The sequence below is a fragment of the Lytechinus variegatus genome, chromosome 10 (genome assembly GCF_018143015.1).
Source record: "Lytechinus variegatus isolate NC3 chromosome 10, Lvar_3.0, whole genome shotgun sequence".
NCBI classification, from domain to species: Eukaryota; Metazoa; Echinodermata; class Echinoidea; order Temnopleuroida; family Toxopneustidae; genus Lytechinus; species Lytechinus variegatus.
In genome coordinates, this window is record NC_054749.1 from 27,916,155 (window position 1) to 28,060,333 (window position 144,179).

The 144,179-nt window shown below is 36.4% G+C and overlaps 8 protein-coding genes across 12 annotated transcripts in view; 3 read left to right on the top strand and 5 right to left on the bottom strand.

Moving 5' to 3' along the window:
* Positions 1-5,014: 5,014 nt before the first annotated feature.
* On the bottom strand, positions 5,015-16,949 carry LOC121423059 (ribosomal L1 domain-containing protein 1-like). The gene is made up of 7 exons (XM_041618335.1): positions 16,780-16,949; positions 8,475-8,617; positions 7,749-7,887; positions 6,946-7,094; positions 6,556-6,657; positions 5,773-6,005; positions 5,015-5,287 (listed from the first exon to the last, which is right to left on the bottom strand). Exons 1-7 carry the CDS (start codon positions 16,816-16,818, stop codon positions 5,073-5,075), a joined length of 1,020 nt encoding a protein of 339 aa, XP_041474269.1. The 5' UTR covers positions 16,819-16,949; the 3' UTR covers positions 5,015-5,072.
* A 4,372-nt stretch (positions 16,950-21,321) lies between these two features.
* On the top strand, positions 21,322-33,584 carry LOC121422766 (N-sulphoglucosamine sulphohydrolase-like). The gene is made up of 5 exons (XM_041617947.1): positions 21,322-21,456; positions 24,280-24,546; positions 28,875-29,028; positions 30,357-30,595; positions 31,260-33,584. Exons 1-5 carry the CDS (start codon positions 21,369-21,371, stop codon positions 32,033-32,035), a joined length of 1,524 nt encoding a protein of 507 aa, XP_041473881.1. The 5' UTR covers positions 21,322-21,368; the 3' UTR covers positions 32,036-33,584.
* Positions 33,585-38,601: 5,017 nt separating this feature from the next.
* LOC121422542 (pentatricopeptide repeat-containing protein 1, mitochondrial-like) lies at positions 38,602-51,246 on the bottom strand. Of its 4 annotated transcripts, none has more exons than XM_041617682.1 (10): positions 51,075-51,246; positions 48,969-49,258; positions 48,201-48,338; positions 47,335-47,475; positions 45,594-45,734; positions 44,907-45,089; positions 43,066-43,935; positions 41,886-42,002; positions 40,730-40,906; positions 38,602-39,534 (listed from the first exon to the last, which is right to left on the bottom strand). In XM_041617682.1, the coding sequence occupies exons 2-10, from the start codon at positions 49,209-49,211 to the stop codon at positions 39,367-39,369; spliced, it is 2,178 nt and encodes a 725-aa protein (XP_041473616.1). In that variant the 5' UTR covers positions 49,212-49,258; positions 51,075-51,246; the 3' UTR covers positions 38,602-39,366. The 4 variants fall into 4 exon arrangements, with proteins under 4 accessions (XP_041473616.1, XP_041473617.1, XP_041473619.1 ...); XM_041617683.1 differs by lacking the exon at positions 51,075-51,246 and adding an exon at positions 50,777-50,849; XM_041617685.1 differs by lacking the exon at positions 51,075-51,246 and adding an exon at positions 50,777-50,796 and having other exon boundaries at positions 48,969-49,244.
* LOC121422544 (GATOR complex protein NPRL3-like) lies at positions 50,944-68,990 on the top strand. The gene is made up of 14 exons (XM_041617686.1): positions 50,944-51,132; positions 52,735-52,834; positions 53,854-53,989; positions 54,372-54,437; positions 55,088-55,241; positions 56,059-56,134; positions 57,411-57,516; positions 57,954-58,145; positions 59,179-59,285; positions 60,196-60,316; positions 61,260-61,322; positions 62,336-62,513; positions 63,158-63,347; positions 63,697-68,990. Exons 1-14 carry the CDS (start codon positions 51,015-51,017, stop codon positions 63,857-63,859), a joined length of 1,770 nt encoding a protein of 589 aa, XP_041473620.1. The 5' UTR covers positions 50,944-51,014; the 3' UTR covers positions 63,860-68,990.
* Positions 65,441-67,403, bottom strand: LOC121422697. Its single transcript, XM_041617864.1, has 2 exons — positions 67,293-67,403; positions 65,441-66,556 (listed from the first exon to the last, which is right to left on the bottom strand). Exons 1-2 carry the CDS (start codon positions 67,401-67,403, stop codon positions 65,441-65,443), a joined length of 1,227 nt encoding a protein of 408 aa, XP_041473798.1.
* Positions 68,991-77,401: 8,411 nt separating the features above from the next.
* On the bottom strand, positions 77,402-81,839 carry LOC121422545 (DNA-3-methyladenine glycosylase-like). Of its 2 annotated transcripts, none has more exons than XM_041617689.1 (4): positions 81,453-81,472; positions 80,600-80,703; positions 79,248-79,678; positions 77,402-78,316 (listed from the first exon to the last, which is right to left on the bottom strand). In XM_041617689.1, exons 2-4 carry the CDS (start codon positions 80,632-80,634, stop codon positions 77,934-77,936), a joined length of 849 nt encoding a protein of 282 aa, XP_041473623.1. In that variant the 5' UTR covers positions 80,635-80,703; positions 81,453-81,472; the 3' UTR covers positions 77,402-77,933. The 2 variants fall into 2 exon arrangements, with proteins under 2 accessions (XP_041473623.1, XP_041473622.1); XM_041617688.1 differs by lacking the exon at positions 81,453-81,472 and adding an exon at positions 81,752-81,839 and having other exon boundaries at positions 77,403-78,316.
* A 7,050-nt stretch (positions 81,840-88,889) lies between these two features.
* On the bottom strand, positions 88,890-124,721 carry LOC121422673 (sorting nexin-29-like). The gene is made up of 18 exons (XM_041617835.1): positions 124,603-124,721; positions 119,458-119,664; positions 117,845-117,903; positions 114,695-114,869; positions 113,181-113,313; positions 108,981-109,095; positions 106,743-107,747; positions 106,237-106,336; positions 105,691-105,752; positions 104,239-104,302; positions 99,847-99,975; positions 98,019-98,107; positions 96,352-96,424; positions 94,208-94,411; positions 93,305-93,401; positions 92,051-92,191; positions 90,648-90,787; positions 88,890-90,168 (listed from the first exon to the last, which is right to left on the bottom strand). Exons 2-18 carry the CDS (start codon positions 119,658-119,660, stop codon positions 90,066-90,068), a joined length of 2,892 nt encoding a protein of 963 aa, XP_041473769.1. The 5' UTR covers positions 119,661-119,664; positions 124,603-124,721; the 3' UTR covers positions 88,890-90,065.
* Positions 124,722-135,234: 10,513 nt separating this feature from the next.
* The window catches only part of LOC121422203 (coagulation factor VIII-like), a 22,861-nt gene continuing 13,916 nt past the window's right edge, over positions 135,235-144,179 (top strand). The window contains exons 1-2 of the mRNA XM_041617106.1: positions 135,235-135,474; positions 138,211-138,312. Coding sequence (XP_041473040.1) covers positions 135,243-135,474; positions 138,211-138,312 — 334 coding nt within the window. The 5' untranslated portion in view covers positions 135,235-135,242. The remainder of the gene's footprint in view (positions 135,475-138,210; positions 138,313-144,179) is intronic.

The following is a 144,179-nucleotide window of genomic DNA, read 5'->3' on the forward strand; positions in this document are numbered from 1 at the left end:
TGGAAAAATATCTAACGGTCTCTATGCTTCAGTAAGACTCATATTAGATGATATTCGATTATCAATCACATTATTGACCCTTTACCAAAGCTATACACAGGCTTTAAACACTGAAGTTTAACATCTTTGAGGGAGACCCTGAAAGAACAGCATATACCATACCTAATCATTTGTCCATTACCAGTGACCCTGATTGAAGCTTTAATCAACAGATGGGTCTTCACACAAGACTAGCACAAATTCAACCTGCTGTGAGAGACTAGTCTACAAATGTAGACCCACATCTGCAGTGTGTGTACCTCAGCTGATTCAACGAGTCTGCATAGCAGACTAGGTCTACTGAGGCTGCAGAATCGCTTCGCTCGCCCTTTCAGGCTGGTTTGCTTCGCAAACCAGTAGCAGATCCCACCTCACGAGCCATTCAGAGTCTGCATAGCAGACTAGTGAGAGACCTTCTGTATGAAGGTCATTGTCAGGAACTTTAGGCTGTATATTCAGACAACATTCATCGAGTAGAGTTTGCACAGCAAACTAGGAAAATCACTCACAACTTTAAATTAGGTAATAATTGTTTTTATCTTAGGACAGAACGAAACCAATCCAAAGTGCAAGTCAAAATTTAGAGATTTTTACCAAATTTATTTAAAATATCTTGTCACCCCAACAAGTTTATTATCTGACAGTTGACATTGGATTAATTAACATAGTTTGAAGTGTAGAGCATGTTTTTTTAGTTTCGTTAGTCATATTTTCTGTACATGGATTGAACCTCCCTTTTGATAAGAAATATTTGTAGATTGATCAAGTGTTTATGAATTGTGTGAATGCATTGTTTGCTATGCCTTTTTTATGATTATGGTGCCATAAAATGTGTAAATATATTGCATTTGATCTTTGTATGAAATATAGCATAGTATACACATTTGTTGTGTGTTATTTCTTTTGAGTTTTATAATCATAGTAATTGGACATTATATATATTTTGCTGTATCATTGCTTCTTCCCATCAACAATTTTTTTACTTGGTGTTATTCATTGATTTCAGAATAAAATTCTGAAATTGTGTTTGACATTTATATATATCGTATTTTATATTTTCATACAGGTACATTCTGTCCCTTTGTATCTCCTGCGGTTCTACTTGCTTTAAGCTCTATGAACATTGTTTATTATTATCCTTGTTATCACTTTCATTATCATCACTGTTATTGTAGTTATTTTTTTCATTAGTATTATAAATATATTCACATCAGCGTCGCCATCATCAAAACTTACTGTATATTGAGTTTCGCAACTGCGATGGGGATGGATTTTACAACATAGAAAATCTATTGCAACTGTCAGTCCAATCACAATTGACAGCTGAGGTCTTTGTCGCAAATTAGTGAAGCAGGATAGCTGACCATCGTAAGATTCTGAGCTGACGCAGGACATAACTGCCGTTTTGAATCACGGATATTTGACAGACTTTGTCGTGAAGGGCTTTTGACAATACATTTTCTATGTTGTAAAATCTATCCTTGTCGCAATTGTGAAAATTCACTTTTATCACCACAACCACCATGATTAGCACATAATCATCATTTCATCACCAAGACCACTCTGCATTATCATTAGAATTACCATTAAAAATTGTCATCTTCATCACTATCACACCATGACCCTAATGTCTCCACCATTATCTTTATAGTCAACTTCACCATCTTCATCCCCACCATCGCTATCATCATCACCATTATCATCACCACCATCAACAACATTATCATTACCATCTTCATCACTATCATCATCACTCAAAAATTCATAAAAATTATACCTGAATGAAATGGACCCTTGAAACACAAGTGGCATTGAAAAACATTTAATGAAGTGGATTATAATCTTCATAATAAAATAAATACTAGTAGACCAGCCATTGTGTGTCGTGTTTGATTTTTTGTATTTAGTTATTGTACTTATTGTATTTGGAAAAGTACCGTGGCTCAGTGGATAGGTCACTGGACTTCGAACCACAAGGTCTGGGGTTCGAATCCAATCACAGCACTCGCATTCTTTGGCAAGGCATTGATCTAAATTTGCCACTCTCCACCCAGGTGTAGTAAATGGGTACCTGGAAGGAAGGAATTCCTTGAATGCTTGATGTGCCCGATCAGGGTAGCAGTGCTAAAGCCGGGGTAGTAGTATGCAGAACTTCGAAACATTTTTGCTTTAGTTTAGGGTGTACATAAACTAATGTGGAGATTTTCAAGAGGGTAAATTTTCATTGAATTATAAAAACACTAATACAAATGTGGAATGTAAACCACAAGTAACTTTACCAAAGTCAAATCTTCGGGATCACAGAAATCTTTTTGCCTTGGAACATGTTTTTCATGATCTGATCTAAAAAGTTATTCTTCTTGGGTGATAAATTTGATCTGTGGAACGTCGACATAGGAAATGGAATTTAGCTCTTAAATACTTGCTTTTATATCAATTTCAATTCACTTTTCAATTGCTTTTCTTCAAAGTTTTATCAACAATTACTTGCGAACTAAAAGTGACTCCAAGCGAATCCACAAAGCTTCAAAACATTCAGTTTTTTTTTTGCCACATAAAATTCAACTGTTGGAATTTGCCACTGCTAAATCAAATTTAAAGAGTTTCACAGGATCAAGGTCAAATGTCATCAAGTGTCAATGAACTTTGATCATGTTTTGGGTATGAAGTTTGAAATCTTTTTTAAATTGGGGAATATAACAATTTGTTTCCAATTTCATTAACACTCAGACCTAAAATGACCTTTCACCTTGATTTTGAGATTTTTGATTTGTGAAATTTTAAAGTATTATTTAGAACCAGGCCAAAATATATTTATTTCAGTGGGGCTAATTATGTATACATGAGGTCATCTACAGCCCCGTGGACCAATTCCCACCGAATTTAGGTAGTGGCGGTTTTTCAACATGCTTTACCAAAATATGGTATCAAAAATGCTGAAATGAAAAAAAAAATTACGAAACCGGAGACTGTAGACCTACTCCATTACTGACTCAACTATCAAGCATTACTCTGCCTGTTGTGAAGAATGATACACTTACATCAAAACTATGATTAAGTCATCCACATTAATGAATTATCTCCCATTACACAAAGTTCAACATTTGATCATAGGATTGATTCTAATGATTAATTGCATTGATCATTAAAGGTCAAGTCCACCTCAGAAAAATGATGATCTATATCAATAGAGAAAAATCAGACAAGCACAATGCTGAAAATGTCATCAAAATCGAATGTAAAATGAGAAAGTTATGACATTTCAAATTTTTCGTTATTTTCAACAAAATTGTTATATGAACGAGCCAGTTACATCCAAATGAGTCGATAATGTCACTCACTCACTATTTCTTTTGTTTTGCATTGTTTGAATTATACAATGCTTCAATTTTTACGACTTTGACGATTAGGACCTCCTTGCCTGAAGCACAAAATGTTAAAATAATGGAATTCCACGTGTTCAGGGAGGAATGAAACTTCATTTCACATGACAATGACAAGAAAATAAAAATATTTCGTATTTTATATAATAAAATACAAAAGAAATAGTGAGTGAGTGATGTCATCAACTCTCTCATTTGGATGTAACTGGCTCGTTCATATAACTATTTTGTTGAAAATAAGCGAAACTTTAAAATGCCATAACTTTCTTATTTTACATCCGATTTTGATGAAATTTTCAGTGTTATGCTTGTTGAATTTTTCTTTTTTTATTCAAATCAAGTTTTTGTTGGGGTGGACTTGTCCTTTAACCCTATCTAGGCCGGGGTATTTTGGGAGTTCCTATGGCCGGGGGGGGGCCTCCCAGGCCCCCCCCTAAGATCTCGGCCGTCGACCGCGCGATCGCGCCGAAAATTGGCACGCGGGTTGTCTGGGATATAATCTACAAGATTGTATAGTAATTTATTTCATGCGAATCACTATTAAGTGATTATGCTAATTTATGCGTAATTAGTATGCGAAATCATACTTTTTCCTCTAACTCCCTAAATAAAGCTCCAAATGTACTAATTTTTGGTATAGAAACTCTTTGTGGTGTCCTTAGCAAGAATACATGAAAAAAATTGTGATATCAAATCATTTTCTTATGTATTATATTGTTTTTTGCAATTTCTTATGTATTTCTTTGTTTTTTTGACCTTTTGTTTTTCATTGTTTTTTCATTGAAATTTGTTGGGGACTCTTCTGTGATCATAAAAATAATAACATGAATAAATTTAGACTAGCAAAACTAAAAATAATCATACATTTATGAAGTTTGGTTGAAAACACAATTTGCATTGACTTTGTACACGAAATCACATTTTTGAGCAATTTTCGGTCTGACATGCACTTACATAATGATGCGTAATTCCGGAACCACGTACCCGGGTGACGCGAAATTGGTCTCAAAAGTTGCGCAAGACTTGAAAGTAAAAACTCAGCGAGCGGCGCGGTCAAAAAATTTCGCACGGCGAAAATATCGCGCAATTCGTTGAGGGGGGGGCCTCCGAGGCCCCCCCCGGCCTAGATAGGGTTAAGTGCAATTAATCATAGAATTCAACTTCACGATCAATCACTCAGCTATGTGCCAATGCCTCCATATGAGCGCTAAATAGTCTATTATACAAATAATGAACGTTTATGTGGGGACGTTGTGGTCTAGACCCTCTTCTTTCAATATGAGGGACATGGGTTTTGAATCCAAGCTATGACGTGTTTTCCTTAAAGAAATTTTAATACCCACACTGTGCTGCACTCAACACAGGTGAGGTAAATGGGTACTGGCAGGAGGCAATTCCTCAAAACGTTGTGAGCACTGGAATCGGTAGACTAGCTTAGCCGGGGTGATATAGGATTGCATTGAGCACCTTACAAGGGTGGATACGTGCGCTATACAAATCCTGAATTATTATAATCATTTCTAAGCGCAATGGACAGAATATTTCATAAGGTGAAAGATGAAATGATCCATTCAACGGGGCTATATATACCGTAGTCAACAACTGTTCATCTTTAGTTGGGATTATATTATATGCTGTCCTAAGTAGAGTTCATTTCTTTTTCTTTCCCCCAATCTTTGGTGTTGGTTTCCTAGTACTAGCTTGACCACTGCTTCCTTGCTTTGCTTTCTTGGCTAGCTTTCCTGGAGTGACTGAATCTTCTTTCCTTCTTTTTACCGTCTTCTTTTGCACCTCACCTTCCTCATCCTCATCTGATCCACCCTTCTTTGCTGCTTCCTCTGCTTCAAATCTCAGCTGTGTTTGCACTTTAAAAGAAGAAATGAATTATGTAAGGTTAATTTCTTGATTTCAACACTTAAGATTTATGAGAATCTGAACATGATTGATCTGTTCATGGGACCTGAACCACAGAGATCCTCAAGACAACAGTCCATTTGTAGTAAAAGTAAAGTAGAGTACTTTTAGTGCATATTGCATCAAGTCAAATCACTTTAACTTAGTGATTATATTCATGTTACCTTATGGGACCGTTTGTGAAAGTTGTCTAAACTTACAAGTAATCATTAATTGCCAGTTACCATAGTAACAGTTCAACACCAATGCTTCTCGTCCAAACAAAACCAAGGATCCGACAAATGTTCAACAATATCAATGAAACGCCTCCCTGAATAGTATGCCATACTGGACTTCAGAATAATTCAAAATACAATATTGTATTCTTTTGTTTTATTGAAGCAATAAAGATTTTTAAAAAAGAAAAAAAAAACCTTAAAAATGTTTCAAAACTTACTTTGCGTAATGTCTGAATTATCAAGCACATTTTCTTCCACCTCATTCTGTTCCCATTCTTCATGGACTAAGGATGTGTAGATAGGGAGTGAGACAGACTTCTCGGTCCTTACAAAGATAGATTTGACATTAGACCAGCCTCCAGGTACAATCTTCTTCAGTGATGTGATAGCAGACATGATATTATCTGTGATCTCTTTGGCGCTCATACCAATATTAGCCACAGTGACAGTGCTGAAAAAAAAAAATCAAATCATCTCACCACTTGTTCTGTATTTACTCCCATGGACAGGGTATGGAGACAAATCCTTTGGTAAGATCATAAAACTGTCAATATTAAAGGGAAAGTTCATTGGGGGTATTATATGTTTTATGATTGAGATGTTGATCTTTATTTGGTAATAAATCATCCTCTTTCCAAAACCATGACTGGTCAATTGAACTAGTTATTAGTACCAGTCAGTAGCAAGTTAGCCTGTTCGCTAATCTAAATGACTGGTCATGTGATCGATTTCAGCCAATCATTTGATAGGATCTATATCACCATTTTATACTATCTAAAAAAAGCCAATGTTGTCAACTGTTACCGAGTTACTGCTGTTGCTATCGTTTCCAGCAAACTTGCAATTTTTTTTTTACTCTTATTACCAATAAAAAAAGATAATTGTTTTTGCATTTTATTGATATAGATCCATTCACTCTCCACTCACAAACAAATAATCATGTGTTTCAATTATATTTTTGTAGTTTCCCAGACTCTAATATGGCACTATAAAGGACATACCTGCAGCTCCCTCTGTGGGTGAGAATTAGATAGGCAGCATCGATTGTCTCAGTAATCTCTTTCTTCAAATCTGTTTTTCCAAGATTTACTGTGACTGGATACCTAGAATATAATAATATATCCGACTACTAGTATTTGAATTTCATGAACACTACTGAATAAGGGACAACAATAATAATAATAATGCATATTTCAAGATAGTGTTGTAAGACACAAATATGTCAACATAAGGTTGGTAGATTCCTTCTCACATTAATAATTATCCACTGAATATACACATTTAATAACTTACAATAATAACTTACATTCCCATTTTTCATCTAGTAATATTTTTAAAAACACCAACACTGACCCCTGACACCAGATTAGAAAGCCCCCGTATACACTTACTTATTGCGTTTGTAGAATTCTTTACCAAGATTTGAATGCATCAATCGGATGATCCTATCGTCTGCCAAGAAGAGATCATACGACCTTGCCATCTTCCTACGAGCCTCAAACGGAATATACTCTTTCTTGAACGTCTTCAAAGGAATAACCTTCACAGATAAGTAAAATAACATGTAGAAAAAAACTCAATTCATTGGTCAACACTAATCCCTATCATATACACAGACCTTTCAATAGTTTGGGTGATTTCAAGTTCAGTGATGACTTGAGAGCTAGTGTTGGGATAAAACAGCTGCAGCATCAAACTTGAGATAAAATAAATATGGTGGAGTGATTGGTGTTAAGCCATCAACAAGACCTTATATTTGAAAACCTTAACACTGGATTAAGGAGTGTAGGACATTAACAGGGTGTTTTGGCATGCTATTGTTGCTGATTATTTTCCAAGTTATAAAGGGAAGTGATGAATCAATGAAGAGTTTCAAGCACTGGGATACAACTTGGGAATGGTAATTCGATCCCAGGTATGAATAATCATATCATATATATCAACATCTGTCAAATTCATTAACCCTTATGTGTTAACAATTGTTTGACCTTCAGTTAAATGTTCTGACCCAGGCCTAATGAATCTCAAATATTTTTGCCATTTCATATAATAAATGCCTTTTCTGATTGTCTTAACTTTCAGATATTTTTCGTTATACCTTAGTAATAGATAAAGTTTACATGTACCTCCCAATTTTCAAAGCAAAATGTTCTACTTTTCACAAATTTAAATCAATTAAATCATCTCAACTAACCTCACTGACATTGTTTACACCCTTACTCTGGAGTTTGTCTTTATAAAGGGCTTGGCATCTCTCTGAGTCAATATTTGGTTCATCCTTGACAAACAGACAAACATTAAGGCTTCCAGCATGTGGTCTGTGAGGTAGCTTTCTGTAGAAAGTACAAATTGAAAAATAGATATTTGACATATTTGTCATTCTAATGGCAATCTCATATACATACCATAGCGAGAATTCCATGGATGATACCACTTCACTGAAAAGTTACCATGTAGTAATTTTTTTTTTATCTGCCCCAGTATGAAAGACCTATTATCTAATTTCAACACATTTGCATCATATCCAAGCCATACTTCCAAGTCAAAGTTAGGTGTCTGTTTTACTATGTATTACATTTCATGCAACTGCATTCTGGAGTGTATGAAACTACATTTTCTAAAAATTTCATACAAGATTTGAGTGTGAAATTAAAATGCTTAGTGTCATTATTGAATCATATAAGGAGGAAATTGTTTTAAGATTTTTTTTCTTTCATTCATGACCTAGAATCTGCTGAAAAAAGTAGGAAATTGCATTCTGATAGACACATGATGGCATTAGATGTTTTGACAACCAATGATAAAGTAAAACAAACAAAAAGGGCACTGCCTGGTACATACTTTCCAGAATCAAACTCTTGATCTTTTAAATTTAATGACTCAAAGGAGAACTTAAACTGCCAGCAGGATTTATACTTACATCTTATGAGTGGAACTCTTCTTGGTTGTTATCTTCCAGACAGACATCTGTAGCTGGACTTTGAATGATTCTCCAAACAGCATTTCATTTCCATCTTTTTGTGTCTTGTGATAGGCAATCAGAGCAGTTGCCGCTTCTTTCACCTACAAAACAAAAATCAAAACACTTCAAACATTGAAGAATTATTATCAGGTCTAATTTAAATGGAATCAAATCAATATATATTTGAGAATTCTTAATTTTTGGGTGCTAATTTTGAATTAGGATCTTATGCCATTCTGACTGTTGTCATTGATATAGCGGTACCCAATCAATTGCAATATTTTACTTGGAAAAGTGTTCATGCCGGTGTTGGGCATTTTGACCTTGCAATGAGATTGAGAGAAGTACTTGTGGACTGTCAAATGAGTCGGCCACGCTGGCCAGTGCGATACTAACTAAGCATTGCCATGGCACTAGCACTCTTTAGTCTGCAGGCACAGACCCTGCCCCTGGCCTGATTGAAACTTTGATCAGCAAGTGCAAGTGTGTCTCCACACAAAGTCTAGCACATACAGCGAGAGAGCATTCAGTACACAAGGCATTATGAGTAGGCTGCACATTAAGACCCTTAACTCGAAAGAAGGGTTTGCACAGCAGACTAATCGCGCTTTGCCGCGTGGTGGCCCATACAGAATCACTCATTCTATCATGTCTATCAACTTACGATATAACCTTGTTCTCTGTTAGTTACTACTCCCTGTGTGGTGAAATAAGGTTGGCTTATTTACTCTTTTTCTTTGGGACAAATGCTTGATTTTTTGACACTATCAGTTTCCACAGCTATTCATCATATTACTTGGCTAGTCAATTTGATTCTTTAAAATATTCTTCCTTCAATAAAAATAGAGATTGGGAAAAGGAGGGTCCTCGGAAAGGGCTTTGGAACTACAAATGTTTGTGAAAACACGGGGGTCCTTGAAAGTTGGAACGGATCGCCAGCGTGTGATTACGTGCGTATGCATCCCTATGGAACAGGCATGCGTGCATGATGCAGCCAGGTGCCGGTGCGCTCGCGCAGAGGCGATGGTTGGACAGCGCTCTGCCGCTGCTTTTCACCAAAATTGCAGCTCATTGTAGCAGATCAATGCGACCTGAATGGCGTAACAAAAAATATGCGAAGCTTTGGAGCAGATTTCTTTCTTCTTTTTTCTCATTAAGAAGAAAATACTATGCCTTGGAGCGGCTTTGTTTGTTCTTTTTCTCAATAAAACAAATATGCTATGCCTTGGAACGGAAATTTGAGTGTCAAAATGGGGGTCCCCTCCGCGGCACATACCCACAATGCATTATATACTGAGTGCCCCCCCCCCCCGGAGCGGAATTCTTTCTTCTTTTTTCTCGTTAAGAAGAAAATACTATGCCTTGGAGCGGCTTTCTTTGTTCTTTTTCTCAATAAGACAATAATGCTATGCCTTGGAACAGAAATTTGAGTGTAAAAATGGGGGTCCCCTCCGCAGCACATACCCACAATGCATTTATATACTGAGTGCCCCCTCCCCCTTCCCCGGGAAAATTACTCCCAAGTACATGTAATACTAATCAAAATGAAAAATAAATTGTGCACAACTGTCAACTCAAGTTAACTGTATGGAAATTAGTATTTTTGGTCACAAAAGTGATACTGATATTTAAATGATTTTCTAAATTGTGTGCAGTGTACAGCATTGCATTGACATACCATACTCCTGTAGATTCCCCACGCTACAGGCAGGATGGTAATGAACCCACTCATTCAATGAACAAGGTTATGATATAACCTTGTTCTCACTTATATCTCCATGTGTGGCAAAATAAGGGTGGCAATGTTTGGCTTATTTTCTCTTTTTCTTTGGGGCAAATGCTTGATTTTTTTTACACTGACAGTTTCCATTAGTACACCTATTATTCAGTAGAGGCGCTGGTCAGAAAATTGGGATCGTCCCAGTTTACAGGGACTGTCTCAGTTTATAAGGATTTCTTCACACAAGAAATCTAGGAAAGTTCATTCACCTGTCAAGTGCCGACACCAATCAAGTGTGCTAGTCAATGTAAACATATTAGGTTTCATAACAAGATTATTGGAAGACGGTAAGTCATGAAAAATAGACAGTGAACTGGGGGGAATTGAGGTCACTGAATCTATTTTTAGCACTCTCAATTTCCGTAATTGCTGTCTTTGTCCCGTAGGGGGAAGTGAAAAAAAAACGTCCCCATAAACAAGGACAGTCTTAATTTATCAAGACATGATTTGTCTTGGTTTATGAGGATATCCTTGTTTTCTGGGACAATCCCAATTTTTGGACCAGCGCCTCTACTGTTATTCATATAACTTGACTCTTATTTAAATTTGATTCTTTAAATTATTTTTTTCTTAATTAAAAATAGAGATCAAAAAATGAAAATTTTCTTGCCATATTACTTTCCACCACTAGAGCCAGAGGGCGTACAAAAAAATATGCCCAAAATTCAAGTTTTTGAGCGCTCTGGTGAATACAAAAATTATTCCCGACCCAAGACAAGTTGAAAAATAAATTGCAACTGTATGAAAATTAGTAATTTTGGTCACAAAAGTGATATTTTAATGATTTTTTTAAAGTGTGTGCTCTGTACAACATTGGCATACCATAGTCCTACCTGTAGATTCCCCACAGGCAGGGTGGTAGCAGTGAACAAGTGATGAACCCTTGATTGTATCATACAGCATGTACAGCACTCCTAGTACCAATGAGGTCCAAACATTACATGTATGGACCTCATAGGCGACATCAGTGCTAAAATTGGGTTAGAGATTTATGTGGATCTAAATTTATTGTAATTTCAACAAAAGTACTAGCTAAATTTGAGGCTTTTGTTGAAATTTTGCTTTAATGAGACATTTATGCTTGAATAAGTAACAAAAAATTGAAAGAAATGAAGGGGAACTTACATTTTGACGACTTTTTCCTGATTTTCTTGGCAGTTGTCCTTCACTTCTGACTCGCGATCGGGCCTGATATGCAGATCACGTATACGCGTTCTCGTCAGGTGATCGGTCGGTTATTCTTTTCGCCAGATGTTGATAATTATATATTTCATAACGCAGCGTTCATCGCAAATTTAGCTGAAAGAGATTGAAGTTGAACAGCGCAAGCTTTAATTTATTCAGAAATAACGTTTGATTGCACAAGTTTCGCCTCGGACATTTAGGATCATTTGGTCCCATATTGGCGTAACTACGGGGGGGGGGGGTGTCCCTACCACCGTCCACACCGGGCGTCCACAAGCCAGCAATTATCTTTTTTCTCTCTTTTTTTAACCAAAATGCTTCCCCCCAGAAAAAAAAGAACCAGGGTTAAAGAGAAAGACAATTATGATAGAGGAACACAAAATACTTTATTTTTTCAGCTTTTAATGCATCGACTTATAATCAAATATTAACTGGGGCTTAGAACATTTTTTTAAAAAGTCAATTAATAAAAATATTCCGCTCTTCGGGATTTGAGCTTTCATGAAATATCAATCTTTTTCATGATTACCGAAAATACTTCAAATGTCCAAAAAAAAATTATCGGTGTATTAGCTGATACCTTGCGCCCGCCTTAATTATTTTAATGTTGAGATACTTTGCTTTAATTTAATGAATTCCTAAAAGCATTAATTCTCAGATCATTTGTCGTAATCGAATGATCCGATTGGTAAGCTAGTTGTATAATTATTATGATTCATGAATTGTTTAAAATGTGTCTCTCTATCAGTTTTGAATATTTAAAAAAATGTCAGCTCGTGCTTTTTGCTCGCAATATTTTGATTAGTAAGAAATTCTTGTGTATGCGAGTTTGATACATAAATAACTAGAGAGAGGGGGGTGGGTGTCCCTCAGCTACTTGTCCTTGCTTATTCCATATTTTTTTATTATGCTCGTGTTGTGAGTATTTCAAAGTCTTTTCTTTTTCTCACCCTTTTTATTGTCTCGGAGCTTCCCTCTATTTCTTTGCTACGATGTATAGCCCATCTTACTTGTTTCATTTTTTTATGTTCTCATTTCATTGAAAACATAATTATTAAACTGACGTAGAAGACTTTACAACAAAATTTTGATATTGTTTTTTCTTGTTTGTTTGGCTTTCTTTTTTCTTCTCCTCAGTCCTTTTTCTAATTAGTTTCCCTTTCCTTATTTTATATTATTTCATTTCATGAGGCATCCGCCAACTTATATACAACAACAAACGTTAGAGGCGGATATCCAGTAAGGGGGCGTGGTGGTGTGCCCTCTAAAAAGAGGAAAATAGGAAGGAAAAAAAGCAGGAAGGAGAAAAAATAAGAAAAAAAGACGATGATGGCAATGATGATAATGATGATGAAAATTATCTTGGTGAAGATGATAGTGGTGGTGATGGTGGCGGTGATGATGATGATGATGATGGTGGTAGTGGTGATAAAGATGAGAATGAAGTTGGTGACGATGATATGATGATGATGTAATTTTGTCTTTAAAAAAATAATAGTGCAAAGGCGAAATCATTTAAAGTTTATTATGAAAATAGCAGAAAAAAATAATTTGAAAAATTGTACGTATGCGTATGGAAAATCCATCCCCCACCAAAAAAGAAAAAAAGTGAGATTTTGTTTTGTTATTTGTGACGGCGTAGGCCTATGCGAGCAGCTGTGTGATATAATTATGGTAAAAAAAGTAAATGAAATGCCAAGAAATACATGATGACTTTTATTGTACATTCAGTATATCAGTAGATAAATTCATACTCGTTCCAAAAAAGAAAAAAGTGGGTATATTATGGACCATTAAAAATGGGCAGTTGCTCTATATATTATATTACATAGAATATATAGAGCAACTGCTCGTGTGTAGCGGTAAGTTATTCACCTGATCTACATAATTCATGCGGCGCACGGCGCGTGCGCAATGTTTAATAATTATTGCTGTGAATACAATGAATGTCATCAAAAACATAATCTCACAGATCAAATAGTGCCAGCTCGACACGCAAAATGAGAAAAAAATATATATTTTCTGCCCTGATAATTTGATAACCCTAACCTAACCCAATTTCTAAGTATTTTTATCATAAACAGGATAACTATATACAATGATTGAAATTAACTTTATATTCTTTTGCGAACAAAATGAATATGAAAGACAGCTTTTTGATAAAGAACGCAGTTTTAGAGCGTTAGAGCGCGATTTATACCTACAACCGCTAACATAGGCAGATCCAGGGGGGCCGAGGGGCCCGGGCCCCCCTATTGGCGGAGCAAAAAAAGAAAAAAAAAGAAAGGAAAAAAGAAAAGGAAGGGAAAAGAGAGGAAAAAAGAAGAAAGGCAAACATAAGAGGAGGAACATGATTAAATGAAATAACATTAGGGGAAGACTCTGAAAATAATTTTTTAAAAAAATCTATTTGTTAGGATAAAAAATTTTCGCTCGCGCTTGGCGCCTTATTGTCTTTTAGGGTATTTGCATATCTTGCTCAATATGGAGCTTGAAAAATCAAACTTTGAAGTCATTATACAAAACATATTTCAGCTGGGAAATTGAACTTTCATTATTTTGTTTCATTTACAAATTGATTTTTAAAAAGTGCTCTGTAAAAATGTCTGTGTTATCGTCTGAACATTATCATTTTCTGCTTGCGCTGCGCGCTCGCAATATTTGAATTTTCAGGTACGTATTATTTTCCTGTATTCCATAAAGTTCTCAAAAAGTTCTCTATTCAGGTCAGATTGTTAAAACGTATCAGCTAGCGCCGCACGCTATAGCATTTGGATTAGTCGGTTATGTATATCCCAATATTAATTCTAAATCAAACTAATTTGATGACAGTTTATCAAAAAATTCGACTCGCGATTTCTGCTCGCATTGATAGATATATAATGCCTCTTATGCATAATTACAAAGTGCTTTAAATGTCCAGTTTTCAGGCCATAATATTAACACATTTCGCGCTCCCATGCGAGAGAAATAGGAAGATGGTCATCATTTTCATATGATGACATAATGCCCTCATAGCATGTTCCGGTCCTATGTAAAAACTCAAAGTAATAAAAATAAAATACATCAGCTCTTTTTTAACTGTGATCCATCACAATTCACAATTTTCCCACAAAGTGTTTGCATTACAGAGCTTAAATTCACCCTTTGTTATATCATATATTTTTAGCTCGCGCTTTGCGCTCTCTTTATTGATTTTCATGATAAGAAAGTTACTTAGAATACCCAAATTCTAGGTCGAAATCTAAAACACACGTTAATTCAGATACGCAGATTGTTCTCTATTTAAATCATTATCCAGTTTCAGATCACAATATCAAAAAGTGTCTGCTCGCGGATAAATAACTTATCCTTTTCATGATAAAACATGAATAGTGCGTCCAGAATTTTTCCCCATAATTTTGTTTACCCATCACATTTCTCCCTATTTTCTCCTCCCTTTTATTTTCCATTAATTTTTCTTTCGTTCACTTTTTTTCTGTCCTCTTTTCCCATAATTTATTTTACCCATCACATTTCTCCCTATTTTCTCTTCCCTTTTATTTTCCATTAATTTTTCTTTCGTTCACTTTTTTTCTGTCGCCTTTTCCCTTCTAAGTTCTATTTTTTTTCTCGTCTCACCGCTTTTCCTCATCCCCAGCCCTCGATCGACGCCCGTGCAGATTCGCAAACAATATCAAGAGTATGTCTACTTGCAAGGGCGGAAATCTCTCCCCAAAGGTAGGGGGACCAGGGGCTGGAAAATTTGACAAGCAAAAAACAAACAAAAAAAGGTTTATCACCCTCTAAAGAAGGTCATCTTGACCAAAAGAAATTTGACAAGCAAACAAGCAAAAAAAAGGGGGCATGCCAAAAGTAAGATCGTCTCTTCCAAAATACATTTCGATTTTGAACGAAATGACCAAAAATAGTAGGGGGACATTTCATAATGTGCCCCCTACTATTTTGGGTGAGGGGACATGTCCCCCGGCCCTGGGGTTTGCGCCCATGTGGGTGGGGGCACAACGAACAATTGTCCATAGACTGTGTACAACGGATAGATCGTCTCCGCACAGCGATTCGAAGACCGCTGATTGGTCAATCGCGCAGATCACGTCATGACCACGTGGTCCCAAAAATAATTCCTTCGGACTGCGTGCGGAAGTATCGATAGCGATAACGATATCCGGTCGCGTTATGTACGCAGTAAATAGTTTTGGTTCGTGATCGGATCGCTCCGGTATCGATCGAAAATTATTGAAACTCTGCAATTTCATGCATATTCACGCGACGCTCCGAAACCCGGAAGCCAATTGACTTTGTGCACGTTGCGATAGACTCTACAAATTCCAACGAACACGATGGCATATAGACGCTAATTCGTAAGATTTTGACGGAAAAGCAAGAAGTAATCGAAATTTGCTTACCTGTGCAGTATCGGTGAGAAAATAGATCCTCCGAGAATACCTTTCATAATTCATATAAAATACGGGAAACTGAAATTCTAGGTCGATTTTGGTACGAGGTGATAGAGAATTGCACACTTGTTTTGGTGGAATTCTGTGTGGGGAAATAAAAGGCTTGCACTGCGCATGCTTACTATATTTTCATTCATAAATTGGTTCTCGGCAGGGGCTGGATGACGTCATGTAATAAGCAAAAATGTACACGACCGCTACGTTCACGCTCCGCTATCCGTTGTACACAATTGTTCGTTGTGGGGGGTGTTGCGCCTCCCTATCGGGATCATATCACAGCGAGTATACACTCTTCCATATGGAAGAGTGTTTACTCGCTGAGATTTCGATCTCACACATAATTTTATAAAAAAATAGAACAGCTACGCCTTGAACACAGGCCAAAATGCCTAACGATTTCTCCGCGGCATTAACAACTCTCGTAAAGGGCGCTCCATTTATAAATAAAGTTGCATGAACAGCTCTCTATGGCGACAAAATTTAACGCGGAATTGTAGCCAGCAGCGTGGGAAATTGGCAGAAAATTCAAGAAGAGAACCGGTGAGTACCGATTTAACAGTATTCATGTATTAATTAATATTTATTTAATCATAAGAATATTTTTTTTTTACGGAAAGAAAGCTTAGTTCTAAGCTAGGGCGGCCCAAATGCGCGTGAGTGGAGTCCCAGTTTCTTAACACGGGTAAGTATTGCGGTGTCGCCTAGACTAGAGTGCATGTACAGAATAACTGTCACAGATGCAACAAACATGAAAACCTATGTCTGGGACTATACTGACTACTGTATACAGACAGTCTGTACGTTACGAATTTATCAGAAAAGCTACTACTACCAAGCTCACCTTTTCCCTTTTTACGCTGCCACCAAGAGATGAATCCATGCTTTAAGATGTCAGTAGTCTAAATAAAGAAAAATCGACTTTTTGCATTAAAACAATGATGAAAACTGTTCCGCATTGGAAGACAACCTCAGCCACGTGCAATGGATTCTATGGCACACCAATCGGGGGACGATGGAGGGCCATGGATCGAGGGTACGGTCTAATGCTAATGTAAATGTGTCTGAAGGCTTCCCAGATAGGCATATACCGTGGATCCACCTTTATGGTCGAATGTTATTTATTTATTTATTTGTTTATTTTTATTTATTTATTTATTTATTTATCTATCTATCTATTGTTTATTTGTTTTTTATTTGTTCATTTTTTAATTTATTCATTTACTTATTTGTTTATTCGTATTTATTTATCTAATTGTATATTTATCTATTCATTGATTAAACTGTTTGTCTATTCATCTATTTTGATTCATTTAAAATTAATTCATTCATTCAATTACTTACTAATTTTCATAGAGTTCGATCAAATTGATCCTATAGGGTCGTAGAAGGGGGGGCACCTAGCCCTAAGCCGCCCATCACGCCATTTGTAGGAGGTACGATTTGCTATGGAAATATGATTAATTTGTATCAAAAGTAAGGTATGACCATGATGACCGAAATTAATTAATCAACTGTCTTTAAAACCAAGAGTTGCAAATTGAATGCAAATCATTTTTTCAATTAAATGAACATGCGATCTGATACAAAAATCTAATTCATTAAAGGATAATTAATATATTGATTTCATTGGGATGTTCGGGCGGGGGTCAGTCAAATGTAAAATGTATTGCTGTACACACGCATGACCACCAAAAAAAAAAAAAAAAAAACGCGTTTAAAGGGGTGTTTTCAGTTTTGGACTCGGGCCGCGCGTGCACTCGTTAAGGATATAAAAAAAAATACCGATTTTCAAACATAGGGGTAGTTTTGAAAGAGGCTGGTCAAGTCAATCCGGTCAATTGTATGGTATGTCATTTCCCAAAGTTTTTAAGACTAGCCAAACATGTTTAGGGTATGTTTTTTCCGCCAAGCTTTTTTCCCGGGGTCATACATTCTGGCGACAAATTGTTTAGGGGCCAAAATGTGTAATAAAGCCCGCAAAAAACTTGTATAGGGGGTTATTTTGCACACAGAGAAAACCTTGTTTAGGGGGTGTTTGACTTGACCACGCGTGTGTACAGCAATACATTTGACTGCCCCCCCCCCCCCCCCCCGGTCGGAAAATGTTTAACTGCAAATCTCAGGGCTTAAAATCACCTCATTTCATTTTCATACCTGGATTTTTGTACCTTTTAATTTTACTGTAAGATGAAAAATTGTGCCATATAGAAATTTGTCTTACAAAAAATGGATTTATTCACTTAAAGGGGTATACCAGGCTTACGATATATGATTTGAACAGAGAAACCAGACAAACAAAACACTAACAATCAGTGATTAAAATCGGACGAGGAATGACAAATTTGGCAAATTAACTTTTTGCATAAACAGTTCTAGGCTTGTCTTTATGAATATCCAATGAGGAAATTGATGATGTGATCATTGTTCTTTTGCAGTGCATTTCAGACTTTCAGTTATTATATGAAATTAGGTTTATTTATTTTTTCCCCTCCAAGAAGACAGTGATGTGCATTGGATATTGTAATATAATAGAATAGAATAGAAATGGTTTATTTGAACAAAAGAAATTATTCGCGGCCCAAAGGCCGAATTACAGATTTTCAGACAAATACAAAAATATACATGAAAATTACAACATAATGAGAAACGGGAATTAGAAACACAATTTGGGGGAAAAAATCACATGCCTGGGGTAAATACATACATACGTTATTGCCAAATCAGTCATCATTGTAATACAATCATTTTGTAACCATTTACTATTTGATTCATTATCATAATTAATCTAAGATTTTATTATTATTATTTTTATCATTATTATTAATATCATATTTAACTATCCTTTTATTATTCACATTATCATCATAAAAAATTGAGTATTGCACATAGAGAAACATTGACACTTTGTATTACACTCATAAAAAATAAATGAAAGATGTTCGTTCATAGTTTACCACTGGTTTATATTGTTACGATGTGAGTAGTTATATGTCATAGTAACTTGAAAAGTAAGGCTATAATTGTGTAGGACGGCTAACAGATGTATTTGAATTCCGGAAGACTTGGCAATTAAAAAAAAAAACTCTGTGAGAACTCAGTAGAGCGATTAGCAAACGTGCTATAATGCAGTTGATGAAAAAGATTTAAACGACAGAGAGAGAAAAAAAATCTAAGCTCAGTTTGGTGTTGGAAAAGTAATTATCTAAAAGCAAAGTAAACAAAATCTTCACAAAAATTATGAGAATATTCAGTTACATAGAATTCAATAAGTCAATAAGGTAAGGGATGGCACTTTGATTAGGGAGATTAACTAGGGAGATAATCAATTCACACATGTATAATGAAATAAGAAACAATTATGATTTCATGTTATAACATGGCTAGTGAAAAAGGAAAGTGGGGATGTGACATCATGCATCAGTCCACCTAATGAATAGGCCCTATTAGGTGGGCTGTAATAACAATAACACATTTACCTAATACATAATTTACATAATACATTTACCGTTTTACACAATATTGCGAAACTAAAAATTCAATTTGTTATAAGATTTTTATGAAATTTCAGCATTTGTGAATTCCACTCTATATAATGTATATAGCCCGACTAGTACCCCTCGATCTAAACTAGTCCAATCGCATTTTAGATGTCGCAGCAAATGATCGAGGCCTATCCCGGGGCCTATCGCAATCAAAAAGTATCCAAAAGTAAAGATACAAAACTTTATTGTTGAATTATTTGGGACCGATAAGATCATTATAGGCCTATACGCCCCTGCCGTTTGCATGAAATATCGATGTATATTAAAAAGCTTTGTGACCACAATCAATATTTTCATTAAATCTAAAATGTCTGAGGTGTATTATTTTTTTTACATAGGCCCGATGACGTCATGTTCGGCCTCGCCATTTCCCAATGTTTTTCTCTTATTTACACTCCATCGACAAAGCCAGTCATTTTTATCATCTATTTCACTTCAATTTAGTTTTCAACAGAGCTAAATATGCGCACTGTACGTCAGTGCGACTGAAAATGGCTTCATTTTTGTTTCATATTAAAAAAATTGTATTATACGAATGAGGATGTTGGAGGCTGACAGTGGCCCCGCCCCTCCCTCCTAAAAATAAAAAAAGATGGATAGTGGTATTCACGTTTTTTTTGTACAAAAGGGAAGGGCTGAATCGGTCTCCGGCCCCCAATGCAGCTAGATCGAGTGCATTGCCCTGGTGAAGCAGGGTGCTAAGGGTTGCTGCACTCCATTCTAAAATATAGTGAAACCCTTTTTTTTCTTTTCAAATTTCTGGGGATCGACCAATTTGACTTCCATGTTGTAGTGAAAATTTGGATGGGCTTCAATGGCTTCAACCCCCACTTTTTCCCAAAACTGTACAAAAAGATAAAAATTACTATCTGATTTTGATTTTTTGCATTAGTGGTCATGCAGCCCCCCCCCCCCCTCATATTAGAAACCGCGAGAACGCGGTTTGCTGTCTTTCTTTTTTTTCATGGGGGGGGGGGGCTCAGTTCATTTTGTTCTTGTTGTTGATGCTGAGTACCATGCTGGGGCTGAGCATAGTCTACAACTGTAGACCCACCATCTGCAGTGTGTGTATCACAGCTGATTCAAGGAGTCTGCATTATATAGCAGACTAGGTCTACTGAGGCGGCTCGATCGCTTCGCTCGCCCTTTCAGGCTGGTTCGCAAACCAGCTGGATATCCCACTTCACGAGCCATTCAGAGTCTGCATAGCAGACTAGGCTGAGCACTGAACATTGGGCGTTGCATGAGCACTGAATATCTAGGCTGAGCACCGAACATTGGGCGCTGAGCACTGTAATCCAAGCTGTGGGGAATAAGTTACAAATTGATGCAGAGGTTCGAGGTTCGAGCCCTGGTCACGTCTTTCGGATGGTGACGTTAAGTCGGTCCCAGACGTAAATAATCATATCTGATTGATACTTTTTTTCATACTGTTTTATTCTGATTCCATGAACAAAAATATAACATTTCAATTTAACATTTCGAAACACATAAAATAATATTTTACATTTCATAAATTTATTTTGACTTTTTTCACTAAATTAATACAAGCATAAATCATATATAACTTAAAGGAGAAACAATGAAATCAGTTATAAAAATGGTTAAAACACCACTCCCCCCCCCGCCCCACGTCTGACAAAACTAAAATACACACACACACACACACACACATTGTTTTTGTTGGAGACCTCACAAACAATAAGATCGCTTTAACCTTTGAGCCCCCGCCCCCCCCCCATGTCACACACTAGCGCTAGCCTGGGTGTTGGAGCCATATATAGCGCTACACAGTGCAGCTTCGGCTGATCGACCATACACAGCCTGACCGACGTCGATCAGATTAATTATTGGACTGAATGATCAAGTGAATTCTCTGGGAGTCATCATGTATTCTTTGGTGGCACAGATGTTCTTACTATTACTATTGCTACAAAATGACGTAACATTTGGAAGAAATGTCATGGTCCTTGTTGGTAAGCATGTTTTACGATAAGAAATGGAGAAAAGTTGATTGATCTTAATCATGGTGGGAGTCGTGCTGAGCAGGTGCAGGGAATTCCCCTTTTTTTTAGCCCGGCACCTCGGCACGCATGCACACCACAAAACCACATACGGACTACGGTGAGTGACGGGTGTACAGCCAAGCCAAATTTCATGAGCTCAGCTCAAACTGTATGCGACAGTTAAATAGCGTTTTTGATGTGATTTTAATTGATTTTAATGATTCTTATTATCGAAAATATTCATTTATCATCTCTAGGAAACACTCTAAATAAAAGTGGCTGAGTGGTTTCGAAGAGGAGGGAAATGAGGGGTAGATGAACATCAACGGGTTAATTGCCGTTTTGTATTTTTAGGAGAGGGGACTTGGATCACGAGTATAGTACTCCTACTAGTGATCCAAGTCCCTCATGAGAAATTGGACAGTCTTCACACGGGAAGGGGACTCGGATCACTAGGAGTAATTAGACAGTTAAATAGTGTTTTTAATGTGATTTTTCATAAATTTTAATGATTGTTATTATTGAAAATATTCATTTATCATCTCTAGGAAACTGTCTTAAAGTGGCAGAGTGGTTTTGAAGAGACGGGAAATGAGGGGTAGATGAATATCAACGGGTTAATTGCTGACATTTTATTTTAGAGGGGGGACTTGGATCTCGCGAAGTATATACAGACATTCTTTATACCTGACGAAATAAAGCAATGAAGACTGTCAAGAGGGAGATGCAATTTGATTTATTTTAATAAAAACGTGATAGACGAAATAAAGCATAATCATAGAAAACATTTATATGAAAAGAGATTTATTTAGCATAAAAAAGTGCTCTGGCCACCATTCTTGTAATCCTCTAGGATCTTGTATAAATAGATGGCCTCAACATTGTACCAACTTGGGTACCCAGGCACTTGGCTGATCACATTGCCGTGGTATTTGGTTTCGTTGTTGGCAAATCTTTGTCAGATTTAGAATAATAAAGGATATTAAAAGAGTGTTATGATACTGCTTTCAGCTGTGGCAAAAGAAACAAAACATGCCAGTTAAAACCAAGCTGGCCTTGGCCTCGACAGTGATCAATATCATGACAAATACTGTAAATTTATTTTACAAATGCTCATTATAGGCCTAGACTGTGCTAGGTATTCTACTGATTTATTGTTTTGATCTCTCCTGATAATATTTTTCTCATAAAACAGGATGGTTCACAAACTATGAGTCTTGCCCAATTTTGCAATCAATAAAATATGCAAAATAATATTTTGCACCCTAGATGACCTTTGACCTTATCATTCTCAAGAAAATATGTGGTAATATCCACATATCGTTTGTACCAAGTGTTAACATAATTGATGAAGAAATAAAGAAATGGGAGCAAGTTGACCTTTTGACCCCTACATGACCTCTGACCCATCGTCCTTATGGACATACATGTGGTATTACCCAAGGATCATTTATACCAAGTGTGAACGTAATTGATGTAGAAATAATGAAATTATGAGAGCAAGTTGACCTTTTGACCCCAGATGACCTCTGACCCATCGTCCTCGATGACATACATGAGGTATTGATTGCCGAAGGGTCATACATGTATGTACAAAGCGTGAATGTAATTGATGCAAAACTAAAGAAATGAGAGCAAGAGCAGTCTGATGAAAACAAATCTTCATGCCTCAGAACGAGTTTTATTTGGCACCAAGGGGAAAACAGTGGGCCCTGGAATGGAAAATCAAGTGTAAAAAGGGGGACCGTCCCCTCCGCGGTACATACACACTGTCCACAATATACAGAGTACCCCCCCCCCCCCCCGGCCTTATGTAGGTGTAGGTATAATCATGGACCTAGAGTAGTAGGTCCATGGTATAATGCATTGGAGTAGGAGAGGGTATACTATAGATGAGGTTTATAGTTGAAATGTACATGTATGGCTCTCTATGACCTTTGCTTTAAGCTAATGTATTTTGAATTTAGATGGTTTGCATTTAATCTCATGTGCAATATCAACATAGTGCTTGGACTTCTTCCAGGAGTCTATGTCCTCAGCTCTACTGTTCCCTTTTTTTGTGCTCGATTCGATTCAATTACTACTTTATTTACATGTTAGTGATCATTGTTAAATGTCTTGTATTGTATAATGATTTTTTTTTATTCTTAAGGTTGCCTCTTATTCTCTTTCCAATTTCCACCTCTTGCTTTCCCTTCTCTTTTGTCTTATCCCTATTTCTTTCATATCTTTCCTCTTCTCTCTCCTCTTTCTTCCTAATCTTTCATTCCCCCTTTTTCTTCTTTGTAGTAATTATGTTATGGCCTTTGGTATTTACCTATGAGACATTTCTTTTTCATCTGTATGAATTTGTATTGTATTTAATTTATTATGTTTACTTTATATTTTGTTGTTTCTATTTGTAAATGTAAACTTTCACTTATTTCAGTGTTTGACTGCTTGTGATTATATTTTGATAGTTTTTATTGCAATAAATCCAATATATATTTAGTTTAAGCACCTCTAGTGATGTACTACTGACAACTTAATTTGGGGTAGATTCTAGGCTAATGTCCTATTGAGAAAAAATGGGTTTATTGCTGTGTTACAGTGCCTTATTGAAATGAACAAAGTTGTTTGTTTGTCTTTCAAAAACGTTTTTAGAATCAAAGTTTAGAAAGATCTTACTTTGCTTTGGTAACTAACTCTCTTTTAGTTGTAATGTAATTTTTGCAAATGATTTGCCATCACTAAATGGCGTAGAATTTATCATTACATATTGTGAATCTCCATCATTTGTGCTTTTACTTTCAGCGGATGATGGTGGATTTGAGATGGGAGTTTACAACAATACTGTCATCAATACACCTCACCTGGATGCCCTAGGAAAAAGAAGTCTTGTGTTTAACCATGCCTATACCTCTGTCAGCAGCTGTTCACCTAGTCGGTCTGTCATCATGACAGGACTACCACAGCATCAGAATGGAATGTACGGGCTACTCAATGGCTATCATCATTTTCAGTCCTTTGACGAAGTGAGAAGCTTGCCTCTGCTTCTCGGCAAAGCAGGAGTGCGTACAGGTAATGATTTGGCAGCCAATGTTCTCTTAGTTAATAATTATCAGTAATTCTTCCAGTGGTTCTTACATGACATATTTTGTCATAATTACCCTTCTAATAAACCAATCACCTGACTGTAGAAGGCAGAGGATGCCAGTTTTGATTTTCAGGGAATCTGCCACTCAAATTTGGTTGCCATAGGACAAGCAGTTGCCAAGTTTTGTGTTGTAAGAGTCTTGCATGTCAACTTTCGTATGTAAAAAAAGTAAAGGTATTCTATAACAATTTGACCTCAAATGACCTCTGAGAGGTCACAGGGTTTGGTTTTCAAATCGTAGTTGTTACCCACCTGGATAGAATAAATGTAGATTATCTTTTGCTCAAGGATGCTCTTGCTGTTGTAGGATTCAAACTCAAGACCTTAGGTTAAAATAATAATATAGGTATATTTACCCAGGGAAGCCACTTCAGTTATGAAAACTGTTCTACCAGCGGGCACTGCTATTATTACCCTGGCTTTAGCTGAGTTGCCTAGGCGCTCAAGCATTCAAGGAATTTCTTCCTACCGGGTACCCATTCACCTCACCTGGGTTGAGTGCAGCACAATGTGGATGAGTTTCTTGCTGAAGGAAATTACGCCATGGCTGGGATTCAAACCCACGACCCTCTGTGTCAAAGTCAGAAGACTAATCCACTGGGCCACAATGCTCCACAAATCAAGACTATCATCGACCGCTCAAGTTTGATTATTTCAATGCTTCTTCCCCCTATAGTATTGCCAATCCCATGAATGAACTTGAAGCACACATTAGTGATCAATAATTTGCATCCAACCATCTCCACTTGTGACCTTTGACCTTTAACACCTCTTGCAGTGTTTTCCATTTCGCCTTTCTGAGACCTGTACCCGACTGGCGCTTGTGGTCTACTTTTGGCCCGAGTCATTTTCACTCATCAAATTTTGTAGACTTTATATAGGGCCATGGTTGATGCCTTTTGTAATTTCTTGAAAGGGTTATTACATGATATTGATTTTTTGGACCTGTCTCAGACAAAATTGATAATTTCAGACCCCATTGCATGTTTTTTGATAGTACAAATGGTTTTGTTACAATACAAAACCAGCATTGAACATTGTTTATTTGCTGTTAATTATGTTTACCATGAGTTTCCATTGATGCCATATATATATTGAACATATTATGTGTTGGGGTCCATTTTTCTTTCTTTTTTATTGTCTCGCCCACCAGAGGTGAAGGCGAGACTTAGGGATCCAAATGTCGTCCGTCCGTCACAAATCTAATGACACATAACTCCTCAACCGTAAGTCGCTTTTCAACCAAACTTGGATGGTAGATGGACTTGGGGGACCTGCATGTTATGCTGCAGTTGGAGGTCACATGGTAAGGTCAAAGGTCATTTTCAGGTCAACGTTAAAGTTTACATGCAAGACTCTTCAGGTCAACGTTAATACATGCAAGACTCTCTTATGACACCTAACTCCGCAACCGTAGGTCGCTTTTCAACCAAACTTGGATGGTAGGTGGACTTGGGGGACCTGCATGTTATGCTGCAGTTGGAGGTCACATCATAAGGTCAAAGGTCATTTTCAGGTCAACGTTAAAGTTTACATGCAAGACTCTCTTATGACACCTAACTCTGCAACCGTAAGTCACTTTTCAACCAAACTTGGATGGTGGATGGACTTGGGGGACCTGCATGTTATGCTGCAGTCGGAGGTCACACAATAAGGTCAAAGGTCATTTTCAGGTCAACCTTACCTAACTCTGCAACCGTAAGGTGCTTTTCAACCAAACTTGGATGGTAGATGGACTTGGGGAACCTGCAGGTTATGCTGCAGTCGGAGGTCACACGATAAGGTCAAAGGTCATTTTCAGGTCAACCTTACCTAACTCCGCAACCGTAAGGTGCTTTTCAACGAAACTTGGATGGTAGATGGACTTGGGGGACCTGCATGTTATGCTGCAGTCGGAGGTCACACGATAAGGTCAAAGGTCATTTTCAGGTCAACCTTACCTAACTCCGCAACCGTAAGGTGCTTTTCAACGAAACTTGGATGGTAGATGGACTTGGGGGACCTGCATGTTATGCTGCAGTCGGAGGTCACACGATAAGGTCAAAGGTCATTTTCAGGTCAACCTTACCTAACTCCGCAACCGTGAGGTGCTTTTCAACCAAACTTGGATGGTAGATGGACTTGGGGGACCTACAGGTTATGCTGCAGTCGGAGGTCACATGATAAGGTCAAAGGTCATTTTCAGGTCAACATTAAAATTACGTGCAAGGCTCTTAAGGCAGGTGTTATTCCATCCCAGTCATATTACAATGAAGTTTCGATACAATTCTGTTGCATGCCCTCGCAAATCACGATATTTCTGGTTATTTTCATACGTGGGCGAGACACAAAATCGCTTTTGCCTTGTATACAGTGGTGGCAAAAAATTATTAGGACAACAAGCATATTTGAAGTTTTTTAGTTGTTTTCATTTTATAGTTGGCCATTGAGATACCTATGATATTGTCGTTGGAATGTCAAAAGTCATCATTATGCTTTGAAAACAATAGAATATATTCTGTATAAGGCCACTAAATGAAAAATATTAAAATATTGCACCTATCAGTATCAGGAAAAAAGTGTCTACATGTAAAAAATATTTAAAATCCCCATATAAAAGTAAGCATGTTCTGAAGGTCTTTCTGCTGAATAATAGAGAAAAATTGCATGAAATAGAGTAGGAATAACTAGTAACATTTTATGTGAGGATTTAAGAAAACAAAATTTTGGAGTTAGGAGCTCCTACATGTACTGAAGTCACCTTCCTGCTGGCCCTAAATTTCTCACCATATTTAAATTGCTCATGAAAATTCCTAAATCAAAGGGATTGATTCATGTTATAAAAAATCTCTATTTTTAATAAATTAATGATCATGGTTATTTAGGTCATATCTCGACCAGGGGAGGGGGCCAATTCCAGTGCTCCCTGTCGCCGAGAGACCAAATTTTATAAAAAAAAACATTGTAGGTATTTGGGATATCATAGAATGAACAAGTCTGCGAAAGTTAACATATTTCAAATACTTACATACCTTGAAATTGTCAATTCATATATCTGCATTTGGTACTTAATGTTGAATACATTATGGGGAAACTGAGCGCCCATAGCGCAACAATTTTGTAGCTATGCATTACCTGATGGTTGAAATTAAATTTTGTATTATAAGATGCCTACACCAGAAAGTCATGAAAGCTTTTGATGTATAAATGTTATCCTCGAAACTAACTTCAGCAACTGCATACAGTGGTTATCAAAAGTGAGTGAACCCCACCAGAAAATGAACATATTTAAAGTGTTCCAAGTTCTGCCATCTTCTAGATATTTAATTGGGCAGTGGGGTGATAAAATATCACATTCAATACTTCCATAAACATTGTGTGTCTACAGACAACACTGGGCTTGATGCTTGAAGGACCACATTTTGTGGTGGGGTTCCCTAACTTTTGAGCACAACTGTATGGTTCAGAATCCCAGAGACTTTTACGTGGATTTGGCCATAAGATAACTGTTGGTTTATTCCATTGTAATTTGCCATTGAGAAAGGGATTTGAAGTCATGAAGATGTGCATTGATGAGCAGAGGTTTTTCAGAGATTCAAACAATAGTTGATTGTTCGAGAGTTAAGAGGATAATGTAGTGATGAATCTTGCTTGGTTGGACACATCACCAGTTCAGGGTTCATTTTCTTTCTTTTTGAAAAGCAGTCAGTCCTTTATCACTACTGTGTCTAATCCTGCTGATCTGCCCATGTAAAATGGATTATCAGAGACTCGGTAGGAGAATTGACCAAGTTTTCTCAGGACCAGATTGAAATCTGAATAAATATCACACTTTTTTATGTATATAAATGTAAGTTCAGTTTAAGAGAACCTTCATGTATGTAAAGTATTTAATCATGGATAAAAGTCTGGCACATTAAAAGGCACTTACTAATCCCAGAATTCAAAATCACAATTCCTGCTTCTGATGTAATCACATTTGCAAACTTTTAGGTCAAACATGAAATTGCCTATTACTTTCACTTGAGAAATTCAAGCAGTATCACCAAACAATCAATACTTCATGAATAATTTTGGTAGGCCTAATTTCTTTGTGCCATTCACAGAGTGCACCAATCAGGCACCTGTTGTGTCCAGTGGGTGCAAGCGCCATTGTACAGCAAACTTATTTTTTCTTGCTTCTTACAGTTAATTAATTATATTTCTTTAAAACTTTAAACAGTTTTAAAGAAATATCTCCGTATATAGATATTTTTTTAATATGAATTGACAGGAATCATTGGAAAGAAGCATGTTGGTCCAGAATCTGTGTACCCATTTGATTATTCTAAGACTCCAGAGGATGGTTACCCCATCATGCAGGTCGGTAGGAACATCACGCTCATCAAACAATATGCAAGGGAATTTCTCCAGGACAAGGATGAGAGGTGAGCCTTTAAAGTGCTTGAAATAAAGCAGATATGATAGCGCCATCTTGAGTCCTCAACTACTCATACCTGACCAGTTTTCTGACCCATAATGCTAGTGTAGTCTAGTAATATACTATAGACCCACTTGAATGATACAATGCTAATTTACTACTCAATATGTTTATACCACAATAATTATGTTCCCAAGTAGCAAAGCAACTACTTTTCCTGTATAAGCATTGTAGTTTCTCTATACAAATACAATTATAGGTCAATTTATTCTCTGTAGTATCAATAGTTATCTGAAAATGTATATTTTAAGACTACATGTATGTATTCATTACACACAGTCAATGAGAGACCACACACAGTTCACTCCCCCTTTAAGGTTCAAGTTGAAATTACATTTTAGATGTGATGTAATTCACCACCCCCACCACACCAACACATGATCTTCCACCTTGTGCATGTACTCAAGATGATGATGCTGACTCCATCTCTGGTTAATTTTAGAGATGTGTGAAATTATTTGAGTTTGATTGGAAAACCTACAATTTCACTTAATTCATGTTTCACCAGTCAGACAACAACATTAAAGTATATGGAACACAATGGTACTTATAGAAATATTTTTCAATGTTATAATGCTATATTGACACCAACAAAGTCGACCCCAAACCGACTGATAGTATTTCAGTGGGAAAAAAAGAATTACCATCGGTCTGTCTGGGCCCCATCTTACAAAGAGATACGATTGATCCAATCAATCACAAATTCTCAATTGTATGGAAATCCATCCATACCATAATTTTTTCTACAGGAAATTTGCAAAATCTCCTTAGTAAACAAAGAGAATCAAACTGAATCTTTGAGAGAATGATGAATGTATGAATATACATCATACATGTACATGTATCTAGAAAATATTTTGAAGAAGTTTGCATTTTAGTTGTTGGCTGTCCATAGTTGCAATTGAATGGATCAATCGTAACTTTGGAAATCCATCAGTGTCATCATTTTTTCTAAAGGAAATTTGCGAAATGTCCTTTGTAAACAAAGGAGAACACACCAAATTGTCAAGAATGCAATGAATTTATGGATATACATTCACATCTTGAAAATTTTTGAAGAAACATGCATTTTGTTTACTTTGCTGGCTTTCCATAGTTGCGATTGATGGGATCAATTGCAACTCTTTGTAAGACGGGCCCCTAGTGTCAGTTTTGCTGGTGTGTCATTGCCATTAGTGGTGTGTAAGTTCTTGTCCAGTCGGGTTTATTGTTCAACTGCCTGTAAAGTTTCCTAAGTCTTCATATTTTCATCTCATCTCCAATCTTATATTCCAGACCATTCTTTCTGTACATTGGTTTCCATGATGCCCATCGCTGTGGTCATACGCATCCTGAATTTGGTCAGTTCTGTGAGAAGTTTGGCAATGGTGACCCTGACATGGGTACCATAGCTGACTGGAAACCGGCCATATATGACCCTCAAGATGTGCTGGTGCCGTACCATGTTCAGGACACGCCCGTAGCCAGGGATGATATTGCTGCGCAGTACACAACAGTTAGCAGACTTGATCAAGGTTTGTTACAGCTCTTTTTTTGCCTCTGTCTCTTCACAATTTGTTGTAATGGTTTCTTATTGCGATTGTCTATAGAAATGTATATTTGTTATTAATGATTCTCATTAAACATAGTGAATGGGTCAAAATTTCAAGGGTGTAAATTGTCCAACAAAAACCAGCAAAATGTGGCACCAGGTTTTTTAAAATGGCAGACTTGATTTCAATTGAGTTATGAACTTGTAGGAGGTTGGAAGTGGAATATATGGCAATGAAATGTTTACCAGTCTAGATGTTCAGAAAATAATGATCTTGCTGGTATAAATAGCAATCATTTCCTAGAAAAAACAACAGAGTGGCATTTGCAAGGCCATAATGGCAAGAATTCATTCAGAAACTGGTCCTCAAGTCCCTGTTACATACACCATAAGGGATTGCTATCAGTCAAATTTGAAGACAATTCTGATTTGTCACTGATAATTTTTTGAAGAAAATGTACATGTAAAAGTGATCGTCTTGATTAGCCATTCTCTATTTCCAATCGATTACAAACCTTTCTATTACTTACAGGAGCCTGATGTCTTCCCCAAACCTATTGGGGTCATTTCTAGCTGCCCCTCAATTTGAGATCATCATACTTAGCGAATGCTAATCTCTTTTTGGGGTCATTTTATTTGGTTAACAGGTGTTGGTCTGATGATGGCTGAACTAGAAGCGGCAGGGTACCTGAACGATACCCTCGTTATCTACACGTCGGACAATGGCATACCATTTACCAGTGGACGTACCAACCTATATGAGAGTGGGTCTAGAGAACCCTTTATGGTCTCTTCCCCTTATCATCAAGATCGATGGGGCCAGACTAGTGATGCTTTTATCAGTCTCATGGATATTACACCAACAGTCCTGGATTTCTTTGGTATCAAGTACCCCAAGTATAAGATCTTCAAGGGATCAGTTGAACTGACAGGGAAGTCCCTTCTGCCGGCGTTGACATCGGAACCTACGGGATGGAACGTGAGTCTGTCCAGTCACGACCTGCACGAGATCACCATGTTTTACCCTCAGCGTGTCATCAGGACTCCGCAGTATAGGCTTATTCACAATATGAACTTTGCCATGCCGTTTCCCATCGACCAGGATTTCTTCATCTCGCACACATTCCAGGACATCTTAAACAGGACTAGGGATCACAAACCCTTGAACTGGTACAAGACGCTCAAGGAATACTACTACCGACCCGAGTGGGAGCTCTTTGACCTTTTGGCTGACCCCACAGAGGTCAATAACCTTGCTCATGTGGGCAAGTTTCAAAAACTCATTGTGAATCTTAAAAAGCAGTTGTTGGATTGGCAGACAGTCACGAATGATCCCTTCAGATGTCATCCATGGGGTGTATTAGAAGATGCAGGGGATTATAAGTACAACCCAACATGTCTTCCTCTAGATAATGGATTATAAGTCATTCAGTTCTGGGCCCCGTTGCATTAAAAGTTACTACATTATGGTAACGTTGCCATCCAATGGTAGCTACCATGGTAACAATGCTCATCAGCCAATCAAAATTAAGGATTCCATAAAAGATACCACTGGATGGCAAAGTAACCATAATGGTAACTTTAATGCAACAGGACCCAGGAAGGGAATGTCCCCAGAACAAAGGATCAAGATATATTTGTGTGCTTTTTAGGACATCAGTCATCGAGTGTGTATGCACATAAAATACACACTGCCATGTGAACTTAAAGGGGGTTACAAAGTGTTGATTATGACTTTCAAAGAACTGCAATCAATTCCCAGTTTGATGCATCATGCAGTACAGTAACACAGCACTCTGAAGGTAACATTATGTAGTACAAACCCCATGTGCAATTTCAAAGTGTGTTTTTTTAGGTTGAAGGAGATTGAAACTCTTGAAACCAGTTGAATTCATGTATAAGAGAAATATCAGCGAAACAGATCAATGAAAGTTTGAGGAAGATTGAATAAATACTAAGAAAATCATGAGCATTTGAATATTGAGGTCACTATGCTATATACATGTAGATCCTCCCATTGGCAATGCGAACAAGATCTGTAATGCTGTACTGTACATACAACTTTCTCATGTAATTCCACTTGAATTTTCTCTTTCAGATGTTTTTTTTCAGAGAGAACATGTAATAGAGCTTTCACAATGCATTATGGATGACTGGTTTGTTATGTTAATCATTGGAATGAGTATGACCTTTTATTTTTCTGCTTTCTCATTTATAGTAACCAGGGTGTCATTCTCTTTTGAGCATGACAATGTTTATAACTTTGTGAAACATCCCTTGCAATCAGCTACAAATACAATAGATTGCAAACTTTCTTTTCTTTTTGACTAGCGATGTGCTTTTGAACTGCAATGGATAGCTAAACTTTTTTTAAATCTTTGGACTGACAATGTGTAATTGTGTTATTGAACTGCAATTGAATTCGTAATACTAGGTTGGATTGCAAATTTTCTTGCAATGCCCGATTAATTTGGTTATAAGAATATATCCTTTAAAACTAAATTAACTTAAAGCCAAACTCACGAGGTCAAAGTGAGCAAAAATATTAACTTTGTAAGTCTTTTAAACTTTATATCATCATAAGCCATGAGTTTTTAAATTCTGGGGGATGATAATGACAATTATTGTTTAAATATTCTCTTTGAATCTAGATTTTATTTTGCAACATTGTACTGAAAACTATTCTCTAGATATTACCCAAGAATAATAGCCATTTGTTAAATTCTCTGTACTAACGTTAGGGGGTAGAAGTAGAAAACTAATTATTACAATTGTTGAATTGTACAGATATGCAGAAAGTATTGTTTGCAACGGGGGAAGCAGTCCGGACATCATAAAGTAAAATCCAAGTCGGCAACACAAATATTTAGCGCATGTTGGCACTTGCATAAATGTAGCACAGAAGGCCATCAATCAAGAGAATGTCATGCATATTTGGGATTTTGTTTTGAAATAAAACTTTACTTATTTTTCTACCAGTCATTTTGCACATATTAATATGTATCTGATTTATATTTATCTTCATATACATGTATGTCCAAGTTTCTTGCTTCATTCACACACTGGCAGGGGAATTCATTCTCTTTTTCATAGAACTCATCAATGGTGCTACATGTACATAACATTTTTTTTCTGTCCGCAGCCTAAAACTCATAATATATAATTTTTTTTGGGGGGGGGCATAACATGTAGCTCGAATGGATCTGTACTTGATACACTCCCGATACTATCTCTTAAAATGTACATAATCATGAACAGTATACAAATTTAATATATTTTACTGATATATTTTATTGTCCAACATTCTACAAATTTAAACAATGTTGTAGTGTTTGAATTCATGATGCATAACCAGGAGGCTATTAAGGTCTGGTCACACCGCCCGAGCGTTGTTGGAGCGGTCGTGGAGCGGAGAGAAAAAATCATCACCGTTCGCTACTGTTCACCATTTTCGATTTTGATTGTTTTTTTTGTTGTTGTTGATTTTTTACCCCAATTTTGTGAGCGAAATTCGACTCTCTTTCCCTTCAGCTCCATGACCACTCCAACAATGCTTGGGCGGTGTGACCAGGCCTTTATATAAAGTTGTTCCTAAAGTAAGGCATGACCTGATGAATGTTTGTAGTATGGCAAGCCAAATGCGTTTCTCAAACCAAGTCAATTGCAATAGCTTAAATAACAAGTGTGCAGTGAATACTGTATACATTTTCCTGAAATATTTGTTCCTAGATTAATATCTCATAACAGAGCTGCCAACCTGAAAAAGAAAATGTCAGTATTTTTAAAGCTGAAAATCAATATTTTGATGATGACATCAGTATTTTCAATGAAATAACATAAGACAACACATAAAACGGAAACTTTAGAAATCAGTATTTTGCATGAAACCATCAGTAGTATTCTTATTTTTCAGTACTAAATACTGAAAATCCTTACTACCCCGGTACTTGGCAGCTCTGTATAATGATCTGTGGCTCCCATGTTGCACATCATACCGCGTTTTCCCCATTGTTTTGCCTAACTTGAAAAACGAATCACTTTCCACTCGTCATATTCATAAAACCTTGATAAAGCCAGTTTGTTCAATGTCTTAACCCTAAAAAGACTGGGCTATTTTGGAGGCTAGAAAAACTGGGGGGGGGGGGCCTTTTGGGCCCCCCCCTAAGATCTCGGCCGTTGGTCGTCCGATCGCAACCAAATTTGGCACACACATCCTTTGTCATGTCCTCTAAAAGAAAACAGTCAAAATACTGATATTCATTGTATTTTTTAATATATGCATAATTAATTATGCGAATATGCAAATTTTTATCAAAAAATTGAATTTTTCATACTTTGGTACCTATTGCGGTCCATAAATTCCTGTTTCAAGGTTTTCAGCTGTAAGAAGAGGTTGTTTATCATGGAATTGTGTTGTTTCATGCTTGAATTATTAGATATGCTTATGCAAATTAGTAATTACTAAATATGCAAATAAGTACTCCGCATGCGTTATGTAGAGAAATACAATAATTGGCATGTTTTATTGCATTACACTCTCTTGCAATGAGACAAAGCAATCTTGGAAGATACACAAGTGATGTGTTACATGTACACTAGCTGGTGAAAACAAAGCATAGGAGATATCACATAATTTATGCAAATTATATTCATAATTATGCGAATATGCAAATTTTTATCAAAAAATTGAATTTTTCATATTTTGGTACCTATTGCGGTCCATAAATTCCTGTTTGCAAATTCTTGAGTATTCTAGATATATTTTGGGTTTGTGTAATATATAACTTATTCAATATCAATTATAGCATAATCAACTAAAGTGTGACATTACTTGTCTATTCAGTGTTTCCTGCACCCAAGAATATAGTTGTGCAAGCGATTCTGGTATTTTGCACTACTTTTCTTATGTTTTTCTTTGATTTTAATTTCTTATGTATTTCTTTATTTTGCATTTCTTATGTATTTCTTTATTTTTTTATGCAATGTTTTTCATTATTTTCATATCCTAGAACTGCTACTTGAATTCACAAGTGACATAATATAGAAAGAAACAAATAACAAGTGGAATGCCTCTGGCCGTCTCACCTGCATCACGCGGTTCAATATAGCAGCAGTGCTGACTTTGAATACTACTCTAACTCGCACAAGATGTTCAGTGATACATGGTTACTCTTATGTCCACTTTTTATGAACTAGACCAATAAACTTACAGAGATATGATGGTTATTCAACAAAAAACCCCAACATGGCCAAAGTTCATTGACCTTACATGACCTTTGACCTTGATCATGTGACCTGAAACTCGAACAGGATGTTCAGTGATACTTGATTACTCTTATGTACAAGTTTCATGAATCAGATCCATAAACTTTCAAAGTTATGATGGTAATTCAACAGATACACCCAATTCGGCCAAAGTTCATTGACCTTTGACCTTGGTCATGTGACCTGAAACGTGCACAGGATGTTCAGTGATACTTGATTACTCTAATGTCCAAGTTTAATGAACTAGACCAATAAACTTTCAAAGTTATGATGGTAATTCAACAGATACCCCCGATTCGGCCAAAGTTCATTGACCCAAAATGACCTTTGACCTTAATCATGAGACCTGAAACTTGCACAAAATTTTCAGTGATGCTTGATTACTATCATGTCCAAGTTTCATGAATCAGATCCATAAACTTTCAAAGTTATGATGGGAATTCAACAGATATCCCCAATTCGGCCAAAGTTCATTGACCCTAAATGACCTTTGACCTTGGTCATGTGACGTGAAACTCATGCAGGATGTTCAGTGATACTTGATTAACCTTATGTCCAAGTTTCATGAACTAGGTCCATATATTTTCTAAGTTATGATGACATTTCAAAAACTTAACCTCAGGTTAAGATTTCGATGTTGATTCCTCCAACATGGTCTAAGTTCATTGACCCTAAATGACCTTTGACCTTGGTCATGTGACATGAAACTCTAATAGGATGTTCAGTAATACTTGATTAACCTTATGGCCAAGTTTTATTAACTAGGTCCATATACTTTCTAAGTTATGACATCATTTCAAAAACTTAACCTCAGGTTAAGATTTGATGTTGACGCCGCCGCCGCCGCCGTCGCCGCCGCCGTCGCCGTCGGAAAAGCGGCGCCTATAGTCTCACTTTGCTTCGCAGGTGAGACAAAAATGTAGTTAGAAAACAATGTGTATAACATTCATTCAAATACCATACACTTTACACACAAACGAATACAAATTTCAATTTCTTACGTGACATGTGATACGAAAATGTTACGTAACTCCGTAACCGCGGCATGGGGGTATACAAATTTGGTATCAAAAGTTGCGCAAAACTCGAGAGAAAAAAGTCATGAAATGGCGGCGCGAACGCTTCATGCGCAAAAAAGTTATCGCGATTTATGTACAGGGGGGGCCTAAAAGGCCCCCCCCCAGTCTTTTTAGGGTTAATGAGCAAGTATCCTGCTATAAAGAAAGCAAGCGTCTTTCACATCTGTTTTAAATGAATTCCCTATTGTTTTTACAATGATAAAAATGTAAGGTTTTCCTTGCAGGTTTCCATTAAGAAAGACATGACTCTGACATCAGGCCCCCATAACACAAAGTTTAGTGATTCATCGCTTATATGAAAAACAATACAGTTAACTCTGCCTCAGTCGAATCTCTTGGGACCAAAGATATCTGTCCGACTTGAGCAAAATTCAACTTAAAGGAGGTATATAGCACATGTTTTGAATAATCTAGTCAAAAATTGCTTCAACTTGGGCAATTATACGACTTATGAAAGGTCCACTTAGGCAGAGGAAATAATTCTGATTGGTTCCTAGTCGGTGTACTGGGCAAAATGCGCATGATATTGATAGGCCATTAAAGTGATTAATCTCAAATCTTTGTGTCTTGGGGCCCTGGAGATGCCCTTATCAGGTGACTTGTGTGGCCAATTCAAATACTAATATTGTTTGTAGCTTTTATGAACATTTATTCTGGAGCTGTATTACATAGATGATCTGGGCCCCATCTTACAAAAAGTTGCGATTAATCCGTTCAAACACAAATATGGACAGCCAGCAACGTCAACATCTAAAATGAAAATTTGTTCAAAATATTTTCTAGATATAATGTATATTCATACATTCATAATTCTCTCAAAGATTCAGTGTGATACTCTTTGTTTACTAAGGAGATTGTGCAATGCACAATTTCCTGTAGAAAAAAATTATGGCATGGATGGGTTTCTATACAGTTGAGATTGATTGGATCAGTTGTAGCTCTTTGCAAGACTAAAAATCAGCCAATGGTCAATCACTAAGATTTGTGATACAGGGCCTGGGACTTCTTTCTGTTATGTCGATGTTACAAAATGCACCATTTTGAGCATAAAGAATGTAAAAAAATATCCTACTTTTATAGGTAAACCATGCAAATGATTACATTTTTTAATATATTTTATATATATACTGAAATAAAACTAATAATTTGTTACTCATCAATTTCACATCTTTTCAACCTCTATTGTGTAAAGTCTCATGTTACTTGAGGTGACTTAGAATCAGAATCCCATCATAAATGCTTGTTGACTTCCACTGTAATTTCATGGTACTCGGGGCTTTTCTTCTCTTGGTCAAGTTACCAGAAATTTACTCACATTGTGCTGCACTCAACCCAGGTGAGGTAAATGGGCAGCAGCAGGAAGTAATTCCTCAAAAAGCTGTGAGCACTGGAATAGGTTGACTAGCTTATCCAGAGTAATATTATAGGAGCGCCTTGAGCACCTAACAAGGTGGATACGTGCACTATACAAATCCTTTATATCATTCAAGGCCACTGCACACCTTACGACTGCAATCCAATTTTGGAACAAATCACATTTTGCTTATTTTCTGAAAGAGTGAATGGAACATATCATTTTATTTGAGGTTAAAATTAATTGAAAGAATACTAATATAAACATTTTGAAAGATTATAAGCCTTTAAGAGTAAAGGCTAAATCAATTTAAAATCGTAGGTAATCGTACGCTATGACATCATTACGACTAGATTTTAAATTGGCTTTTATTCTAAGGATGATAGCACAGTCACAGATTTGAACACAGGTATTCGTGCGATGATTTAGAACATGACACGGTAAGATATTCCAAGTCTCAATATTAGCATCAAATAAGGTGTGCAGTTGCCTTCATAGAGCTTAGTGATTGATAATGAGATTGATTTTAACATTTGTTTGCATTGATTATTGTGTATGATCGATCATAAAAATCTGCTCCATAATCAATTTCTATGTTTTATGTTACAAGAACCTAGCTTCATTTGGGCCAAGGATGCTTCTACAGGTGTCCGCTTTCATGAGGAGTGCATTATTATTTGCTGACCCCCATACTTTGTGAAAGCATTGGAAATACCTCTAATAGAAATTTATTCAGGAAAAAGCAAACTTGATGTACAGTACCCGCGAGCAATTCTTTGGCCAAGCTTGGCTTAGCCTCATGCAAACATGAGGCCAAAGGAAGTGATACAAGGACTTCATCACAAGGCCATTTCCAGAGGCATTATGTGATGTCTGCTAATCATAATTTTCATAAATACTTAGCAAAATTGGCATCCGAATGGCTTTAAATCCCCATGAAAACTGACACACATAAACTTTCATATAGGTCTACCAGTAAAACCAATGAATGCAGATTGGAGAATCTCTTTACTCTGTCCTTTATCAATACGGTCTGTATTTAAATTGAAGTCATTCCTACACTGCAGTTTCATGGAACTTGTAATCCTTTTCTCTTGTCCTGTATTTAGCCCAAGGGTGTTCTGGGACCTGGACTTTCATTCGCTCCAGCCATCGGTTATAAAAGCCCCTGAATTGATTCAGTTCTCTCTTATTGACAGGTCGACTTGATCTCGTCTGCCCAACCTGGGAAATTGAAAATAAAAATAAACTACATGTTTAACCAATCAATATTCTGAGAAATGATAATAAAACTAGTGGAATGCCTCTGGCCGTCTCACCTGCATCACGCGGTTTAATATAGCAGCAGTGCAGACTTTGAAAACTACTCTAACTCGCACAAGATCTTCAATGATACATGGTTACTCTTATGTCCACTTTTTATGAACTAGACCAATAAACTTACAGAGATATGATGGTTATTCAACAAAAACCCCAACATGGCCAAAGTTCATTGACCTTACATGACCTTTGACCTTGATCATGTGACCTGAAACTCGCACAGGACGTTCAGTGATACTTGATTACTCTTATGTCCAAGTTTCATGAATCAGATCCATAAACTTTCAAAGTTATGATGGTAATTCAACAGATACACCCAATTCGGCCAAAGTTCATTGACCTTTGACCTTGGTCATGTGACCTGAAATGCGCACAGGATGAACTTGATTACTCTAATGTCCAAGTTTAACGAACTAGACCAATAAACTTTCAAAGTTATGATGGTAATTCAACAGATACCCCCAATTCTGCCAAAGTTCATTGAACCTGAATGACCTTTGACCTTAATCATGAGACCTGTAACTTGCGCAAAATGTTCATTGATGCTTGATTACCATTATGTCCAAGTTTCATGAATCAGATCCATAAACTTTCAAAGTTATGATGGGAATTCAACAGATACCCTCAATTCGGCCAAAGTTCATTAACCCTAAATGACCTTTGACCTTAGTCATGTGACATAAAACCCATGCAGGATGATCAGTGATACTTGATTAACCTTATGTCCAAGTTTCATGACCTAGGTCCATATACTTTCTAAGTTATGTCATTTCAAAAACTTAACCTTAGGTTAAGATTTGATGTTGACACCACCGCCGCCATCTGAAAAGTGGCGCCTATAGTCTCACTCTGCTATGCAGGTGAGACAAAAAAATGTGCATCATTTTTAAATTACAGTATTCATCGTCTAAGAATTTCACTGAAATTTAAATGTGAAAATGTCACTAAATACACCAGACAGCCATGAGTCTTACCCTTTATTGGTAAATAAATGAATTTTACACAGGTTCTTAAACAACTCTGTAGAACTGGCCAATTTTTTTTTTTTTTAATACAGTTTAGTGAAGTACTTTGCTTAAAGTCAAAATAAAGAACAAACCTTGTTTTGTCCAAAAGCAGCAATTCTCTCAAGTTGTGTTAACACTCTCTCATTAGGCAGCACTTCTTGACTTTCCATGTGCTTCAAGACATCAATCAGGTATCGATAGTTCCTGTGTTTTTGGGTAGATCCGATCAGAGCACCATACAGATGACATGTTGGTCTGATCCCTGCCTCCTACACACAAATAATAAAAATAATATAAGGTTTATATGGCGCACGTATCCACCTTGATAGGTGCTCAAGGTACTCCTATATTACCCCGGCTTTAACTACATGTAGTCTACCAATTCTGGTGCTCACAGCGTTTTGAGGAATTACTTCCTGCAGGTACCCATTTAGCTCACCTACATGTAGGTCGAGTGCAGCACAACATCGATAAATTGCTGAAGGAAAACACGCCATGGCTGGGAATCGAACATGCAAACTTGCAAAGTCATATTCAAGCCAGCAAGATCATTCTTAACAGTGGTGCCCGAATGTTCTGGCCAGACAAGGTTTGGGGCAGTGGGCTATTGGATGATAACAATGGTATGACCATCCATCCTCTGTCTGCTGATACTCCAGCACCACTGTATCTAAATCCACAGATATATGGTGTGTTTTTTAGGAGACACTTCACCCAACAACCATAGTCAAATATAGAATATTGACAAGATAATACTTAAAAGTGGCACCCGAACGTCATGGCGAGATAAAGGTTTAAAGAAATGGCTTGACTCCCAATCTCTGTTTACTCATGACGTTCCAATGCCACTGTTTCTAAATTCAGAGATCATCTTTGTAATTCTTTTTAAATTGTGCAGGGCCCTCAGTGATAGCAATCTGTCAACTGAAGAGGCTATCCTCTTGAAATAAATAAATAAAGTTCCAAAATAGTCAATGAAATACGAAAGTGATGTGCCTGATGTGGTAAGACTACTACACCCACTGCCTATATCCTCCCCGATTCAGTGTGGCTTTTGGGGGAAAGAAAACTCCAGTGGACATTCATATCAGTAATAAGAAGATGGCGACTAAAGCAAGACGAGAGGGTACAGGAGGTGGGTACTCTAGCCACATCAGATGTATTGCTTATTACAATTACAGGCTATGTGACTACGCTGTGCCTTGTATGAACAAGCCTTCAATGTGCCCCAGTGCCACTCGGACTTACCTCCATCTCTTTCAGCAACTGGAAACCTTCTTCAGGTTGACCACATCCTGTAGCTAGGTTGACATACGTCCTCAGATTAGGATAAGCATTACCATCGCTGACATGCTTTAGAATAGCCTGAAATCATTACAGAAAATCCATTTTGGTTCTTTACTTCTCATGAGAAAATTCATTGAAATTACCCTTACAAAAACAAACTTCATGTTTTTTATGTATGTTTTCTGTAACAAAACAGAATTTCTGTTTTAGATCAAGTCTGAAACAGAATTGCCGGTTTCCAGACACGAAAAGAACACTTTTTAAATGGAGAATCACCGTCCCTACAGGGGACTATGCTGGCAGGAGATTCACTGTGGGGTAGAGCTTCTTGGATTTTAGTTTCTCTTTCACTTATGTTCATTATTGAGTACTCCCAATGCCTAACATTAACAAACTATATTGCACATTTGACATTGAACACAAAATCAGTATTACAAACAGAGGAATAGTTCCTCGGCTTTCATGGCCATGTTTTTAACCTGCCAAGAAGCACATTGATATCTAAAGATACCATATAAATGCCAATCTTTTTTTCTAATTCTATGTTTTGGCCTTTCAGGTATTATGGCAGAGGCGTAATTAGGTAATTGATATATCTTTTAACCATCTACAACAGCGCTTCTCAACGGGTGGACTGCGAGAAGCTCCAGAGGGAGATAAAAAATGGGGAAAAAAAACTATAGTACATTGCACAGACCTGTCCGAATATGTTACATCCGATCGTTCTACGTGGGTCAAACAAAACTAAAGCACACTAACGTCTCATGCATGTTGCAAAGCATGCACATGCATGCTATGACGGTTTCGATCTAACTTTGATGTGAACCTCTTGTGCATGCATGTTGTGTCTTTGATGTAGTTTATTGTCACCCATTTACCCAACCTTTGAGAATGCAGATTAGCTATCAGACTGTTTTGTTCCAAAGTGGTTCAGAGCTTTGTGTTCAAATTTCACGAAACTTTTTTCATTAAAATTGACATTTAAAAAAAAAATTTTGGTAGGTGGGCCTGAAATAAAATCTGAGAGTCAAAGTGGTCCTCCAGTAAAAAAAAATTGAGCAGCGCTGATCTACACTATCAATATTGTAAACTAAAAGGCAAATAAGTCAAATAGGTTTCTGCTTATAATGTGTATGCTTACCATTGCACCCTTCAGATCACCTCTTCTTGTCCTGCGTCTTATGAAAACATTATAGAAATCAATGTCCACCTTCAAGTTGCGTTCCTTGACATATTCTAAGAGTTGATTCTCTTCCTGTTTCTTTCCTGGAAGAATCTCTGCAAGGAGTGAGAGACTTTTAACATCTGGCTTCACATTCTTAGCTTCCATGTTCTCAAGAAGTCCCTGAGGTCCTCCCAACAGTGCAAGTCTATCAGCAGGATTGTCTATCTTTGCAAGAGACTGGACATTGCTGAAATCAGAAGAGACATCCAGGAGATTTGGCAAGTTGGTCAACGTAACACTTGCACTTGTCCTATCCAGACTTGATGTGTAAGTCCTTGGCATTAAGGAGTTAGAAGTTTGCACAGACAGATCCACAACAGAAGTGTTTAGACCTTGCTCATCAGTGTCCCACCAGTGTGTCTTCGAATCTGCTTCAGGGGAATGACCTTGATGATTCATTTGAATGCTTCCATGATCTACCTTTTCTGGACCACCAGAGGATTCCATAAATGCAGGAACTTTCATTGTCAGATCATCTTCCATTCCTTCCAGATATCCATCGTCAACCTGCAGTGGTTCAACCTCGATCATCTCTGCCTTCTTGCCAGTCAACAGAGGAACTGCCGGAGCCTTCTTTTGCTGCCTGTCTGCCTTTCTACGTCGATCCTTGGCCCTACCCTCTGTCAGCAATGCAGGAGTCTGCTGTGCCTTCAGTGTAACACTTCGCAGGAGAATCCTGTTGGCCACCTCTATGTCTCCGACACTACAGTCTCTTGTGATGCGTAGAAGCAGGTTATAGGTGTAGATATCTGGTTTGATGCCCTGTGCCATCATCTGCCTCCAAGCCTATAATACACATTAAAGAAGTAAGTCATTCAAAGAAATTAAAACAAAGCAAATGTTTCACAAAGTGTCTGATCAGTGACTTACACCAACAAATTTGCTCCTGGCCAATCAGATAAAAGAATCTCAGTGGCTTAGTGGTTAGTGATAACCACTGAAATCACAGTCGAATTGTAGTATTTAATGCATTGATATCATAGAAGACTAATGCATGTCCCCTAAAAATGGCCAGACAAAAGTTGTGATGCATAGTAGCTTGCACAAGTCCTTTTGAACCTCCCCCATCACACATGAAACACATCTTAATAAATTTTTTTTTTAGTTTGTTCACATTTTTAAGTTCTTATTTTACTTGTTGATGATCAATCCACTTTCTTACATTTACTATTTTGTTATATTCTTATATATTATCAATTAATTTTGGTTTTACTATATGTTGCCAGATAATGTTGCAATGTGGTTTTACATGTAAATCATCTTTGTTATACATGCAGTATCATTTCTACGGCGGTCATCCAAACTGTTGTATCAGATAAGACATTCCAGAGAAAATCAACTTCAAATTTTACTATAATTTCCACACTTTGGTCCCAAGCCTTACAAGATTTCCATTGCTAGAAAAATACATGGTTGGAAAGATCAAGACAATTGCTTGACACTGGTATCTTGACGTATTGGTATCTTTACAAAAACCAAGAATCAGTTAAGAGCTACATGCTTGTAACTTCAGTTTGAGCGGTTAGGGTTTTCCCTATACAAATACACCAAAGGGAATACAACAAGAAACTATAAAATGAATTGCTGTTGTCTAAAAATTAAATTATGTACAGAGTAGGGCTTGTACTTTTCTTTTCTGCAAAATCTCAAAATCTATTTTTTGACCAAAAGTGAATGTTCGGATGAAGGATTTTATGTAATCATTCTACTTTGAAAGTGAAAAATTCAGTTGGATTCAATTCAAAATAAAACCTCACCTCAATGGCATAGAGGAAACCAGCTTCTTTGTCTTCAGCACAAGCAAAGAGAAGGAAAGCAAAGCTCTTGGGCATCAACTGTACCCCAGACTCAACCAGGTGTCGAAACAGTTTAAAGGTCATTTCAAGGTCACCACACTTTGCATAGGCTTTCATCATGGAGTGGTGTGTTATTAGATTCACCTTTGAATATAATCAAGGAATAAACAAATAAAATATTTAGATCAGCTTTATTACATTTTTAGACATATCAACCATGCAAAAGCATGAATAATCTCTCTTATCCTACCGGGTACCCATTCACCTCACCTAGGTCGAGTGCAACACAATGTGGATAAATTTCTTGCGGAAGGGATTTACGCCATGACTAGGATTCCAACCCACGACCCTCTGCTTCAAAGTCCAGAGACTAATCCACTGGGCCACAATGCTCCTTATGTGATAAGTATGCAGTGACCATTAGAACTGCGCTTCTCAGCTAATCAAAATCAAGGAAAGATGTCAACTAATAACTTGTCCAATGTGGAAATATTGATGAAACACCCCCCTCCAATTCTCTTCATAAATTAAGGCTATAAACAAAATTTGGTCCAAAGTAGAAAAATATGCTCAGAAACAATAAAGGACATAAATTTTTTTCATTTTTAAAAGACACTTTTTGAGGGTTATAATAGAGAAAAGAATTACCTTCACAGATTTCTCCAGAAGATGTTGGTGTAGTTTCTTTAGTCTTGTCACACCGTCTGTCCGTTTCCATGGTGATTCCGAGCATGCGTTAAACAGTGATGTGTATGTCACACTACTCGGTTCAAGACCTCTCTCTTTCATCTATGAAAATGATTGTGATTAATAGAATCAATCTGATTGTATCAGGAAATATATAATCTCCAAAAAATACATTTTACATGACCATCTTTTTAGCATAGACAAGGGAAAATAAGTTTCATGTAGGAGGCTTATTTTTCCTACGACTTTTAATAATAATATGGACCCTTCATGTAGCACAGCTATTATATTAATATACATGTTCTCTACTGTGCTTAACAGTTGTTAACATAATTCTACCCTGGCTGTAGCCGAGCCGCCATATAGGCGCGGAGGCATTCAAGGAATTTCTTCCTACCGGGTACCCATTCACTTCATCCGGGATGAGTGCAGCACAATGTGGGCAAATTTCTTGCTGAAGAAAAACACACCAAGGTTGGGATTTGAACCCACCTCCCTTTGAGTGAAAGATAAGAGTTGTAACCATTACACCATGACGCCCCAAGTTTGATCAAACATTAGTTTTTTTTTATTGAAATAAATGTTACAGATACTCGGGCAATTTCATTCATACTCTCCTATTTCTAGGCTTGCCTTCTTCATCCGAAGGATGATACTTGTTGATAGAATCACATTAATGTATCAAGAATTTTTACTCTTCAAAAGAGAAATTCAAATGAATACATACTTTTCAGAATATACTGGGGCAGGAGGGGGGGGGGGGAATAGTATTCAGATTTTGAATGAAACATTTTTTTTTCCTAATACAAGTTCTGCAATCCAATGTCTCTATACTCTTATATTCAATGAAAATATGTTTTTGTTCCAATAAATCTGAAGTATCTGAGTAATAACTGCTGAAGTTTATGGCTTGCACTTCTAAAAGCATACAAAAAATAAAAAATAAACAGGCCCTAAAGAAACAAACAGCTCAATTTTGTTTCTGATACACTTAATTAAGAGAGAATTGCTAATCAAATGAAAAGGATAGCTGGTTTAACTTGCATGGCAGTTGTTATCATAAAACATAATAGAATTTTAAATAACCAATACCGTAAGGGCACTAGTATTCAACCTGTTTGGAGAGTTTCCTCAAATATATAGAAATATGGAATTTACCTTAATTTCAGACCCGTCTTATTTCCAAGAGCAAATGCTGGTTATTCTTTTTGCGTTATTTTTTTCTTCAAAGCGTCGACTGTGTATGCGGGCAATCGAATTATACGATGATGGTTTTTGGCACTAGTATTCAATCCGTCGGCACTGGTATTCAACCTAGCGATGAAAGATGGCCCTGTCTCTCAATCTGCCCTTGTCCCATCCGACTATGGACTAGACCATTTGAGATGAGAACAGGGGATAAGTCAAAGCCAGAGACTTACAAAGATCTAGTTTAGCAATCTCAACCATTTTGAGATTCGCTATCTATCATCACTAGGTTGAATACTAGTGCAATTCAGTGCAAAAGGTCATCGCCGCATAGTTTGATCCTCCGTGCATAGTCGACAGATTGATAAAGAAAATACCGACAACAGAATACCCTGGAAATAACTAAGGTATGAAATTAAGATTAATTCCCTATTTCTAAATATTTGGGGGAATTTGTCCAAATCTTTGAATTATGCCGGGTTTAATACTAGTACCCATACGGTAATCGTCCTACCCTGTTGTATAATTTGAAAGCCTTGTCTGTATAGCCAGCTCTTCCACAAGCACCAATCAGGATATTATAGTTATACTCTGTAGGGAACACTTTGGCTTCTTTCAACATTGTCACTTCCAGCATCTCAATAGCTTCAGATAACTAGAAAAAAATGATTGAAAAACAGAAGATTCAATCAAATTTCATTGACCATTAATTCAATATAATTACCATACCATTAAAAATGTCAAAATATTATAACAGAAAAGAAGTTATACAAAACATATGAAAAGTCTCAAATCATATGCAAGTTACAAGCTACATATCATGGTCAGGACTGCTTTATATAATCAAGGAATATTTGGAGGGCCCAGATTCGAACTGCAAAACATGTATTGAAAAAACAATATGATTTGAGCACTTCACAGTATCTAGTACTATCATCTACAAATAAACGTTGAAGACCACCTGAAAATTTGTGGGTACATTAATACACTTCAGAATATGTTCATTTGGCCTACACAATACATTGTAAATAAGTTGCTTTTTGATTATACTTAAGCAGCAGTGTTTCATTGCAGTCATACCAAATTCCTGATTGATTAGTCCATGCAAAAGAGAGAATTAAGATGAAGGCTTTGAGAAGGAATATGTTGCAAGAAACTATTAAAATCTCTGACTGATTACAATGCCCTAAGACAAAGTTTGTCTTGTAATAGATTTTTGAACATGTTTGATGCAAATGAAATATGCTCCAAAAGAGTAGAAAATGTAAATCACCTATTACCCCTAAAATTGTTTTAAGTAAGGTAAATGTACAACCAATTTGGAAGCAAACTAAAAATCTAAACTTCTTTCTCTTTTTATTGTATTTTGATAAAATATACCTTATCTTGCTTGACAAGTTTTTTCATCTGATTTCCATACCAAATAGGAGTATTCCTTTTAACACGAGGTTTAACCCATTCATCACCCAGCTCAGCTTCTTCAAGTTCCTCAATAAGATCTGATCCAAGTGGTTGAAACTGCAGAGGAAACAAATGAATAATGGCAAGTGCCAGTTACACAAACCTTATTTATTGATTGTAGGGCTGGTTTTCATTCGTAAGTACAGTGACCATTATGTGCAATCAAGCTTACAAATAAACTGTATGATCAATCACATTGGTTGTGTGTTACAGGACCTTGATTTAAATAGCGAGTTGTGTCAATATTGTAACAGAATTATAATTATAAAAAAAACACTATTACTTTGGAAATACAAAATTTATCTATTTTTTTTCCTGTTCTAAGTAGTTTTCCCTATCAAATTCACTGCATTTTTACGAGATAGACCATAAGTATTCAAATTATTTTTTAAGTAGAAGTGACAAATTAGTATCATCGTTTTTCTCATGACCAAAATTGTTCAAGAAACTCTTGAATCAGGGATCAATAATGATGCTGACACATTTCCCATAGAGTGGCCATACAAGTCGAAAACAGCCATTTTAACAATCATATCAAATGATTGTACTGATGATTTGTAAAGATTCAACTCGCCCTTCAGGCACCGAAGGAAAATATGATAACAGGATTCCTGGGTTATCCTCCTCAATTTCTCATGCACTCTGGCAATATAAAGGAGGATTCTCACGGAGTGGTTGTAAGATTACCTTATGTTTAAACTTGGTAGAAAGTCTCCCAAATGTTTGTTCTTCCGCTTCTCCAAGATCCAGTTCTTCATTTTCTCCTCCATCTTTGCCCGGGTCCTCTTCTGATCTCAAACTTTCTGAGGAATGTTGTGATGATAGCAATCTACTCTGGAGGACTAGTCGTGGCCTACGACCCCAAGATTCCTGACAGACTCTAGGAAACATCCATAGACGATGAGAGGTCTGCTTCAGAGCATGGGCCATTTTGCTTCTCCCAAAACCATCTGCTTCTACAGACTTGAGAACAAGGGCTAAATGAACACCAACAAGTAGGGGGGAGGTGGGGTAGAAGACGAATAGAAGAGTTCCTAAGTTAATCAGTATGCATATGTTCAGCAATTAAGAGTACTTCTCTGATGTGACTGGAACTTCTTTAGAATAACATTCCCACCATCATCATCAAGAATGCTAGGGCTCATTTCATAACAAGATGAGCGATATGTAGGAACGTCCTGGGAGTCTGGGACCATTTTTCCGAGATTGAAGACTGGCGACAAATGGCACTTTCTGTTTCACGAAGGCAATTTCGTTTTCCAAGTGGTTCTCGACATCGTTTGATATTGATAGTATTGGAAATATTTAGTCTTCATCGTCACCTGAACCTTTTATTTTGGAATGACGACTTTTCATACAATCATATATTTCAATAAATGGAGATCAAACGTTTTATTTATTACTGATTGTAGAATTGATGTATGGAGCTCACTTTATGAGGTACATATAAAAAAGAAAAAAACTTTAAAGATTCACAATTGCCTTTGTGAAACGGAAAGCGCTGATGTCGCCAATATTCCTATCTCAGACGAATGGTCCAGTCAGTAGAGGTGCACGGCCAATATTGGAGACTGTCTCCCATGAGAGAGATTATCTCCAATATCAGAGACTTTCATAAAGAATTTTGGTATCCAATTTCAGAGTCTCCAGTTTTGGAGACCAATTTTCTTTGTTTACATTTGCCTAAATTGGCGGCAAATAAAAATGTGATAAGCAGATTCCTCATGAAATATTACCCCTTTTCACCGTCTACTTTAAAAATTCACCGTCTACTTTTGTTTTTATAAGGATTTTTGTTGTCATCCACACACAAAACAAATGGGCTTCTGACCTCGGTGGGACAAAAGTTTGGGTGGAAAAAATCATACTTTTGTTGGTGTTGTTTCTTTTGCAAAGTCTCCAATATGGGAGATTGTCTCCCTTATTGGAGAGTCTCCCATATTGGCCGTGCGCCTCTACTGCCAGTAGGACGTTCTTAAAGCTAAGCTTAGTTCTAACGTATCGCTCATCTCGTCATGAAACACGCCCCAGCAAGACAACACTTTAACAGCTCGCTAAAAATCATCTCAAATCGGTTTTCGGAAAACTGTAAACTGATTTGAGACGATTTTTAGCGAGCTGTAATAAAAGTGTCTTCTTGCTGGCGCCTGTTTCATGATTTCTCTCAATTCAATATTCTCTGCATTTTTCGTGTAAAAACCCCTGACACTAGCGCTCAGCAAAAGTTACAAGAAAAGAAACAATAATTTTCAGAATACGGATTTCATTGTAACTCTGAAGATACAGGAATATTGCTCTTTTCCAACACAAAAACACACGTTTGGGACTTAGGTTAGCAGTAAGTTCAGATCGTGGAGTCAAGAAATACCACATTAAATTATTAATGAAATGTTTCATAAATGACAAAAACATTTTCATGAAATACTTATGACAAAATGAAGAATGGTGTGCAAGCCAGAAGAAATATCCTATTCTACGCCACGCCTATTTTATACCTCGTCAAAAATTTGTTTAACTCGAAAGATCCCGATCTTTTTTCACAGCTAGCTTCGTTGGTGTTTGCACGTGCTGCATGCATGCGGCGGCGCGGCCGCGCCGGGCGCCGGCCCGCTCCGGCCGGCGCGGCCGGATATCGGATCGGAGAGCTCACATGCACAGCCGGCATATAATATACGGTAACGCAAGCGCAAGACAGTTTTGATCAAAATTGTGCGGAAAGCATACAACTGAAAAATGTCATCAAAAGTCACTCCTTTAAGTATAATATTGGTATCATCCGGATCAAAGGGTTACCGGTTGTTATTTAGATATCCATTTCAAGCAGAAAAACAGCAAGAATTAGTTAAACGAGGTAAGTGAAAAAAAACCAAGCTCCCATCTCAGCTGAGCTAAGTCCCACTCGTTGAAATCTAGGTCGGTTAAATAAGACTGAAGGGGGGGGGGGTGAAGGAAGGAGAAAGAAAGCAAGCAAGCAAGGAAATAAATTAAGAAAGAAAGAAACTTATTAAAAGAAGTAAAAGAAGGGAGGAAGAAAAGAAAGAAAGAAAGAGAAAAGAAAGAAAGGAAGGAAGGAAAGAAAGAAAGAATGGAAGGAAGGAAAGAAAGAAAGAAAAGGAAGGCACTTGAACAAGGCCCAGGGAAGGATGGAAGGAAATAAAGAAAGGCTATAACCTAATGAAAGTTACAGAAATTCCATAAACATATTTTCTGAAAAAGTAGCAAAATAGGTCATGTTTACGTGCTGCAAGATACAGAGACGAAACAGGATTTCACTCAGCTGTAGCTGTACAGGCATGACAGGTATGTCGCAAGCTACACACAAAGTATACTCATCTAGAACCCAGGGAGCTCCGGCCTGCGAAGCGGGTTGGCGGGAGCCCAGGACTCATCCGTGTAAATATTAGGTAGAGGGTACTCTCCAAAATGACATAAAATGGGGTCGCAATAGCATTCCAAATGAAAGGGGGAAAAATTGCACACTTACCTCAATAATATGAATGAATTTTTATCGTGACACAGAATCCTGACATCGAGGCACAATGTGTGGACCCTCCAAAAAAAGAAAAGTTCTGTCTGGTTCATTCTCCTTTCAAAATTGAAAACAAAATGGCCGATCGATACAGAGAACGATTGCGACATAGAGGTCTAACTTTTCCTTTTTTGAGGGTCCAGTTTGTGCCTCAATGTCAGGATTCTGTGTGACGATAGACCTTCATCCAGATAATCGAGGTAAGTGCATAATTTATTTTTTCCCCTTTTATTTAGAGTGCTATTGCGACCCCATTCTACCCCATTTTGGAGAGCTTCCATGTCTGTCTAATATTACACGGACAAGTCCTTGGCTCCCTGGGTTAACTTAGATTGTGTGTAAACTAACATTGCTGCGTGTGAGCAAACATCCATGAAAATTCATGAAATTCATAATGCAAGCCTTTATCTATATGCACTGTGCTGACTTTTGACAGCCACAAAGAATCTTCAACAAATAAGTTATCAAATGCGGAACCCCCATCCCAAAAATAATGAGAAAAGAATGTTAGGAAACTTGAAATAAGCTATTAAAATCTTCGAAGGAAGGCAGGAAGGAGAGAAAGAAAGAAAAATCTATGTATCTATCTTCTTAATCTTTCGATGGATTTTCCTCAAACCATCACCAATTTATATTATTATTTTTTTCTGGTATTTTTAAAACATATTTTTCTTCAGGGAAAGCTTCCCTTTTAATTGTAAGCACTTAGTCATATCACCCGGGATGTTATGTCCAGGCTGCTGCCAGCGCCAGCTGACACTCCAAAACTTCCATGTTGCGTATTCCTCAGAGTCAGATATTTCAGAAGTTCAGTACCCCCTGCGACCTAGCATGTTAAGATAAAGTTGACAATGTTTGGACAATTATTAACTTGTTTTTTCTTGATCTTGTGAATAAATGCTTGATTTGTTTATACACCCCCAGATCTGTCAGATAATCCATTTGCACTTCAGACCCCCGAGGATGATCCGTATTCCATCTCAACTAATCAATCATCTACGAGACAGTCGTGTATTATATCTGGGTAGGTTTTCTTTGTTTTCTATTTTGGTTTGTTTCAGGTGGGGGCTTATTTTCTTACTTCTGCTCATATATATATATATTATATATCATTTTTTATCACATCCAATGGCAAATTTTGGGTGGCATTTTAGAACTCGACATTGCATTTTTACATAAGGGACAACTGAATTGTGCGTTTTCTTATGAATTTCTTAACACAGCTATTAAATTGAGGCAGGATGGGGGGGGGGGGATGATAAGGTGCAAGATACGACCGCGAGGTTAACACATTCTGATGAAAGACTTCAATTAGTGCTTGCTAAGTGTATGACTGAGCCATCTCCCCACCTCATATTATTCTTTCTTCATTTATTTGTATAACTTTAAAATCAGAGGGTATTTGCCTCCTTGCTCCTCACTCTTGTAGAGCCTCCCACACAAATAAATCTTATACAAATGTATGTGCATTTTATCAAGAGAGTTCCTTATCCAGGGTGTGAGTGATCCCTAATGAAAATAAGTTGAAATCAGCTAAGAAGCTAAACTGTCACACCCACAGGGGTGTTTCATATAGCTGTTTATTAGTTAATAGCGATTATGAATGACTGGGGATCTTTTCTTCAGGAATAATTCAACACCAATGAAAAGCAGATGTATATAATTTACCACAAGAAAGGATCACCAGTTGTTTGTAAAGTCGCACAAGACTTACAAACAGCTTTATCAAACACCCATCTAGTCTACCTATCTTTGACAGTTTATCACACTCATTCCCTGCAAAGAGGACAGTCAATTATTATTATTATCATTTTTTTTGGGGGGGTCTAAAGTATTACAATACAACTTGACCAAGTATATTTTAGATGAAATATGACCGCTGTAAGATGCAATTAAACAATCTAATAGCTTTTGGACAAGTATTTCCAATTAATATCCAGTTTGTGCACTACCAACTAAAAGAGACAAAGTGATCATAGCTCAGCTGCTTGGTAATGATCCAAGTCATATTGTTAGTTTTATGTTTTTCAACTGTACTTTCAGTGAGCTAGACAACGTTCTGGCCAACATCCTTACACCAAGTAACACAGATCTGTGTGACCAGAGGTTTGAAGTCACAGTAGATGATGTCAAGTTCGTTGGCCATCCACTTCTAGTACAAGATGTCAATGCAAAATGGGTAAGTTCTACCTTTTATTTTTGTTCCATATGATAGTACACTCTAGTCTCACTAGGAGGCAACATTTGCAAGAATGAAATGACTATTCATTTTTATTCAAAATATATTCTAAATAATATGGCATTCCATTTGCTTTTTGAATATTCATTTCAACTTGAGAGCCTTGCTCAGATCCTCATTATATTGAGTTGCAGTCAAAGAGGATAAAGCTCTTTACCTCTATTCTGAATGGTGCCTCAACTGTATTTTAGTCATTAAAGTTGATTAGTTTAACAAAAAATAGTTAATATTTGTTTAAAATTTGTACAATACTTTAAAATTTGTACATTTGCTTTATATTCAACATATATTTTTAATGAGAAATTTGGTGAATTTTTTGTAGAGAGACGATTCATCTACAAGGGAAGGATCAACAATTAACCTGTTCAATGTGGTTTTTGTCTTACAGGTAAGTGAAACACTTTTCAAACATCCATATACCCATAATCCCCCACCCCACCAGGGTAATGGGTGATTTCAAGTTTGCTATCTTTATAGTCTTGTGCTGTATTGACGTGATAATTGACCTAACATCAACACCAAAAGGTTAGCACCGAACTTGAAATAAAAATCAACTATTTTTGTCTAAATCTCAACAAGCGATCATCATATATTTAATCATGAAGAAATGTACCTGTCTCACATTATATGTTAATCATGTTGACCTGTGACCCTATTAGTCTCTCTGTTTTTGTTTGAATATCAGTGCAATCTTGGCTCTTTACCTTTGACCTTTATTCTCCTCTCATTCTATGGAGACGGGTGCAGACTGGTGTCTAGTCCATCTTTATCAGGATCTTAGCATACATTTATTAAAACATACATAAGAGAATGTGGTTGCATGTCTCTTATTGAATTTGACGTTTGACCTTTATTATATTTCTTTTACTGGATGAAGGCGAGTGCAGGCTAGTCTCTGGCTCTTTTGTATCAGGATCTAAGTGTAAATTTTGTATTACATGTATGGCATGAAGAGAATGTGGTACCTGTATCATCTTGACATATTGACCTTTACTATATTAACCTTTGACCTTTATTATATTCTTTCATTGAATGAAGGCAAGTGCAGACTGGTCTCTGGTCCACTGTTATCAGGATCTTAGCAAACGGTTAGCACTGGCTTTGAAGCATGAAGAGAAGAGATGTGGTTACCTGTCTCATCAAGCCGTCATCATGGTCAGAGCAGAAGATGAGGTCGCAGGTCAGCCTGAAGGTATAGTATCTTCTCTATGATCATAGTCAAGCCTGTGATTACACAGAATTCACAAATCCATATAGACCCGTATTTTGAATTCAGGCTCAACTTAGATTATAATTTAACTCTGTGCAAAAAAAATTATGGAATGCCAAAAACTATTTTTTTTTTGTACAATGTATGGTTATTGTGTTTGCTGTACTCTTTCCTAATCATTTAATAGTGAAGACAATTATCTTATTTATCCTTCCCAGACAATTAACAATGATTTGAGAGTCAAATGAGATGATATTATGACCCTCTACTGTTAGAGATTTATGCCACTATTGGCTATCCTTAGTTAAACCACAACTTTAAACCAGAGTTTAAATTAAACCCAACTTCAGAATACCGGACTTGGAGTGTAAAATAAATTTCAGGACCCCATATACAGTATGTAATTAAAAGTATGTAGTTAAAAAATCTCTTGATCGATAATAATTGGAATTGATAATATTTACTAATTTGTTTATGGATTTATCAATTATCTGGCAAGCTGGTGATTAAATTGCAAATTTAGAAGGAAAAATACACACCAGCTATTGCACTCATGAGTTTGACAGTGGTAAAAATTTATACTGGAGTCACAGTTGCTAATCAAATTTTGATCCAATAAATATTGATTCATAATTGAATATCAGTTATCATTTAGATGAGTTTGAAAATTAAGAGATATTTCAAATCTTGGAAAATATGATGTTGACAAAAAATTATCAAAATTGAATATTTGATTGAATTGAATGATATAATATAAATGAATGGCATCACTGCTCTCATATTTTTCCTTCCTGACTAGACTGCAAGGAATCACCGTTTCATCTCATGTTACAAAGAAGCAAACTGACTCAGGATCTAAGAGATGTCTATGAAGGGTAAGAAGGAGGCTTCCCATTGTGACAAAACGTGGGTGATTCCACATTCAGTGTTGGCTCGGGAGTGTTTCATGAAGTATCTTATCACTGACTTTCACTGAATACTGTGCCGTGAGCCAATCAGATGCAAGGATTTTTGGTAGCTTATAACAATAGTCAGTGAAAATCAGTGACTATATGACTGATGTAATACTCCCCTTTGCCCCGTAACATATAGTTACCCTGATGAATGAGACAATCAGTTTGAGGATTGTGTGCTCATACACTAATGTTTTTTTGATACAAATTAATATTGTTGATACATCCAACATAAAGGCCAGTTTTGGTAATGATCTCCAAACGACATCAATTGGAATCCAATAAATACCAAGTGTTTGTAAGTATGAAGACATTTTTTTTCAAATGATTGTGGTAGTAAAAGGTGATATTACTGAGAAACAAGCGAAATAAGCATGGCATTTATCCAGATATCGGGTCTTTTTCCAAGGTATGATTTGGCCCACATGTGTTCGTGCTTATCTGTGTTTGTGATCGTGTTTTAGTGTATATTTCTCAGGTTTGTGTAACTTGGGTTCATGTGCACTGTAAATGAACCTGGTGGGTGTTTCATAGTGCGGTTTGTATGGTACAAATGACTTTAAGAGTGACTGGTGATCCTTTCTTGTGGTATATGATACACACCAAAACATTCATTGGCGATGGTTTATTGCGTAATAAAAGATCCCAAGTCGTTCTTAACTTACAAACAGCTTTATGAAACACCGGCCTGGTGGTTGTTTCATGAAACTGTGTGTAAGTAATGAATAACTTTATGCAAGACTAGCAGCCCTTTCTTATGCCAGATGATTTATCCCTGTACAGCTGACTTAGCACCTAAGAACATGTTCTAGTCGCAGAGATGCCAAGTTCAAATACCAGCTATGCGTGAGATTTTCTGTGAATCTGAGTGAGATCACTGACATTGTGTACAATGTATATGGGGATAGGCTGTGATAGTTGCGTGAGACAGAGATTTTAGGGGATGAACAAGAGTCCAAAATGCATGAGTCTCACGCATAATGCGTGAGACTTGGTAGCTCTGTAGTCGTGCGTGAAGTTGTCTGTAATTTTACAAACAGTTTTATGAAACACCCACCAGATCTCGATCCACATTGATATAGTTACAGTTAACCTACATTTTAAAGACTTTTTCATGATATTTATTGCTTTGTACGTCCACATTTTACATAACTTTGTTATTTGTATTATTATTCCAATATTGATGTTTCTTTTTCAGTTTGCATAAGAATGGAATAGCAAGGGTTTACATCAATAACTGGATAGAAGTGAGCTTTTGTCTTCCTCATAAAGTACACAATGTTTCTGAGGTTATCACTATCAAGGTGAGTCGGTGTGTTTTTATTGTAATGACTGGGATTTTATTTATTTAGAAAAAAACCTGTTGCTTGTGCCTGTCCTAACTGGGGTGGGGAGGGAGCTTTGTGATAACATAATTGGTTTTATAGAATTATATTCATTTCAGTGGAGTGAAGCCTCCTATGACAATGTTTCGTAAGAAGATTGTGGTCAAAGCATAAACTGTAATTGAGAATTTTCTTGCTTTTGTAATGACATAGGCTTGAATATGAAAGGTTTAGGTGCAATTGAGGCTGCATTACGTATTGAGACTGCACTGCTACACAAAAAGTAGTTTGTGAAGCAGACGTTTACATAGGGCTGTACAGAATTGTTTAAAGCTCTTCTCTTATCATGACCAGAAATTAGTCAAAGTGATTGAAAAAAATATTCCCTGATTACATTGAAATGTCTGTTTCCCTAGCATAATGGCATTGAGAAGAGCCTTGGAGCTATCAGACCATATCATGCCATGCTGTTATTGGAGGATCCAAACACGTTGAGGGCGTCCTTGCCTCGAGATTGCTCTCCAGCTCTTCATAGAATTATTCATATTGCCACGCCCTTGAAACGGCTTCAACAACTCTCGCAAGATGCTGATCTAGCTCTCTCACAGGTAAGCATCAAAGTTATGACTACAGGTAAGTGTTTCATAAAGCAGTTACGAGTGACTTTGAGAACGACTGGTGAACCTTTCTTACGCGCTAAGTAATTACCAATTAACATTTAATGGTGAATATCAATTACCACAAGAAAGAATCACCAGTTGTTCTTAAAGTCACTCTTTAGTCTTACGAACAGCTTTATGAAACAACCCCAAAGTCAATCCCCATTTGGTGTAATTCTGCTTTTTCTAATCCATTTGTCCTATCCAGGATGGTGTACTAGTAATCCCACTTGGTCTAATCTCACTTGGTTTAATCTCACCAAGGCTCCGTAACACAAAGGTTTGCGATGGATTGCAAATATGTAAGAACTGCTCTGATTGGTCACTGGTCAGTATTTTAAACCAAATGCGCGTGTAACATTGATGTTGATTGGTCAGTTCATTTAGCGATTGATCGCTAATCTTTGTGTTACGGAGCACAGGTCTAATCTCACTTGGTTTAATATCACTTGGTCTAATCTCGCATAGTTTAATCCTGCATGGTCTAATCTCAAAATCTTACATGTTCTAGTCCTACATGGTCTAATCTTACAATCTTACTTGATCTAATGATCGCACATGGCCTAATCCCACCTGGTATCAACATTTTTGTCTGATATTACATGGTAAAATGTTCTATACTTAGTCTCATCCTACATTGCCTAATCTCACTTGTCCTAAATGTCATGATGTAATCCCACTTTTTCTAATTCAACTAAAGTTCATTCGATAAAAATAACAGTGAATTTGAAACAATCTTGACAATATTGTGATTTAAGTGAAAAATTATGAATAGATGCAGGATATAGGAGGATCAACAAAAATATTTCAATACAGAAAATAATGTGATAGACAACTTGATAAATACATTTGTTCCAGCCTAACTTCACTTTTCTTTTTCTATTTGCTTTGAGCATCTCTAGGTTTAGATATACATGTACATGTACATGTACTACTCCTGAGAACTACTAAATTCATTCTATTATTATTATCTTTATCTCAGGTATTTCAGCTTGTGGGCCATCTTGTGTATTGGGGTAAAGCTACGGTCATTTACCCTATCTGTGGAAGTAATGTCTACATTCTCTCACCTAATGCACCTACATCTCCGTAAGTTATGATTGCCGTCCAGTATGTGGGACATAATCTGTATTTATAGAGGGATTTTCAATGTGATTGATATTTTGAACATGGCTTTATAGCTCAACAACATTGCTCATCTTTGATATAATTACAGTACCCTTGATTATTATTTTAATACATTTCCAGGAGGGCCTTGTCAGAAAGTTGTTTGTAAGTTATACATTAATACTGTACACATGACTGGTAACCCTTTCTCTTGCTAAATGCTTTTTGCCTTTGTAGCTGACTTTGCACCTAAGAACATATTCCAGTCTGGCATGATTCACAAACAGCTTTATGAGACACCACCCTGATATATCATGTAATGGGTGCAAGTTCGGTGTTGGTGTTGGTATTAGAGGCACAATTTGGATTGCTTCCCCTTTCTTCAAAATCTATTCTGAGTATGTAAAAAAAATATTGAGATGACATTTATTATTGACATCTCAGCACTGGTGAAATTTGTCCCTGTACCTGTTGCATTTGAAGTTTGGTGCTATGCTGACATTAAAACTGACCTTACACCAACACCAATAGGTCAACACCAAACTTGTAATCACCCAACGTCTACAAAATGATTATACATGAGTTACTCTCATAATGTATAAAACAAGTTACATTATTCTATACTCTAATGATTTTAGTTAATGATATTAGTAATGGATTGCAGAAATTCCATTTCTTTATACACATTTCCATGATATAGTTGGTATTCCTTATGCCACTAGCAAAATATGGCACTTTCCTTCATTAGTATTAAGAAGTAAAACATTTTAATCATGATTACTATAAAATAGCAGATAGCAGTTCAGAAGCAATCATGTCGAAATTCCATTTATCAGGTAGGGCTGTGATAAAAAATGTATAAATATGTATTAATATTGACTATCATTTTTAGTGGGACGCCCCTGGATGTGGAATTCCGAATGAAGTTTGGCGAATCCTTGATCAAGGTTCTAGCTGATTTCTCACTTCCACTACCATTGAGTGATCATAGGAATAGATTGGCAGAGAGAGAGGTATCAATTTCATGGTCTTATCTAGTAGTCCTGGGGCCTGTCTTTCAAAGAGTTGCAATTGATACGATCAATCGCAACTATGGAAAGCCAGCAAAGTCAACATATAAAATGCATGTTTGTTCAAAAGATTTTCTAGATATGAATGTATATCCATGAGTTCATTGATTTCTTGACAGTTCGGTTTGTTCTCCTTCATTTACAAAGGAGATTTTGCAAATTTCCTGTAGAAAAAAATATGACACTGATGGATTTCCATAGAGTTACGATTGATTGGATTAATCGTAACTCTTTGTAAGACGGGGCCCAGGTAGTAATGAGATGTGTTCTTCACCGGCAGAGATATTCTGGGTTTCGCTAAAATATCAGTCATAATACTTAATCTATGAAAGATAAATGAAAGCAATTGCATTAAACGCTAATGCCATGTGAAACTTAAACCAAGGTTAAATATCACTACATCATCCAAGATCTAGATCTCGGTTACATTAACTGAACTTTATGAAATCATGAGGTCTAAGCTAAAAAAATATCACATTGAAAATCATCAAGACAGATAGCCACATATGGGTAATTTAATACTAGTTTTGTTTCTTAGCAATCACACAATCTCTTATAAGATCTGTCTGCACATATTTAAAAAAAAAATTCTTTTATATTATGTAAAGACAGAAACTTGGGTAGTCATTTTATTGGATTCTGTAAGAACTTATTTTGAAATCATTCCTGCATGATTTATCAATAATGTCATTTACATGTACATGAAGCTAATAAACTTTGTTGAGATGTACCGCTCGTTATCTTTCAGTGAGTACCATTTAATTTACAATGTTGGTTACAATGTTGTTTTTTTGTTGGCTGGTCACATTTTGTATGTTGTTTATGAATGTAAATAAATGAATAAATAAATAAATAGATGAAATATCACTTGATTTATTATTTACAGAGACCAGAGGGTGAGCTGATCAGAATTGTCATGTGGCTTCTCCAAAAAAGGTTATTGATCCAGGTAAAACAGTAATATCATTCATCCAGATACATGTAGTTTTGATTCCTCAATCCATGTGGAATATACGATCACAATGTTCCGAGAGACACATGATGCATGAAGCCATTACCTTTAATGACGTTTAATTTGAAAAAATATACAAAAGTATTTAAAAGTATCAAACATATACAAACATATGTGAGCTGCTTGTGGTATAGTAAGGAAAAAGTAATGAATTGGGGGTGTTTGGAGATGGAGACAGTAGCCGGTAACAAAAGACAGTCTACGGGCAGGAATAGCAGATGCTGCACAACAATAGTGGGCTAGATCCTCATTGATTAATTAATGACAAAATTGTGATTATTGTGTTTGAGCTAAAATCACTATGAACCACAAGCAAAACAATACTAATCCATACTGTAATCTACCACTATCCGCCAACTGATACACTGACATTTGTACACATGCATGTGAAGGATGCTGGATCACGACAAAAGCATGGAAGGAGATTGACACCAAATCCGCTACGTTTCCCATACTACACTATATACCACACAGAGCCCTCATACTTCTGTTTACCGAATGATCACCTTTTAATAATAATTTTAATGATAATGGTATATTTACCCAAGGTTGCCACGTCAGTTCTGAAAACTATTCTCTCAACGGGCCCTGGTATTACTATTACCCTAGCTTTAGCTGAGCTGCCTAGGTGTTCAAGCATTCAAGGAATTACTTCCTGCCGGGTACCCATTCACCTCACCTGGGTTGAGTGCAGCACAATGTGTGTCAATTTCTTGCAGAATGATAACACAACATGGCTTGGAATCGAACCCATGTCCCTCAGATTTAATAATGAGTCATAACCACTAGACTACGACACCCCCACAATTAAACATCTATATGGATAAGGTTGGTAGTGTTATGAAACAGGTTCTTGGGCCATTGTGAAGGGGCCTAGTTGACCCAATACTCATTCATGTTTTCATCATGTATTTGATGGATTTAATGGATTTGATGGGTTTTATCTTCAGCTTCACACTTATGTATTCATCATCACCAACCCAACACTCGCCAAGAAGTCTTCTAGCGATGATCTAGAGAGGGAAGTATCCACTCCACCGTCAGAATCATCACCCGTCACTAGAGGGCGCAATACTCCTCAAGGGTCAGGCAGCGGCCAGGGAAGTGGACTTGGAGAAAATCTATCATGTATGTATTGCTGTCAGTGTCCCATTGATGATTAAAAAATATTTTTTATTTCTATAGTTTGCCTATTGTGGGCCTGTGTATTCCTTGTATACCATACAGTGCTTGTCGGTGTATATAGAATATTGAAACCCCGGCTGTAGCTCAGCTGCTATGTACTAGCCAATTATTTGATTAAATAAGTGATTGTAATTCCTGCATAATTACTCGTTATAATACCAAATTTGGGGTTATTTATAGTTGATTTTATTTGTCAATTAGTTGATATTGCCAGTATAAAGTTAATTCTAGTTGTGATGATTACACGTAGCTGATGCATATTTATTTTTCATTTTCATGCATTGCTACTATTTTAGTATTGTATTCATATACTACATGCAAGTAATAAAGCTGATATGTCAAAGGAAATTACCGAAGAACATTGGAATGATTCTATATGAGATATCGTTGTTTTATTCAAATAATTTTGTAATTAAAGTATTTCATCATTTGAATAAAGAAACATGGCATAGTAGCAAGAATGAACTAGCATTATAATGAGTGAGTGATTTTGAGCAAATAAGTTTTGTACTATTACATTTCTTTGTAAGATAGTTACAGTGACTTTCATCTTCATAATTGCTATTCTCAATATCATGACATCTCAGTTGACTCAGATGAATACAGTGTGAGCACAGGCTTTGCTAGCTTTGATTCCTACTCAACGGAAGAAGGGCGTGGTCATCCGAGAAGGAAGGTACTTGACATGTTGACAGAACATCTTACCAAGGAAGAGAAAGCCAGTGTTCTTGCCATACCCCATGCTAACAATCCTGAAGATATCAAACTATTTGCAAGGTATATAAAACTTGTGATTATGGTGTCTGCAAAAACTATGCTAGGTAATGGTTTGTTTTCATAGGAAGAAAATGCCAACTTTGATTTGCTTCTTGTCTTGGCTACAAGTATACTCTTAATAGAGGTTTTTGAATGGTATAAAAGATACAAGGCAGGCTGAATTAGATTCAAACGCTCTCCAGGGAGTAGAGATGATGTTTTAAATAAGTGAAAGTACAATTTAATCAAATGGCAGAGGTGATGATATAATTGTAAAGCATTAGATGCAGTGTTTTGGCTTAATAAAGACATTATTGTTGAGACAATAAAACTAAATTTTATTCTCTTCTGATTGATCATTTTCTTTCAGGATCTGTCCATACTTGAGAGGGATGCACCACCTTGAAGAGATAATGTACTACGAGAACGTGAATCGCTCTCAGCTCTATGCCTTGCTTGAGAAGTTTAGAGAGGTCCTGGTGACGTGTTCACACCAAGACGCAGCCAGCGTTCAGTACAAGGAATTCTTATGATCAAGATAGAGATGTGATCTGTTGGTAGAAATAAGATCATCAGGAACTCTCAGTGCTACCTCTACGCATTGCTGAAGAATTACAGAGATGTGATGATGACGCGTTCACACCAAGATTCAGCCCGTGTTCACACAAGGAAGTGTGATGATTAGGACCACTTGTTGCCAGTCAGGACAGGGTAAGAGAGGTTGCAGTGAGGTGTGCTCACCAAGATGAAGTCAGCATTCATATAAGGAGATAGTAAGATCAAGGGATCTCATTGCTACACATGATTGGACTACGGATATCATGATGGGTTCACACTTACATGCAGCTAGTGTTGGTCTTACAAATTCTCTCAAACATGTCATCTTTTATCTTTCTCAAAGGAGTATACTAGTAATATGTTATGATGTGTTCATACTGAGATTGAGATAGTGTTTGTTAAAAACAAATTCTTGTGAACATGGTATCTTCTACCATCGTAAAATGGGGTGCATATAGATGTGTTTAGTACCTTTCTCAAAGAGGGTACATATGTCATGATATGCTCACACTAAGATGCAGCTAGTGTTTGGTAAAACAAATTATTATATAGACAAGCACTGCATTGTGTGACTTGTGTCAAGCAGACCTGTACAAAGCTACACTTGCCCCTCTATTTTGAGCTTCAGAAGTATCACTATCATCATTTTCATGTTCAAGTTAAGCCAAATACAAATACAAATGAATACAAATGCTGCAATGTGCTTCTCGTCTGGACTTTTTTTGGGAGGCCCATTATCATTTGCTACTTTGGATATTTTATTTTGTTAAGCAAGACGTGTAAACTAATGTAGATCTACTCACCGGTTTCTGCTCTCCTATCGATCACAACAGGCGGCTCAGTTAGGTTTGGAAGCCATAGGAAGGCATCAAGTTCATATTATTGGGGGCATATTTTAAGGAGTGTATCCCTCCCCGCCCCTGATCTTTTTTTTTGACACTGCAGCATTATACTTGGTCTGTAATATCTTTAGCTTATTTACCACCACTGCCTTCACTGCCTTAAACTTGAATTCCGGCTCTCCGCAGGTGGTCAAATCTGATGACCAATTCCCTGGTTATCTACAGGGAATTTTTCCAGAATTCTGGATACTTACGCGGGTAAGACCGTTAAACGATTCTCTTTCAAAACACGCTGTAAGAATAACCTGACTCTTGAATTTGTCACCCCCAGTTAAAAAAGTTTGCCATACTGCTTCAAATCTCTTGAACATTTTTTTTTCTTTCTGATCCCAAGGCTGCTGCATTCATCATTCATTACTTATGAGTTTTGTTGACAGTTTTCTGTTATGTGAGTTTTGTACCAGTGTCCCTCACATTTTGTTGTAGCCGGTACTTACATGTCTGACTGCCTTTGGGCGAGCTTGAACACCATATATGCCTGCCCGGACTACGACGACAAACAAAGGCTCGCACATGTTCTCATACTGGGTAAACAATAGTCAATACAGCTTTATTCAATCTAGTCTCTCCATCCATCAAAGCTGACTCTTTGGCTTGCTGGTTCCCTTCGCTACCATCCATACGCGAGTCAATACCTTGATCATCATCTTCCAACTAGAGATTCTGGTGAGGCGAGATGGGAGATAACGGTTCCGGATGAGTAATTGTCGATAGGTTGATTGCTCTCACCTCCGGATCCCCCACGGCGAGTGTCGGAGAGATACTTCCTACCGCGAAGTCCTCCCAGAGGAAACTGGGTCCTTTAAACCAGTTCGCGCTACACAGCTGACTGGCGCTCAATCCTCTGGAAGCATGGTCAGCGGGGTTTTGATCAGTTGAGACATAATGCCATTGGTCGGGAGAAGTCCTATCTCTGATTAGCTGGACTCGATTAGCGACAAACCTGTGGAACTTCCGTGCATCATTGTGGATGTATCCCAGGACTACTTGGGAATCTATCCAGAAGAAATCTTTGGCATCATGATACTCTAGCTCTTCTTTCAACATAGAGTGCACCTTAGCTGACACAACTGCCGCTGTCAACTCTAATCTGGGAATTGTAACAACCTTGGTTGGCGCAACCCTTGATTTGCCGAAGATCAGACAACAGTGAACTTCCCCTTTCTGGTTAATGAGACGCAAATAAGAACATTGGCCATCACCAGACTTGCTGGCATCCAAGAAATGGTGAAGCTGCACTGTTACCTGATAACCAAACTCAGCAGGATGATAACACCGAGGTATTCTGAGCTCCTCTAGCTGTGGGATTTCCTTACACCATTGATCCCACCTTGACTCCAGGTTCTCGGGTACTGGATCATCCCATCCAAGCCCGCTACGACACATTTCTTGAAGGATTCTCTTGCCATCGAGCACAACCGGAGCCACAAATCCAAGAGGAATATACAGGGATGCGACTATGGAAAGAATTCCCTGCCGTGTCATTGGTTTCTCTTTCAGGGAAATTCTGATACAAAAGGCATCCGTGGCCACATTCCAAACAATCCCCAGAGCACGCTCTACTTGATCCTCAAAATCCAAATTTGAGTCGATGACCCCACTTGCACGCTCAGACTTTGGCAGACTCTCCAGAACTTCCTTGGAATTCGAAACAAACTTGTGGAGACGTAAGCCACCCTTGCTGCAAAGTTGTCTGGCTTCATTGGCCAACTGGATGGCTTCCTCTTCACTGGCTACACTCACCAGCCCATCATCTACATAGAAGCTGCGCTGAACGAAGCGAGACGCCAAAGGAAATTCATTGCTGCACTGTCTAGCAAGATACTTTAAGCCATAATTGGCGCAACCTGGCGACGAAGCAGCTCCAAAAAAGATGAAAGTTCATGCGATAATCCACTGGCTTCTTGCTGATGTCGTTATCTTGGAACCACAGGAAACTCAGGAAGTCCCGGTCATCCTCAGCGGCCCTAAACTGGAAGAACATCTTCTCAACATCACATAGTACTGCTACGTTGTGCTTCCTGAACCGACAAAGGACTCCCACCAATGAGTTCATCATGTCCGGTCCCTTGAGCAGATGATCGTTAAGACAGGTGCCGCCATACTTCGCGGAACAGTAAAAACACTTCCAATGTATCGTCGAAATGGCCTCGTCGTCATCATCAAGATGGATTAAAGGTAAAAACAGATTTGCCATAACGAATTCGCCATGATGTGACTGATCGAAGCTATTTCGCTAAATGAACTCGTTGAGTGGACTCTTCAAGTAAACCATTAAAGTTCAAAAGGAAGACAGCCAAGAGGAAAATTTGTAAGTTTGTACATCATTTTTTCTGCTAGATCTGACAGTTAAAACCAGATTTGAAGTGTTGAAGTCATTGATAAAGTGACATCGGACCTAAAGATCCATTATGACAAAGCAAGAAAGGAGCAAGAAGTCGAAAGAAGCCCGGACAACCAAGGTTGTTATTCGCTGTCTACCAGTGACAGACCTGGAATGCCTTACCAATCTTTGCTGGTGCAGCAGCTGATGTGGCCTCTTGTGCCACTTCTTTGAAGACACCATATCCATAGTCAAAGGGCAGGGTATCTTTTTGTCAGTGTCAGTGACATTCATGGCTGCCAATCCACGATTTCACATGAGTCTCCTTCCTCTTTCGGTAGACATGGGATTTCCTTTTTGGCCCATGTGGGGTCATAACCTCTAGACCACAACGCCCCCATGTGTTTGTCTTATAATAAAACACATATACTGTAATCAAATATGCAAGGGGCAGATGATTGCATATCACATTTTTTTTTCATGAAGAATTCAAACGCAATAAATGTATTGCTGGCAAGCGATCAGGCTGATAATGACGATTTGTCTGAAGCGTAAGTAGGAAATAACTTTATCTTGGTTGTCAGTCTTTGACTATCTTTGATTTCACTTTGACTTTCAGTAGCTATAATTCACTCATTAATCCATTTCCTCAGTGATAAGCCTTGATGACATGATTTGGCTCTCCAATAGCAAAATGAGATTGATCTCGCCGGTGTTGTACATGTTCTGAAGACGAGTTACTCTCTGCTCAAGACGTCTCCATATCTTTCTCCTGATCGGCTGGAGCATCCCAATTCTTGCTTGTCGCAGCCTTGATGACATATTTTGGCTCTCCAATAGCAAAATGAGATTGATCTCGCCGGTGTTTTACATGTTCTGAAGACGAGTTACTCTCCGCTCAAGACGTCTCCATTTCCTTCTCCTGATCGGCTGGGGCATCCCAATTCTTGCTTGTCGCAGCCACACTCTCTCCTGGCGTTCGTTATCTTTATAGATGCCGGATGATAATCCAGAGAGATGGATGATTTACCCCAACAGCTCGATTTCATTTTAGATGACATGCTGAAATCCAATTAAATTCAAGTAACATTTATTTCTTTTTCGAAATACATTTACAACTATTGTTATAATGAATGAACTTTGATGCTATGTTCACCTGGCATGTATCCCAAGCCTTGGAATATATCCTCATATTTTTCCTTCATGTTGGTTCTCACGGCTTGTACCCTCTTGATTAGGTTGAGACTTTGACATGCCTTCAGTCCCAACACTGGCTGTACTTCACTGTCAACCATCTGAAATTCTATGTTGTAGAATTTTCTCTTATATGTGCATACAAGTTCAGTTTTTCCTGCTGGAATTACCATGTGCTTCGACACATCCAATACTAGTCTTGCGTTGGGCCTCTTTTGCACTACCTTGTGTATAACATTGCATTGCACCCCCCCTGAATCCAACTTGCATCTTAGTGTTTTGCCTTTGACTCCCAAGTCTACGAACCATTGGTCTTCCTTAGATGACTGAATTACACCAAAAGGGTAATCCATCAAAGCAGAGATGCCAACCTCTTGGCACAAAAAATCAGATTGAATATCCCCCAAAATCAGATATTTGAGTGAAAAATCAGATTTTCACGGAAACTAAGATAATGTGCGCGAAGCGCACATCACGAGCGCGAAGTCCTATCGGCCGGGGGCTCTGGGGTTCTAGATGCTCTCTGGTGCAATCTGAGCATATTTGAGTGACCTTTTTCTCTCAAATTTAATCCAAGTTTTGAGGTAATTTTTATGTTATAGAGCCTCTACTCCAGATATATAGATAAATTTATCTGTGATCCTGTTAATGAAAGAGAATTAAGATGTACAAAACAACATTCAATTGTCTTAAAAAACCTAAGTCAGATCAGTGTTCTGGCATCATCAGGGATGTAACTGGAGTTTTGTATAAAAACCTGAAAATGCGAAGCGGAGCGAGCGAAGCTCTCGCGCCTTACGGCCGGGTCCAGGGGCAACGCCCCGGTGGGGGTCGGGGGCGAAGCCCCCCGAAGCCAGAGCATTATTGCACATTTGGGGCCATTTCAGGGTTTAAATTGTAAAAAAAAATTACCTTTTGTGTAGGTTTCTATAGACTCTTTCTTGCAGATGACAAGCTTGAGGATGGCTTTGGTGTCAACTCCCTAGTCCTCTTTGGTATCCTATAAGATGTGACTGAGCTTGAAGGTGGCTTTGGTGCTGACTTGGCTTCAACATTTGCTTTCTTCACTTTCATGAGTTTCTGTCGCTGGAAGATTTGCTTTTTAGCCAAGGCAGCAGCTTTGTGGACATGGGCTGTGGCTCTCGATTTGGGTTGAGATGACACTTCACTTGATTTATGTCTTTTTCTAATGACTGGTGGCTTATTGCTGGACTGCCTCTTCCTCTTTGCATTTAGTCTGGATTTTGCAGTGAGCATGTGGTAACAGACAGATTTGTCCACTGGGGATTTGAGTATGTTGTCTCTGCGGTAGAGTTCAACAGATGTCACTCCTTTATTCATTAGATCATATCTGACTGTTTGTATGGAGGCAAATGTTGTGACATCTAACCTGTTTGTCTTCTTTGTGATGATATTATTCATCATACTGAACGACTGTTCAATTCTTGGACCTGTGAATATGGATAATGCTGCACTAATAGTTCTCTTCAGAGCTGGGTAGTGCTGAAATACCTCTCCCCACCATTTATCCACTCGAGCGCCATCATTAAATGGTGGCAGTTTTGAGTCAAGCTGGTACTGGGTGCATTGGAGTTTGTATTCATCCATGTCATCAGCCTGAATATCTACATTAAGCAGCTTTGGAAGCTTCGTCATATATTCGTTTGTAACAGAATGTCCCCTGGCTTTTGGATCTATTGATGATAGAATTCGCAAGGCACGATTTGTGAGGGGCAGTTTTTGCTGCATGTACTTTCCAACCTCTGTATAAGCATCTCTGACTAGTTGCAAGAATGTCTTGACAGCATCTGGCTTCATATCCTTCACGATCTCTTCCGTACGTGTACCAATGACAAGTTGCGATAACTTACAAGTGATGTTCTCATTGATCTTGAGATTAGCTAACTGGTGTGCATTCATATCAACCAAATTCTCAAGCTTGATGAAGCGTGCAAGGAAAGTCCGAAACAAGTCAGTAACCTCATCATGTAGTTAATGGACTAATGGTTCCTTCTGTTCAAATATCAACACAAATGACTTGAACGAGGGTAGTACCGCCACATACAATTCTATGTACAAGATGGTAAGCTGATAGAGATGAAACAATTTGTGAACAATTCTCTTCTTTCTCGCCAATCCTTGCTCCGTTAGATTCTTCTTGTGAAATCTATCATGTATCTGCTGAAGTTTTTGTCGACCATCATCAGATACATTGTGCCTTGTCAGTATAGCTTCAAGTTCTGAAGTATAACTTGCAGTGAGTTCTGAATCAATGAAGCAATAATAAAGGCATCTGAAAGGATCCATCATGCTCTTTATCCTTGCTGCGGCATCATAGGATGAGAGCCATCGATGTGGTACCCTCTCAACAGGCAAGTTACATTTGACACCTAAAACTCCACATATCTTCTCCAAGTGTTCTTTGATATCAGGGCTCCACTTCAAGTCGTTGTACAAATCATCTGCAAGATGTTCTACATGCTGGTCGAAAAAGCTACAAAACTTTTTCACTGAATTGTGCGTATGGTGACAGATGTCACCATCTATGTCCAAAAGATGTGGGGCAACATCTCGCAGCCTGGTTTCAAAACCTGACTTTTTCCCCCTCATGTATGCCGCTGAATCAGATAATGAGGACACAACATTGTCCAGTGGTATGTCATCATTCTTCAATAAGTCAACAACAGTCTGAAACACTGTTTTAGCATTTACGACAGTAAGTGTCACCGATGCATAATGCTGCACAACAGACATGTTCAATGTCTCAGAAAAATATGACACCAATATACTTAGCACCTTTTCATTTGCATTAGACGTGCATTCATCGAGATTTATTGAAAATGGAGTATTCTGCATGTCCTGTACTATACGCTTCCGAGTGACTGAAGCAAGTCCTTCATTTAGTTTATACGCGCAAGTCGTACGCTCCATGTGCAGATCATCAAGCACCTTTTTGTCCTTTGCGAGTGCTTTGGCCAAGTCTATTATCTTTGGCACAACACTAAATGTGAGGGTATTCTCCACAGTAAATGACGTGACCATAGCTTCAGCATTTGCTTTCCTGTCCTGAAAGCTTACATTCCGTTCACGCTGTAAGTCTTGCGAGGTCTTTCCAGAACATTGGTCAATGTTATGCACATTTGGTGGGGCACCGTAAGGCAGAGTGCATAATGATGTCGAACGAATTTCAGTTTCGCCACTCTCCATTGCTGTGATATTTCTGAACAATGATGGTAACGTCTGATTAGAATCCCTTTCCTTTTTTCTCTTTTGGTGCATTTGCGAATTTCCATGACACACCAAAGCCTTCTTTCCACTAGATGCATACTTTACCTTATCGTCACAAATTATGCATTTGGCAACTCCTGCTACATCCAACTTTCTGATATAATCAGATAAAAACTGCCCTGCATCGTCCTTCGATTCAAGCCACTGCCATCTAAATCTGTTTTTTACACCCGCGTCAATGGCGTTGACGTCACTTCGATTTACCTCCATTTTCAAATTCAAGCACGGACGAATTCAAAAGAACTGTAAATTACAAGTTACAATCATGTTGACAATTCAAACGAATTTGCGAATTTCTGCACAAAAAATGAAATATTCAGCATCATAAACGAAACTTACACGTAATCCTGATCTGATCACTTCAATATAAAACAGTCCAAGGCTCCAAGCAACGTTTTAAACCCGCGTCTATATGTCGCGAACGATGTCCTTTTGATTTACCGGTACACGATGTACGGTACCATCCATTTTCAAGCGAGAACGAATTTAAAAGTACTGTCAAATTGCAAGTTACAATTCAAACAAATTCGCGAATTCTTGCCCAAAAAATATTAAGCACCGTAAAAAAATGTAATGCTGATCCGATCACTTCAATAACAAAATTATCCAGGCAATGTTTAAGCTGTTAATTCCGAGTTAAATCACAGTCCGAACGAGAGGTTGGCAAACAAAATATGTGCGGCACATGTGCATGTGTTCGTGTGTGGAAATTGCGATCCAGGGTTCACTTCCGCATTCAAGCCAACTCGCGACAGCTCGACCATCAGAATTTCAGACAGCGAGCGTTCTGTGCATTGAATACTGTAATTACGGTCAGTATACACTGTATACTGACCGTAACGTAATCAGAGCGAATTTCTCAGTAGCCGAGATGTCGTGATTCACGTGGCAAGCAAAGCACATGTACAAAACACATTGGCGATCGATCGTCTTTTTTTAGAACGTGCCGATCGTGAAATTTCGAAGGGGCCGGGTTTTCCGGCAACTTTCGAGGGAGGGAAAACCGGAAAAGTTGAGATTTCATGAAAATACCGGAAATTGCCGGATTTCCGGCAATTTCCTGAAAAGTTACATCACTGCATCATCGTGCAAAAAAAAGGGGTGAAGGACAGTTAATGAAAAACAATGTCAGAAGCATTAGAAAATAATATGAAAGGAATTAGTGCCATATGCTTTACTGGCCAACAATTTAGGTTGAGCACTGATCAGCTGGAAGAAGTATTTTGTATGCTGGGGAAAAAATTAAATGAACATGTAGGAAACTTCAGAAACACTATATGTACAATGAATAACCTACCACAAATGATTTGAGCAGATCAGTCAAACTGCTCTTATGACAGAGAAATCCTTTCGCTGTTGGACAAACGAAGCTATACTTTGAGTTCCCTTGCGTGCTGCGGCGGCATTCTTATGCTTAATCCTGCCATTGTGCAAGGTGATATTCGTTGCTCCTCCGTGGGCGATGCCGAAATCGCAATTGCACAGTTCACATCTAACCATGCTATTTCCTTTTTTGGACGGTAAAATACACGGCCATTTTTCCGTGTACTCTCTCTTGTAACATTGCTTCCTACTCTGCTTCGATGCCATGATGAGTGGTTGCAGATAATTTGTTAAAAAAAGACGTTCACGGCAAGATAAAATCGTCACCAGATTCGAAGTTTCGAAGTTTCTCCGCCAGCGCCAGTGCGCAGCTGCAGCTGAGACGAGGCGGCAGCTCGCAGCGATGGATGTTCATTGCGTGCGTGCTATAGAAGCTCGAGCGAGCATGCCGTTATATTATCGCACTAGCTCGCACGCTTCGTATTACTAGTATGTATAGTAGTGTGTACGATTTATGTATGCACTGTCATGCGTTATATTATGTATTGCGCACTCGTAGCGAGTGCGGCAATATGACGTTATCATATATGGCATATTCCGCCTTCCCGCGCTGATTCACTGTGTATAATACGTATAGGACAAAAATATCGGAAAATCATATTTTTGATGGGTAAAATCATATGATCGTATTTGATTGATAAAATCGGACTAAATACGATAAAATCGGACTGGTTGGCATCACTGTCAAAGGAGTCTCCTCGTCAACCTATTCCCCCATCTGATGTACATTTAGTTCCTTTTGCATACACTTGCCAAGTGGTTCATTCTTTTGCACCTGTTGCACTGTTTTTTGTATACTGGGCATTTCTCTTTGTTCGTGGGATGCGATTTTCCCCACAAAACTTGCATTTCTTCACCATTTTCTCTGCTTGCTTCTTTCCATTGTCTTTCCTCACGGCATGCGCATCTTGGGACTGGGACTTGTCAAACACTCATTCTTTCCTTTGCTAATTCAGTGGCCCTATATGTCAGATCAGATTCATGTAGTAGTCTTGCTCTAACTGCATCATCCTTGATACCACCGATGATCCTGTCAACAATGAATCGTGCAGGTCCCTGAAATTGCAACCGCAAGCCAGTACTTTTAAATCCGTCAAATACTGTTCCAGCCAGGTTGGTTCCAGCGTCTCTCTGGCTGCATGCTGGCGGGTGAAGAATTTGTATCTATTGACAGTTTCATTCTTTGGGGGTTGCAGTGCTTCTCAAACTCATCTAACACTGCCTGCAAGGTAACTGCAGGTACAGGTGCAGACGTCGCAAGTTGCACCAGATGTTGATGGGGTTACCTGCTCCAAGTTCAGGGTCTTGTAGAGCTCTCTACCTTTCGACCCCACTAAATAGAGAAAAAGTTTCACCTTATTCCCATCATCTCCAGTCACCAAAAGTTCTGTGTATAGTTCAAACTCTTCCCTCCGTAGTCTCCAAGCTTGAGGCAGGTTTCTCGCCTCCAAATTAAATGGAGATGGTGGTTTCTATCGTTCCATACTATTTCTGGTCATTATACCGCACTATAGCAAATGCATCTTTTCTCGTCTGGTATTTCCGGTCAGTCAAAGATCGTGGAGCTGTTCCCCTCTGAAAATGTCACTAATTATCGTTCATATTAGACATTCCCATTCACTCAACAAAACAGTCCTTTCACTTCTGACATCATATTATAAGTGTTTGGCAAAAATTTCTAAGACATCTGAATAATTGGGTTCTAACTTGGCAGTTCTAACTTACAGTTGTCTTTAAAGGATTGCTGTAGCTGGGCCGATACACAGATCGCTATGTTATGTTGTCGTCGATAGCTGGCGCTATATCATTACATGATTGACTTGACCATTATAAAGAGATTTGTTATTTTTTGCTTCCCAAAATTTTATATGGCGCCGCTGTCGTACTTGATACAGTACTGAACGAAGTCATATGGACATAATTCTTTGATTATCTTGGTTATATGGCTGGGATTGGTCCCCCACCAGTCTCTCGAACTTCTCTTTGATAATTTCCATATTCGTATTTGGCAGTAATCCTCATCCTTTTCCACTGGTCTTTTATCTGACCCAAGCTCCATCTTTCTCTGAATGTTGAATGGAAGTGCTTTGCAACTTCATTCCAACCATCTGCTTTCTCAGTATTTGATTCCCATCTTGTCTTTTTGAACAATAACACTTCCTTCCTTTCACTTATTAAATCTTGCAATGTATTCCTCTGGGCACTGGGCACTAACATGTACATGTAATATGCAAATGCATGATCAGACAAACTGTCATATCGGTACTGCATTGACTTTGTACGTAAAAGGACAATATGACGATTTGCTTGATGGCAAGCATTGAAATTGTGGTCAGGGTTGTATCCCCTATGGCATTTTTGTACAAGGAAAATCTAAACTGCTGAAACTGAAATTACAAGCATGTAGCTCTTTTGCGATACTTTCTCTGTTGGTGTTGAGTAAAAATAAAGATACCAACGTCAAGCGATTGTCTTGGTCTTTCCAACCATGTAATTCTCTGGCTATAAAATTTTTAAGGCTGGGGAACAAAGAGTGGATATTACATTAAACTTTGAAGTCGATATTCTCTAAAATGGGTTTACATTGTTGTTTGCGTGATACAATTGTTCAGGTGACCACCAACAAAATGCTTAACTTGGGGAGTGTTGCCAGAAAAAATGATGCTTGGAATTATTTGACTTATTTACCTTATGCAGAGTCTGTACAGTATGCTGTATAATTTGTAAACATGTATCTGCCATTTTATAACTTTGCAACATCAGGACACAGGTTGTTCTTTTGTATAAAAATGAAAATGTTTTATTTACATAGATTCTTATCACATTAAAAAGAAGTTACAAGATGAGTTGATTGTTATGAGTACTTTGTTGCATCTGTGTATATTTTTTATTTCTTAAAATTGTTTACCCTACCTATTTCTTGAGATATTTACCCCTATCCCTGGCAGAAGACCTGGATAAATTATGAACCAAACATGATCATATACATGTATATGCATATTATTTTGTCGATAGACCTGGGCCTAGCTGCCACAAAGTCTTGCTATATAAATCGAGCTCAAATTTCTATTAATCTGAGGAGGCTAATTACAAATGGCTGTATTCTAATTTGCAAGGGCAATTGACAAGATAAGTATAAATTTGACATTCTCAGAAACAAACTAGACGTCCTTCCAGATAAAGCAATTATTACAATGATTGCAATTGAAAGACTGATATTAAGATTGAAAGACATGCTTCCCAAGGTAATCAATAAGTAGGTATTTAAATAATACATACAAATGTTGTGAAAACATATGCTTAATTGGTAAAGTGATAAATCTGGGTAAAGCAAGGCAAAGCAAAGTAGTTTTACAAGCAAGAGATAGAAAAGAGGGATAGAGAAGGGAAGAGAAAAAGAAGGAGGTGGGAAAGATAACAGAAGATACAGTTAATCCTATTTAGGCTGGGGTATTTTGGGAGTTCTTATGGCGGGGGGGGGGATCTCGGCTGTTGGCCCCACGATCGCGCCGAAAATTGGCACACAGGTTGTCTTGGAAATAATCTACAAAACTGTATAGTAATTTATTTCATGCTGCAAATTGCTATTAGCAATTATGCTAATAAATGCGTAATTAGTATATGCGAAATCATATTTTTCCCTCCTAACTCCCTAGATAAAGCTCCGTTCCAATTTTTGGTATAAAAACTCTTTGGTGTTCCTAGCAAGCGTACATGAAAAAAATTGTGATATCAGATTAATTTCTTATGTATTTTATTGTTTTTTGCAATTTCTTATGTATTTCTTTATTTTGGACCTTTTGTTTTTCATTGTTTTTTCAATGAAATTTATTGGGGGCTCTTCTGAGATCATAAACGGCATAAAATAAATACATTTAGACCAGCAAAACTAAAAATAATCATACATTTATGATTTTTGGTTGAAAACACAATTTGCATTGACTTTGTACATGAAATCAAGTTTTTGAGCAATGTTTGGTCTGACATGCACTTACATATTGTGTAACTTCGGAACCGTGTATCCAGGTGACGCAAAAACTGGTCTAAGAAGTTGTGCAAGACTTGAAAGTAAAAAGTCAATGAGCGGCGCAGTAAAAAAAAAAAATCGCACGGCAAAAAATATTGCGCAAATCCTTGAGGGGGTCTCTAAGCCCCCCCCGGCCTGGATAGGGTTAAGCTTGTCTAAGTCAAATATTTGTCAAAAGTCAAAACAATTTTTTTACACCAGATCTCTTCTCAATGTCATGAGATTAAGGTAATAATTCTTTCGCTGAAATTACATGAATTTGCACTTTAGTATGTACATTCCAAATCAGAAAAGAAATTGTAATTTTGTTTGATCTGTTAATTACAATAAGAAATCACTATCACTGAAAATATTCAGAATTATCTGACCCCCCCGCAAAATAAGTGAGAGAGAGAGAGAGAGAAAGAGAAGAAGAGAGAGGGGGAAAGCAACCGAGAGAATTTGTATCATATGATCCTGAGAAAATACAGATTTTCAAATATAATCATTTACATTTCTTTGGTCGAGTACTGTACAAAAAAGTTAAGTGATTTTTTTTTTACAAAGTAAAAGTCCTGATAGCTCTCACTTAGGACTTTTACACACCAATATTGAAATATGACAGTTATTTGCTTCATGTCCTATCCACAATATAGCCGCAAAAAGGAGGAAGAAATTAAATGACCTTTCAAACATTCTGTAGAAAGATTTACATCAATAAAGCGGCTGCAATATTTGTGGCTTTTGTGTGATAGCTGGCTGTGAACGGGATAATAATTCATAATTTTACAGATATGAAAATATGATATACTAGTACCATGCATCATATTATGTTAAAAGTTAAAATCAATATATTAATATCAAAATACATATCTTTACCCAAGATAATATTTGAAAACACTGCATATTTATTTCAGTTAATGAAAATTCATTGCTCAAATAAAGTCCAATGATTATTTTGCGTTTTTGATTTCCTCCTCTCTTGCTTTATTCCTCTTGCTTACACAAGGATTACCCAACACATAGAATCTGAGTGGTTTCTCAACCCATTCTTTGGTGGCCGAGTCTATTCCTATCCTAGGGCAGCTCACAATATCGCCATCTACAATCTGGTCACCGCTCTCAATCCACATGCAAGAGTCTCTCTCAGTAAGATTGGTGCCGTCTAACTGTCTGTCAATGTCTAATGAGAGGCACAGTTTGCCGGGACCGTTGCAAAGATCTTTTGTCTTGAATTCTCTGTCTGATCTCTTACTTGCTTTCTTTCTTAGGCTTGTCATGGTGTCCTTGCCTTCAAGAGGGGAGAGAGCTCGTAAGAGAACCGCTTGGCCCTCTCCTTTAACACAAAAGAGTAATTATGAAAACATTATTTCCAGCCATCCTTAAGCAGAACTTTATTCCATAGATATCTTGCAGAACTTTATTCCATAGATATCTTGCAATATCTAATATTAAAATAGAGTATGAATACTAAAACTATTTGGTCTATCTCTAAAAGGGCTACATTACATGTCATTTCTACTTTGCACCTTTATTCCTGATATCAAAATCTATTGCACACAACTGCAAAAACGGCGGATTACACCAATAGGCTCAAAAAGACTTCAAAATTGTGAAAATAAATAGAACATGTTAACAAATAATTCAATAACTTCATAGATTGTGATAAATTTGCCTAATCCACATGTATGTCCATAATTTCAAATGAACTTATTTCTGCACTAATGCAATAATGCATCACAGAAAAAAAACTAAAGGGCTATGTGTAGAAAAAGAATTTGAACGATGTATAAAAGGGACATTAAATCATGGATATCTACATTGTAATGCTGTGTCTGTTTCATTAATTTTCTGTGGTATAAATATAAAAAGAATTAATTCTGCAGAATGTGACAGAAATAACATGAATAGAGTGCTATAGGAGTAGAAGAAAAAAAATGCTAGGAATCATGTATGAATATGTCGACTTCTGGGGAGCGTTTCATGAAAGGACTTGTCGGACGTTTTATCCGACAAGTCCCATTTTATCCGACAGTTACTATAGTAACAGTGCCTCTCATGAGCCAATCATAATCAAGAAAAGATGTCAGATCTGACAACTTGTCAGACAAAAATGTTGATGAAACGCTCCTCTGTTAACAATGGTCACTATACCCTGACATCATAACCCAAATTAAAGGGTAAATTTTGACAAGATACAGGTATGTACATTTACGTTACAATAAAACATACAAGGATCATCTTTTAAATGTAAAAGTGATAGTCACCTTGGCTGGTAATGTTGATGCAATGATACATCCCATAAGTCATGTAAACATAGGCATGACCAGGATCGAGAAACATACTCTTATTAGAAGCCGTTTGTTTCCCTTTGTACGTATGGCAAGCTGTATCCTCAGCTCCTACATAAGCTTCCGTCTCCACGATCCTCCCGCTTATCCGCTGTTCCCCGACCATCCTCACTAAGACCTGGCCTAATAGCTGCTTGGCTAGATGGATACAGGGCTGCTGGAAGAACGCGGGACCTAGTCTAGAAACTAGTCCAGGGGATGGCATTTTGTCAGCTTGGCTTTGATCCGATGGAATCTGTGTTGCATTAGGATCTGGCAGTGACTGTGACAAGTTTTTAAAGTATGGACTCTTCACAGGTATGTCATCTAGTTCATTGCTCCCAGGAGCATTCCTCTTCAGTGCTACTCTGTTTGTTGGAGATAGAAAAAAAGATAAGTTCAAAGATCTGCATTCTGAACTTTCACAACTAAAACCAAGATTGAATTTGAAATTGAAATGGTTTATTATAAAACTTCATCGCAGCTGCAGGATGAATTGCAAAATTCTTTACAAGGTAAAATACAAAATATATACAATATCAATGATCATAACAAAATAACATGTAAAAGTAATCAATATTATATGTTGAAATCAAAAAAAACGAGTAGAATAGAAATTGTATGAATACATGGTATAACAGTAATCTCATATATTTGTAACCACAGTATGATTCTATCTACATGTATGGTTTAATTATGGTTAAAAAATAATGTCACATTTTACTCATTATTAGAAATGCTATTACATGTATGTTCTAATGTTTGCTTACTAGAGTTTTGGGCAATGCACTGATGGTAGAATTGATGTGCATTCAGATAATTTGTACATCACAAAACTTAAATGAACAAAAATTGGATTTTACCTTAAGCTCATGAGAATAAAAATGAAAATCTGATTTGGCATCCAAGAACATATTCCAATCATTCAAGCAAATGTATATTTTTTAATTTTCTGGGTCTAATTTTCACAGCCTACTGCTTAAATCCGCTATACTTTAAGATTGCACTGCTTAGTGAGGATTTTCCATGGCTTTTGGAGCATTTCAGGGGGTGAGGGGGGGGGGGAAAGATGCAAAATCTCCCTTTTCCCTATTCATTTTTATTTTATCCTTCATACACTATTATAAACACCCCAAAGTAATTCTTGTTTATGATCGATTATTAAAGCAGTCTAATATTTTTTTTCAGGAACTATAAAAATCGCAGAGAGAAAAAAATAGATTAGAAAATATGAAAATACCTCAATCTAGATACAAAAAGGTGAAGAAAGATGGAATGTGAGCTATTACCTGGTGACCTCAGACTGGTGTGGTGTAGAAGCCATCCTAATGCAACTTGGTATTCCTAAGTTGATTGTATTCAAGATTGTTGTTAAGTTGTGTTCACAATATTCCTGTCAAAGTGAAACAACATATTTTGTGAATATTTTACATCCGAATTTTAATTTCTAAAATCTGTATTTTTCAGAAATCATCTGTTCAGACAAAAGAAAACCTTATTAAAAGTAAAGTAAAATCACTGGAGGCCTTCAGCCTGAGGCAGGGGAGTGCTTCTATCATCGAGACTGTCACAGAACTAGATTTATACTCCCACAATATTTTAAATGTACTATTCTTGGTGCTACATCTTCATACTACACTTATACTACAGAGTATATTGATAATATTATATAGCATGTTATTACAATGTTTCTAAGCGCTGCATACTATATCACCCATGGCTACACTCATCGGGCACAACAAGCATTCGAGGAATTCCTTCCTACCGGGTACCCATTCACTACACCTGGGTGGAGAGTGGCAAATGTAAACGCCTTGCCAAAGGATGCAAATGCTGCGGTGGGATTTGAACCCCGGACTGTGTGGTTTAACGGCGTATCTACTGAGCCATAACTCCTCTCTACGATGCATAATATTCGCCCCATTATTTTGATGACGATTTAATTCTTTAGAAACAAGAAATAGTAAATTACAAATGGTCTGAAATAGATCAAAGCTTTGTCGCGCACTGCTACTGGCCAATGGCAATGCTCTTTTGAAATTTACATAAACAAAAAAAATCAACATCACTCCACTTCATATTTTGAAAACATCAAAAAATGAATTGTCCCAAAGAAGAGAAAATAAGCCAAACATTGCCAACCTTATTTCACTACAAAGGGAGTAGTAACAGAGAACAAGGTTATATCATAACCTTTTTCATAGAATGAGTGCCGCCATCGCCTTATCCACATTAACTTAAGCGCTGAATAACTAACGTAGATTTCTACATATGGGGATAATGACATGAATGATAACAAAGTAGTAGTACTAGTCGAGTCATAATATATCTCAATGCTACTCGACATACTAGTACTGGTACCTGACCTTATTTATGAATGAACTTGCGTACAAAACCCTACCGGCCCATTTACAAAGGAAAGGTTGACAACACAAACTCACCTCACTTTATTAACTTTCGCTTCGTCTTCGGCCTAAATTCTAAACAAACCACGCCCCTTCAAACATTGCTTACATTGTATTGCATTGACGTACAAAATGGGCGTGGTCATTTATTGAACGAAGCTGGGATCGAGAATCTGTTACGAGCATAGAGATGGTTACGAGATACAGGACGGGTTATTGGGCTCCATAGTTTCCCGCATAAATTATATTGATTCACAATTTTGTGGGATAAATAATTGGGATTCTTCCTATACTATGATTTTCAATTTTTTCAAATGAATCTTTCTGTTGGCAATCTTTTCTTCCTGATATTTCTTTATTTCATTTCTCTTCTTTCCCGTCTCCCTTTCCCTCTTTTTATTCTACCTTCTTAATTCTTGTATGTTCTGTATGAAGGGTAAGCCAGCAGCATGCAGGTCGAGGACGTTTCGTTCTCGGACTACTTCGTAAAAAATAATAAAATAATCCTCTAAATTAAAGAATTCGCTACTAATTTATGAAGGAGGGGTGCAGGGCCGTTCCTCCACGACCTCTTTCTTCCCCTCTTCATTTTCCCATTCCCTACAGTCAGTCTCTCCCTCTCTTTATTTGGAGGGGGTGGGGGGGGGGGGTGATGGCCCCTTCGCCTCCTGGCAAACCCAGATAGCCCTACCCTTGATATCTATATCAACCTTGGCTAGTCATGCCTAGGACAGAGGGTACTCTTTTTAAGCTTCACCCTCATTTTTTTTCTTTTCCGTATCTTTCCATCATTGATTTCCCCTCTTTCATATTGCCTTTCCTTTGGTTCTCTTTACCATTCCTTTATTTCCTCTCTTCTTATATACATTCTCTCCCTTCTAATACCCCTCTCACTTTCCCTTCTCTACTTCTTTTTCTCTTCTCTTTCCTCTCTTCCTTGGGCTTCTCTTCCTTTTCTCCTTCTTCCACTCTCTTTCCCCCTCTCCTTTCTTTTCCTTCCCTCCTCGTTTTTATACCTTCTATACTTTCTCTCTTTCTCATTCTTTCCTTTCTTTGCCTCTCTCTGAGTTTTCTTTCTCTTTCCCCCTCCCTTCCTTCTTTCCTTCTCCACTTCGAGTTACAAGGGAAAACAATTTCAATTGTGTTCCTAACAACACTAGCACAAGTACCAAACTTGAACACATCCATCCATCCATTTCATAACAATTTTCAGTATCCTGCTGTAATTAATCTCATTTACACAAATAAAGGCAGTAACATGTATTCAAGAAAACTTTTAGTTTGTTTTGCATGTTAGTTAAGTTACACTGTACATCATAGTGCATTCATAAGTCAGTACACAGTATTCTACAGCACAAAAATTATATGTTTACAATATTCAATATAATCTCACACATACAGTCTATACAGTCCTAGAAAAAAAATGGACACCTTTACACATTGTATCACATACTTACTTATTGAAATATTTTTAAATGTTTGGTGCTTTGTACTTGAAATAAAAATAAACAGAAATATATAACTTCATAAAAAAAACAGAATATATCACAAGTACACCCATCCTGATATAAACATATACCCTAAATATTTTTTCAACAAGGGTATCAGTACAATTTCAAACACCAATATCAAAGAATAGTAACAAATCTTAATGCATGATTGCATAAGGGTTACATGTACCATATACATTGAGAACAAACAACTGACTTCAGTAATCTTGCAAAAACTAAATCCAAATTCAGATATCAAAGATGCCATGTTTTTTCAGTGCATTCAAGTATGATGCAAATCACATAACTTGCATATGGAAGGTCTCAAATTAACCCAAGGCCATGGTATTTGATGTCCTTAGAAATGGCTTTGATGCCCTTCCAAATATTTGTAGACTCAGGGACAAAACAAGCACTGGCGGATCCAGGGAGGGGGGGGGGGGGCAAAGCTGGCCTGTGCCAACCCTTTTGGAGGCACAATTATCCTTGAGAAAATGTGCCCCCCCCCCGGAATATCCTGGATCTGCCCCTGAAAACAAGTGCCCTTTTTGCCCAAGACTTTGGGGCCCTATGGTAATCCAGTGTGTCAGTGTGTGTCCCATTGAAAAGTACATTTCTAATATTGATGCCCTTTTTCAATGGCCTTGCATGCCCCTAAAGAGGGTACTAATTGGCAAAACATCATAAAACTGAGTTGTATTTCCAGTTTATTATCAAATATCTTTAAAACATTCAGCTTTATTTATTTTGTTTATTTAATGAGGCCTCATCCTCATACCCATGTTAAACAGCATGAAACTTACCTTTCATGAAATTATTGCATAACAATATACTTAGCTGTGATATTGATACTGATACAATTATCTACTTTTTGATATTGTCATTAATATCTAAGTAATTTTACTTAGTTCTGATATTAATTTCTAAGTGAAAATTTTCTTACTTTTGACATTTGTCATCAACATCTGATATTTTTATTACATTTGACAATTATTCTTAATATCCAAGTAAAAATCTATTTACTCATGTATCCAAAAACAATTTTCTTTTTAATAATCCCAAATTCTCGATTGCAATTTTTCGGAATTGACATAAGATAGATTCTAGATATTGATATTTGAATAATCATAGGCTATTATCATTCCAGCCACGTAAACTTTCCTTTAAAAAAACTTTTCAAGACTTACCGGTATTAATAATCCCTTTTACCCAGGTAATGTCTGTCAAAATAGCATAGTATAGTACTGGCAAGATATACCTTCACAACATGTGCTTCTTTGAAATGAATTGAAAAGCATTTACTGCATTTTAAATGATCATATTTGCGGTTGTGTGCAACTCTGCAAGTCCGTCTTTTTTCTTCGTCTTTCAGCTTTCATTATGACAGAAATCATGAAATCAAACCCTTGCAAACTATACCCTCTTTATACATGCAGTACAAAATCCTAGAACATCTGTACAATAAAAATTTTCTTAAATTACATTTACAACGAATTTGACTTTTGATTCCTCTGATTTCCTCACACAATTAACATGTAACCCAATAACATTATTGAATCACTTTTATTTCTAATGGTACGGTCATAAATACCTTTACAAACACCATGCGAATGATTTTTATACATAGCAATAAAGTGGTATAAAATCGTTTGTACAGTGTACATAAAGGTATCTGGGACCATAGCATAAACCTTACACATCAAATACTCATCAAGATGCAATTTGCACTGTCCCCAGTTTAAATAAGTTTACATTATTTAAATTAATCTACTGTCATTATTCAATAATGAAGACCATAAATTATTACTTCTACTGTAATATTTCTTAATGGGAAATTTCATATATCAAGTTGGTTTGATTAAAAGCAGAAATAGAAAATAGAGAAATATATTCATAATATAATCCAACAGAATTATAAACTTACAAAAAAAATCATGAATGACAATAATTTTTGGTGTGAAAATGAATGAAATTTTATGTCTTAAGATATATTAAATGCACCTGTCAAATAATTTTCAATTTTCTGCTACTAGCATGTGACATTACAAAATGAAAAATTAGAATATCCATAACTGTTTTATTCTTTGAATTTTCCCAACCCTTTATCATCACAACTTTCTGATTTTCCTGTTTTTTTCTTCAAAACATGACTTCACAGTGAACTTCCACTTCCTATCAAACGACAACCCATGATTTCTTTCACTGCACCTGAGCTCGCAGCGGTGAAAGTAAAAGTCATCACTCCAAACCATCACTTCTTTCACAAAATGAAACAAATACAATTTAAAAATCTTATCTCTGGTGATCATATAGGCATGATTGGATACTAAACACAATGAAGCTGCAACTGCACCGGTGCCAGGTCCATTTTTCATATGATACACTCAGACAAAACTTAACCTCGCTGTGATAAAATTAATTTAAAGGCCTGGTCACACCGCCCGAGCGTTATTGGAGCGGTCGCGGAGCGGTAGGGAGAGAGGGTCGAATTTCGCTCGCAAAATTGGGGGAAAAAAAAAACAATCAAAAAAAACAATCAAAATAAAAAATGGTGAACGGTAGCGAGCGGTGATGATTTTTTTTCTCTCCGATCCACGACCGCTCCAACAACGCTCGGGCGGTGTGACCAGGCCTTAAGATAAAGTGCAATGGTGCCTCACACATGATTCTCAAAGTAATTAAGATCAGATTTGATGTGCTTCTTCGTCACCATCATTCAAAACAAATCTCACATAAAAATCTAGTCTCTCAAGCATATGTATATTTGAGGAATATAAAGTACATGTATACTCCTCTCACTGAAAAGAACGCCCATCACTTTTAGTATCAGAATGATACTTAAATAGCTTGGTTGCAGAAAGATCTTCCCGAATCTGCGAGTCATTCTCTATATAGAAACTTTGTGTACTATGCATCTCCTTCTTTTGGCTGCCTTCAAATAACTCAATATATTTTTCAAACAGAAGTTAAGCACAACTCTAAACCAATCATAGATTTTTTTTTTAGTTGGAAGTAACGTCTCTCTTTAATCACAAATTCCCCCCCCCCCCAAAAAAAAAAGGCTCATGAAGAGATAGATGGGAGATGCTTGACTTGGTTCAGACACATAATTGTAATGATGAATTGCTATTTGGTCTATTACACCCACTTGGTCTACATTCCATTTGGTCTACTCCCACATGGTCTAAGCCTGATTCATCTACAACATTCTGCTCCTAACAAATAGGTCTAATTGTCCCTTGGTACATATACTAGTTGATCTAATTCCCAGTCATGCTTTTCCAGTTTTGTCTAATGTCGGCTTGGTCTAACATCACTTTGTCTTCATGTTTAAGGATGAAGTGGAAATTAAAACCACCTAGGCTTTGGACTAGATGATATTTAGCCAAAGTGCGTATTAGACAAAGTAATTGTGGATCACGTGGCATTTGGTCCAAATGGATAGTGGACCAAGTGGGGTTTTGCCCTGATGGTATTTGACGATCTGAGAATCAGATCATCTGCAAAATGTGAGTCTGGGAGTGAATACAAACCATTAGATTGTGCATTGTTACAAACACATTGGAATAAATAATTCAAGTCCTCAGGGACACCTTCTCAGCTGGAAGGATCAGATCAAACTTGATAGTGGTTCAACACCTGCAGTTGCCAAGAGACCAAACATGGACAGGGAGGAGACTGGCCCATTATAGGAACAGAGGAACACCATGTACTTTGCCTTTAAAGACCAATCCGCTTCAATAACAAATTGATTTGAATGAAGTTTCATCAAAGTTGAATCTATAACAAGAAAGCTATGGCATTAGGAAGTTCTGCAAAAATTCACAGAATAGTTTCATGCATATACTGGAATACTCATTTCTTTTTTTTGTCTTTTTTGTTCTGCTTTGGCCGATTCCATATGTGTGGTATACGAGACATTTTGACAGCAATTTATAGTCTCTTAGCTGAATGCTTGAGCAATGAAACTTTCTTTTTTTTTGGTCAATGATAAAGTTAAAGCGGGTAGTGATGTGAAAAACTGATAACCAATAAAAAATGTTTGAGTACAGGTGAATTAAATGTAAAAATGTTGTGGGTCGTACTGAACTCGGAAATGTCCCGTATGACAAGCAACATTTTCACCCCTAATTCATAAATGGAAAACATATTTTTACATGACTACCTAGTAGTACTTTAATATTACCATAAAACAAATTGAAGTGCCTTGTTTGTTTGGACAGCAGGTTGAAAAGTGTTGTGAAAATGACTGATTTTTCTAGCATGGAATCACCCCATTATATAATACTGATAGTTTCAATTTTAAAGCTGAGTTGAAGAAGAATTTCTTAATTATTTGGATGCAAAACATAAAAAGATTATTTTTTATCACTAATAAGGTAAAGGTAGATTTCTCAGGCAAAGGAAAATGCAGCATATTTTGGGTGCCCCAATATCTTAGACCTATCCTTGCATAGAACGCAAATAAAATATCTGTTAATCTTGCAACATATACAAACATATAAGAAACATTGCAATATATATCAGAATATATTTATATTGAAGTACTTCAACTTCCAATTGTGGGTGCAAGATAGACACATGCAATTAAATTTGGGGTGATATTTCTTATTTGTGCAGGATGAACATTACAGACTACTAAAGTCTGTGGTATGTCTTTTTTCAAAATAGGAAACCAATGAATTAAAGAAATATACAAAAATCAGCAAATACCTATGCAATATATCCTCAGTCAATCAGAATATTATGAAGAAATACATAACATTTACACTCAATCCTACATGAAAATCATAGAACTGCATGTGTGATATAAAGTTTCTTCAAGAAAACCATAAATCATATCCACACATACCTACATATAGCACACAATGAATAATTTCATTCACATGATGTGATATAATCAAGATCACATGATGCTTAATCAAGATCACATGATTCATAATCAATATCACATAATACATAATCAAGAAAACATGATATAAAATCAAGACCTTATGATTTATAATCACGATTACATGATTTTTACCGGTAATAAAAATCACATGATGTATAAATCAAGATCGCATGATTTATAATAATTACTCCATTGGCCACTTGAGTTCAAACTGCATTGTTCCATTGTCACATTTCATATCATGGCTGGGCTGTTAAAACCTTGTATTTAAAGAAAAAAATAAATCTAAAAATGAGGGCAGCTTAGAAAAAGTTGTATTTTAGAAATATGGCAATGGTGACAATCTTATGTTTTATTGCCTGTATTCTGAAGTCAGGTTGAACTTAGACTGTGGTCTTACTCTATGCTAAAATTATGGGAAGCCAAAAGTATCAAAATTTTTATTACGTTGTATGTTTCTTATATTTACTGTGCTTTTTCTTGATTCATCGATGGTGAAGACAATCATCTATTTATACTTCCTAGGCAATTATGAATGATTTAAGAGCAAAATGAGCCAAAATATGATATCCCTACTGTTTGTGATTTATGTAACAATTTGGCTATCCATACTTAAACCACAACTTTAAACCTGAGTTTAAGTTAAGCCCGACTTCAGAATACGGGCTAATGAAAACATTCTCCTGATACCTGTTAAGAACTCTTTCTAGGCAAAAGAAGGTTACTACCCATGTTATCACTCCAAAATCAAGTTTATTCTATAAAGCTGTCATAAAAATTTTTGAGAAAGTTTTAACAGCCTAGAGACGATGTGTCCTTCTCCCATTTCCTCTACTTGCATGCACGAATCTTTTGAAAATGTGCCTTCAAAGAGTAGTCCACTCCTTATTCTCACAGAAAGAGGGGTGAATGCAAACCTTACCAGCGTACTCTGGCAACCATGTCATACCTAGGCATACCTAAGTTTAATTTGGATATGAATCATAATTTATGAGACACTCACTGACAAATGTGATTCACTGTACGGTTTGCAATATAATCATTCCAGCTAAGCATTAGAAATAATTCAGCTTGTATTAAGTAAAAGGAGCACTACATAAAGAACAAAACAGACATGTATAGAACTTTATGCATCACTTGTGACTAACTAATTAACATTGAGAGAAAGCCTAGGCCTCTCCCATTAGAATATCACATTTCATTGGAAATTCAAGTTCCCAGACAACTTGGCAGAAAATAGAAAACAAATTACTAGTAAATTTTTTCATCTTAAATATCGGTAGCATCCAATTGCCATTATCTAAATATGTAAAACTCTTTGGCAAGAATACATCTTATGAGACATAGGATTATCAACATCCTCAGAATGATTTGCTACCACCATCTACTAGACTAGTCCCTCATGGCTTGAAGTCCCATTACCTCTTCTACTGAAAAGTACTCGTGGATTTAACCCCTATTTGCATTTTTGGGTGTATTGTTGCTCTTCCTATTAATAAGTAGCTGGTACTCCTTAGAGTCTCTCATAGCTGGGTGAATCATTACCCCTCCTATTAACCTTCAATCTTTGATTGTTAACCCTACTCCTTAGAGTCTCTCATAGCTGGGTGAATCATTACCCCTCCTACCAACCATCTATCTTGGATTGAAACCCCTATTCCATAGAGTCTCTCATAGCTGGGTGAATCATTACCCCTCCTGCCAACCAGCAATCTTGGATTGTTAACCCTACTCCTTAGAGTCTGTCATAAATAGGTGAATCATTACCCCTCCTACCAACCATCGATCTTGGACTGTTACCCCTATTCCTTAGAGTCTCTCATAGCTGGGTGATTCATTACCCCTCCTACCAACCAGCAATCTTGGATTGTTACCCCTAATCCATAGAGTCTCATAAATGGGTGAATCATTACCCCTCCTACCAACCATCGATCTTGGATTATTACCCCCATCAACCATCAGCCTTTCAAAGTCCCTCATAGCTTGGTGTCTCATTAGCCCTCCTGCCCGCCATCAGTCTTGGTTTGTTACCCCCGCTTCCTTTACTCTGCTTCCTAGCCATAGTATCCCTGCAGTGCAAAGAGAAGAGGTATTAATACATGTAATATCAAGGATACAAACAAATCAAAAGTATACTACATTCTATTTCTAGTATCTTTACAATATGTAACAAGCATATATGTATATTGATTAAATTATATTAGATTATTCCTGATAGATTTTAGGAAAAATATATTACATAGAAATTAATTCTAAGCAGGCTTTCTGCATTACAATGGCCTTGCAAAAGAATCAGATGAAATAGTTGCAGAGGAAGCACATCATAGGGTCGTGTAATCCAAAGACCCTGACAAGTGTTTTATGAAGTTTACATATGACTTTATGCAAGACTGGAACATGGTCTTACGAGTTAGGTCAGCTACGTAGGGATATATCATATAGCACAAGAAAGGATCACCAGTCATGGAAAAAGTCATTTGTATCAAACATACAGACAGCTTCATGACACATCTACCGAGAATGATAAAGTACATCATTGTATACTCACCCAAAGAATGGTATCAAAGATATCAGTGTTTCTTTGCTTGGTGTCTCTGTAAGTTCGAGGGAGTTCTGTACACAAAAATTGATCACCAGTCGTAGATAGTGCTGCAACTTTTTCCTCCTTTCTTCAACAAATTTTGTGTCCTATGAAATCACAAAACAGATTATAATACATGTAGTTCATTGACTAGTGTGAGATCCAAATTCCTATATTAATACTACATGAATTTGTAATACTAAATACAGATCGAAGCTGAATATAAAGGTCTTATGTACGATGTGATTCAACTGTTCTTAAGTTAAAATTGAAAATATATAAATGTGGACAACATCATTACCTTTATAACAAAAACTTCTATGTAAAGTATACTTTTGTGCCAATTTGAATGTGATAAGATTTATAGTTATTCTCTGTTACAACATTCATAGCAACTGGGCAAATTTGTTAAGCTCTTCATTCATTTCATTGGTAAACTCTTACTTTGCAAGTACTTTATCAAATACCCCTTGCGATCAATAAAGAATTGCAAAGCCATAGCCATAATCAATACCTTGGGTATTACTACCTGTACAGCTAAAAATATATATACATTTTGGTGAGGAAATCAGTATTTTCAAAGAAATATTACCAAAGAACATACAGCATATGAAACTGAAACTTTAAAAATCAGTATTTTGCAAGAAACCATCAATATCATTCTTATTTTTCATACTGAAATTCAGTACTACTACGCAGCTCAGCATGTACGTCTTACAAAGAGTTGTGATTGAACCGATCAATCACAACTATGGACGGCCAGCAACATCAACATCTAAAACGCATGTTGGTTCGAATTATTTTCTAGATATGCTGTATATTCATGCACTCATCCTTTTCTTGCAAGTGCAGTGCGCTTTATATTTGCTTACAAAAGACATTGAGGTAATTTTCAGAGATACGAATGACTGGATCAATTGTAACTCTTTGTAAGACAGGGCCCTGAAATATTTCATAAACTGAACTTGTACAACTACTTTATTTTGTTGCTGACAAGAACTGGGTGGTTCCTGTAAGCCTATGAGAATGACGACTATCCATATTCAACAGGTTAAAAAATTTGATCACTGAAGAAATGCCCAGTAAGAGTCCTCTTAATCATTATGCTATTTTGGACTCAAAACAGCATTTATCATGCCCCCCTTTTTGTGTTGTTTTAGGTTGTCTTCTCATCTGTTTGAAATTCTTTGTCTTAGCTTTGTTCATTTTTCAAGTATCTGTTTATCTAAATTTAGATGTTTGTAATATTGCATCTATGTTGTAGGGCCTTCAAGGACAATAGCATAACTGTTGATAGTAAATAAATATGTGAATGAATGACTGACTGAATAAATGAATGAATAAATAAATATGCATACAGAAGTAATTACCTTGTTACCAACAGCTTTCTTGGGAGGGAATTCAAAAGTGTTGATGACAGCATTAGATTTCTTCATCTTTATGTGGAGTTCACGGAACTGAGAATATCGACGATAAACATTCCATTCATCATCTCGGATTCGAACATATATCTGAACAGGACAAGAGACAATGACAAGGAAAAGGAAAAAGACAATGAAATGATGTACAGCAGACCTCGCGATGGACCTACTTGGAGATCAACATAGAAGCAGACAGGATTGGATTTCCCTTCTGTCAAAGAATATAAGGGTCATGTCATTAGCTTGGGATTACTGATTGATCGATAGATGAGGTTTAACGACACTACCAACACATTGCGTCATATAAGGTTTAAAGTTTTATTAAATGGTAGGAATTGTTATCTTAATGTTATTTATATCCTACATAAATATAAATCCTGGATACTGATTGGTATAAATAGCATCATGTGACCAAACATATTCTCACTACATGTATTTTGCAATGATGTTGAAAATGAAACACCCATTGAAAAAAAATTTACTATTCCATGACATCAATGATGGAATAGTGCACTGTTCCATCATTGACATCACAGATCATGATCTCTCGGCCCCCCTGGTCAGCGAGGTGACTATTCCGGGAAAGTCCTGTGAAGGGACGGTGCAGGCACAAATCAGCGCAAGGAAAGGTAGATCAGTCAACTAAGCGCGTTATCTATAATTTGGTTCAGATTTTAAAAATGATGAACTGCAGGTACAAGACCTAGATTATAAAGACCTATTGTTCTAACTTATTAATGTAGGACATAAAGGCCTTTATTTCGAAAGTATAGAACAAATTATTCATCCTCAGTTGTACTAACAAAATGACTAAAATAGTAATGCCAGTCCAACTTCAGATAAATAACTCCTGCTATACTAACTCAAAGCCTGGTATATTTGTATAATATATGATCTATGGATTGAATTACAAAAAGCTACCTACTTCAACAGGAAAACAATCCCTTGTATTTTTAGTCTTTGACCCCACACTACATAACACTATGAATGAGTTGATACCATGCACGGATGAATTAATAGATTGTTAAACTAAAGCCTCTGCACTCCTTCAGCCCAGAGGCATTTATAATCAAGGTATACACGGAACTGCCATGGTTTGATGAGGTTTTCTCTCTCCTTTGGTATAGAGGAGAGAGAGAGAGAGAAAGCTGGAAGAATGTGAGGAATAGAAGAGGTGGTGCTCATGTACGGATATAGACCTACCTGGTATACATGGAAAGCGTCTTTACCCTTTCCTCTTAAAAAAGCTGATGGAATCCATAGATTGATAAGGGCTCTAGTTGCAGGTGCTAATGAGGCTCTGCAGATTGAGAACAAGAAGGAACAATGACAGATCAAACAGGTAGGTACCAAGTAACATAAAGTGACAATATTTTGAAACAGAGTCAGAGAAGTAGACAAATTCACAGTTGGTAGAGCAGTGTCCCTAAAATAACAATAATAAGGATAGTGTGATTTCATAAAGGGCAAATACTGTTCGAAGACGCTCATGGCACTAGCCCAGCAACATTTCCTTTGTTAATACGCAGAAAAACTATAAATATCTACATGTATGTAAACAATATCTACAAATAGATCTTAAATTACAAAATACAAGTACAAATAGCAACTTCCTGATGGGTTCAACACAGATTTTGATACACTAGTAACTTTTGGCTGTTATTCCTGTAGTAGGAATGGATGCAAAATTTGATGCAAGAGAAAGCACAAAAATTCAATGATCAATATTGGGATGGGGGGGGGGGATGTTGACATAATGCATTTTTTTCACTTTTCACTTTGTAAGTTTGGCAAACAGGCCCTCTGTCCCCCCCCCCCTCCCCCAATCAGCATCTGTGGATATTAGCAGCTAACTCAACAATTTTGTAGGACAAAAGAACTGTCTAAACCAAGTATGAAACTGAAACAATCTGTAATCATATGCATCACATCGAAAGCTACCAGGGGAGCGTTTCATCAACATTTTTGTCCGACAAGTTGTCAGATCTGACAACTTTCCCTGATTCTGATTGGCTGACAGGTACTGTTACTATGGCAATTGTCGGATAAAACAAGACTTGTCGGATAAAATCCTTTCATGAAACACTCCCCAGAATACAGACTTACGTTTCTGAATCTGGTGAGTTGAGTTCTGAATCCGATTTGTCTTCAGGTAACGGTCCTCTAAGATCGATCAATTCATCTCTCAATACCTTGATAAGAGAATCTTTAGCCTTCAGCTGTCTTGTAAGATAGTCATTGAACTCCATCAGCTCACCGTGCATCTCAGCTACCTGGATCAACTTGTGTTCATACTGCTCAGCTTGTTCACTTACAGTGAAAATATAAAAATGAGAATTAATAATAATAATCATATTTGCTTATAAAGCATTTTGCACTCACTTTATCAGAAGTCTCTACTAAAGCATTCTACAATAAATGCAGCATATTACCCTTGCTTTAGCAGAGCACACTGTAAAAAAAAACCCTTGATTTTACAGAAAAAAGAAGATTTTGTAGAAATCAATAAGAGAATCATTCTGTAAATTCATAAAACAGGAATTTTTCTGCAATTTAACATGTCTGTTTAAAAAGGGGAAAGGGTATTTTGTTAAAGGAAATTTGTAAGGTTCCATACACCAAATACCAATTTCCTATAAGATTATGCAATCTGGTAAGATTACAGGTGTTCTCAAGACTCTGCTGCAGGAACTTCTTTTATTTTAAGGATAAATTTTCTAACAGTGCAACTATTGAGCACACACTGCATTTCAAGGAAGAGATTCCTGCCAGGTCCCAATTTACCTAACTTGGGTTGAGTGCAGCACAATATATGTAAATTTCTTGCAGAAGGAAATTGAAGCCGGAATACAATTTGAACCAATGGCCCACTAATTAAGGATGGGTAGGGAGTCAGTAATACTACATCATAAAGTCTCCTTGAGAAATTCTTCATTATTTCAGTTATTTTCATCAGTTCATCTTCACCATCATCACCATCATTCCCATCCTTATCATTATGAACTGACATTTAAAACCATTCTGCTTTTAAAATGTATTAAAAAATGTGATGAGTTTGACCTGTTATTAAAGATAATCTATACATTATACAGATTTATTTTATAACAAAAAAGAACTGTAAGTCTTTAATATCCTGACATTTTATTTCAGGGGCCCGTTCAGTAAGCTGTTTGTAAGTTACATGTATATCCAACTTTATAAGTGACTAGTGACCCTTTCTTGCACTTAATGAGATATCCCAATTTTGCCAGTTCAACATATTTGGTGGCATATTTACTTCAAATTTAAGTAAATTTAGAAAATACTGAATTTCCATTCAATGAAAATGTTAATCTAAGAAGAACGGATTTCAACTGTAGCAAATGGGAATAAAATGATAGAGAATCTGATTTGTTGTTAATTGGTTTTTAACAGAGCTCTCATTCAAAAAAGAATATATGCGCCAATCAAATTACCTGATCATATCACTACAATGTTTTTTCATTTTCATCATTTTCAATAGATAAAGCAATATATTTTAACAGAATTTGAGAAATATAAGGCCGTTAATTGGATAGAAATTTCATAAGCTCACACAAGCTTTGTTACATTTAAAATGCACTGTAGATATCAACTCTTCGCTTTAAAAAGGCAAAATCTTGCTGGTGCCCAGGTCAGCATATTGAACCACACTGAATCACTTTGGCAACCTAGGCAACTCAGAAGTTGCTTGGAAGATCTTAACTATGTGCGCATTCAAGGGTAAATTATACCATGGGTATAACTTTAATTTGGTAATGAGTAACTTTAACAGCCAGCTTCATCGATCACTCTCCTAGAGGCCATTTCATATAAAGCTGTTTGAAGTGAAGCATGAATGGTCTTATGAAACCACCCAGGTCCATTCTCGACCTTCAGTGCCTGACTATTTGATTCATCATAAAGACTTCAAATACAACCAGCAGACAAGTTCTTGTCCTGTTGCACATATATGTACAGTCATATTGTTCATAATCGGTTAGCTCTGAGCATATGCAGTAATACACAATACACGTCAAAAGAAAGAGAGAAGGAAACAAAATTCCTCTTGTTTTCTTTCCCTCGTAGCATCTGTGGCTGGTTATGTGCATCACAAATTGGTCTTCACTCTCATATGAGAAACCACCCAGGAATACCTGCCTACTCATCTGTCACATCAACAGAAGATTCCAGAAAGACATGGAAATATATACAGACTTTTTCATGCTCTGTAGGGAAAGGAAGTGTCATACCTGTAATCTATAAGATTCTGTTTAGGTTCCGGTATTGCTGGTTGAGTATCCTCCGGTCTGAAACCTGGCAGCCCTATATGGAGACAAGGGGGGAGTGAAAGGAAATCTTACTAAATCCATCTCATGGTCATATACCAAGTCAATGCATTATTATCCCTTATCAGACAGAGATTTCAGGTACATTTAAAACTCAAATTTTTCATCACAGTAAAGAAAGCCTAATGATTATCTCAGCATAAACCTATACTACATACTATTAACTTGTTTGTTAGAAAGATACTCTTAGGCCATGTGGAGCGTTGTGGCCAAGTGGATTAGTCTCCAGACTTTGAAACAAAGGGTCATGGGGTCAAATTCCAGCCATGGCGTAATTTCCTTCGGCAAGAAATTTATCCACATTGTGCTGCACTCGACCCAGGTGAGGTGAATGGGTATCCAGTAGGATTTAGCTACAGCCGGAATAAGAATATGATACAAAGTATCAACGCGCAATTGACTATATGCACATAGTAACTGCGCTATATAACTGGGCATATTATTATTATTATATATAATATTTAATATTTTCCATATTTTCCAAGCAAAATTAGTATGCTGTCCCACATATGCTTTTTTGTGTTAGTGATCATCAGAATTATTGATTTTGAGCTAAGATTTCATGATTTTACAAAGATAAGTTTATATCCATGTACCAGATCTAGATGTATGACAATATTTTGAAATTAACCTGGATTTAAAGGACTTTCTAATGAAATAATGTTTGCTGCAACTACATGTACTATCTTTTACCTTTAAATTAGGAATTTGTGAGGAGTATTCCCCCCCCCTCACTCTGTCGATGCGGCAGAGGTGGAGAGATGATAAGGGCCAGATTTCAACCAATGGCCGCATGATCACGCCCAGAACTGGCAAAAAATCACCCTACATGATGGCCCTGACATCATCAAGGGACCTGCAGAGTTGATTTTTCCCGAAATATACACTGTAATATCATTTCTATAATTAGGTACAGTATCAAATTACAAATATGCCGATTGATCATATTACCATTTTGCTATAAATTACTATTAAGATCTAAATGAATATTGGTTAAATACTCGTAAGTATTGATAACACAAATGTCCTCTCCGAGCCAAATTTTCAACGGCTTTAATTTCATATCTTTATGTGACTTTTTTAAGGTCAAATAGTTGCCAGAGTGGAAGTAAAAATCTGTGACATAATTATGCACGATGTTTATTGAACTGTTACAAGTCAAATAGGTCTCTCTACATCAAAAGAGATAACAATGATAATAAACATCATAGCGTATACCACATTATGATTATGATGTCTCTATGCACTTCTGAAAGACTTGGATATTATTACCCTACATGTAGCTTTAGCTAGGCAGCCACAACAATTTACAGTGCTCACACATTTTACAGAATAAATTCCTGCCAGTACCCATTTACCTCACCTTGGTCGAGTGCTGCACAATGTGATTCAATTTCTTGCTGAAGGAAATTCCACCATGGCTGGGATTTGAAACCACGACCCTCTGCTTCAAAGTTCGGAGTCTAATCCACTGGACCACAACCCTCCACACAGACAGGCATAGGGACCAGTGTAATCTGAACAAGCAACCCCTTATCAACCTAAAGATTGGATGGATATATTAAACATACCTTCAATTGCTCCAGTAGACCCTTCTCTTCTTAGCATCTGAACAGCAGCTACATACTTCTTCAACTGATTCTTCAGGAGTTCATTTTCCCTGTCAAGTCAAACCATCAATGCACTCAGATTAGACATCACTATCAACATCTGGGGCCCGTTTCACAAAGGACTTACAACTGTTGTAACTTTGTCATTACGGCAACTACCATGGAAACAGGGCTCAGCAGCCAATCAAAATCAAGGTTCCCATGGTAGTTGCCGTAATGGCAAAGTTACAACAGTTGTAAAGTCCTTTGTGAAATGGGCCCCAGGGGGGCGTTTCATAACGCTGTTCATTTCGTTGTAAGATGGGGCCTTGGAGGCCATTTCATTAAAATTTGTTTGTAATTTAACCATATCTTAACTGGGCTATTTCAGACCAGGATATACTGGGGTGATCAATTTGACCCCCCTCAGATCTCGGCCGCTGATCGCCGCAAAAATTTGCACGCACGTAGAGCCGGATATAAACTACAAGACTATAGTAAATTTTTCAAAAAATTGTTATATTTTTTTATCAATCAATTATGCAAAATTGCCCTAACTTTGTTTTTTTTTGTGTATGTTCTGCCTTTAACTCAATTTATGTAGCTAGTAAAATGCCAAATTTTGATGAGAGTATCAATTTTGACATTTCTAAAAATAATATCTACAAAAAAATGCAAAAATATGATTAATTTCTCATATATTTTATAGTTTTTCTATGTTTTTTCAAACCTTAGTGTTTTATTGTTTTTTTTCTGATGAAATTTGTGAGGGACCCTTTTTGCGATCATAAATAGCATAAAATAAATCCATTTAAACCAACAAAAGTAAAAATAATCATACATTTATGATTTTGGGTTGAAAATCACAATTTGCATTGACTTTGGGTCTGCATGCACTTACAAAATGTTGCGTTATTTCGGAACCGTGTACCTAGATGTCACAAATTTGGTCTCAGAAGATGCGCAAGACTTGAAAGTGTAAAGTCTGTTAGCGGCGCGGTCAAAAATGTTACAAAACAGTGAAGTTACAAAATTTGTGGAGGGGGGGGGGGTCAAATTGACCCCCAGTTCATTAAGGGTTAAGCATAACTTTACAAATGACTGGTACCCTGTCTTGGTTTGAATGATGTATCCCAATGTACATGTACAGTAGCTGCAGTATGTAACTTTAGAAAAAGCTTTATGAAACACCATACATATTTACTATTCGCAAGGTACATCCCTCAGCAATTAGACTAAAATTCTTTTTCAATCGTATGTAGAATAAGAGCATTGTCGATTAAAAGCCTTGCTCATTGACAGAGGGGACCGAACCCCAGGCATTTGGATGTCTAGTCAGATGTCTTAGACCACTCAGCCACGGTGGTGACATGAAAATGCTACGTGCATTCTTGGTAAAAAAAATACACAAAAATGTTAGTAGACAAACTGATTTTAGATGACATAAGTCAATTCCATAAAATGATCAACCTTTTTGTACGTCCGACCCCTCAAGTTTTTTCTCAAGTTTTACTTCACTTCATAAACTGACCAAGTCATGGCCCTTAGAGAACATTACAGACTGTCAAAAGAACAAGAAATCAGAGACAGAAAATTTCATTAAGGCCCCACATGTAGGGGGTCGGATGTACATATTTTATGGAATTGCCCAATAGGATTAATCCACGTGGGGTGAGACTGAAAAGAAACAAGACAAAATAGATAATTTACCAGACTATTTTGAATAGAAAAGAAATCTGTAACTATTCTTTCCACTTAGTAATCACATTGAGTAAATCCTTACACTCGTCCTTATCTTTACCGTTCATACCTTGTGAGAGCCTGTACTTGTGAGTCTAATTTCTCTTGCATGTCAGAACCTTTGACCCTCAGTTCTTCTAGTTGACCCCTGAGAGAAGCCGAGTGTTCCATCTCGCTATCTAACAGTGCACGTAGTGATCTGAAAATGAAAATAAGTAATCAACGCAGATCCATAAAGCACAGGAATATAATGTCACAAGTACCATCTACATGTATATCTACTGTTTGGTATTCTACACATCATTGACCAGAAAAATGTCATTAAAACCATTTTGCATTTTAATTTCACAACAGCATCACTATGAAGGACTAATTCAATACTCTTTTGGAATGCCATTTATGAAGTATGGAAATTTGTCGAGAGAATTGACATTAATCACTCTGATCTTTTAAAGGTCAAGTCCACCCCAGAAAAGGGTTGATTTGAATCAACATAGAAAAATAAATAAGCATAAAGCTGAAAATTTTTATTTTATAAAATTGGATGTATAATAAGAAAGTTAATGACATTTTAAAGTTGTGCTTCTTTTTTTTACAACAGTTATATGCACAACTCAGTGATATTATGCAAATGAGAGATTCAATGATGTCACTCACAATTTCTGTTGTTTTTAATGTTTGATTTCATATAGAATATTTCAATTTTACAGATTTTACAATTAGGACCCTCTTCATTGAACCATAAAGAGCTATTATGTTCAAGGATGAATAAAACTTTGTTTCACAAGACAATGAGGAAAAAATGAAAATATTTCAATTCATATAATAAAATACAAAAGAAATAGGGAGTGGATGATGTCAACGATCCCCTCATTTCAGGGGCGACGATCCATTTTTCAGATTGGGGGGGCAAAATCATGAATTAACTTTCCAAAAGGCGCTCGATCACACAAACAAACTCTCTCACACACACACACACACATTTGCATATACATATTATATGACTCATGAGAAAGAGACACATATCTCACCAACAAATTAATGCGAGCGCGAAGCGCGAGCTTAAAATTTCTTTATATTCTGACCTTTTTTTTTTGTCCTCATCAGAGGTATTTATTACATTAAAATCAATAATCAAACACATACAATAAATACAATTACTTTCATATTTCACGACCTTTTGATTTCATTATACTGTTTTTTCTGATATTTTTTTATATTGTTACTCTTTTACATTGAAATCAATAAACAAAACACAAACGATATATATATAATTAGTTTCACATTTCACAGGCTTTTGATTTCGTTGTACTGTTTTTCTGTTAGTTTTATCTTATTACTCTTTTCAAGAAATCTTAAATTAATGACTAATTCTCTCTTGAAATCTGACAACATAGAAAAATAACTGAATTTTTTTTAAGTGAACTGAGCCAACATATAGACTCTATAAATCGTATATTGTGCGAAAACCAAAATTACATTAAGAAAAGCCATGTTTTCATTTTCAACATCGTGGCCAATCAATAGTGTTTTCTCATTAATCTGAATATTCACATTAAACTGGATCTTGATAAAATACCGTAGTTTTTGCCAAAATAAATTCACATGTGGACAATACAACAAAACATGATCTAAAGTTTCAATTTGTTTACAATGGTTACAAGTCATGTCTGATGTGATATTCCATCGAACTAAATTCTCTTTGTACGGCAAAATCCGATGCAGCAATTTGAAATTATATTGTTTAACTCTGTTATTAAATAATTTTCCAAACTTAAATTTTAGCAATTTACTCCAATCATAATCTTCTGCAAGTGATAGACTGTCTTGCCAAAAATATAACACCGTTGGGTGTAAATTCTTTTTTATATCTACAAAATATGTGTAGAATTGCTTTGTTTTTGATACTGTAATGTCAATTGAATCACCAGTTTTAATTTGAATAAATTTGTCGTTTTGCGTTGGTTGATCTTCGTGATTTTCAAGCTGAGCAGTGTTCAATTTATCGAACCAATATTTTGGAAAAGCAGTTTTAAATTTTAGCATATTGAAATAAGATACAAAGAGAATTCATCGACAGTAAGTCTGTAATACTTTCGGAGTTTTTCCATGAACCATTTTCAATTAAATGGTGTACTTTAACTATACCCTTATCGTACCATTTTCTGAAATACAGTAACTTGTTTTCATGTTTTATATTTGAATTATTCCATATGATTTCATTTTCAAATTGAGTTACTTCGAATATATTAAGATAGTGAAGTTCAGCCCATGAAGTAAGTAAGTGTGTATAAAATGTAGGTAATGAATATTTTTTGCATAATTTGATCATGTCTATAGGAGAACAGTTACATTGAATAGATAAAGGTATACCGCCTAATTTATGTAACCAAAACTCACAAATATATATCCATGGTGGTTCATCACCTCTTACAATTTTTGGTAACCAAGAAAGTGTGAGTGATTTCAATCTAGAATCTATATCAATCATACCCAAACCACCATATTGGGGTGAATTAATAATGTAAGCTCTTTTCACTTTTTCTCTTTTAGAATTCCATAAAAATGAATGAATTATTTTATTAAGTTCTTTGATATAATTTTTGGGCATGATATAGCATGTGCTTAAGTATATTAACTGTGATACAAGTAACATTTTTATAATAACTATTCTCCCATAGTATGTCAGATTTCTCATCTTCCAAAGATTTATAATACGTTTAATTTTATCTATCTTTACAGACCAATTAAGAACATTGAAGTCATTTGTGTTCTTGCATAATACAACACCAAGATATTTAATTGGTTCATCAGACCATTCCAAGTTGCATATACCATTTGTTTCATTGTAATTTATATTAAGTGGCATAACTTTGGTTTTATCTAAATTAAGTTTTAAGCCAGAATATTCCCCGAACTTAATAACCTCTTGAATTGCAACATTTCCTGCCTGGACGGAATTAACAAAAAGAGCGGTGTCGTCTGCTAACTGTGAGATCTTTAATTCTTTTGAAAATGGTTCTTTGTGGAATGGAATCTTAATACCACTGATTTTCTTGTTTGACCTTATCTGTGACGCCATTACTTCAACAACCAAAACAAATAACAAAGCCGATAGAGGGCACCCTTGCCTTACACCCTTTTCTATCTTAAACTGTTTCGAAATCCAACCATTATTTATTACCTTTCCCCCAGCGTTTTTATATAATACTTTAACCCATTGGATAAATGAATCTTTAAAGTTCAATCTTGACAGGGTTTCGAAAAGAAAGCTATGTCTCACACAATCAAATGCTTGTTTGAAGTCTAAAAAAAGTACCAATCCTTGTTGTTCCAAGATTTTGCAATAATCAATAACATCTTGTACCAACCTTAAGTTGTCTGAGGCTGAACGCCCCTTAATATAACCTGTTTGATCAAACGAAACAATTTTTTGGATTACTCGTTGAAGGCGTTGTGACAAAACTCTCGCTAAAATCTTATAATCTATATTTAATAATGAGATTGGCCTCCAATTATCTAATAATCTACTATCCCCTTTTTTAAATAACAGTGTGAGTATACCTTGCCTTTGACTTTCTGACAAACCCCCTTGAGCGTATCCTTCATTTAGACTGTCGATTAGCAAATCTTTTATGTCTGGCCAAAAACATTTATAAAACTCCGAGCTCAATCCATCGCAACCAGGTGCCTTATTATTTTGCATTGATAGCAAAGCTTTATAACATTCTTTTTCTGTCACCAGTTATATTCTGACCTAAAAGCTTGATATTCTAAGCATTTTTGGTACCAATGATTAAGATGGGCATCTTAAAAAACGATAGATGCGAGCGCGAAGCGCGAGCTGAAAATTTAGATATTTCGATCTGACAAAAAAATTAGTTTAATGGACATTTTTAATAAAGAACAAGATATATATCCAACAAAAGATTATTGCAAATCGAAGTTGGAGTTCTTTTGAGGTTTAGAACTGAAAACGGGACATTCTATTCACCTATTTGATCATGAAAAGTATGGGTTTTGCTACAGAAATGATGCGAGCGCGAAGCGCGAGCTGAAATTTTTTTATATTCCAATCTGAAAAGCGGACATTTTGAGCACGATTTTAGACAAAGAACAAGTTGTGTATCTCAATCTCGTTTGCTGATTTCTTTGTAACATTAAAATCTTATTTTATTTTTTGCACATGCGGAATTATTGGGGGCAAAACGATATGTTTGCCCCCCCTAACATTTTCATTGGTGGGGCGATTGCCCCCCCAGGATCGACGCCTCTGCCTAATTTGTATACTGTCCAGGATGTGCATAACTTTCTTATTTTACATCTGATTTTGAGGAAATTTTCAGTGGTATGCTGGTTTTTTTCTTGTTTTTTTGTTCAAATAAAATTTTTGTTGGGGTGGACTTGTCATTTAAAGATCTATTCTCAGAGACTTCAAAAGTTCGAAGAAAATTTAACCTACCTGTTTTTCTCTTGTAAATCATCATTACGATTCATAGTAGCTAGAAGCGCTTGTCTCAAATCGTCTGTTGACAAGTAAAATCATTAGTTTTAAAATAAAGAATGGTAAATAGTGCAATGGTAGACAATTTTGCATGCAGTGAAAGTTGCCTAGTAAAATATTTCTCACTCTCACATTGAATGTGAATTTCCTACCACCAACAAATACAAATATTGCAACGTACTGTACAACACTTAAGAAGTTGAGATATTGAAAATCGGGTAGAATAACAACTTCTTTTAACAGGAATAAATGACTCAGGGAACAGGGGGAGAATTCCCTGCTGCATTATAAATTTAATGATATGTATAAGAGATGCCACAGAAGAAAATGAACAAGTACATGTAGGATTACATCTGTCAAAGGTGCAATTACAAGGTACCCAATATGCATGTCCTGCAGTAGTCTTTAACCTTGAAAATAAGTATTCTGGACACATATAATGGGATAAAATGGGATAAATTTGCACATTTCATATCCTTTGGTCATACTTTGGACAGTGTGCAATGAAACTCATAATCATGTGTACACTAGATACTGCCAATGTGGAATGCTTGGGCCATTCTTGGTCACGTGTGTGACCGAAATCATGACAAATCTTGACTTCAATAAAATCTAACAATTTTAGAGATAATAAAATTAAACTTTCAAATCATGCTTCTGTGTGAAGTCCCAAAGAAGTGACTCACTCCTTTTGACCTCTGACCTTGAACCTGCATATTGGAGACAACAACAAATACTTCCAAATATATATATCATCTTAGAATGACTAAATCTAAAAAAATTCTAGATTTATAACTGATTAAAGTCGAATTTGTCATAACTTTGGTCACACTCATGAAGAAGAATAACCCTTTTATCCTCATCATGTTACCTATACCAATACTAATTTGTTACGTAAAGCAAGTGTTGATAAAACGTGAATAACCTGTCTCTGATCACCACCGACGATTAACAGCAAATGGAGATTAATCTAAAACCTAAACCAGTCTTATCTGCAGATTTCATAATCACACAGTAAATAAGAAATACTTCCAAATATATATATCATACTAGAATGACTAAATCTAAAAAAATTCTAGATTTATAACTGATTAAAGTCGAATTTGTCATAACTTTGGTCACACTCATGAAGAAGAATAACCCTTTTATCCTCATCATGTTACCTATACCAATACTAATTTGTTACGTAAAGCAAGTGTTGATAAAACGTGAATAACCTGTCTCTGATCACCACCGACGATTAACAGCAAATGGAGATTAATCTAAAACCTAAACCAGTCTTATCTGCAGATTTCATAATCACACAGTAAATAAGAAACATTCAACTTTAAGTGTAGGCCGGCTTATGGAAGTTCAAAACACTTGTTAAACAGGCAATAACACTGAATGTTAAGGTCAGAGGTCACTTACCTGTCGACATGTCAGAAGCTATTCTATCTGTCTCCTCTGTTCTACCAAGTTCTACCAATGAGCTTCAAGACAAAAAAAAAACATACATGTATAACCATGTGAATTCTGAAATTGTAAAATAAACCCCTACCCTCTTCATCAATGCATTTAGTCAAATAAAAAGAGTACAATTGAATATCATGAATTGAAGTGAACTCCCAATAAAATGAAAAAAACAATTTTATCAATAAGCATTATATACATGTAGCAAAAAAAAATGGATGGTAGGTGTTAAGCATGGAGACCAAATTCAAAATGTGCAATTTTCACCATCACCATGACATTTCAAAAGAATATCATTACCATTTATGAATACTGTTCGCATTTATACTGATAAACATGCAACTCTTATCAACTCTGTGCTAATTGTAACTGTGAACTGGGCTTTAGACAGGCCATCACCCCAACCTATCTCAAGGAAGGATTATTCCTACCAAGTACCCATTTATTACCCCTAGGTCGACTGCAACAATGTGTGAAAGAGTTTACATTGTTCATATTTCATACCTATCTGTGAGTCCTTTCTGTGCGAGAGCTAAACCCAACGTAGCATTCTCAGTCTCAGCACCAAACATTAGCACACTTGAATCATTAGATTGGATCTCATCTGGACAAGAAAAGATTTAAAAACAAACATTAGAATCTTCCAAGCAATTCTAACAGTCAAGAAATTTTGAAAAAAATACTCAATCTTCACTTATGAACTAAGACTAAACAATCAATCTACTCTCCAATTTATATATTCTAACTATATCTTGAACCTCAAATCATACAACACTATTACAGATAAAGAAGATATGAATGAAAATGATACAAGTACTTCCCTTATTTTGGATGTTAAAAATGCATCTTTAATATCATTATTAGTGCAATACTTTAACTTTTGTGAATAGATTCATATCATGCAAGGCAATATTTAAATGACTGCATGAATTATGTGGCATTAGCATTGTTGATAGGAAAGAAGGGTTGGACCATTCTTGAACAAGACTATAACCTGCAGGAGAACATACCTTGAGCCACAGGAAACATTGCCTCATCGGACTCCTCACCAAGTAGATGAAAACTGCCTTTACTCAGAGCAGGACTCATTCTATCTGTTGACTCTACACTGGCTCTTTTTGTAGAGGATGACGATTCCTCATCAGCAGTTACATCAATGTCACCATCCCCATTGGACAATCTTTCTCCTGCACCAAAGGTATCATAGATACTCCTTGTGGTTGTTCCTTCGGGAGTTGAGATGGTAATGTCCTGACGTAACTGATCGCTGACTTCAGTTGCATCCACAGAGTTCCGTAACTTCTCATACTGAGCCAGCGTGGAAGTTTCCAGCGGCGTCGATGGTGGCGTTTTTGCCGGGAACGCAGAGTAGAGCTCTCGCGAGTGAAGCTCAGGATCTCCGCCCCCTGCGTTCGGTGTGACACTTCCATTGACAAGTGCCATCTGTTGCCGTGTGATCTCCATCTCGTGGTTCTTCATTGAGTTGCGTATCCTCTGGTATTGATCAAGAAGCGAAACCTCTTGCGGCGTGGAAGGGGGCGTGGTGGCAGGAAACGACACCGGGAGGTCTTCAGACGTCGAAGAATGGTCCCTGGGTATATCTACCTCATTATCATTTACATCACTTCTAACTATTGGTGCCAACACTCCGGAAGGTTGAACTGGTCCTTGATCACTCAAACGTCCACTACTACTTGTAGATTCTGTGTCTTTGTCCGATCGTAGTGAACCTGAACTACCATCCGTGACACCGGACAAGGCTGGGCTTCCAGTGCTTTGACTAGGTATGCCCACACCTTGTGCTGTGAATCGTCCTGTATCGCTACTTGGAGCAAAGTCTTGTAAACTATCATGGGATTCTACTGATTCATTGCGTCCTGTATCTACAAGATTGACTTTAAATGATGGAGATCCTGCTAGTACTGATGAGGATGACGAGCCTTGATTGTCATTGAAAGATACTATAGACACAGAACCTTTCTTCTTGCCTTTTTTCTTCTTCTTCTCTTTATGACCTGACAACAATAAGACAGGAAATAATCACTTCATACAACATTCAACAGATACATTTGGTTTAAAATGTAAAATTAATCATACCTGGTGATGTCAATTTTCTATTTCTATTCATCTGATACACATGACTTTAACCTAATATCTAAACAGTACTAGGAACATAAAGTGCTCTGATCTAGACAACATGTCAATGTAAAGAGTGAAAGAAGGAAATAAGATGATCAGATATCAGTAATTATTCAAATTTCTCACATATCTTTGTTTCAGCTATAATTACATACATTGTAATTCCCCCAACTGCTTGTTATTCGTCTTCCAATTCATAAGGAAGGATGAACTGGCATATCCACAATCATGTAACAGTCAGAGCAATCGTATTCATGGCTTATCACTGCAGGGGGTCAAAGGTTACAGTATTCAATCACAGTCAGCTCTTCTGTTATCAAATTTTAAATATTTCCATAATTGGACTTTGAAAATAATTGGGATGTTTATATCATAAATCTGATCATCTGACACACACAAATAATTTTGACACCTTGCAGTTTAGCTGATGATTGATGTACAAATAAGAATACAAGTCACAGACTGTACTACATGTAGAAAGAAAAAAGACAAATATATTGAGCTCAACTTTCTCAATATTTCAGAGAAAAGAAAACAGACTGAAATTCTACAAATGACTTTTTAAATCAACCATTTTGGTATCACTTGATATATGACTTTATAGGACTATTTTCTTTTTTGTAAAAATAATTTCATTATTAATTTAATTGGTCAAATATTTCTTAGGATTTCTTCATATAATATCTTGATAAATTACAAGTACAGTTTATTGGAAAACAAAAGGGAAAAACAACATAAATGTGGTAGAACTGAGTTTTGAAACATTATTTTCAATCATCAAATATTCAATTCAATGCTGTTTAGTGCATTCATTTTTCCTTGTCAAATATTTCTTAAAATACAAAGTTGGTAATAATATTAATTATTGCATCTCCACAGTGAATGCACCGTTATACACCTTAGTTTGTTATCATGAAATAATTGCTATTTCAATCAAATTTTTTTTTTGTTGCTTTGAGTCAAGGTACTGATCTCATACATGTATGAACAACAAAACCAGGGTATTTTTGCTGCATTTATAGTAGAACATTTAGAGTCTTCTGACAAAGAGGTGTAACGCACTATACATGTTATCATTTTTATTTGATTGTAGTTCAAGACCTACAGACCTTGTGATGCAACACTGGCTACTATAACAGGTTCTGGGTCTTGTTCCTGGATGTTTGAGGCCTGGACTGTATCAGGGGCTTGTATGAATGAAGAAAGAGACTCCAATGCTGTAGGCTATAATAACAATAAGATGGAGGAATAGGAGGAGAATGGTATAATCAAAGGGGGGGGGGGAAATAAATAATAATAATTGGTATTTACATAGCACTTTATCAATCTAGGACTGCTCAAAGCGCTGCACAATTATAATTACCCGGTCACTGGATTCATAGTTTTTCAAGCAGCCTGTTTTATAGGCACACACTTCCTAAACCAACCACAATGACACTTGTTTCCTACCAATGAGTAAATGTGGGCCCATTTGTTATTTTTTGGGCTATCTTATTTCAATTTGCATACTATACACCATAAATATTCCTTCAACATTCACACATTCATAATTAATATCAGTTAGGAAATTACTTTCACTCTACGTTCATTAAGTCCTTTTGATATTGTGATGTCGCCATGGAAACCATGCATACGACACCATTTCATACCAGAAAATACAGGATACATTGCAATGTACAACGTGCAATACACCAGAGTTCTGAGTTGCTAATTTATCTGGGGCCCTTCTTACAAAGATTTGCGATTGATCAATCACAACTAGGGACGGCCAGCAACATCAATATCTATTATGCATGTTTGTTTAAAATATCTCCTAACTTTTGATTTGTATTCATGCATTTCATGTTTTCTTGAAAATTCACTGTGCTTCTCTTTGTTTACCAAAGACATCGTGCAAATTTCCTGTAGAAAAAATTATGACACTGATGGATTTCCATCTAGAGTTATGTTTGATTGGATCAATCGTAACTCTTAGTCAGACAGGGCCGTGCTCTTTCACACTTCCCTGTCATTTCAAATATAGTATACTTTTAATAATAAATATGGTCCATATGGATTGCAACTAAAGCTAACATTTACTCAGCCTAAGTTTTTGGACAATCCTCAAATTTGTGATGAACTTGGGTGACATTGATAAAAAAAGGCATTCAGTCTCCTTCACGTCCCCCCCCCCCTCTGCTTGCAAGCAGTCATTTATTGGGTCTACATTTACATCACTTTTCATGTCATACTTTTTTGGTAATCTACATACATGTATAATAGAGCAATTTACATCAGTGATGTACATGTATTTTCACAAAGTTTATCCAACCTTTTAAACCCCCATTCCACTTTTCTTTCTCAAACAATATTGCATGTTTTACACAATACTGTTTCCATCCACCCTTTGTCCCCCCCCCCCCTAGAACAGTGTACATGTATGTGGTTGAAACTACAATATAAACTTTGGCACAGTTGCAAAGTAAATATTGTGAATTGCAAAGTAAACATGGGCATATCATACACACACCCCTAAGGAAGTCAGTTTGGTCTGTGAATGGAATCTCCATGTTTATGTTGATAAAGATAATTTAGAGTTAGACCTGTGACACAAAATGTGACTAAATAATATCTCATCACTAAATTCTTCATACTATGATCTTCATGAGTTACATGCACCACTGATATGGCAGATAATTATCATGGCATTTACACACATTATATTGAACAGCTCATAATAGGACCTAAATTAGCTATGGCCAATATTTCATGAGTCACAGTCTGAAATTTTGGGAAAATGGTTCTTGAAATTACAGGAAAACAGGGAGGGGGATTGTGGAGCAATGCTATCTTCAGAAGGAGGGGGGGGGGGTGGGAACATGCTTGTAATTATAATAGATTATAGCCTGAATTCAGAAAAGTGATTTTGATTTTGAATTTCGAAACCATGGTTTATGGAGATTTCATGCATTAATCATGCTTTCCATGTGTATATCGAACAAGTGGAATGCCTCTGGCAGTCTCCCCTGCATTGCACGATTCAATATCCAGGGTGTATTAATAGCAGTTTAGTGTCTCTGTCTGACAGGGAAACTACTATAGGAAGTGAGCTAATTCCTAATAAACAAGGACAAGATATGTTTGCCAAACAGGGAGAAAATAACATGTACATGGGGACTTGGGGGTGATTTATTATCTGAAATACTCAAAAGAGTCCTGGGCTCCGTAACACAAAGGTTTGCGATGAATTGCAAATATGAAAGAACCGCACTAATTGGTTCCTGGTAAGAATTTAAAACCAAATACGCGTGTAACGTTGATATTAATTGGTCAGTTCATTTAGCGATTGATCGCTAATCTTTGTACGGAGCTCAGGAAACTGAAAAAAAGAGCACTAGCACACCAAATGGGATTACACCCCTCTGGGTCCCGTCTTACAAAGAGTTACAATTGATCCAAACAATCGTAACTCTATGGAAATCCATCAGTGTCTTAATTTTTTCTACAGGAAATCTGCAAAATGCCCTTTGTAAACAAAGGAAAATAAATCAAATTGTCAAGAAATCAATGACTTTATGGATATACATTCATATCTAGAATTTTTTGGAACAAACATGCATTTCATATGTTGACTTTGCTTACTTTCCATAGTTGCGATTGATCGTATCGATCACAACTCTTTGTAAGATGGGCCCCTGGTCACCGGATTACAAAACACTCACTCTACCAATTGAGCTTTCATTGCTCAGAGTAGTTGTACATGCAATCATTCATTACGTATTGAGATAACAAAAAATAAATAAACAAATGAAATATTCACCACATGGTGTACATCATCTGACACATGACACTATGCCTTTTTCAGAACATGATGCACATAACATGTACTGGCATATGGTTAATTGTAGTTAATGTTTTTCAAAAAACATGTTCAAACCAAAATTCTAAGTAGTCTGGCTTTAGCTGTCTACCTGTTTTCATATTTTCCCCATAGATAATGTAGATCTGGGGCATAAGTAATGAAATTAGATGACAGTTTATGAAATTACAATGAATAGTGACTATAATCACAGCCAAGTACAAAATAATCATTTGGCAAGAGATTACATTTTTGCACAGAATGAGGAAATTTGCCAATTCATACAACCTGGACATAATGATCTGAACCATAAATTGAATATTACTCCTACAGTACACATTGAAAGTGTGGTGCACTTTTAATTAGACTACACAGACAAGCTGAAGAAGAAAACTGAGGCCCTATATAAATGCAGGCTGTGGTCGATGGATAACTTGTGTTTAATAGCAGAATCATTTAGTCTCCATCCAGCGGGTTAATATACTTGTCATATGACCTGTCAATTCATACCGCCAAAACATCGAAGCATATTTGTTCTCTTGAAGTCCCGATGGACTATAAACTGACACTAAGCAAATATTATGAGAGATGAACTAGCAGTTATCACAGCTTAATACAAGCCGATTAAAGTTCAATCTTAATTTATATATGTATCAACCACTCATACTAGCTGTGGTATTTAAGTTACCTGGTGACTTGTCATTCTACAGTGTATATTAAACAGTTCAAGGAAAGCTCATGATCAACTTTTCTCTAATGACCTTTTGCGTTAACGGCTGAGCATTCAAATTCTTAGAACAAAAGGCATTGTATAGACGAGGTAACTAGAATAGTACATGTACATCAGGGGTAAAGTCTGGAAATCTGTTTGTTGTATTGTCTGCTCTTTGGCACATCTTACTATTGATTGGGCTCCTGTCAAATAGTATTGATCATGAAGACTTTGTTTCTCTTCAGCTTGGATGTGATGAATAAATTCTTTAAAGAATGCCCATGTCAGTGAATTTGAAAACCACCTTCATGATTTATCTCAAATGACCTTTCATAGCCCATGCGCAGTTTACAACCATGAACAAGCTTACATGAAATTCTACAACAGTAGCCACCCCCCTCCCGAGATTTCTTTGCAAGTATTAAACACGTACATACATGCAACACTATGCACTTTGATGTGAATATTTTCTTTGGAACACATATAAATAATCTGCCTTTTTGTATGCATTTGCAATACTCTGGCTGACCCTGCTCATATCTACGGCCACCGTGCCACGTTCAAATCATTGAGGTGCCCTAGCCAACTGGTCTACAAAGTCCAAATGGTGCAATATGGCAGCAATATTGCAGTACTTTGGTATGCATATGAATGAAGATCTAGAAAGTATAATACTGATAAGCACTGGTAATATATACCATCATATCACACTGGCATTTATGAACAACATACAATGTTTTAGTTAGGATAGTTTCTCACCTGTTTACTACCATTAAGCTCTGGGTTGTCAATATTGATAGCAAAGAGAATAGATCCTAGGCCTCTAGCCATAGTTGGTAACATCGTAGATCTCTCTTCATCTAGTAAGAAAGCCCATGGCTCATAGTACTGTCTGCATAGTCAAAGAGTGAGAAGATTTCCATGTATAAATGATAGTGGGCCTACAGGTAATTTAGGGGAGATATTAAAGCGATAAGAGGTAACCTGACATGTCCTCTTGCAACAATTTCTAAAGTTCGCCAAAGAAATTAGGGAACCTTAGGGTTAGCATTGATGTCGTGATTTTGGTTTGACCACATAAAAGGAAAAAAAATTGCCTTCTTGCTCTATATATTTTACATGGGATCAATTGTGACCTGGAGCGAATAATATCATGAAATCCATATCTAAAGGCCACCGCACACCTTACGACCCGACTGGTCGGCGACTGGCTTGCGAATGAGTGAGGGGAGATGTGACGTCACAGCGCTTGTCAACTTCAGAGTCGCAGACCGGTCAGGGACAAGTTGCAAGGAAAATCGGAAGGATTTGACATGTCGAATCCTTATGACTGGATCGCAAGCTCAATCCAACCTCCAGCCAATCAGACAGCAAGTTGTACGATGCGTATATAATAAACAACGCGCATATGCAGTAGTAAGCGCATTTCCCAGTTGTTATGGCAAAAAGCAAAAAGCGCATGCGTGAGTCGCAGACAGCGTGGTAGTCGGATCGCAAGGTGTGCGGTGTCGAGGCTTATGACTGCCTTGCGACCCATCTCCCCTCACTCAGTCACAAGCCAGTCGGCGACCAGTCGGGTCGTAAGGTGTGCGGTGGCCTTAAGACTTTTGATCAAAGGCAAATTGCAAGCTACCATACAATTTGGTGGATTCACAATATGGTGTGCCATCTATCAGTTGCAGCGATCTGGACAATTGTCTAACTTCTCGGTCGACATCAAGCGCAGGCGCAGGCAGCACTGTAACGTGACTGTAATGCTTCAAAAATGAGAACCACATGGCAGGAATTCACACACACACACAAAAAAACGGTCTAAATTTCACACAAAAATATTCAGTCATAATTCGCTCCCGAATCCTGGACCCTGGTAAGCAGTATATCCGGTCGAGCTACATCGGCCAGTGCTGATTAATCGCATGCATGCAATTTACTACTAGCGCATGCAACAGATGTCAACATTTTCCCACGTAGCATTGCAAATTTTGGCCTGTCCGCTGCAAGCGATACATGGCGCCCCCTATTATGAATCCACCAGCTTATAATTATACTGTGTAAACTGATTATCCAATTGGCAATTTGTAATAAGACTACAAACATTCATTAAAACACGTTTTTATTTTTTTCAAATTCAGACCTACAATTTTTTCATCTTATTATCAACAGCAGAACTAGTCTATTCCATGAATAAACGATCAATTCTTTCAGATAGAAAAATGGTTTGTAAATTGTAATATTAATAAATAATTTTGGCTATTTTGAATGACAACACTTACTTGATAATACTTGTTCCGCTGAGAATCATATGCATGTATCTCTCCAGGGAGTGCTCATTGAGAGTGCTTCGAAGCCACGCCCTTCCACGGCCAGCATCGGTGGTTATATGCTTGAGGGCACTATAACGTTGGATCTCATGCGGTGTCAGTTGCTCTTTTATGATGGGCCAGTAAACTGAAGCAGAGGAGATTGAATTGCAATATAGAATTAAAATGAAACTGAGGTGCATATAACTGTATTTCATAAGGTATTACATGGAAATAATAATTAATGATGTTGAGGAGGTAATATAATCAGGGGGGCGTTTCATGAAAGGACTTGTTGGATGTTTTATCCGACAAGTCCCATTTTATCCGACAGTTACCATAGTAACAGTACCTCTCAGCCAATCAACGTCAGAGAAAGATGTCAGATCTGACAACTTGTCTGATGAAAATATTGATGAAACACTCCCCAGATGTGACTTTCAAACAGAATACAAAGTACCAAAGTGAGACGTCACGATGGCGATGGTTTAGCGCGTAAGAAATGATCAGCAGTCGTTCTTAATGTCGCTTCTAACTCACAAACAGCTTTATGAAATGGCCCCCGGGTTCAACCAGGCCGCCATGACACCATGGCAACTGACGTCAATGCTTTAGTACTCAATTGCATTTAAAGCAGCAACAAACCAGCAGCCTAAATACTGCCACCTCAAGTCCTAAACTACCGACATCTGGCCAGCATCATGCAACATCCTAAACTATGTGGTTTTGTAATATAAGCCCATTTGAATGATAACATACTAATTTACCACTCAATACATTCATACCACACTTAATTATGTTAATACTAAGAAAATGAGAACTTGCTTCTAAAAAATAATTAGTTTCTTAGCAGGAATAAAGCTGTATAAGTTGCCTATTCATTTTTTGTTTTATTGAAGGTTATCTTAACCCTAAATCTCCCAGGGTATTTTGATTCTTGTCATTCCGGGGGGGGGGGGGGGCCATTATGGCCCCCCCTTAAGATCTCGGCCGCCGATCGCGCGAGCGACGCAAAAATTTGCATGCTGGTAGTGTGCGATGTAATCTACAAGGCTGTATGGTAAAATTTTCCAAAATAATGAGATTTTATTTTATATGAATTAATTATGCTAATTTATGCATAAATCATACTTTTTGCTCTAATTCACTAAATAAAGCTCCTAGAATGCTAATTTTTGGTAAAAATTTTCTTTGTAGCATTCTTAACAATCGTAATTAAAAAAAACTTTGGTTTGGAAATAAATTTCTTATGTATTTTATTGTTTTTTAACTTTTTGTTTTTTATTGTTTTTTCAATGGAAATTGTTCCAGACATAATTCTGATCATAAACAAGGCAAAATTAATTAAGTTTAATCAGTAAAAGTAGAAATAATGATACATTTATGAATTTTGGCTAAATACGCAATTTGCATTGGATTTGTACATGAAATCACGTTTATGAGCAATTTTGGGTCTGACATGCACTTGCATAATGTTGCGTAATGTCGTAACCGCGTACCCGGGCGTCACAACTTTGGTCTCAAAATTTGCGTGAGACTTGAATGTAAAAAGTCAGTGAGCTGCGAGGTGAAAAAATTTCGCGCAGCAGATATATCGCGAAAATTGTTGAGGGGGGGCCATTATGCCCCCCCCCCCGGGAGAATTAGGGTTAAAATGTATATTTTTAAGACAAATTGTTCATAACACAGTCAATGAGAGTATAATTGCTCAGTTCGCTTCTCCTTGAAGACATTATTGTGGCCTCTTATCCATAGCACATGTATGCTTGTGAGTGGTGATTGCTCTTGAAAAGAACTGATAAATGATCATTAAGATATGTGATCTGCTCTACATGTATCACAACTAGTGATTCAAGGACTTCAAGGAATCATTTGCCTTCTCCAAATTGTATGAGAAAAATAGTGATCCAAAGGAGTTATCAAAATTAATTGCATTATCTTATTTATCTTTTTCTCCTAATTTCACAAAAAATTCATTTATGACAACTTTTCTCCAATATTTGGCACTCCATACAAGAATGGTCTAGGTTATTAAACCAAGGGTATCTATAAAACTATTACATAGTAAGAAAACCATCTACTACAAAAACTTGTGGTCTGAAGCACTGGGGAACATAAGCTTCATGTACAGTATAAAATACAATACATTTTCTAATTAAATATCAATACACCTACATGTAAATGCAAGGCACTTAAAACCACTTCACTATATAATTATAACTTTACTGGCTTGTTTTGTTTAGAACTATTAAAGGGGAAGTAATAAGCAAAGAAAAATTGAGAAGGATTTCATGAAAAATCCACCCAATAATCTACATGTATACAGACTTAATATAGACTCTTTATAATTTTGTGATTAATCTTCATTGTGCATTCAACATACATTATGTAGGGGGCATATCATTTTATTCATATAAAGAGAAAGATTTTCTGTCATGAACCATTAGAAAATGGAAATTCATGGAATTTGTTTTAAACTACATTTGTATGGGGCAGCATATAAGGACAAAAAAAAATCAAATTTATAAAGACTTCGGAGTTATAATTATTTTAGCACTGCCTTCCATTTCCTTTAAAATTTGGCTTTGCCCCAATGAGCTCTTAATTCAAGCCCTGCTATCAGAATATACAAAAAAAAACACCCTTGTATTTTATTCATCAAGGTACATGAACTTCTTTGATAATGACAGTGAAAATATTAATTACACAAGTACTCTTCAACGAAATGAACAGAAACCGAGAGTCTTAATGCCAAAAATAAACTGGGAAGGTGATATTAATACTGATAATTGATATTGTACACTACTCGGCTTACATGGTAGGCCTATATCAACATTCATTAACTTTATTCCTATCAATTTTCCATGAAATATATCTTAATTTCTTTGTCTTTGAAATAATCATGTTTTCAACTCCAGCAATGAGAAGAGGGTTAAGAATGAAAATATATATTTTTTCTCTCTCTCTTTCCTTCCTTCTTTTTATTGAGGGGCATGCAAATTTCTTCTGTATAAATATGCCCCCCTCCCCCGGAAAAAATCCTGGATCCGTCTTTATTCCCTTGTTCTCTCTCTCCCCCTCTTTCTTTCTTTCCTCCCTCCCTCCCTCCCTCTCTTTTCTTACCAGGTTCAACATCAGGTTTGATGAGTGGTAGATTGGGCATGGTCAGACCAGTCATCTGTCTGTATATGGTGAAAGAAAATAAATCAATAATTAACGCAAATCATCTGGAACCAATTAATAGGGGAAGTGTATGTACAGGTAATCATTTGTACTGGATTGCAAGTTCCAAACTGTGATCAATTATGAATTCAAATTGATTCAGAGATTAATAAAATGTTTAGAAAAATCAATAGCAAATTCAATGAGCAATGATTGATTTAGGACCAAAATTTCACTCAGAATTTATTAAATTTTACTTGCCAAGGGCCACGAGAATTGTAAACATACAAAAAAAAATAACGGTAAAAAAAAAATGATTGATCATCCCACCCCCCAACTTTCAAAAAAGTTCCAAAGCCCCCGCTTGCAATGCCTTACTAGTGTACATGTACAATAAAAAAGAGCTGTGATCAACATCACACTTGACTGACATTAATCTCAAATTCACAATTAAGATCAATTACAGTCCTTGATCAATTCGAGTTTGAATTCATGTACATGTACCACTCACAACCAGAGCTGCCAACCTGAACAGGAACATTTCAGTATGTTAAAAGCTGAAAATCAGTATTTTGGCGAGGAAATCAGTATTTTCAAAGAAATATCATAGGACAACACATAAACTGAAACTTGAGTATTTTGCATGAAACCATCAGTATTCTTCTCATTTTTCAGTACTAAATACTGAAAATCCGTACTACTTGGCAGCTCTGCACAACCCTTCATTAAACATCTGCATAAGAATAAAAAAATAAATGATATAGCACAATTCTTTAATAGTGAAGTATGTAAAAACAAGGCAAAAAAGGAAGAAGCTCTTTCCATTTCCAGGAGTACATGTACACTACCTGCAGGTCTAGGGAAATAATAGAAGAGAATGATACACAAAACCTTGTTTGTTATATGGATGTAACTATCACCATTTAGGGCATTATAATCAGCTTCATGTAGTTGATTGCAGTTGCTCAACAGGAAGTCAAAACTTTAACTTTAATTGGCTACCATGTTACATTATCATCATGATGGGACAGCTTTACGCAGTGAGGCCCATATTAATACAGAAATATAATTGATTGATGATAAAAAGTCATATTCTCAAATGATTATGCACATATATACCACCAATTTGATTTTCTGTTGTATTTCAAGACTCATTCTATTTCTAAAAGTCAATAAATTCTTATAAATTGACATTCACATTTGAATGAGTAATCTGGCTGCTGAAATAGAGAGTTCATGCAGTCTGAAGTGAGTAGACTAATAATGATATTGTCTGTGAATACATGTAACACTGAATTCTTAGAATTCTGGATTCATTCCAATTTACACATTGGCAAGCAAATTACTCACGGAAACACTGTCCATTTTAACAATACATTAATATAAAACCATCAATTACATGTACAATGTACATGTACATGCACGATTCAGACCCCGAATATAAACAGATGCAAAATATTGGGTAGGTTTTGGCTGCCCAATGTCCTAAAACAGTCATAAATGCTACATGTAGGTATGAAACTAATTTGAGGACAGATTTAAATTATTTTTAGCATTTATTTATATTGACTTACTGTAGAGCACTGAGAGGATTTGTTGAAGGTTTCTTGAGACCATGGTGCAAGACTGCTTCATACTGGGCACAAAGGCAAGACACGCGACTGTCCGCATCGGTAGCAAGCTCTGAACGTCCACCGAACCTTACCTGGCATTGCTTGACAGCATCCAAGAGACGATCAAGGAGGTTCTGACGCTCAGTGGATGCTGGCTGGGCCATGGTTCTATTAAAATTATACAACATATTAGAAAGAGACATTACAACATGAACAGTATTAGATGCAGGGAAATTATCACCCTGGGGCTTGGGCAATTTTGCCCCCAAATTGATCCAAAGAGCCCTGGAAAATTGAATTGAATATATTTCCAGACTTCTTAAGATACAAAAAAATAATAACATACATGTAATACAAGAAATACATTTTATTACATACAAAATACAAAAGAAAAAAAAATGAAATATGAAGGAACCTGTATAAAAAGCAGAGCTTGTAATGTCTGCAGCTTCCTTTAATAAGTAGGGGAAGGCGGGGTAAGTTGTGACACTTTTTGCATTTTGCATGTTAGAATTGACATGACCAATAATATTGTAGAAATAAGTACCTTGCCTTTAAATTTGAGTCTTGGGAAATATTTTTCACCTATATAAATAACTTTCTACCCCCACAATTAAAGTCAATGTGACCTTTGAAAAAAACGATGTCAAGTGGCTCAACTTGACCCATATATGGGGTAAGTTGTGCCCCCTCTGGGGTAAGCTGAGCCACAAAAACTATGTACAAAATCTATGCGGGAAGAACCAGCATGTCATTTTTCATTTTAAGTCTTTTCACTGGCTAATTCGCCGTAAATACTAACATCCTCTATAAGTTAAAGAACTGTCATGTGAATTTGCTCCTTTGTGCCTGCATATCAATGACTTTTAAGGTTTGTTTGTTTTTCTTATTATACATTACCATAAGAATTACCATGGCTCAACTTGCCCCGTGTTGTTTGGCACAACTTACCCCGTTCCGACCTTATGCAATATTTTGACATCCACACATTTTTTATGCATCCGTCTTGTAAAAGACCATGACAAGAATGAGAATCTATACCTGGACTAACCATATTGCTATTATTTCTATAATATATTTAAAGACGTGTGTGGGTAAAAAGCACTTATCTATTTTACACCCTTTTTTACTTTTTTGGCTGAAATTGGTATTTTTCCCTCTAAAAAAGTACTTTTTGTTTCAAAGTTGAAAACAATGTGGTGGGGTCAAGGGTTATGTAATGGATCATCAATACATGACACCACCAAAATGTCTGACTCATTCATTCTTGGCCTAGGGGTGGTGGGGCTCAGCTTGCCCCTATGCTCAACTTACCCCGCCTTCCCCTAATCATGAAATTAGCAATCAAGGAGATCAGACACTAACAAAAAAATTCAGACTACAAAGGAAAAGCCAAAGATCAACAAAGAATGAGAGGGAAAGTGGACATAGATATTGATGAAACAAAGAGCAAATCAGAAATCAGAGAGCGGCAATTTCGATGTTCGCTGTGCAATTGTCCGAATACAGAATCATGGAGAGAAAAGCGTGTTCTGATTTTGTTTTTGATACATAAAAACACAAAGAAAGAATGAGAAATCAGAAAGAGCCCAAAAGTATTTCTGATTTCAATATTCTGTTTTGATCTACAAAAACGAAATCATAGCACGTTTTTTTCTTGCTGTGATTTTGTTTTTGTGTTTTCAAAGACCGAACCAAGGGGCTGATTTCTATTTTTGCTCTTCGCTGATTAGAAAGGAAAAACAAATTATCCATTAGTACCCTGATTAGCAAGGGGGGGGGGTGAGCAAGAATGAAAAAAAATTCAAAAATACACCGCAGTATACCTTAAAAAGGGTACAATGCAAATATTTGATCAGCCAGAGCACTGGAAATTTCCCATTCTTTACAATGTCAAAACTTAGGCTGTGAAATGTGAATATAACCCCTGAAAATAAACAAGAAATTTTTTGCCTGATTAAGAGTAGGCCTACAGACATTTAGCAATATTCAATAATGAAAATACTCATTTTTTTGTGTAAATTACAATCAAGCCTCTTATGAACCATTCAGATATAGGATTTTCTTTTTGAGGTATTTTAAAAATAATTTTCAATGACAGCCTTCAGACAATCTTTTAAAACAAAATAGTGCATTTTTTTTCTCCTGTTTAAATTTTCCAGATCAACTTTTACCCGAACACAATCAGGGTAATTGCATTGTTTTGCTTTGACTTTTTAATTTTTTTCCCAAAATTCTAATTCTACCATAAAAATGGTTGTTTTTCCAGACATATTATCCCTGGCAATGTGTGCGATTTGTTTCAGGGACCCAAAATTCTTTACAACTTCAGAATACGTGTACTTTCTTCTGCAATTCTGCAAAGTATGACAATTATGGCCTTAAATCTATATAAAATGGGAGAGTGGTTTTGAATTTTTCATCACGAAGATACTAAGCCTTCGCTGTGTTTTTGATGTTTTAAAAAGCATATTTGCTCAAAAAAAAAAATTGCTGATAGCTTGAAAACAAGCAAATGAAAGCAACTCTAAAGTATAATTTCCTCTAGGCTCTACAACTTCTACAGACACAGTCCAACAGTGGACCATGCCGTGTAATCTCGCAAATTTGCTACACTGTACACTGCTAGTGTCTGGAGTTTATTTTCCCCTACCTTGAGCGAAGTTCGTGCAGGCTCCACTCCACTTCACTACCACTACACTTAATCTCCATGCCGAATTAATATTAATTATTTATAATCACGTATTAAATTTTAGTATTTGTGAAATAATAATTTTTATGTGATTTGTTCTTCAAAACGGCATTGCTGATCGGATGTACGTCATAATGAAGCGGTTCAAGGGTCAGATCTATTGTCTTTGGTTTGTTGACAAACGGTTCAAGGAATCTACAGGAGATCGGTCTGGTAAGACACGTCTCATTTTTACCATTTATAGTGAAATAATCTTTATACGCATTAGGCGCATGAAGGTTCATAGATAAATAAAATTCACCTAGCTACAAACTGATTTCACCCTCTAACTGGATTTCTTACGGAAATCCATTTTTGTGTACATGTCTCTCATATATGGCTGGCGGTTCAAGACTCCAAGATGAAAAAGTAAACCGGTATGTCAAAATATTAAAAAAACATCATCATGGAGTCCTCAAGACTAATTAAAATCTATACTAAAAAAAGGTACTGTATAGTACCAGGCGCGTAGCCAGGGGGGGCGGTGGGGGCGGTCGCCCCCCCCAAAACGTCCCCAAAAAGAAAAAAAAAGAAGAAAAAAAGAGAGGAGAAAAGGAAAAGGGAAGGGAGGAAAGGGAAGAAAGGAAGGTAGCTTTGTGTTTTTTTTTATTCTTTATTTTTTTCTCAAAAGAGAAACTCCTTCACTCTTCTTGCTCTAAATTTATATATGAATTTTTCTTCCGCGCTGAGCGCGGTTAGATGACAATATTGAAGTTCTCCATTGTTTCCCCACCTTTTCTCTAACCCTGTTTTTCCACCTCAGCTATGTGCTTCTTGCCAGTTAAAGTTAAAATTGTATACATTAGGGTATGAATTTGAGTAAGGTTAGACCGAAGTAAATATATGAAGTTATCTTTTTTTTCAATTGATCGCGCAACTTCTGGTCTGGTCGGCTCCGGGCGGGTAAAATCTTTATATCAGTTTCTGCCGTCACCTACATAAAGTCAACTTCTCCCGCTTTTCAGCTCATTACTAAACAACCATAATTTTGGGGCAAACAGGTTCCTAATTTCGTTCGTGTCGTATTAAATAAAGTACAATATTTTTTATCAAATTGTATTAAACTTCATGTCATTTCCCTGTATACATTCATCTCCTGTCCTGTTTTGCGCCCTCAGTTTGAAATTTTGAATGACACTTAAGTTTCTTTATATTCAAAATGAAGCGCTTCAGGATAAGTAAAAAAAAAATTAGGCATCCTTTTTTATATAGATAGATAGTTTCAATAAATCGCAGAAGTTTCAACTTTTTGCGCACTATATTCCTTGTAATGAAGTTCAATAATCTTAGAAAATCAATTGAATTAGAGCCGATTGGGTATTCATCTACATTTGATGAAACGTCCGCCCTTTGAAATTTCAGAGTTTCATTGCTCTGCGCGGGGAGGAATATCTTCCTCTACCAATCTTCTCCTCTGTTTTGCGAGTTAAAAATATGCACTGTTGCTAAATTGTTTGTAATCAATGATCTGATTTTTCCAAAGAAAGTATTCAATATATCTTTGAGAAAACCCTTTTCTCGGGACCCTTTTTATGGCAAGAAAAATTGATAAAACGCTTTAGCTTCCGCGCTTCGCGCGGATTTATTATCATTTTAATTTCCTCCATTGTATTCCTCTTTTGTGCATTCACAATCATATGAAAACAAGGTTCAAAATCGCAATATAGTCAACCAAATTGGAGGTACTAAAGACAAGAGAAACGGCTCCTTTTCATTTTAATTCATGAAACACTAAAAGATTCGCGCTTCGCGCGGGAGGGGGAAACTCCCCTCCCTGCTCCCACCCCCTAGGGAGCGCGCTCTGTAAGTCTTGCCACGCTTCGCGTTCTTTTACCGCCCCCTCCAAAATGAAATCCTGGCTACGCGGTTGTATAGTACTTAGTAGGGGGTCCCAAAGCTACGCACCACTCATCGCGCATGCAGTTTTTAATGGCAAATGCGCTCTATGGAACTGTGACTGCAGTGTCAGTGACGAATGATTCCTTTTCATTTTCAGCGGGATTTTCATATTATGTGAGTTTTGTGATTAATGATCTTTAGAATGTTTGCCACAATTAGTGAAAAATGATAAGTTAAAAAATTAAACTTGGCATAGTTTTTATCGTTGAAAAACAAAGTGCATAGGACCCCCATCAATTTCATACACAACACAGCGCCGCCTCTGACTGCGCGGAAATGTCTTCTCCCTCTCACTCCCACAGACACACTCGACACTGCAGTGTTACTCGGCCAAATCAAATGAACAAAAAACTTGCTCAGCAGACAAAAACAAACAGAGTCACATTTTTTTTCTGCTCAATAAAAGCTTATTCTCACTTCAATTGAGACATTTTTATTATTTTATCGTAGATTAATAATCTTAGAACTGTACTCACGGGTATGTATATAACAAATATTCCTCTGAAACTGATATTTATTCAACAAAAATCCATCTCCTCTCCCTCTCAGTCAGATTTTCGGTTCAGCACGGCCCCTTTTCTAAGGTATCTTTGACGCACTAAATGATATATAAATAAAAGTCACTGTACTGCATAGAGTACCGGTACTCAAAATGTATATATTTAGCAGAAGGGCTCTCCCCGGGGCTCTCATAATTTCTGGAAGTTTGTTCCACTTATGGACCATTCTGTTGATAATAAAAGTCTACATGTATACGTAGGCCTAATAATCTTTCCATTGAATATTATTTCGTTGGTAATTTTTAGTATACTGCCATAACGAACATGAGGGAGGGGGCGCCTTATGGTTTCACTTGACTCATCCCCCTAAAAATAGAAATACCGCCCCCCAACAAAAGGGAAATTCAATAAACAAACAAAAATGAATAAATAAAAGAGAATTAAATCGCTAACCAAATAAAAAAATGAACTGATACTCAGATAGATGAATAATTAACTAACTAGAATTAGAAAACTAGATTTTGATTCGTCATGTGGACGAATTTAATTTCATCTCACAAACCCAAGACTGTTAATTACCACTAAATCAATTCGACATCATGGTCCAGACATTTGGAACAATCTTGCAGACAATATTAAATCTTGTTCCGATCTTGTTCTACCTTATACTCTTTAAAATCAACTCTTAAAAAAATATAATTCAATCTTATTCATTCCACACTTCAAATTAACAACTATAAACTAAAAATGATAACAATAATTATACTGCTATTTACAGCACCCGCACCTGCCCCTGCACCTGCATTACTTGTTCAGTAATTACCGATCTTAGTCACGAACCCTTTTTATGAGGCCGCCATCAACTCATAGGCGGCGGAAGCGGGGAGGATGGGGGGGGGGGGCGTGTTCCCCCTTAATTTTTGCATCAACTACAAGCTTAACCGCTCACGATGGCGGTCTCCTGCGTTCATTTGTTTATGCTGCTTTTTATTATCATCCTAATGTGAAGTATATGCCCAAACCATTTTTTTTCTACTTATGTATTATGTTGTAAAGATTATGGATTATTTTATATATTGCAGACAATGTTAATGGTTTTGATAATGTGTTGTGAACGCAGAAATAAAATAAAACAAACAACTAGCACCATGTCCATGCAGATGATCATCATGATGACAACGGAATGTTCATTGTGGACAGAATACTTGTGAAAGATAGGAGATAATAAAGCACTGTGAAAAAGGTCGCTTTAATTAATATATGGCAATACATGTGATACGAAAAAAAGTAATTATAACCTTTGATGACATGAACAGTTGACCCTTGACCTGGAGTTAAGATGTAAATATTGTTAATTTTTGGCAATTGATAATGGAGATATGATTGATGTGATTTTACAAAATGGCGTCTAAAAGACGTAATCATGACTTGATGACCTTTAAAAGCTTATTCCGACTTGTCCATGACAGATCCTATAGATGACATGATATTCAGTGAAATTGACACAGTCAAATTTGAGATATCTTGGCGACAAAATGTGGCCATTAAAAATAAATAAAAATAATAAAGAAAATTCTGACGAAATTAAGAGGTGATCTGTCATAGACAGACCACCTATGAATGAATAAATTAACAAAATAAAAAATAAATTTTGGTGAAGGGTTGAAATATCATGTTTCAAAATTAAAAAAGTAAAAGACATAGTTCGATCAAGAACCAAAAGAAAAATATAAGGAAGGATATAAATAATAATAATAACGTTTTATTTACCCAGGGTAGCCACTTCAGTTAGGAAACTGCTCTACCAGCGGGCCCTGCATAACACAACATGTTATTATGAAGAGAATTAAGGAAACGGGGGCCTTAATCATTTTATTGAAATGTGCATGTCAAATTTATCATGTCTACCACATTTTTTTTGCAGTCATACCCTACTTTGGCACAAGTCATGGGCCATGATATTAAATTTATTATTAAAAGCATTTTAAACAGAATGTATGATATGATTGACATCATGGAAGTAACTCTTCCTTTTTTTTTGTTCAGCAGGAACAGCCTGCGCTATATAGATGCAACCCTTCTCTGGCTATAATTCCTGATATTTATTTATACTGCCAATTACATAAAGTGTCCATATTATCATGATCGTATGGATTTCATGAGTATGATATTTATTATTATATATTATTAAAAATTTCATAAATGACAATTAGGCTATATACAATCTTAGCTATATATATAGCATAGTAAGACTAAAGTAACTCATGCTCATTTTGTTTTCTTTTGTTTGGTTTATATTTCAAAGACTGGTTACAGTCTGCCTTTTATAGGATTTCAATAATAAATTTATGTGCAAAAGTCGAGGCAGAGGGATCGCAGTTGGTTTGTAGGCCCCTATATAAATAATATTAATTTCATAAAATGATTGACTGCTGGGCATGCAGGGATGGGGGTTAAAAGAGCGAATTACTATTCGTGATATAACGGCTCTCCTAACACAATATGTATAGGGATTTGCTATACTGTTCGTTATAATTTTCACCTGTTCATGTCCTGTAGGATTACTATACCACTGCACTGTGACTTTTTACATACTTATCAAAAATACGGGACAGTTCATATTATTATATACTTGCGGTTTCTTTACTATGCTGTCTTCAAGAATCTAATCTAATTTGAGTATTGCCATGATTGAGCACTGAATATAGAAGAAATCAACCCAATTTTCCACGTGTGCAACTTCTGAACTACGCCAGCTACGACATTTTGAAATGGTACCTTTTGAAATATCACATGGGCAAAAGAAGGCTTACACAACTAAAAAAAACTGACCAATATAAAATATCATACGGATTTTCAAAAAGCTAGCGTGGTTTGAACTTACGGTTGTTCTATAGTAAGTTTAGAGAGGGTATGGAGAGAGTTTAAACAATTTTTCTTCAAAATTTTAACAACAATGTTCAACTTTCAAGCAATAAATGATGTGTTACGGTAAAATAAATTCTAAACGATTTCTTTTAAATTTGAATATACCGTCGTTATCAGTTTATGAAACGGTTAAAACTATTTAATTCAGTTGTATAAATCATTAATATTTTGTACTAAAACTAAAATTACTTCTTAATAAATAATTAAATATAATGTTTTCTTAAGGACACATCTTTCCTAGTTTCACCAACATAATTTGGCTAATTGGCTATGAATTCATATTAAGGCCGTATACTTTATTCCGTGTTTCAGTAAAATAACGACTCTTTGACTCGACTCGACACTCGTTCTTGCAATATCTCCAAGCATATGGCGAAATTGCAATCTTCTTCTCCTCTGTATACTTGCTTGCATGCATATAGCGCTTCAGTTCAAGTGTTCTGCAGGACCTATCGTACTATACAGTGCGTTAAAAAAAAACTACACACTTTTGAAATGGCTACCAAACAAAAAATATGTCACTATGGAGGAAAATACCTATATGTATGGAAAGCCAATAAAGTCAATTTTCAGATGACACCAAAAAGTTGGAAAACTATTTATGCTTGAGTGAGCACTACCCACTTAAAGGTCAGGTCCACCCCAGAATTTTTTTTATTGAGTAGTTTTTATTGACAACTTCAATTCATATACAAAATAAGATATATATAACAAATAGAACTTTGATGTCTTTACAGATATCTAGACAACTCATAAATTTAACATAATTTTTTCATGAATGTTACAATAAAACACAATGTCACACATCTTCCAATACATAATTATAAATAACATTGATGATAATTATATGCATCAAGAAGAAACTTCTACAGAAAATTCCAACATATTGATTTTTTTTGCAGTGTCAAATAAAAAACATAAGATAGATTTTCCAAATACAAAAATAAATAAATAAATAAATCATTAATAAAACCTAAACGAATTGAAGCCATCAGCATATATATTTTTTAACCCATCACCTCGGCCTCTTCATCCAATAAATTCAAACACAAACTCAGCCCTGGTCCTTACCCACCCTCCCTTAAACAACCCCATCCCCTATCCGGTGGAGAACTGGCTCTGGGCTCCAATACATGGTCTGATATTTAAGTTTTCCAATTTAGAGAAATGGATTGTAAGAGTCCCCCTCTTTGTTGCTAATTTCTTTTCTTCTCTTTGATTCCCTCTATTTTTTATTTCAATCAATGACTGAGTTTTTTTAATTCTCGGTTTTTGTAAATGAGATATTTACCTAAAATCAAGACATGATTAATTAAATGATATTTACCTTTACTTTTCTCCTGCTTCCAGAAAAGAATTTCCTGCCAACTAAATTTATTTATTTCAAAATTTAAACTTCTTGCACACAGATCCCAAAGTGATTTTGAAAATTCACAGGTATAAAATAAATGTTTTCATACGTTTCTTCTTCTTTTTCACAAAATGAGCATAAATTAGTCGAAATAAGACCAAAACGGAAAATGTGGTGGTTAGTGTATATAATATTATGCAAGAGTTTATCAGGGAGAAATAAAACTTTGTTTCACTTGACAAGGAGGAGTTCATATTTCATATAATAAAATACAAAAGAAATAGTGAGTGGGTGACATCATCAGTCCGCCAATTTGCATACCGACCAGGAGGTGCATATAACTGTTTTGTTAAATTAAGCAAAATTTTAAGATATCATAACTTTCTTATTTTACATCCGATTTTGATGAAATTTTCAGTGTTTTGCTTGTTGGATTTTTCTCTTTTTTTCAAATGACCTCTTTGTTGTCACTGTGGTGGACTTGTCCTTTAAACAAAGGGTATGATAATTAAGCTAGGCAGGAATTAGCCTGCAAATTTCTTTCACTTTTTGAGATGCGAGTCTCTTCGAACTTGCAAACTTGAGGCTGTTTTGATAAATCAATAATCAAGCATTATCAATAAAAGTTTTTAAACCAAATTTCAAGAAATATTAAATTGAAATTTAATGCATGAGTGAACATGATATACAATTTTTAACTTTTTCAATTGGATCTCAGCAATGTGTTCATGGAAGTCATGGGATAGGACATAGGGGGGGGGGGGTAGGTTGATGGGATAAGGGTCAACGGAACACTTAAAACCCACCCCCTCTCTCTCTCTCTCTACCCCTTTCACCCCTCCTGAGAGACTAGCCTTTGCTAGGGTGAGCAGGAATTAGCCTTCCAGTTTGTTTTTAGAGGCGAGTCCTTTGGAACTTGCAAAGTTAAGGATGTTATACTAAATTACTGATGAATTGAGATAAGTTTTTGTTTCTTAAACAAATTTCATGAGTTCCTAAATTGAAATGTAATACATGAGTAAACAGGAATTGTAATTTCAGTGTAGCATTTTTAGTTTATTATGTGGATCTTAGCAAGTCAAGTGTGCTTGTGAGAGTCAGAGCAATGTGATGGTACCTGTTACATGCAAGGGATGAGATAGGGTAAGACTTCAAACTAAGAAATAAAGGTTCAAAATTGAACCCCGAAAGGTTGATACGAAATCAGCACCCTATGGGTTCAAAAATTGAACCCCTGATTGGGATTAAAAAATTGAACCCCTGGTTGGGGATCATTTTTGCACCCTGCGGGTTCAAAACTGCACCCCTAATTTTTAAATTGAACCCCTAGGGGTGCAGTTTTGAACCCGCAGGGTGCAAAAATGAACCCCAATCAGGGGTTCAATTTTTGAACCCATAAGGTGCTGATTTTGCATCAACCTTTCGGGGTTCAATTTTGAACCTTTATTTCTTAGTGTGTGAATCAAATGGGCACTATTCTGTGTGTTTTCTTACAAATTACAAATCATGTACTCACCACCACCCTCCACCCCCTTTCTTCCTCCTTGATGTATTTAAAACTTAAATGCCATGCAGGTGACTGATGGTTGATGGGTCTTTTTTTTCCATTGAATGATTATTAAGAACTTGACTAATTATGATGATTAATGAAATAATATATTAAAAAGCTGAATGTTTGATTGATAATTTATTGAAAGGGTGAGTATTTGATTGATCACACATGATTTATTGAGTTGATTTGCTAACTAATGTGTTGGTTGAATGATTGATAGGGAAGAGTTGATTACCTAATTTTCAAAATTTATCACAAAGTTGACAGTCTGCTCTGGACTTAATGCGTATAATAGCAATCAGTCTCAATCTCAACAGGAGGGGGGGGGGGACCTGTAGGAGGGAGGCTAAACGTTCTGTTGACCCTTTTCCCATCAGCTTACTTAACCCACTGAAGTCCTTTCTTACCCCTATTCTCCTGACTCCAATGAACACACTGCTGAGATCCACATTGTAAAGTTAAAATGCTGCACTAAAGATTGCAATTCACGCTCTCTCATGCATGAAATTTTAATTTGATAATTAATGAAATTTGCTCAAACAATTTAGATTGATAATGAATGACCATTAATTCATCACAGCACCCTCAAGTTTGCAAGTTCCAAAGGACTCGCCTCTCAAAAACTAAAAGAAATTGAAAGGCTAATTCCTGCCCACCCTAATTTTCATACCCTTTGTTGAAGTGGGTAGTACTCACTCAAGCAATAAATAGTTCTCCAACTTTTTGGTGTCATTTTAAAATTGACTTTTTGGCTTTCCATACATATAAGTATTTTCCCCCATAGTGACGTATTTTTTGTTTGGTAGCTATTTCAAAAGGGTATAGTTTTATTTTGAGACGCACTGTAGTTTGTGCTATAGTTCCGGGTTATAGTCAAGAACCCATATAGGTTTTAGCAATTTACCAGTAAAGAATCTGTCGACGCTTTTGCCATTGCTATTCTCTTTTCTTCCTTTCTACCATAAAGAGCTGGAATTTTGAAATGGAAGATGTTACGATACGAAGTCACTGCAACAAAATTTTGGCTGGTGCCCCCCCCCCATGAAGGTCGTGACCCACGGTACGCGAATATTTTTTTCTGTACATGGAAACGCTATGGGACATGAATTATTTGTAAGTTGAGCTAAAAAAAAATCTGAATTGTGCAGGCGCATGGACTTGCGATAGTTCTATGATTTGCTTTTCCGGGGGGGGGGGGGGGAGATGCGTGCATAAAAAAAGAACTGGATAGCGAGGGAGCAAAGTGACAGAGCTCGTCATCTGTGGTGTTTTGGTCTTTTATAAAGTCAAGTAAGTGAAATTGAAGGACTTTGTGCACCGTTTAAGTGAATAATTTACTGTAAAAAAATTCACTATAATATTCAAATACACGACATAATTGGGGGAGAGGGGAAGGGGGGGGGGGGGCATCTGCCGCCCCGTCCATTCCAACCCACTGTGTATACGACCATGCATGTTTTTGCCACGAAGTGTTCAATCATACATTATGACAACGGGACAAATGACATTGAGTTATATTAAAGCCGATAATGAAATAGAGGTATAGAGGGGTAGAAGCTCGCCACGTTGGACACCCACAAGCCGTTCCGTCCCTCCTGGGTCCCGTAGTACAAAGGTAAGCGATCAATCGTACGCTTGATTCTTACGATTGATAGTACATTGTAGTCAATGCAAGGAAACAATCGTAGAAAAATGTTATTCGATCATTGATAAGCTTTATTTATATTCAGGGGTTTCTTTATCAGAGTCGAATATACCGCAGTTTGGTATACCAGGGGGCCGTTTCATAAAGCTGTTCGTAAGTTAAGAGCGACTTTAAGAACGACTGGTGATCCTTTATTGTGGTAAATGGCATATTCATTAGCGATGGTTACGCGCGTAAGAAAGGATCACCAGTCGTTCTTAAAGTCGCTCTTAACTTACGAACAGCTTTATGAAACACCCACCAGGCAAGCTTATTAACATCTTGAAATTATCATTTTTTTTACAACCATGTTTCCTAGGTAACTGGTCATATACCAGCTTATGGTTTACCAGCAAAAAGCTGTCTTGTCGAGTTCTTATGGGAGTAACCATAAACAGAAACACAAACAGAAAAGGGGAATAGAGATCATTTTGCGGCAGGAAGCTCTGCACGAACTGGGTTTATTGTTTTTACTGTCCATCTTTGCATTTTTATGTGTTTTCTTGACGTGACTTTCATATGCATTCTCCTAAGTGCAAAAGTTCATCATCACGGAAGATTTTTATTACGTGGTAATAATGCATGAGGGGGGAGGGATAAAAATAATGCATATAAAGAGTATGGGCCTATTTATTAGGCCCTATATTGTGTGTATCAAAGGTGACCTCACTGCAACTGCATGGCAGCTGCCTTTTCCCAGGTGACCTGGGGCCTGTTGCAGAAAGAGTTGCGTTTAAACGCAAGTCAAAAAATCAATCGCAAGTCCCAAATGCGCGCTGTTGATTGGTTGAAAATCAAGTTGCGCATGATTTTCAGAGTAGCGATTGATTGCAACTCTTTCTGCAACGGGACCCTGGGCTCCGTAACACAAATGTTTGCGATGAATTGCAAATATGAAAGAACCGCACTGATTGGTCCCTGGTCAGTATTTTAAACTAATTGCGTGTGTAACATAGATATTGATTGGTCTGTTCATTGAGCGATTGAACACTAATCTTTGTGTTACGGAGCACAGTCCTCTTACCTAGATAATTCCTTCAAAATGCTTACCTCAAAGTGAAAAGACAAGTGTTGATACCATTCTTGCCTCTATCAAAGACTGACATAGACAATCAAGCGCAGCCTGGAGAGAAGTTTTCCAAATCGGTAGATGAAAATTGCTGCTCAACAGTGAATCATGGTAATGTTTAATGATCCGTGTCGCGTAGGCCTATATGTTTTTATCCGTAAAAAGGAAATGTTTCCATTTGCTGATATTCTTTAAGATTTTTTAACACAAACATGTTGATAACAAAGACAAAGGTGGATATTTTCTTTTCAGTCTGTTTGATTTTTGGTATATCAATGTACCTCCCGAATATCCTGTTGTATGAAAAATATAAACACCATCATATATATACACACACACACACACCCTCACACACACACACACACACACACATATATGTATATATATATATATATATATATATATACATATTGCGAGATTTTTGACGCATCGTGGCTCTGTACCCCGAAATTCTTTTAAGCTCATTACACAATTTGAACAAAGAATCGCCTTTCTAATCTGTAGAAAGTTGTCAAACGTGCAATTTAAGGTGAGAGTGGCAACTCTATATTATTTTGGTGATTTGTGGGTCGATTCAATTATTTTCTTACAAGCTGGTTACTTACTCCTTTTTCGAAAATGAATTTTTTTTCTGAAGGTGGATATATCTTTTCAGGATAAAAAATGTGGGAGGTTATGCAAAGAAAATATGACCTGACTGTGTGGAAATTTCATATATATTGGATTTATTTGACAGTGAATCTGTTTATCATTTTTTTTTATCTTACAAAAATGGATTCATCTTTAGGATCATTGGTGGCCTTTTCATCTGATGCCAATCTTCCTGTCAATAAGTAAGTATGTTTAGGCTAATGAATCAGTATATATATATATATATGTATATATATATATATATATATATATATATATATATATATATATATATATATATATATATGTATATATACAGTGCGTCCCAGAAAAAACGAAACCGAGATTTAGCGATGATTTACCATAACTTTATCACAAATACAATAGACAAATGGCCTACCATTGTAAAGCTTAGAATCTCCTCTTTTATCTGAAATTACTTAGAATATTTCTTATTCACGCATGAGTGAGCAAACACAATTTGAAGAGGGGATACCAAAAAGTCATCTGGCGGGCTGTATCTGGGTTTCAAAAAGAAAACCACATTTTTAAAAAGTTCAATATCTGCTCTTTAATTTGATACTTCAATTGCACAAAATGGTCAAGAAATAAAAAAGTTCTGGTTATTTGAAAAAAGGCTTGAATTTCAATAATTTCATAAAATGAAGAGGTTCTCCAGGATAGCGTTCAAACTCGCTTGACACTCCGTTTTGTTGACGATCAGCCATGCATTAAGTCTTTTGTTCACCATGCGATAGCTTCTGTGGGAAACCGGTGAAAACACGTTTATTTAATGAAATTATGGAAATACAAGCCTTATTTCAAATAACCAGAACTTTGTTATTTCTTGACCATTTTTTGTGATTAAGGTATCAAATAAAAGAGCAGATATTCAACTTTTTACGATTTTTCAGTATTGTTAGAATTCAGGATAGGGGGAACGAAAATGCACAGGAGTTGATAACTGACATGCCAGTCTGATGCCCTTTGTGTGTATGGAGGGGGGGGGGGGGGTGTAATCGAGTGGTTATGACCCTCGTCGTTCAGTCCGAGGGACGAGGGATCATTTTCAGGCCATGTTGTGTTTTCCGTCAGCAAGGAATTTACACTTAGTGTACTGCACACAAACCAGGTGAGATGAATATACTCGGTATGAAGAAATTTCTTGAATGCTTGAGCGCCTAAAGGCAGCACTGTTAAGGGCGAACAGAAGTGGCTACCTTGGGTAAATATGATATTATTATCAGAGTTAAAAAAATACTTTTTTTTAGAATTATCATTATCATCTGTACTATTATTATCATTAATAGAGTTATTCTTGTTGTTGTTGTTCTTCTTCTTATTGCTATTGTAAATACAATTATTATTATTTATTATTATACCCTCAGTCATATTGTCAGTTATGCTGTCAATAGCGGACACCCAACTCCAGAACCAGACAAGTTGTGCAGATGGATACCAACTCAAATATACCTTACCGATGTTTCACCAGTGTCCAATGAAGAATCATGCCGAAAGGGGTCTGATACAAACCATACCGAAACTGATCCCTATTCCGACAATTACCAATAACTGTCCCATAAGACAGAATCGACTGGGAATACTCGAGGGCAGGCGCGTATGTAAAATCCCAGGTTTGTCATCAAAACAATGTGATGAAGTGATGTGGCGTTATCTAAATAAACAATAACACCTCTTTTCGGAGGGCAATCTGAGATAATTTTTAGGGAAAACAAAAACATAAACAAAAAAGATCTTCACTTTAAAAGGGGGCACACTTCTTTTTAACGGCATTTTTTACATTACAAATTTGTTAGGAATTCATGAAGAGGATTGTTAGGAATTCATGAAGAATATACATATACCTCACTGATCAAATAATACAAGCGCGAAGAGCGAGCTGAACATTTTATTATATCAGACCTGAAAATAGATATTACATTCTTAGTACTATTTTTTGTAATCATGCCATATATCACACTACCTATAATGCGAGCACGACCCCTAAATTGAATGTTTTAAGCACCGATTGAGATATAAGCATGTGACGAAGAGGTTACATATCTATATGATGATGATGATAATGATACTACTACTAATAGGAATAATAATTATAACAATAATACTACTAATAATAAATTATGATACGAGCACGAAGCGCGAGGCCGCGAGCTAAACCTTTTCTATACATTGACCCCAAAATCGAACGATCAAAAGGATGGTCCGGGCTGAAAAAAACTTATATGTAAATAAATAGAGTAAAATCACAAAGCAAAATGCTGAAAATTTCATCGAAATCGGAAAACAAATAACGAAGTTATTGAATTTTAAAGTTAATTAATATTTTGTGAAAACAGTTATATGCACATTACAGGCGGAACTGGGGGGGGGGTGGCACAGCGGGCACGTGCCCTCCCCCTTGAGAAGCAAAATTAAAATTCCTAATGTAAAAATGCCATTAAGCTGGTGTGCCCCTCTTTTGAAATTGAAAACCTTTTTTTGCTTGTTGGTTTTTTTCGGGTACGAAATATCCTTATTTTGTGGTTAGACTTTTTTTGGCCTTTTAAAAATTTTCCTCCGAAAAATTGGCCCCCTATTTGGAAAATCCTGCATCCGTCCTTGACGCACATCGTTTATAAATATTAAATTCAATTCAAAAGTTTATTGATATAAAATCCTAACATTGAAGGATCATCATAAAAAAAAGATACATAAGGGGAAAAAATAGGTTAACATCAGCATAACATAGTAACAACGAGGAATTAAACAAGACATACAAAGAAAAAAAACAGAAAAATACCAATCTTGGATAAAATGTTAGATGCGAGATACATATCAATGCATAAATATACACACACATATATAATATACATGAACATAATACACATACCTATACATAAACATAATATCTTTTTCTTTCAAGCATCCTCAGTCTCTCCACGTACATAACTTTTTCCTTTAACACATATTTTGCTGATATCCATGTCATTGCCACCTTATATCAATTGCAATTTGTTTTTGTTAGTTATTCTCATAAAATCAGGTTTATTCAAATATTTTCTACCAAGAACTAACAAATTGGATTGACAACTGATCAAGTGCTTAGTTATTTTATTGCCGCTACCTATATCATCATAACGGATACACATCTACACATTTATGAAAAAAATAAACCAATTATGATTTCATGTAAGAACATAAGAAAAAAGTGGGAATATGACGTCATCAGTCCACTGATATTCATGAATACATGCCTAGAACTGTTTCACCGGAATAATGAGAATCATTAAGATTCAATAACTTTGTTGTGTATTATCCGATTTTTGAAGAACTTTTCAGCATTTTGCTCTGTGAAATTTTTCTTCTTTTTATTTAGATATAAATATCTTCAGCCCAGAGTATCTCTTTAAGCACTGATTGACATGTAAGAATGCGATGAAGAGGATACATATATTCATAATTAATAGTAATAGTTTTCTAACGCAAAGCGTGAGCTGACCCCAATAGTTGATGCAATTTGATATATATGATTCCACACTTTTTTGTTACTTAACATTTATATTTTATTTCTGGCAATTGGAAGCGCTGTGATACTTTTTGGGTATAGCGCATATAAATGACCGTTTTTATTATTATAATTATTCTTATTATTTTCTTTTCAAATTGAGAACTGAAAACAAGAAAATTCAATCACTCCTAAAAAACATTGTTAAGACAAGTATATATTTCATTAATCAATATTGCGAGCAAGCTAGAATTTTGTACAGAACTGAAAAAAGAGACAAATTTTAAGTATTGCTTGTAGGAATTCATGAAGAACATAGCATCTCACAAAATCAAATAATTCGAGAGCGTAGCCCAAGCTTAAAGTTTTTGATATTGAGATCTGGAAATTAACATTTATATGATTGATAAAAAAATTCGAGAACAGCATAGGTAGGTATGTCATTATTAAAGGACAAGTCTATTCCATAAAACTGCTGATTTGAATAAAAAGCGAAAAATCAAACAAACACTGAAAATGTCATCAAAATCGGATTAAAGATAAAAAATTCAGTTATGACATTTTAAGGTTTCACTTATGTTTCTCACGGAAGTTATACGCATTTATATGCACAACTGAAATTCAAATTAGAGAATCGGTGATGTCCCTCATTCACCGTTTTTTATTGTTTGAATTTATTGTACGATATTTCAATTTTTACAGATCTTACAATAAGGACAAACTTGACTGAACCATAAAATAATTTAAAAATGGCAAGTCTTTATGTTAGTGAGGAACAAACTTTTTTATCAGAACAGGACAATGAGTAAACAAAATGTTTCATGTAATTGTATGTCATTCTTCTCTTTTATATATCTTGATGAAGATTGTTCTGACGAAGTGTGTAAAAACGGCTGGTGCGAGGAAACTACAACGGGTTTTACATGCCATTCTTCAGATGTTTCCAATGATTCGATCTGTGAAAATGGTAAAGTATAATATCTTTTTAATGGTCTTTATTTCGTCTAATACGCAAGGTTATAGGGTTGTAATAGGGAAGGGACTACATACATGTTTTGGGCATGGTAGTCTTTGATTAGAGTGTAGAATTTATAGAATAGCAGTTGCCGGCGGAGCGAATGGTATGGAACCATTTTAATATCCGTTTCCATGGCACAAAATCTTAACAAAAATTACTGAAAAAAGGACGAAAAAAGTCTTGCAGATAAATACCGCGCGTCTCAAAAAACGTCCCATTAAAAGCTGTTGTTTATATTTTTGTTTATGGGGTAGTCTACACTTAAATGTCTGTAGTTTTAATGAAATCTTTGTTTTTCTCACAAACATGATGAGATATCTAACAAGGCAGGATTTTACACCCCGTGGGCCCCACCTGATTTTGGTTCCATTGTGTACTTTTCGAAAAATGGCACTCCCATGAACATGAATGATGAACAGGATAGTATCTGAATAAACCTTTTACGCAAGCGCGAAGCGCGAGCTGAAAATTTGTGATAACCTGACCTAAAAAATTAACATTTTAAGCACTTTGGGTCATCAAGCAGGATGGGTATCTATATAAACAATCTATGTGAACATTTTTTATATTCTGAACTAAAATTTAGACATTCTAAGCACTTTAGATAACCATGAAACTTATCTTGTACCCTATTCAGATTTCTATTTGTTTGAACATATCTTTGAACCATGGAAGCCTTCTACCTGGGATTGAACTGCTGCCCTACAATAAATGATTATTATGAATGATTAAGAATTATAGTTCTTTTGAACCAAGATGCAATGATGCAATTATGAGATGTGTCCTGGTCAAGATAACCTACACTTTGAGAAACCTGTTTCAATAAATGCATATTTTGTTCCTGAAGAAAAAAAAATCCTTGCAGTTTACATCGTTAACGCCTGTAGCTGAACGTGAATAGATAACAAATACATATTAACTTGGATGGAGAGGTTTCCTTTTGTGTAAATATAAACTGCTCATATTTTTAATATTATTAGACCATATTACACAGAATTTCATCCAGTTGTAGAAAATGAATTGTATTTAATTGGGTAAAGGTATAAATTATATCATGTTGTATTTTAATATCATACCCATCTAAAGTGCTATTAACATTTTTGTGAGACACGCTGTATAATCGACTTCTATTGGCCTTATCCGTTTCCATGGAAAAAGGATGCGGCTTACCAGCATTACCCAAGAAGCGAATAGTAAACATAAATAAATTATATTTCTAGTAATAAACCTATATGCAGTAAAATATTCGTCATTTTTAATAACCATTTTATACCATCTAAGCAATAGGCTAACGCTATACAAAACCTCAAAAAACACATAATTTATTCATAAATTGTTTAGGAGGCTGATATGTTTTTTTAACCTGGAAAGACAATCCCAATTTAGATAATCTATAATGCGAGTTTGTTACCAAAAGCCACTTTTGTTATGAGTTATATGGAGAATTTAGGTATCCATTTCAGTACCTGAATCAAACTTAATTTGTAGCTAAAGTCTGAGAGACATAAAAATGTATCCACCTTCAAAATTTTAATATTTCTTAAGTATACACTCACATATAAGGTTGGTTAATGTATAAGCTTACCAACTGTTGAAAGAAAATTGCATAAAAAACGGGTGGATATTTTCTTAGTTCTTTGGGTTCTGTTGACCAACCGGGTAGGTTGAAAAAAATAATTTTGAGAGTGTATATCACACGTTATGTATGTCTGTGAACAACTTACTAAGGAAATCCCCTTTTCACTTTTTATTTATATGATTTAAAACAAGCGGAATGGGAACTTAATGGAAATTTACTCCCTGTGTTTATCAATGGGCTTGTACATCTGATAATCAGATAATGGCGTCCGGTCGGCCAATCACGTAACCCAGCCATTTCAGAAAGCCCCCCCCCCCAAAAAAAAAAAAAAAAATTTTGATTTATAATTTTCACAAAGCGTTAGGTAAGTTTTTGTGGTTGGGCCTACTTCTATTCATCGATGCTGGTAGTGATAAGTGATCGCATTACAATGAAAAATTATTCTAGTGGCATACAAAATGGTTTAAAGTGGCAAGTTGGCATTTTACGAACACATCCATTATGCGAGAGATTGTGCTGCTCCTAGAAATGTGAGTTTTAAGGGAGATAATTTAAATTCACAATTAGCGCTGACGATCTACGAAACGTTCTGATGATTAATGTGGGTAAACTCTTTCGTAGTACGAGCACATGTATTGGAAATGGGTTCTCAAGAACAAAAATTTCGTTTGATTTGATTTGTTCCTGAAAAAAGTGACTTTGTACAAGACCTACACACAAAAATCTATATATTTACACAACTGTGACCAGCTACCCCCAATCACAAATTAGACTCCAGCGAAGGTTCTCTTTATATATCCAAATTAGTGAGTTTATTTTGAAGATGTGAAGTGGTGAAGTTGAATATTATAAAGACAAGATACAGGAGTTTCTTTCACACCACTTTTCCGTACTCCCTGGATGTTACAAGGACAGTATGCAAGTCTCGTGCTTAAGTGATACCCGAACTTTATTTTGTTTTCTCTATATTCGCTTTTAGCCTCTCACCGAATTCTTCATACAGACGATCAATTAGTACTTACACAAATTATTTTTAATTAATTTTGAAAGGTTACTCGTCATTTTAATGCTTAGGAAGAGCGCCTTATTGTTGGCTTCGGGGTGGCGGGTCAAAAAAAAAACAATAACATTGTTTTGATAAAATATGTTAAACTCTTCTAATTTGGCACAGAAGAAATTAACAGGATATATATTGCCTTGGTAAGCAACGTCAAAAGTATTTTGTCTAGTTTAAACGACCTATAAACCAGCAGCAGCCTAACCCCAACTCATCATCTTCTCAATGAAGTCTTGTAATATAGCCCTCTTGAATAATAACAAACTAATTCACTCATCAATACAATCATATCGCGAAACTAATTAGTTAATTTCAAAACAATTCTCTACACAAATTAGGTTAATAAGGGATGCAACAGATTTTATTGCTAGACCATTGTCTCATATTTTTAATCACTCACTTCATACAGGAAGAGTTCCAAATTCAATGAAAGTGGCCAAAGTCACACCTATCTACAAAAAGGGTGAAAGGGATAACCCTGGTAATTATCGTCCAATATCTGTCCTTCCATTATTTGCAAAGATTTTAGAAAGAATGGTAAATGATAGATTACTTGTCTTCTTGGAAATGAATGAAACATTGTATAAGCATCAGTATGGTTTTAGGAAAAAGTTTAGTACAAAACTTTCCTTAATTAACCTGATTAATGATGTTATCAAGTCGATAGACAATAGAATGGTTACAATTGGAATTTTCATTGATTTTAAAAAGGCTTTTGATACGATAGATCATACTATTTTGTTCAAGAAATTAGAACACTATGGGTTGGAAGGTATGCCCCTTCAATGGTTTATGGATTACTTATCTGATAGATTTCAGTTTGTAACTTATAATGGGGCACTCTCTGAGTACAGTCCAATAACTTGCGGCGTACCTCAGGGGTCTGTTCTTGGACCAACTCTGTTTCTTTTGTATATTAATGATTTACCAAGGTCAAGTAACTATTTCACTTTTAGACTGTTTGCTGATGATTCCAATTTGTTTCATACATTTCAAGCTGGAAAATTTGAGATAGATCTGGGAGAAGTGACCCTAGAATTAAAGAAAGTTCTGAATTGGTGTAATGTCAATAGAGTTACTATAAATTTGTCAAAGACAAATTATATGCTAATTAGAGGGAAGAGACAGGCAATTAAGGTAAGAGAGAAAATTCATCTCATGGACACAGAGGTGCATGAAGTAGATGTTACAACATTTATTGGAGTAGACATTGATAAACATTTGACATGGAAAAATCATATTGCAAAAATTAAATTATGCATACGCAAGAAGGTTGGTATTCTATATCGACTGAGACACTTCGTACCACGAAGTATTTTGATTCTGCTGTACAAGACATTCATACAGCCCCACATCACATATGGTATTGAAGTCTGGGGTGGAGCTAGAAAAAGTTTTCTAGATTCTATATTATTAATTCAAAAAATGGCAGTGCGTGCGATAACATTCAGTACATATATGACAAGATCAGCACCATTATTCAGGGTTCTTAAGATACTTGACATTCACCAACTGTATAGATTATCTATATGTAGTTTTATGTACGATCTAATTAATACAAATTTGCCACATTCACTGCTGCAATATTGTTCACTGATTAAACATAGATATAATACAAGGCAAAAGGAAGACGATAACCTGTATGTACCAAAGGTTAGGACAAGCTTGGGAAAAGAGTGTTTATCCTATGTAGGCACAACTTCTTGGAATGAGCTACCAACCAAAATTAGAAAGAAACCATCAAGATCAAGTTTTCGTAAAGCTATTGTCGAACATCTGTTGGAAAAATGAATTTTGATACCATCTATATTTTTTATCATTTAGATATCTTTCATATGTAAATACTGTTAACTAATTTTGTTAAATTGTTATGTAGTCATTGCTACCGTGTACTAGTAGACTCACGATTTTCATTCTTAAATACATGTTTCTATCTATCTAGACTAGAAGGGGCCAGACTTGACTAGCATCCATGCTATTTTCTGGTTCCTATTATCCTTGCTTTTCTATGTATTCATAAATTATTGTCTGTAAACTTGTAAAATTCGTATTATTGCATTGGATAATAAATTCATTCATTCATTCAAATAGTAGGCAAATTTATTTTCTATATTGGTTTATTTTAAGACTAGCTATTTATAACACACAATCAACGTGATATCATATGCAGTGTTGTTATCGCACCTTTAAAAGAATGATATAGAAGAAACTAATATGCAAGCCTTTGTCATAGCTCTGGCATGTTCATTGAATCCTTGCTGTCATGGAGGATCTTGTAGGTAGACCGAGATTATGGGCCCCGTTGCATAAAAGTTCCATGTTATAGTAAATGTGCCTTCCAAGAGTACACTCTAAAAAATATTGGATAAAAGTGCGCCATTATATGTCCAACCAACATTAGGCATTTCTTTTGGGCATTTTAGTTTATCCAGTGTGATGAAAATTTTCCCATTCTAAAGTAATTGCTGCTTATTTTTTAACCTTACTGGACAATATGCTTCTCGCATTGGGCAAAGTACTGCCCAAAATTGGTTGGACACATAATTACCCTCGTGGTGATGAAAATTTTACCCAAGTATTTTTTACAGTGTATCTTTCATGGAATCCTTGATTTAGATTGGCTGCTGAGCCTTGTTACCATGGTAGTTCCCTGTGGATGGCAAAGTTACCATAATGACAACTCTTATGCCACGGGACCAAGGTTTGACTGTTTCTGTCCAGAATGGTAAAGTGGCTTTACTTGTCAGAATAGTAAGAACGCCATTATGGAATACAATTGAATATTTCACAGGAGAAAAGGACGACAAAATCTCTAATGTAGCTCTTTGCTTCACATAGCAAATTTTCGATGTCAAATAAAGAACAAACTACAACATTTCATTATGTCATTCCAGTCTCCATCATCTTTCCCCATCTGGTAAATTCAGCGAATCTAAAAGACCGAGGACAAAAGACAAATTATAGTTGCTATTCAAACGAATACTACAGCCAGAGCCCTTGTGCTAATTACTAATGCCGACTGGAATTTTACGATCGATTTCAATTTTGAACGCGATTTGGAGTCTGACCTACAAAAATAACTAAGAAAATGTTTCGACTGTGTAAAGGTGTCATCAAACAATGTATTATTTATTCTAAAATCCCAATACAGCCCCTCCTATTTTCTGAGATTATAGTTCA

Bases quoted from the DNA above. Each gene is read 5' to 3' on its own strand.
- LOC121423059 (XM_041618335.1), bottom strand. From the start codon at position 16,818: ATGGATTCATCTCTTGGTGGCAGCGTAAAAAGGGAAAAG. The intron at 7,888-8,474 runs GTAAGTATAAAT...TACTTTCTACAG, and splicing joins AAGAGTTCCACTCATAAGAT to AAAGCTACCTCACAGACCAC. The intron at 6,658-6,945 runs GTAAGTGTATAC...ATTATATTCTAG, and splicing joins GAATTCTACAAACGCAATAA to GTATCCAGTCACAGTAAATC.
- LOC121422766 (XM_041617947.1), top strand. From the start codon at position 21,369: ATGTATTCTTTGGTGGCACAGATGTTCTTACTATTACTATTGCTACAA. The intron at 21,457-24,279 runs GTAAGCATGTTT...TTTTACTTTCAG, and splicing joins AAATGTCATGGTCCTTGTTG to CGGATGATGGTGGATTTGAG. The intron at 30,596-31,259 runs GTTTGTTACAGC...TTTGGTTAACAG, and splicing joins AGTTAGCAGACTTGATCAAG to GTGTTGGTCTGATGATGGCT.
- LOC121422542 (XM_041617682.1), bottom strand. From the start codon at position 49,211: ATGGCCCATGCTCTGAAGCAGACCTCTCATCGTCTATGGATGTTTCCT. The intron at 45,735-47,334 runs GTAGGACGATTA...TCATTTTCATAG, and splicing joins CTTTCAAATTATACAACAGG to ATGAAAGAGAGAGGTCTTGA. The intron at 45,090-45,593 runs GTAATTCTTTTC...TTATATTCAAAG, and splicing joins TTCTGGAGAAATCTGTGAAG to GTGAATCTAATAACACACCA.
- LOC121422544 (XM_041617686.1), top strand. From the start codon at position 51,015: ATGTCATCAAAAGTCACTCCTTTAAGTATAATATTGGTATCATCCGGA. The intron at 51,133-52,734 runs GTAAGTGAAAAA...ATACACCCCCAG, and splicing joins GCAAGAATTAGTTAAACGAG to ATCTGTCAGATAATCCATTT. The intron at 57,517-57,953 runs GTGAGTCGGTGT...CTGTTTCCCTAG, and splicing joins CTGAGGTTATCACTATCAAG to CATAATGGCATTGAGAAGAG.
- LOC121422697 (XM_041617864.1), bottom strand. From the start codon at position 67,403: ATGAATGTCACTGACACTGACAAAAAGATACCCTGCCCTTTGACTATG. The intron at 66,557-67,292 runs GTAAGGCATTCC...CGCTTCGTTCAG, and splicing joins TGCTGCACCAGCAAAGATTG to CGCAGCTTCTATGTAGATGA.
- LOC121422545 (XM_041617689.1), bottom strand. From the start codon at position 80,634: ATGGCTTCTACACCACACCAGTCTGAGGTCACCAG. The intron at 79,679-80,599 runs GTAATAGCTCAC...TCCAACAAACAG, and splicing joins CACCAGTCTGAGGTCACCAG to AGTAGCACTGAAGAGGAATG. The intron at 78,317-79,247 runs GTGACTATCACT...TTTGTGTTAAAG, and splicing joins CATCAACATTACCAGCCAAG to GAGAGGGCCAAGCGGTTCTC.
- LOC121422673 (XM_041617835.1), bottom strand. From the start codon at position 119,660: ATGGCCCAGCCAGCATCCACTGAGCGTCAGAACCTCCTTGATCGTCTC. The intron at 114,870-117,844 runs GTAAGAAAAGAG...CCTCTGCTTCAG, and splicing joins CAAACCTGATGTTGAACCTG to TTTACTGGCCCATCATAAAA. The intron at 93,402-94,207 runs GTAAGTCTGTAT...CTCAATCTGCAG, and splicing joins AACTCACCAGATTCAGAAAC to AGCCTCATTAGCACCTGCAA.